The sequence below is a fragment of the Ceratotherium simum genome, chromosome 13, assembly GCF_057802395.1.
Source record: "Ceratotherium simum simum isolate JZ-2026a chromosome 13, ASM5780239v1, whole genome shotgun sequence".
Taxonomy (NCBI): Eukaryota; Metazoa; Chordata; class Mammalia; order Perissodactyla; family Rhinocerotidae; genus Ceratotherium; species Ceratotherium simum.
Window position 1 is genome coordinate 316,977 of NC_141912.1, and position 143,203 is coordinate 460,179.

The window sequence follows — 143,203 nt, forward strand, 5'->3', positions numbered from 1 at the left end:
TATATTCTTGGATACTTTGCCGTAAATTAATAGACAATATTTGCGTGGGTTTTGTTTCTGAGATCTCTATTCTGTTTTCTTGATCTATGTGTTTGTTTTTATGCCAATACCATATTGTTTTGATTACTACAGCTTTGTAATATAGCTTGAAATCAGCAAGTGTAAGGCCTCCAGCTTTGTTCTTCTTTCTCAAGATTGCCATAGCTATTTGGAGTCTTTAGTGGTCCCATAAAAATTCTAGGATTGTTTGTTCTATTTCTGTGAAAAAAGCCATTCAAATTTTTATAGGGATTGCATTACATCTGTAGATTGCTTGGGTAGTATGGATATTTTAACGATAGTAGTTCTTCCAATCCATGAGCATGGAATATCTTCTCATTTATTTGTACCTTCTTCAATTTCTTTCATTAATGTCTTATAGTTTTCAGTGTACAGGTCTTTCATCTCCTTGGGTTAAATTTATTCCTAAGTATTTTATTCTTTTTGTTGCAATTGTAAATGCGATTCTTTTCCTAATTTCTCTTTCTGATAGTTCATTGTTAGTGTATAGAAATACAACTGACTTTTGTATATTGATTTTGTATCCTACAACTTTACTGAATTTCTAGTTTAGTAGAAACTAAACTAGACTAAACTAGAAATTGTCTTGGCCATTATTATCGCATGATAAAATCATGACATAGCCATCTAGTCTGATTTTTAATGTTTCAAGTGTCCTTCATCCATATTTACTTTTTTAATGTAACAGTCATCTCTTGGTTAAAGGACTATCTCATAATTACCATTTCTCTGAGAATAGTCCCCAATACACAGGGTTAGACTTCCAGGGCTAGGACTCGTCTGCACTAAATATCCCTGACTTCAGGGCCATAGCTAATCAATCGAGGGGTGGGCATCTGACCTAAACTGAGCCAATCAAATTGTTTCTCCCAGGGATTTAAAATCTGGAAGTAAGAACCCAGAGACGAGGAGCTGTTGAAGGGGAGTCATGTTATTGCAGTATCTAGGGGAGAAGCTTCACAAATTCCTGCCACTCAGATCCTTGGAGATATGCCAGGTATTTCTCTTCTCACTCTTGGTTGTTTTATTTTTCCTTTGATTCTGTGAGATAATCCATTCTTACTACTACCCAAGAACTCTCTCTTGTTCTTTTTTGCTTAAAACCACAGATATTTCCCATGATGGTCTCATGAGATGGCTTATAATTACTCTAAGACTTTCCAGACAATATAGTTTATCTTTGCCAGATACTCTATTTTTCATCCTTTCGTGCAACAAGTGTGGCCATATGACCCAGTTCTGACCAAAGACACATAGGAGAAGGTTGGAGGAGGGATTCTGGAATAGCTCTCCCACTTTTTTTCTGGCATTGAATGCAGACATAGTGCCTGGAATTGCAGCAGCAACAGCAGCAAAGCAATACATTAAAGATGGTGGAATAGAAGGTGTAAAGAGATCAGATCCTTGATGGACCACCCAAATCTGATCTCACTGCCTCCAAACTTCATTTTATCACAGAAAAATAAATCCCTATTTCTTTAAGTCACTATTAATCAGGTTTTCTATTTGCAACTGCAAACACTCATAACTAATGTTCTACGGTAAGCAGAATAATAGTTCCTCAAAGATGCCCACATCCTAATCCCTGGCACCTGTGAATATGTTGCCTTACATGGCAAAAAGGACTTTGCAGATGTGACAAAGGTTAAGGACCTTGGGATAGAGACATTATCCTGGCCCAGTCTAAACACGTGACTCCTTAAAAGTGGAAAACAATAAAAGAAGAATGGGTCAGAAAGATGCAATGTGCAAAAGATTCAAGCTGCCAATGTTTTGAAGATCGAGGAAGGAGCCCAGCAACCTCTAGAAGCTGGAAATAGCCCTGAGCTTACAGCCAGCAATAAACTTGGACATAGGTCCCACAACTGCAGGAACTGAATTCTGCCAACAAACCAATGAGGAGGAAATAGAGTCTTCCCTACAATCTCCAGAAAGGAACGCAGCTTGCCAACATCTTGATTTTAGCCCAGTGAGACCCATGTCAGACCTCTTAGCCCACAGAACTGTAAGCTAATAAATTTTTGTTGTTTTAACCACCAAGTTTGTGGTAATTTGTTAAAGCAGCAATAGAAAACTAATACACATAGTATCATCTCAATAAATTCAATTTATCTGCCCTAGAACTAAAAGAATCTTCAGTAATTCAAGAATTTAGGTTTGTAAAATTACATCCATATATTCTCTGAATTGAAAAGAAAATATGCTTTCCCAAAACTCTTGGACTCGTGCCTGGCTGTGCCCAATATTATCTTTTCTTTGTCAATCCATACTCTAAAGACAAAGATACTTCTATATTGCTATCTGTTGTTCTTCAGAATTAGAGCTGGAGTGTGGTTCCTCTTTGTTGCTTCCTCCACCAACTTGATGAACTCAGCCAAGCAACGACAAACATTTAGCAGATGTTTTTCCTTTAGCAGAATTAAAATCACAGTAGATGTCTAGAAATGTCAGTATATGAAAATAAAATACAAAACGTTCTAATCTGTGATTCTATTAATCAGTTCAACATATGTGGATTACTAAAAATTAAAAACAATTTTATTATTTAAAAAATATTTGTTAGAATTCCATGTGGGGTTGTTCCGTGATTATCTCTAACGAAATACAACATAATGAGTAAGTATGTATAATAAAAAGAGAGTTCACATTAGAGTAATGGTTAGGTGCTGGTGCTCTGAAGGCACTCAGCCTGGGTACAAATACCATTCCTTCCACTTACTCAGCACATGATTATGGGGAGGTACCCTCTCTTAGCTACGCTCTCAGCTTTTCATTAGTTAAAATGGGAGTATAGCACCTGAATCATAAGACCATAAGCATAAAGTAAGTTACTATATTTAAGGCACATAGAAGAGTTCTGGCCCATAGTAAATACTTAATAAATGCTATTATTTATCATTACTCAATTAACTCCTTATGAAGAACATATTTTTAAGTGACTATTTCAAGTATCTTCAAAGAGCTTCATCATCCTGAATTGGCAAGATTATTTCATTTTACATTTGGACATCATTAAAGACTATTGTTGCCAAAACAGTTGCTTTCTTATTGGTTGGGATGCTTTTAGCTGCAAGTGACATAAAACCAAACTAAGTGTGCTTAAACCACAAGGAAATTTATTGTTTATCCAACAATTCTAATTCCTTTGCCTTTCCATACAAACTTTAGAACCAGCTTATTGATTTCCACAAAGAATCCTACAGAGTATAAATGAGATTGTATTGACTCTATAGATCAACTTGGGGGGAGATCTGACATTTTAACAATATTGAGTCTTTCAATTCATAAACATGGTATACCTCTCCATTTATTTAGATATTCTTTGATTGCTCTCATCAGTGTTTTGTTAATTATAAACACACAGACCTTACACATATTTTATTCAATTTACCTCTAAGCATTTCATGTTTATTGGTGGTATTGTAAATGGAACTGGTTTTTAAAATTTCAATTTCCACTTTTTTATTGCTATTTTATAAAAAATAATTGATATTTTTATATTTATCCTGTATCCTATGGCCTTGTTAAATTCACTTACTAGTTCTGGCATTTTTTGTCTATTATTTCAGATTTTCTATGTAGGTAATCATGTCATCTGCAAACAGAGGCAGTTGTATTTCTTCCTTTTCAATCTGTATTCTTTCTCCCCCTGCCCCTCCTTAGTGCATTGGCGAGGATCTCTAGTATGACGCTGAACGGAAGTGGTGAGAGTGGACAACCTTGCCTTGTTCCTGATCTCAAAGGGACCACATTAATTTTTTCACCATTAAGTATTGATGTTAGCAGCAGGTTTTTTATAGATCTCTTTTTCTCAGGTTGAGGAAGTTCCCTCGTATTCCTAGTTTGCTGAGAATCGTATCAGGAACAGATGTTGGATTTTGTCAAAGATTTTTTTCTGGATCTATCCAGATGGTCCCTGTTTTCTTTAGTCTATCGATATGGCTAATTATATTGCTTGATTTTGTAATACTGAACCAACATTGCATACATGGGATAAATTTCACTTGGTCATGATTTATTATACTTTTCATAGATCAGTGGATTTGATTTACTAATATTTTGTTCAGGATATTCACACCTATATTCATGATAAACTTCCCCTATAGTTCTCCTCTCTTGTATTGTCTTTGTCTGGTTTTGGTGCCAAGGCAATGCTGGCTTCACAGAATATGTTGAGAAGTGTTCTCTATTTTCTGGAAGACTCTGTTTAAAATTGGTACTATTTCTTCATTAAATGTTTGGGATATCTGCCTGTCAAGCCATCTGAGCCTGGAAGTTTTTTTGAAAGATTTTTTTTTTTTTATAATTTTATTTTTTTTTCCCCCCAAAGCCCCAGTACATAGTTGTATGTCATAGCTGCACATCCTTCTAGTGGCTGCATGTGGGACGTGGCCTCAGCATGGCCAGAGAAGTGGTGCGTCAGTGCACACTGGGGATCTGAACCCAGGCCGCCAGCAGCGGAGCGCGCACACTTAACCACTAAGCTATGGGGCCAGCCTGAAAGATATTTTTTAACTTATATTTTAACTTATTTTTGTGGTAAAATTTACATAACATAAAATTTACCATTTTAACCACATTTAGGTGTACAATTCAGTAGTATTAAGTACATTCACAATATTGTGCAACCATCACCACTATCTATTTTCCACAACTTTTTATCATCCCCAAACAATAACTCCCCATTCTCTCCTCCTCCCAGGCCCTGGTAACCTCTATTCTACTTTCTGTCTCTATGACTTTGCCTATTCTAGGTACCTCATACAAGTGGAATCATATGTATTTATCCTTTTGTTCTGGCTTATTTCACTTAACATAATGTTTTTTTGGGTTTTTTTTTTGTGAGGAATATCAGCCCTGAGCTAACATCTGTGCTAATCCTCCTCTTTTTGCTGAGGAAGACCGGCTCTGAGCTAACATCTATCGCCAATCCTCCTGTTTTTTTTTTTTCCTCCCAAAGCCCCAGTAGATAGTTGTATGTCATAGTTGCACATTCTTGCAGCTGCTGCATGTGGGACACGGCCCCAGCACGGCCAGACAAGCAGTGTGTCGGTGTGCGCCCGGGATCCGAACCCGGGCCGCCAGTAGCGGAGCGCGCGCAGTCAACCGCCAAGCCACGGGGCTGGCCCCAACATAATGTTTTTAAGGTTCATCCATGTATCAAAATGTCCTTCCCTTTTAAGGCTGAATAATATTCCATCGTATGTATAGACCACATTTTGTCTATCCTTTTATCTGTTGATGACACTTGGGTTGTTTCTACCTTTTGGCTATTGTGAATAATACTGCAGTGAACATTGGGTACAAGTATCTGTTTGAGTCCTTGCTTTCAATTCTTTTGCATAGATATTCAGATATACAGAATCTATTCCTGGAAATGGGATGACTCTTCTTCTAGGTAGTTAATTCAGGGAGTTGAGTCAATCTGGTTGAGTTGAGCTGGAGTTGGGTTTTGGTTACCTTCGGTGCACAACCAGCATCAAATTTCTCTGGTATTACCTTGTGCTAAGGGTAGGAGCTGAGGTCCTGGAGAGCCCTCCTCCATGCTCCGGCTCCACCCTCAGCTTTTGGCCTTCCCAGCCCCTTCCCTGGCCTCCCTGATCGAGTCACGTTCTTGGCAGTGGCTGCTTCCTTCTCTATATTAATTTGCCAGGGCTGTTGCCATAATAAAGTGCCACAGATGGGGCGAGCAATGTCTGTTATTTCTTTAAACAACAGAGAATTATTGTCTCACAGTTCCAGACGCTGGAAGTTGACGATCAGGGTGTCAGCAGGGTTAGTTCCTTCTGAGGCCTCTCTCCTTGGCTTCTAGATGTCCATCTTCTCCCCATGTCCTCACAAGGCCTTCCCTCTGTCTCTGTCTGTGTCCTAATCTCTTTGTATAAGGATACCAGTCATACTGGATTAGGGAAGACCTCAATGACCTCAGTTTTACCTTAATTACCTCTCTAAAGGCCCTATCTCCAAATACAGCCACATTCTGTATTAGGGTTAGGACTTTAACATACGAGTCTAAGGGTCACGATTCAGCCCAGAATGCTCCCAACTACAGCTCCAGTCAGTGGCCCACTGCCATGGCTCCGCTTCCACCAGGCTCCCCTCAGTCTGTTCCTCCTCTCCCCGCTTCAGGCCTCGGGGTGGCAACAGCTTCCCACAGTCCTCGCCTCCTGCCGCCTCAGCAGCTACTTTGGGTTCTCCCAACCCTGACATACCTTTCGGGAAGTAATTCCTCAGTGCCGTTCCTTCAACTATCTGATTGGGTTCAGTTTCGTGCTGAGACACTGACACAGTGCGTTCTCTGGGAGTTCCCTCAGCCACTTTCCCTCCCCTGCTCCCAACACTCAGCACACAGTATGGCAACTGTTTGACTCCTTGCCCATGTTCCCTATGAAACTGCAAGTTCCTTGGGGGTAAAAATCACGCCTGTTGATTTTTGTATCTTCGGCCCCCCCGGTATCTGGTGTACCGTGGCGCTCAACATCCGCTGTGCAATTCAATCACTGATGATGCTCCCCTTGCCCCACCTCCTCCCTTGGCCTCTTCCCAGTCTTATTTCCTTAGTGACCTAGTACCTCATCTAGACTGTGGAAATAGCTTCCCAGTGGATCTCACTGGTTCCCATCTCTTTCACCTTCACTACTAATGATGGATAGTCTTCCTAATAAAGGATTAGTCTATAATAAAAGATTAGTCTTCCTAACAAAGGATTTTCAGAGAGATGTGGCATTCAAGGCATCCACACTCAGTCTAAACCCACCTTCAATTTCTCATACTCCCACTATGCCCATCACCACCACCCACTTTCCAGCCCAGAACATACCTCTGCTGCCAGCCCTTGTGCCACTGCTCACACACCTCACTCCACCTGAAGCCGGCGCTGCTCTCCTCGCCTTCTAGGGGTGGATGTTCAAAATATCACTATATCATGGGTACAGACCAAGCCAAACAAAAGCAGCTTGGAGTAGGGGCAGGTTTAAAGTCCTGAAGGCTCTGAGCTGTGCCAGGGGTTAACCTTCTGGTTGCTGGATAGTGGGAAGGTGGGGGAATCCCAGAATAACAAGGTAATGAGGGGGCTAATGAGAGGGGAACCTGGAACAGCAAATATTTTCTAATATTGCTTATTTGTGTGGCCCTAAGAAAATCACTTAATGTTTTGGTGCCTCAGTTGCCAAGTGGCTTAGACTAGAATCTGATGACCTTCAAAGGCTCTTCAAGTTCTACAATTCAATTATTTTCAATATTTGCCAAATTTGATTTGCTGATTTTGCTCATTACCAATCATCTATCTCTTGTGGCCAGGTTTTCCTCAAGAAATGCAGGAGATAAGCTTTCTCTTCACAAGGCTGGATATTTCCCAAATCTGTATATATAATTATGCTGCTTTTATTTATTGCAGCTTCTCTAAAGTCCAAAGGCTTCACTTGAAAATGGCACCTGTGAGAATCCCATAAATGGCAAGGGAAGGGAGTGGGGATAGTGAGAGGTGGGAAGCCACTGAAATCAGTTTTGGCTTATAAGCAAGAGCACATTCTGGTATGGCCCTTCTTATGTCTAGGCATAAAGCACATGCATTATGCCCTATATTATCACTTTTGGAAATGATACTTTATGAACCAAGAGTTCCAAAATGTGGCACTAAGACAGGCCAATCTTATATTCCTGGCTCTAAATAACCAAAATTGTTGTGCTTAACTTGCATATCAGAAATATGGAGAGATGCCTATTTTAACAGAAAAGAAGAGCTAGCTGAGGCAGTTCTCAGAGGGCCCTCCTCTAAGCTCCCAAAGACAGTTTTGCAAATTCAGAGTACACCACCTTGCATGGAAATTATCTCCGCATAAGTCTCTCTTTCCCACAGATTCATAAATAAATGTGAGTTAAGTGTGGGGGCAGTTTTGTTTTTATTTCTGTATCCTTAGCTTCTGGCACAATGCCTAGAACATAGTAGGTTTTCAATAAATGTTTGTTGAATGAATAAAAAGGCCACCTCCATGCTTGGAGATGGGGAAGGGCACAAGGACATCCATGACCATGTTACCTGGAGAGCGGTGACTGGGTGGAGGGACAGTGGGCAGTGAGGGGATCTAAGAAGAAGATCATTAATTAATGTATTTATGTACCCAAACCCTCTAGTTTAAGAAAATCTAACGACTTTTAGGAGACTGTCCATCTCCTTTGAAATAAACACTCACTCTTTCAAGCATTGTGATCTCTTCAATTCAATACTATAAGGAAAATCTATTAGGATCTCATGGTTATTCTGAGATAGTTTCTAGGGAAAATATTCAAATTGAACCTAACACAACTATTGACTCATGTGGGAGAGATCAAAATGTATTTTTCCCCAGTGAGAAATATTGACATTGATTCTCCTTCAACCAATATTTCCTTTCTGGGAAGTATCAATTGCCTACTGCAACCCTTGAGGAGAGCGTTCCTGCCTCATGTACCAGGGGCCTGAAAACTGCCTGGCCCTGCCAAGTAAGGGGAGGCAGCTGCTCCTTTTCAAGATTTCACACGTGGAAGTATTTGTAAATAAAGAGGAAGGGGCTTAAATGATAAGTATTTTTTTCTCATTTAAAAACCAGTGTTATTTCCCCAAAATACACCATAGCTGTAGGGTAACCAGCTGTCCTGGATTGCCCAGGACTAAAGAGCTTCCTGGGACACAGGACTTTCAGTTTTAAAACCAGGGAAACTCTGGGCAAACCGGGACAGGCTGGTCACCCACATGATAGATGCTTCATACTAAGTCAAAGAACCAAATTGTCCCCTCTTTTTATGTGATGACTAAACATCTTGGAAATTAGAAACTCTACAAAATTAAAAAGAACAGAAGGTGGCTGATGCAGACTAAAACCAAATATGTCTTTAGGAAATAGGGAAAGCAAGCTAAGGGATGATTATCTTAACTCGATGAAACTGCTGGACTTAATGATTAGAAGAGAGCACGGTCTGTTCCGCTTGAGGAGACATTTCACCTCTGCAGCCCTAGGACAGTCCGATATGGAATTCCCACCATCAGAATCAACACTTACAGTGACTCTACACTTATCAAGTTTCTATCACTCAAGAAAAAAACCACACATGTATCTTAATACCAAAACAAAGCATCATACAATGGCTTGAATAAAATAACCACAATGCAGAGAGCTTCCTGACCCATTTGCTTAGTTGTTATGACTGCAACAAAAATAGTGCGAGTTTAAAAACAAAAGTTCATCTTAAATTGTACATATTTTGAAAAGCACTGCAGTGAGCAAAGATGTCCACATATCACGCTGTCCTATATATCAGTTATCTATCTTTCTGCCCATCCATGGCACTTGCCCACATGCTGGGCTGCCCTACAAAACCTCGACAAGCACGAGTGGGAACTGCCATTTAAAAGTCACAAAATGCTGTCTGTAGAGATAGAGGTGTCACAACATCTTCAAGACACACTGTGCCTTTGACAGGGAAGAAGCACCATCGTGGGCCCTTCAATTACGAGAGAGGTGAATAAGCACTGCCTTGTAGTTTGGAGCAGACTCAGGGAGAAACTGATGTCATTATACAGTCAAATACGAATGTTCTTAGATTGAGACCTCCTTCTAGTCTGTACAGCATGCAATTGTGCATCGATGAATCAGGGCGAGCTTTGTCCTAGACTTCTCTGTCCTTTTTTAGGGGTTACTGGGTGTACGAGAGGTGAAAGGGAAATACACCCTAACTCCCTGTGAACTGGCATGTACCTCGTGTGCATTCGCTTGACCCTCTTTGTGGTCGTGCCTGTCGGTCGCTGTGTGCGCAGACCTGCAGGTGAAGCCCTGCACAGAAAGGGCACACAGGTGTGACGGAGACATAAAAAGTACAGCTCAACCAGCACCTGAAGGGCGCCGGCCTTTGAAGACCAAAATGTGACTCTGGGTGGGACCATCTTGTCTGAGCAGGGCAGGGAGCCTCCTGCAGACCAAGTGGGGTTCAGTGAGAAAATGCAGCGCCCTGGTGTGGGTGAGAAAGACAACGATCCTGGTCTGCTGTTCAGCCCGAGCAGCACTTCATGTATGATGGTTTTCTCATAATTCACAGGGTTTTAATGATGAATGACTAATCAAAATAACGATAACTATTAACAAATGTAAAACCCAACCGAGTGTTAAATAATGACACCATTATGTCATATGAAACGGACTTCCCCCTCACGACAAGTAAAATTTCTCTTGGGACATTCCATTCTCTGAGGAAACTCCCTTCTCCCTCCAGCCCCCTACCCAGACATTTTTTAATGTCTTCAGATCTAGTTCAATTTCTGTTTCACATAAAAAGGTGAAACAAACAAACAAACAAAACTGACACAAAGCTCTTCCCTAGGGAAGAACTAAAGCAACATTTATCAGCTAGGTGTCAGGTTCTCCGAGGAGGGCTGCCCTTCATTTCACAGGCTGGGGCTTCCCTTGCCATCTTTCCTATGTCTTCACTCCTGGGCGGCCCCGGGCCCCTGCAGGCATCTGAAGAAGCAGAAGTGTGCCTCTGAGAGGCGGCTGGCCACACAGGTGTGGTAAATGCAGACAGATGGGATCCTCCCAGCAGGGACACTTTGGGACCATCCCACTCTCCACTAGATTGCAGGCCATGGGGTCACTATGAATAGTGGTTATGAAGATTTGGAGACCAGGAACATAGTACTACATGGTAGGCAGCTTGGGCACTCTTCGTGCCCAAGTGAGTGAGGGAAAGAAACAAAGCCAACTCATCAGACCAGTCCTGTCAGACACAGATCAAATAGATGATGATTCTACTGAGTCTAAAAAGATATTAGTGGTTCAGATTTTGGCAGCTGTTTTGAGCTGGGATCATCAACCACGAAAAGTTTTTTGTTTTTTTTAAACTGTGGAAAGTTTTAAAGGACATGTTGGCTGTCTCAGGTAGATCTTCCTTGGCAGAGACAGGGAAGTACATAGGTCAAGGCAAACCATTCTAGACAAGCAGAATAACCGTAGCCAACATAAGATGATGTTCATAAACCAGCAATGGTTTCTTAACCAAAGCTCAAAGAACAACATGATGTCAGGGGCAGAGCTATGGAAAGTACTGGGCTCTGCGAACTACAGCTATGGCTGCAAATCGGTGGGCAGAGGACAGCAGTACATGAAAGCACCATGTGCAAGGACTCTCTTGCATGCACATACACACATACCAGTGTACGCTGCACCGGTGTCAAAAACAAAGGACAATGGGACTTTGGTCACTCCTAGGTCACAGAGCCATCACATATGGAAATTGCATTGCTCTAGAAAAGGAAAGACAGGCAGATGCAGCATTGATAGAGTATCTGGCATATAAAAGGATGAATTATTTGTGAACCTCACACCTGGACAAATGCAACAACCTCCCAGCTGTGATTCTTCTCCTTAATCAACAAACATCTGACTGTTTTCCCATATACCAGGAACTATTGTAGGTGCTAGATACTAAGACTGATGACAACTGGTCCCTGCCCTCATGAAGCTTACAATTTTGGAAACTAGGTGTACTGACAATACACAGGCATACATGTTATGATCTATAGGCTGACAATAGTGTCACCTTCCACTCAATTTTTAGATACTAGGGCTCTGTCTTATTTCCCCCTTTGCCCAATACTCTGCTCTGTAATCTGCCTGATAACTCCATTCCTCCAAGATTGTCCTTGTCTCTGCCAACCCTCCCAGGAACTCTACATGTTCAAAGACTTTACGGACTCCCAACTACATGCCTGCTAGCATCTCTCTATTTACCTCCTCCCAGATTCTCCAACTCCATCTTTCTGCCCTGCTCACCTACCTGGATATCCATTTCTCTTGCTATTCTTCCCTGACCCCACACTCTCCAGATGCTTGTGCTCTGAGATCTGAGCTCCCCAAACTTCTTAAATGGAAGAAGGAAACCAAGTTCATAATCAGAAGACTGCTTGGAGGGCTGGAAATTGGTGGCCTTTTAAAGGTTGAGGTCATTGAGGGGCCCATCCTCATGGTCAAGCTGCTCTGCTTGGCCCCAAGTAGTCAACTGGGTACTCTCTTTCTGGACAGTTCTGGAGAAACAGACAAAATGTTTTATGCTTTTGCTTCAGTGGTTCTAGGCTCCACCTTTTTACTTCTTTCCACAATTCATTAGGTTCTAGCTTTCTTTTACTTTCAATCATGCTTTGGCTAGATTCGCTCTTCATTTTAACCTCTCGTTCTTAATTTGTTCTTATTTGATCTAATAATTCTGCAGAGGACCAACATTACCTACTAGTGTAGATTTTACTGGTTATTAAGTGAGAAAGAGAGAGAGGGAAAGAGTAACAGAGAGAGAGAGATTTCACCCCTAAAATATCTCATCCCTGTGGCCCCATCATACAGACGATAGTGGCAGGAGGTGCATTTTGCTCTTCACAGGCTGGAGACATTTCTGATTGTCATGACTGAGGGAGTGCTTCTGGCTTCTAGTTGGTAGAGGCCAGGGATACTGTTAAACACCCTACAATGCACAGGACAGTCCCACAACAAAACAATTATCCAGCCCCAAATGTCAGCAGTGCTGAGGCTAAGACACGCTGGATCACAGTATTTTCACAAGGCCCAGGACGATGACAGAGCTGCTTCTCACTTGGGCGGAGGTTCCTCTCAACTCTCTGAAGTTATCAGTAACACCCCTGATGATTTGGCTGACTCTAATCGTGGAGCTTCTGCTTGCGGCCTTTTACACACTCCCACCTAAAGTCAAAGTCATTGCTCACTAAACACACTGAAAACTAGTTATCCTTAACCACATGTGTAGGGACGCAGCTGGCCCATATGACTGGTAGACCAGCCCTCATTGTGCACACATGAAGGCTTTACTTGCTTGAGAGTTGTTGCAAAACGCGTGGTGTTGGCTGTGCTGAGAGACAGAAGAAACGGCAGGAAGGGACGTGGAAGTAAAAATCCTACATGGAGTGAAATTCCACTAGGCTTACGAGGACTTAAACGTTTTGTGAGTGAAAGAGAATGCAAACAAATAGATTCTACTTTAGATGTGACGCATGCCAGCTTTGTCTAGGAGTCTCCTTCCTTCCCTCCTTTCCATTATAAGAAGCTATAGACAAAAAAAGAAGGAAGACAGGAAAGAGCTTGGAAATGGGCAGGTCACCTGGTCAGCACGAGAGCTGACCCTGACAGTCTCTGAGGTGGTGTTATGAAAATGACCGGAGAGAAAACCAGGACGTGCTGCCAAATGGGATCAGATTTGCCTTTTTCCTTTTCTTTAGTCACAGAACTGCAAGACATGACAAACTGATAACGACTGTCTTATGATGGAGCGGGGGTTACGTTCTAGGATAGGGTGGAGGGGAGTGCAGGGAGGTAGAGACTCTTATGCAGAACCCCTCCCACACACAAAAGAATACATTTTTAAAGCCTGACTCTTCTGACTTCTAGTGTTAATGGTCTCCTCATTTCTCATTTAACCAAAAAGAAAAATTTGAGAATTTGAAATGACCTCTGGGCATGTGGATCTTGCAGGGCGATACTGAATGCTGGCCAGAGGGCTCATTTTGACTGTTAGGAAATAGCAACGGAGGTTCTGAGCCTAGGAGAGATTGTTAAACACATGATCTGAGCTAGAGAAATAAGTTGACAGGAAACGAATAAGAGAAAGGAAATGTTGCAAATGGATAACAGAAGAAAAACTGGGTATGAATCTATCATTTATGGGCAAGTACCAACTTATGAACTGATTATGTTCCGGAAAGTTCATCTGACTACTGGAAGCAACAACAGCACAAGTAGAGTGGAGGGAAATAGTACTTCATCAATTGCTGGATAGGACCCTCAAAAATTCACAATCCAATGCTTTCATTTTAAGAAGGAAAAACTTGGTTCAGAAAAGTTGATCATCATGCCTAGGATACTCTGAGATTTAGAAACAGAGGTTGGTCTTGGGATTCCCCAGGCAGTCCACTAACCATGCTGTGTTGTCTATAAGCAGGAAGGCAGTAAAAATAATGATGGTGAGGAGCACAGGGGAAGTGAAGGTGGTAGGGAAGGAACACTCTAGAAACAAAGGACGGGAAGGGCACTGCCTGGTCTGGGTCCCATTCCCCTACAGGAGACAGTTTGAGTGCACATTGAATGGGTGCTTCCTACACGGGGGCTCTGGTCCCTGCTGTTGCCCCAAAGATGTGGAATACGAGGAGAGAAATGACTAAGATGGAGTCTGCAACTTCTTTTCAAAATGTCAGCATTCTTCAGAACTCACTGCTATTTTCTCAGCCCCCTGGAATTCATTAATTTATTCATCAACTATTTACTGGACCCCATTTTGTACTGTCCCAGGCCATGCAGCTATGGCAGTAAGACAGATAAAGTCCTTTTCCTCTGGTGGATGCTTTCTAGTGAGACAGACAAAAAGCAAGCAAATAAATATGATAATGTCCGCTCATGTTAAGTGCTGTGAAGAAAATAATACAGGGTAATACGACAGTGACCAGAGGATCCAGGAAAAGCCTCTTTGAGGAGGTGACATTTGGGCTGTGACCTAAAAGGCAAGAGCCAGCTTTGCAAAGAGCTAGGGATTGAGACATCTGGGCAGAGAGCACCGCCCACACAAAGGCCGCAGTGCACGATCCAGCGATCAAGTGTGGCAAGTTCAAGGAACACACAGAAAGCCAGTGTGGCTGTCACTCGGTGAGCAAGAAGGGGCATACTAAATGAGTTCACCAGGGGTGAGCCCGCCCTCTCAGATTGATGCATGTGTTCATTTAACAAATATTTATTAAGCACCTACTATGTGCAGGACATGGCTAAGGATATATACATGGAACTGAGAAACCCCTAGCTCAAAGATTCTGTCCCCAGGGAAGAAGTTAAGAGTTGAGTAAGGGTGACAGAATCTTCAAAACAATTCTGCTACAGGTTAGAAAGTGTTCCACTCCAGACAGAATCACAACGCAGACACTATCAGGGTGCTTAGCAAGGCTAGGGGCTTTCCAGAAGCAACTGTATCAACACATCCATGCACCAACACAGCCAGTTTACAATCTGAAGAAGGGGACACATGGACGTCCAAAACTACGGCACAAGGCCTGAGATCCGGCCATCTGCTCCCCCAGGGCAGGGAGGTTAGGTCATCCCAGAGATGAGTCACCGAGCCCACCTTTCCCCACTGAGTGAGCCTTCTCGGTCTTCGTGGGTGGGGCAGGGCCACAGGAATCCCCCCACGCGGCCTAAATCTGTCGCACTCAGAAAACCCGGGCAGGGGAGCCACGAAGACCGAGGCTCCGATTAGCACCTGATTCACCGCGGCAAGCAGCGTAGGGCGGCGACTGCTGGGAACAGGCCCCCTGAGTCGCCCCAGGGGAAAAGGCTTGCGGGAGTTTCGGTGACCCCGATCCCGGGGGAGCTGCCCGGTGACACGCAGCCGCCGGGTAGAGGCGGTGCCTGCGCGACCCCCCCTCGCCCCGCCCGCCGTCCACTCGTCTGGCCCTCCGTCTGTCCGACCGCCCGCGGGAACGCGCGCGGCGGCACCGCGGGCGGCGCGTGCGCTCTGGCCCTGGGTCCTAGACTCGCGGCCGCCCCCGAGCCCGGCCGCCGGGAGCCCTGTCCGCGCGGGGCGTGGCGGGCGCGGCGCCGGGAGCCCGACTACAAGTCCCAGGGAGCCGGCCGGGGAGGGGCGCGCTGGGCGCGGACGGGCAAAGCGAGACCATTTCCAGGCCCGGGTGCCGGTGCCCCTGCCCTGCGCGGGCTGGGCAGTCCGGGGCGGACGGGCCGAGAGCCCTGCCGTCCGTGCCGGATCCCTGCCGCAAACCGAGTGGCCTGGGCGTCCCTGATCCCTGTTGTGGTCGTTGTTTATTCTACGAGCACGAAATTCCTCCCCGCCCGCCCCTCCCTCCTCTGCTGTAACATGCCTTAGTGAGGCCGCGCCCGCACTGCCCTGGGTGCTAGAGTTCGCGGGCAGCCGCCATGGGGAATGGGATGAACAAGGTAACGTGTCTTTCTTTCCCTTGCGCTGTTTTTGCTTCCGCTTTGCAGCCTCCCCTCAGGCGGGGATTTGCTGGGCAGGAAAGCCCGTCCTCGCTCCCCCACCTGTCACCAGTGTCCAGTGCCACCGCCACTCCAACGTGGTGCGCTTCCCGTGGCGGGAAGGGGAGCGGGAGAGGGGCGGCGTGTCGGGCCTGATCGTCACGTCTGTGTTTTTGAGGTGCCCCCCCCAGACCCCCTGCCGGCTTCCGGGTGAGCAGTCCCCACGCCTGCTCCGCCAGCCCTGCGCCCTGCGGCTGAGAACAAGCCGTGCCCTTTAAAAGCGTTGACACTGGTTCTGCCTAGACCCCAGCTGAGCTCAGAGGTTGTGGTTTCTTTTTCTCCCCTCCCCTTCCCTCCCAAACTCGGCTGTTGAAACATCACCACCCACATCATTAGTAAACTGGAGTAGATAAGTCTATCTTCTATTCTGTAATTTCCTCTTTCTCCCCAGATTTTTTTCGTGTGCACAGATAAGTTTTTCTTGTGAACAGAAAAGTTGACAGAGGCCCAAGTGCTGAGGTGTTTTTAAATACCTGGGGCGGTGGAGGGGGACGACTAGATTCAGAGCTGAGTTATCCTGGGTTATGTGGCTTTGGCGACAAGGGCAGCCTGCTGGCTGGCTGGCTGCTTGTGCTGATTATGCCTTCTAGAAAATCCGTCTTGCTCTCTTTGTCTCTGTTCTGGCCCCCACCCACTACTCCCCGGTTTCCTAGACCCCCCTTCCTAGACTGTGGGATAGTCTGTGTCTTTCCTGGCAATGGAAGGTAGCAGACTCCAGCTCTTGCAGGGGAGAGCTGTGTGGGGTGTACTCGTGTCCACCACAAGATTACGGATTTTGTGATCTGGTGCTGCTGGTTTCAAGGAAAGACTTAAAACTTTTAGAAATCGCTCAGTAAAGACAAGTAGCTCTTCCCGAGGCTTTGAAGTGGTCCTGGATCAGAGGTCCGTTTCTGGTGTTCTGTTTCTTTGCCTCCAGTGTGTTCCACTCACTCACATCCCCACAAACATTCAGCTTTCCTATTTAGTGGATGGAACGATGTGGCTTGCTTTCTTTTTTGCTTTGTCTCAGCACCGGGGTCAGCAGTGGTTTGGTTCTTTCAGCTGGAGTGTTAGAGTGGGGAGGTTAGGAGCCAGGGTGGGGAGGGAAAAGTGTGGTGAGGTAATCCTGTGTACCTGCTTAACTCTTTTCACCTGCCCACATCGCCTTTATTGGTTCCTGGAGACCCAGTTTCTGAAGGAACTATTGTGTGCTTTGGGCCTGCATATCTGAGGTTTTTTGGTAACAAGAATTGTATTGGTTGTGGGGGGGGGGCAGTGATCAAGTTTGGAAACAGATTATTTCTCTCTTGGATAAATACTAGATTATATCCCCATTAGCACTGGAATCCATCAGCACCATGAGCCATCTGCTTTTTAAACGAAAACAACAATAAAGGTGCTTTCACAAGTTTGTGGGCTCTGCTTGCCTTCCCATTCATTATGGTCATACCTCACCTGTCCTTTGGTTCTTCCTACCTGAGTTTTTCCGCCTGAGTCGTTCACTCTTTACCTCTTTCAGCATTTAATTTGTAGTGTTTTTATATTATAATTCGAGTAACATATTTAGGAATACAAATGATTGCCTAAGCGTTCAAAATTAATTTCAGGCTTTTCAGCAAAAACAGTCATATCCATGTCATGATTTTTACCTTTCAAAGAAAGTAATACATTTCTTGATGATGTTATTATTATAACCATCTTGTATTGTGAATAGAGCCACTATTTCCAGTGTAGAGATGGAGAAACATACGTACAGACAGATTTAGAGACGTCATTAATTCAACACTGTTGATTGTGCACTTAGTTAGCCAGGTACTGGGCTAGTTGAGGAGGGAGGAGGAGAGGACAGTGGTAAATGACATGGGCAGAGGGCCTTCACGTAATCTCCAGTATAGACCAGCGACTGCCCAATAGAAATATAATGTGAGCCACATATGTAATTTAAAATTTTCTAGTAGCCACATTAAAACAGTAAAAAGAAACAGGTGAAATTAATTTTAATTATTTTATTTAACTGAAATATATTAAGAATATTGTCATTTCAACATGTAACCAATATATAAAAATATTCATAGAATGGTTTACATTTTTTGTACTAAGTGTTCGAAGTCTGGTGTGTATTTTATACTTAAATCACATCTCCTTTGGGATTAGTCACATTTTAAGTACTCAGTAGCCGCTGTGGCTAATGGCTAGTGTGTTGCACAACACTGGTTGTGTGTGTGAGGGAGAGAAAGCAAACACGAGCTGGGGAAAGTGGAGGCTCCGGAGGGTAGGATGGGCAATGTCAGGAGAGGGGAGTGGCAGTGGTGAGCACAATCTGGAAGAGGCATTCAGTCTAGGCCCAGGTTCTGCTGGCGTAAAGATGTTTAAGCTGAGATCAGAAGGAATTGCTTAAAGGTATAAAGTTAGTTAGTGCCAGGCAGATTGCTAGAAGCCAGAAATGAAAACCCTTGACTAGAATTTGTTCATGTATTACTGTGTGACTTGGAACTAGGCTTTGTATTTTCCCTATCTGTGGGGGGAAAAAAAAAAGTGGTAGATTTGCACAGTCAGTGGGATTATTATGAGGTGCTATCCATAGAAATGCTTTTCTAAGAACATTTATGGATAAAATGTACAATGCCGTTGGAACTAAAAAGATTCTTTGCAGTGTGTGTGCACTGAGGTTACTGGGAGGAGATTTCTTCCCTTGGCGAAAGAAAACTTATGAACTAAACAATGCAGATTCCACTCTGAGCGCTTTGAATGTAGCAGTTTTTATTTATATCTCACGTCCTCATGGAGGATCGTCTCATCACTATGTCCCAGTCTCCTGTGTGGCAGAACATCATGCCCATCTCAGGTGTGCACAGAATGTTACACAGAGGGTAAGAGGGAAAGAGGCTTCTGTCTTCTGGCCAATGGAAGATGATGAGGAAATAGAGAAAGAACAGAGCAGTTGTGTTCTATTATTTTTTGAGCTGCATATCATGTGCCTGCAATTTGTGAAATCTAAGTCTCACTGTAGCCCTAGGAGGTCAGTCTGTCTTATCTTCTTTGTACAGATTGGGAAATGGAGACTTGGAGAGGTCAAGTAGCATGACTAAGGTCCAGTGCCAGGAAGTGGCAGAACTGGGTTTGGAACAGACCAGATAGTAGAAGTCTTTCCTTTGAGCTAGGATGCTGGTTCATCCCAAGTGAATTCTGAAGATGCTGAAAAAGCTCCCCAGAGTTCCAAATTAGTTGCAGAATAGGAAAAACCACCTCCTTTCTTCCTTCATATTTGACATTGATAAAGAGGAGGAGGGAAAGGCAGGCAACCTAAAACCCTCTTTTCATTGTTTTTTTGCAGTTCCTAAGTAGATCCTCTGAACTGGCCAAAATTACAATCGGGAATGAGCTTATGGTGTGCCAGGGCCTGTGCTGAGACTTGACCACTAGAGTAACTCATCTGATCCTCACCACAGCCCTGTGGTTGTGAAGTCGGTGCTGTTATTTTCATCCTTGTCTTACAGATGAGGTGCACAGAGGTTAAGACCTGCCCCAAGTCACCCAGCTGCTGAGGGCCAGAGCCTGGACTCACAGCCAGGTGGTCTGGCTCGTAGCCACGACCCAGGGCCTCACTGCTGGTAAATGTCTCTGTAGGATTAGGGTTAAACTCAACAGGCTGTTGCATGCAAATGTCATGTTTCTGTGGAGACTTTGAAAACTCCTGGTTGACTCAAAGTTCTCTCAAGGGTCTGAACCTCAAAATCTTTTGGGGGGAGGGCCTATAAAGAAAACTCCTCATTGTCAGCTTATAAATCTTAAGTCCTAAGTCCTACAATACCTCATGAAAAACAAAAATCTAGCCTCTCTAGCCAAGCATTATGACAGAGAAATCTGCCCTAAGTACTTCTCCATATGCATATTTTTACCTTAACCTGAAGTTATGACCTAAAAGTGAGCTGCAGCATTGCCATTCTAGGGCAGGATGTGAGGACCCTCTGGCTCTGACATTTTTCCCCCCACTGACTGCCGGGGTTGGTTCAGTTCATCCAGCACCCGGCTGCCCAGTCTGGTGGCGTTTTCCTCACTGCTCTGTGTCTCCTTCAAGAGCATCCTGCCTGGTGGAAATGGATGCTGTCCCAGCATTTCGTGGGAACTTGCTCGTGGTAATGGGAGGCAAACACTTCAATTGGTACATCACTTTTCCGTGAGAAGCCCACTGTTGTGAAAGAAAGAGGGATAGGGCCATGAGAAAGCCTGATTTAGGGTGTCTCTAGCACTCTGCTGCTTCATGGGTGTGATCTTGAACAATCACCTAGAGTTTCTGAGCTTCAGTTTCTGTATCTCCCTCGGTCGTGGGGATCGTGGTTAGGTTATCTAGTCTCTTGATTCGCTCTAAAATGAGTATAATGATACCTCCCCCGGTTACTACCCAGATTCTTGAGAGAAGCAAATGAGAATTTATTGGAAGATATCTTTTCAAACTGTAAAGTGCAAATGTGCACTGCTTGAGTGTCCTTGGATTTGTCCCCTCAATGGTTACAGTGATGACCTCTGCCTTGGATATGGCTGACGCTGTTTTAGGATGGCTCTTTTCTCCATAGAAAGAAAAGGGACTGTAGTTGAGAAAGGAGGATAGGGTAAAGGGCAAGGGGAATATGCCCTCCCCAGCATAGGCCAGGGTTCCTCAACCTCTGCACTGTTGACATTTGGGTCTGGTCATTCTTTGTTGTGGGGCTGTCCTTGCATTGTAGGGGGTTTAGCAATAGCCTAGGCTTCACCCACTAGATGCCAGTAGCACCTCCCCCCATTGTGACAACCAAAAATGTCTCCAGGCATTGCCAGATGTCCCTTGGAGGGCAAAATCATCCCGCATTGAGAACCACTGGCCTAGGGTTCTCCACTCAAAATCTCCTGAGGCCTGTGTGATGTGGAACTGGATGACTATCAGAAGACAGACTAGGGCCTAAAAGGCTGAGAAGCACTGTTTTAGTGATAAGAGGCTGGATGGTCAGACATCCTCAAGCTGTTAGATGCTGCAGTGTGTACATGGGAGCACCTGACTTGGCTGCCTTCATAATTCATTCATCTGTCCGTTCGCCCGTTCATCAAATAATGTTATTGAAAACCTGCTGTTGTCAAGGCAGTGAGCTAGATCCTTGTGCTGGATCCAAGAAGACCCTGCCGCCTAGAGGGTCCCAGGCAGCTTACAGAGGTGTCCCCTGCAGGAAGTGAGCACGCTGTGAGCGGCACAGCTGTAAAACCGCGGCTGTGGGGCTGATGCACAGAAGGCTCCATGCTGGTGGTCTGTCTTCTCTCCTCTACACCATCCCCTGAATATTTTCTCGTCTCAACATTGTAGTTTTATTTCATATTGAAGGAACAGATGCTTAAGGCAATGTTCTAAGTGCATACAAGAGTATTCTCAGATTCTTCCTTTTATAAATGCAAGCAGATTAAGTCCATGGCCAAATGGCATCAAAAAAGTCTGTGACATTTAACCCTTCAGGGAATCCACCAAAATTCTCCCTCTCAACCCTGGCTTTGACACCCAGAAAGTCCTTTCTGACCTAGGAAGAATTAAGTTCCCCCACCCCCATCACTACCTTGTACTGCTCCTTGGATCAGGAATTTGATCTCTTACATCTGTTTGGGTGGTGGTCTTAGATTCCATGGCATCCTGAAACACTAAGAGAAATGTTTAAAAAATAAACTCAAAATATTTTCTGCCTTAGAAGCAGTATTCTTTTGTGCTTAAGTGCTTTTTTGTGGCTGAGCATTTGAGTTTATGCATTTCTGTGTGGCCAGTGTTAGTGTAGTGTGAGTATGAAGGATATTGATCAAGAGGAGCCAGCAACCATGGAGAATCTTGAGCCTGATCTCCAAGTATTTCTGCAGAAGGAGTTGACCTTCATTATCTATCCCCAGGCAGTCTTTTAACAGAAAACCAGAATCTTTTTGACCAGCAGAGTGCCAGAGATGATCTTCCTTTGTGGTGTGTGCTGTTTTGTCACCGTTTATCAGTGATTATCTCTTTACGTGCCAGATTCTCCAGCGGGCTTTTGGGACACAGCAGGGAACCAGACAGACACACCTCCTGCTTCAAGGTCAATTAAAAAAGTAAGCAAATAAATAATTTTAGGTGCTGATAAGTATGATGAAGAAAATAAAACAGGATAAAGTGATAGAGGTTGTCAGGGAGCTTGGTGGTCAGGAAGACCTCCCTTGGAGCTGTCACCTTATGGAAGACCCAAATGACAAGGAGCCACCAGGTGAACAACCGGAGAGCACCATCCTCGGTAGAGGGAAAGAACAGTTGTTTTCAAGGCCCAAGGATGATTAGGCCCAATTCTGTACTGACTCTTTTAGAGTTATAGAGCATTCCCACGTTGCATTTACAAACTTTCTTCCTTGATTTAATCCTGACTTCCTCCCAGGTGGTAAGGATTTCACGCCTGGTTGGTCTTGCTCTGGCTTGAGCTCAGACTCTCTGTGAATCAGCCACTGTCTTCCAGGTGAGCACTCTGCTCTTCCCTAGTCTGGAAAATTATTTTATTTCCTTTCATTTTCTCTTTCTCTGTACTTCAGGATTACCAGCAGCAATAATATGGGGGAAGTCAACGGGTCAAATTTTTTGAGTTTTAAGTTTTAATTTTGAAACTGACTGGAATAGAAGTTTAAATGTTCATGGGCTTTTTATTCTTCTTGAAAACAAAAATGTAATTTCTCTCTCTGCCAATGGCCGGTCCTCCAGCCTTCCTTCATGTTGTTTTGTAATTCTGTAAAGAAGAAACTACAGAAACTGGGATTGAGCAATCTGCTTTCTATTTCCAGCCCATGAAATGCTAGCTTACTCTCCTGATCTGGAAAATGGAGTTAAAAGTTTACTGACACAACTCTGTCCTCTTTTTATATTACTGAAAAATATTTTAAATGCATACAAAATGGAGATTTTTAGTGATTTATATAATTTTTAGTGAGTTGGCTCCTTGATGTAGTAAGCTTAGCCCTCTGTCTCTGCCAGCACTCTTCCCCAGTGTCCCCTTGGGGCCCAGTGCACTGGCCTGGTGCCACTGACCCCTCTGGAAACCTGCCCAGGGTAGAAAGGGGCGGGGTTTGATCCTTAGGCTTCACTCACCATAGTTTTCACATCTCTCCTCCTTGCTTCGCCTCCTCCCGCCCTATTCACATTGTCTTCTTGTTCATTTGTGCATTGAAGAAACGTTTACTTGAGTACCTACCAATCAAAGGAGAGCCATTCACATTTAAAGAAAACATAGTCACAAATATGATGCAAGCAGCAGATAGAGGTCATAAACTGGATATCCGTGGGCCATAGTCAGCCTGCAGAACTGTTTTATTTGTCATAACATTTAAGGGTTTTTTTTTTTTTAATCTAGTCGACAGTATTTGAAAATTGGGCCATTTCCCATAGAACCTGGATGCTGGAATTGGGGGTCCTGGCCTGCATCTCTGTGTCGTCACCTCCTCAGATGTGGGGAAGATTGAGAAAGACGCTAGGCACGGGGTGGAGGCTGAAGGCAGAGCAACCTCCATCCTTGAAGGTCTCACTTGCTGAGGTGTCGACTTTGGGTTTCATGGTGATAGCTACTTGGAGCCCTAAGATTTTAATCTGAAGAGCCACCTGATCAACTTGGCACCTTGGAGGCAGGTTGAGGAATCCTTTGGAGGGACAAGTCCGGCGGTAGGGAGATCTCTAGGAGGCTGTTGCAAAAATCAGAGGGGAGGTGCTAAGAAGCTGAACAGAGGTACTGCACTAACCTTCCAAGAGGAGCAGACAAATTGGGCAGCTGTTGAGGAGTAGAAGTAAGTGCCAGATGAGGCACAAGTGGAATCCGGAGGTGGGAAGACTCTCCTGTCAGAGTGATCTCTGACTGGATCTGGTAGTGCCACTGGGGCTGCTGTTGCAGGGGGGTAGGACTTTGCTAGTCTATAACTTGCTTGAAGGTGTGTGCAACTCATTTGCATTTGTGCATTTTTTCTGAGTTGAAAGGCCTACATCAGGGTCCATGGTTGTAAGCAACAGAATCCAAATGTGGCTGCTTTAGGTAGAATAGGTCAGATTGCTGGAAAGGCTGGAGAACCAAATTCAGGCTACGCTGCGAGGAGCAGATCCTAGAACTGGTCTGGTGAGAGCATTTCTGAGGCTGCCCCAAGATACTGCTGCTGCTGCCAGCGGGCCCCGGATGTGCCACTAGCCCCTGCTGCTGGAGAGAAGATGCTGCGGGTTATCTCTGGATTCTAGTCTAGAGAAACTGTGGAGACATGTTGCACTTAGGTCCCATGTCGATGCTATAGCAGCAAAGGCACATGAAAGTGGTATCTGGCGTTTGCAGTTTCTGTGATAAGAGCTGGGCTCTGCTTCCCACCAAGACCCCAAGGTGAGCAGTGGGGATTCCAAACACAGGAAAGGGCTTCAGAGGCTAGGAAACCAATAAAATAAAATAGTTGTCCATCACAGGGTTTATGATTTTTGAGCATACCCAAGGGATGAGGTACCCCAAACAGTAAGAACCTCTTCTCTGTTTAGAGAGAATATTGGAAGCAAAGAAAGGTGATATTGCAAGGTGGGACCAGTAAGGGGTATTGGGAAAATGAGGGTTACCCGGCTTACCTGGAGATTGAAGAGAAGTGGGGGAAGTCCTTCAGAGATAGGAAGCCATGTTGAAATTTTCAGTTGCATTTCGGTTTTGGCCTTCATTTTCTTGGGAAAGGTTTTCCCACTGAACATTTTGATCTACAAAATGACCCAGTGAGAATATGACTTTAGAAAATTAATTTGATGGGACACAGAAGTAAGTTCAGTGGCTACTACTCTAACCCTGTGTGAACTGGGCTTGATGGGACTTCATGACTCACTGGACAGAGGAGGGGCACTAGGGACGAGGGAGCGAGGTGCCCTGCGGGGAGTGAGCTCCAGGTTTTTCATTCTGGTTGACGGGGAGAAGGTGACACCATCGGGGAATTGATAATGGGAGTGGAAGATAATGGTCTGTTTTAGAGAGTGGAGCACAGGGAGTGGGAGCCAGACTGGAGTTGAGTTCCAAAGGGTGGATTTAGAAATAAAAAAATCATGATTCTAGAGCAGTAGAGCACAAAGGTGATCTAATCTCATGCCTTTGTTTTATTTTATTTAAAAAATATGAGATGTATTAGTTTATGTTTCGTAGAGAAGGGAGTAGAAATACAAAGAAGAAAAGCAAAAATGGGCACGTAATCTTTTCCCCAAGTAACCCCACTTGACTTTAAGAAAAAAGTAAACTGAAGTAATGTATGCATACGATTAGAACATTCAAACCATGTGGAAAAGTGCAAATTGAAATACAAAAATGGTCCTCCCCAGACCTCCCTGGCCCCCAGTCCCCTTCACAGAGGTGAGCACGATGATGAAGCCATCGTACTGCACACACGGCTTTACCTTTCCTTTCCTTTCACATGACTTTTCCAATATACAGTAAATAAAAATACATAGAAAGATATACTTCCTTCTAACAGCCCCACACGTCTTAAACATCTTAGTGGCACTTAACCTGGCACCCTGGAAACTTTCAATGGCTGCCAATGTCCGCTGTGCAGGACCAACACCCTTCACCACTGTCTCTACCTCCCTCACTCTCTCCACTAGAGACTGACCTTCTTTCTCGAGACCTGTCCTTTGCTCTCTCTTGGCCCACTCCTCTTGGACTTCAGTTCCCCTGAGTGTCACTGCCTCCTAGAAGTCCTTGAGGATCCCAGAGTGGTCAAGTCACCTCCTCCTTCCCTAGACGAGAAGCTCCGCAAAGGAAATAGGGCATTGACAGGGCCGTGTCTGTCTTGGTCACACCTGTATCCTGCCTGCACAGCATGGTGCCCACATCTGACAGGAACTCAGTAAACCGTTCATCCACTGTAATACATTCTGTCACGTTGGGCAAACAAACGTGCTCATATTGTAGTCCATTTTAACTGTCAGCTATATGAATCGGGAGCCATTTGTGGTCAACGCTATAAAAGCAAAATTACTCTGACACTTAGTAAAAATGGGAAGGAAGACTGCTCAAGACTATTGCAATAGGGGAGAGAGACTATTGCAAGTGAGAAATTGAACTCAATTCCCAGTACAACAGGGGCAGGTGGGGATTTGTAGCCAATGGGCAGGGTGAGGAAGTGGATGGAAAATTGCTAAGAAAAACTTGATTACATATCAAGGGTGGAGGAAGAGGAGCTTCATTGGATGTCAAGAATGAGAGGATTCTTTGCTAAATTTGGCAGGCCAAGGGCGAGGCCTGGTCGAGAAGAGCGCTTGAGGGAGCCTGACTAGAGCTTAGTCTAGGAGGACGTCCTGGCCGCCATCAGCCCAAAGGGCCACGTGCTGATTGCGCCCCATGGTATCTAATGTCACATCCTCATGAAGACAGGAGAGACCCTGGAGAATGGGCGATTGCACGTGTACATGGGCAAGAGCTGCCAGAGAACATCAGTTTGATCCATCTCCACGATGAACTTACATTGTTCTTATGTTTCAGAACAGGAATGATGAAGTATCTACTCTACCCTTCCTCCCAGGAGAATCCCAAAGACTGATTACGTTTCAAGAAAGACCTGTCAAGTGTTTTTGTTCCTTGGCAGTGAATGCTGGCGTTTTCCTCTGAAATTCTGTTTCACATCTTCCTGGTTACAGAGCTCACCCAGCCAGCCTCCGTGCTGTGACCTCCGTCACAGACATAGCTGACCTCTCAGTCCCATGGGGCACTCTCCAAGCTCATTTTGCCTCCCTGGGTAGGAGTCAGCCAAGGGGATTGCACACACTGTGCCCAAGTCATTTCTGGGTTTGCCTGTTGTCTGGAGTCATTATTAATAGCCCCTCTCCGCACCCTCATGTGTGTCCCAGTTTGATCGATGTGTCCTGTGGTCCCTCAGCTTGGCCCTCCCCCCAGCACAGAGGCTAACCCTGGACCTAGTACTGTGTCCCTGCAGGCTCTCCTGATGTTGCCACGATAGATTTCCCCAGCGGTGACTTGCACACACCCGTCAGTTTTTAGCAAGGCAGCTGGTTGTCAGGATGATGCTTGAAGAAATGCACGTGCGTGAAGGACATGACTGCATGCTTCTTTCCGCTTTCTTAGTGGGAGTGGACAGCTGAGAGGGGTGCAGGGTGGTGGTGCTGAACGGAGTGTGTTGCTGGGGATCTGCAGTGAAGTGTTAGCGGGGCCAGCCTGCTGTGTGCACTTGGAAATTGTATCAGGTGGTGTGGCTTCCAAGGCAGTGTCCATGTCTGGATTTCAGAGTTTCCAGACCAAGTATTGGCAGTACAGGATTTTGCTTCGTACTTTGCAAAGTGGGGGGTGTTTGTGAAAAATACAGTCCCCAGTTCCCATATCAGATCTACTGAATCATTCTATATGGCAGCTGGGGCTGGGGGCTTGTCTAAAAACCTGAATTTTTAACAGATTCTGCTGATTCTGATGGATAGTCTGGTTTGAGGACCACTGCCTCAGAAGAGATAGACATTTTGGCTTGTTTAGACAGTTCATTCATTCATTTAGCAATTCCTTACTGAATGGTAATCATGGGCCATGCCCTGGGCCAGGAGCTGGGTATGCAACAGTGAGCAACAGGATGTGTTTGCTGCCCAAAGAGTTTTCCAGACCAGCAGAGGGGACTGACCTTCACCTCGTAATGCCTCTGTGACAGCATCACTACAGGGGGAGTACAGAGGACTGTGGATGCTGAAGCAGGGGCCTACCCCAGACTCGGGGCTGAGGGCAGGCCTCCCTAGGGTGTGAGTCAGAGCTGGGACCTGAAGGATGAGGAAAGCAGGGTAGAGCTGCCTGACAGTGGGAACACCATTGCAGAGGCCTCAGACAGTGGGCAGGGAGATGGTTGCTGGAGCTGTGAGAGAAGCCAGGGATGTGTAGAGTGTAGGGGGTGGGTAGGGTGTAGGGGACATGGAGGGTGTAGTGAGAAGAGGAGGAGCTGTGGGGGAAAGGGTAGGTAGGAGGAATAACGGGGATGCTGGAGGTGCTTAGGTTTAGGGCTGGACTCAGAATGCCGAGGAGCCCTGAGGGGCTCAGAGTGAGGGAGGAGACGTGGAGCCATGAGGACCTGTGGGGGATCCTAGTCTTTAAAGTTCTGTGAGCTGATGAGCACCAAAATGCAGCCATCGCAGGCTATTTGAGCAAGCTTCCTAGTGGCCATGGGCAAGCCAGGGCCCTGGAGACAAAGATCCCTGGTCGTCCGTGCTGTCCATCTAGGGAGGTGCTAGGAAGTGGCTGTGGTGGGCAACAGGCCTGGGCTGTGCTCTGACCGCTGTGGTGAGGGCCCAGCCTCTGTGTGCGTAATACTGTCAGCTTCTGGTCCGGAACGCTCATTCTGGTCTGTGTCTCTCCACTAGATCCTGCCTGGCCTGTACATCGGCAACTTCAAAGGTGAGTTCTGTTTTTTTTATTATTGTGGTAAAATATACATAATACAAAATATGCGTTTTTAACCATTTTTAAGTGTACAGTTCAGTGGCATTAAGTACATTCACATTGCTGTGCAACCATCACCACCATCCATCTCAACAACTTTCTCATCTTCCCCAAATGAAACTCTGTACCCATTAAACCCTACTCCCCCTCCCCCTCCCCCAACCCCTGGAAAGCACCATTCTACCTTCTATCTCTATGAGTTTCACTATTCTAGAGATCTCATATAAGTGGAATCATATAGTATTTGTCATTTTGTGTCTGGCTTTTTTCACTGATCATAATGTCCTCAGGATTCTTCCATGTTGTAGCATGTGTCTAAATTCCCTTCCTTTTTAAGGCTGAATACTATTCCATTTTATGTATATACCACATTTTGTATATCCATTCATCTGTTGATGGACATTTGGGTTGCTTCCACCAAAGGTGAGTTCACTTTTTAAAAGATCAGCTTTAGGCTTCTCGTGCATGATTGAGTCAAAGTGTAGACTTAGTTTATACAAAGTGTGGTCTGGACGTGGCCACTTTTGCCCAGGACCCTTGCTGGGCCCTCATCCCTGTGCTGCGACCCCTCAGCCAGTGGCTGACAGAGTGGTATGGGGCCCGGCAGGTTCCAACGTGACCTCTGGTCTTTGTCTTAATTCTGCATGCTTGCTGGAACATTATTATAAAAGAAGGTAGCTAAAAGGCAAGGCACATTTAGCAGTCATGTAACTTATTTATAATCTTTTACCACTTTTGTTTTCTAATTATTGTTAAAAAATTTTCAGAAACCTATTTTTTTAAATCAACTGGGAAAAATACGTGCAATCTCATCTCTGGCAAATTATTCTCATCTTGTATTGACTTTTCTTCTTCTACATTTCTCTGTGGCTTGTTCAATATTTATTGATTTGCTGTCAGTTATTGATTTTTTTGTTTTTAGCTCATCTGTCTCAAAATGCTCTGTAATCACAGCTGTGAGTAGAAGCCCACAGAGCGAAGCGCCTGGTGGAGAACAGGCTCTTGTTGATTTCCAGGGAGGAACTGGGTCCCCATCACCATGTCCCTACGTGACATTTCAAGTGTGAAAACACTGGTTCCTTAGCGTTGGAGATAGGGTGTACTTAGTGGGAGGGAATGGACTTAGGAAACTTGCAGAAACAAGTCTGCCCGTGTCCAGTTGGAGAGACCAAACCTCGTCATAAGCATCTGAAGCTCCTCCCTCCCCAAACAAGCCAGAACACACCCCTGCCTATTTCCTAGTTGTTGCTTAAATTTGTGAGTTCAGGTTCAAATTGATTGTAAAAACAATCTGTGTGATTTTTCTGCATAATGTTTATTTCCTCTTCTTCCCCCGTAGACTCCTAGTGCTGCTAACTGGCTTCAAAGAGAACTGAGCATAGGGAGCTGACAGCTGCTAATTGCTACCAGAATACGTTAAAAATAGTACTAGAGTTCCTGAATTAGTAAGCTTTGTAGTTCTGAAAAAGCAGCAAGCGCTCTGTGGTAGGCAGGCAAGTGGTGCTGGAATATAGTAAGGAGCAAATATCTTGACGGGTTGTTTAGTGAGTTATTATTAACTGCTTTCATGGGAAGAGGGGAATGTCTTTGTGTTTGAAAGCAGAGTTTAGGATAAATTCTTAAAAGTAGAATTGCTAGGTGAAAGTGTTTGCAAATTAAAAATTGTAATACATGTCAACCAAATTCAGTACCACTGCCAACAGTATTAAGAGTGTTATCCATACTCATAGAAGGTTACTTTCTTTTAGAAGGACATGTGTGTCCAACTTCAAGGAAACATTCAAAACTCTTTGTGTACTGGAGTCTCTACCTCTTGTCAACATTCAGTGATGGAGGACTCCCCCACAGTCCCTGGACTGCTTCTCTGGGTCTCCCCATGAGAAAGCTCGCCAGCGGCCACACCGCCCGTGTTCAGGCAGGAGGTTCTGCTGTTGCCTTCAATTACTCTGACACTCATATGCGGTTGTGTTTTACTCATTAATTCACCAACATTTATTAACCACTTAACGGGTAAGGCATGTCTAAACCATGGGAATGATAGTCCACGGAATCATAATGCTGCGAGGAAGCCTTACGTCCGTCGAGTTGCCTGTGAATTAATCTTTCATCCCACAGACTCGTTGCAGATGCCCGACGTGCAGGGCATCTGATGTGGACGTACATCCTGGTCCTCAGTGGTTCAGACTCATTTTCTTTTCTTTTTAAATTACAAATAACACATGCCTACTATAACATAACAACCCATCTGGAAATGTATAAAGAAAAATTAATGGAAACATTTTTTTTGACTTTCTAAGAGATCTTTATTTTTTACAGAATGTGGATCAGGACTGCTACCCAGGCCTTGGTTCTAGTTGCCGTGTTCTCCTCACTCCGCTCATTGAATGGTCTCCTGTCCCATCTCCTTCCTTCCCTCCACTCCCTGCCCTGCCTTCCTTCCAGTGGGATCCTTTACATGTCACTCTGCAACTTTCTTTTTTTCCTTTTAAGTTTGCAATGAATCACAAACGGTTTTCCAACACCTGGTGATTTTTCCACCTAGAGAAAAACCCACAAACACACCCAACTTCTCGAGCCCAGTCTTTGATGGAGCTTCTTAGCTGAGGTGCCTGTAACTGGCAGGTGGCTCTGCCCAGATGCCAGGGGGGAAGGGAGGGTGGAAACTCAAAGAGCAGCCCCTCCCTAGGCCGAGAGGGTGGGGTTAGCTGCTTCCTCACAACTTGGCACATGCAAAAGTGGATGTGAGCGGACAGAGGAAGCCCGTGTTGTTTGAAGGTACCCACAAAAATCTAGAAAAGTGGGAGACATGCTCAGGCCCGGTGTGTGCTGGGGATGTACACAGAGACATGTTTGAGGGCTCAGAGCTTTTGTTCTGTGTCTGCCGGTGAGAAGGGCCATGGTCTCAGTGGTGGTTCCCTGGTTGTTCAGACGAGGCTGAGCTGTTGGCCTGCTGTCAGCCTAGCCCACAAGAGCATCAGGTGGTGCAGGGAGAGCTGGAGTCAGCTGTCTTGGAAGTAAGCGTGTATTTGGAAACATTCAGAGGTGACTGAGATTGAGGCCCATAACACAGCCTAGGGACTTACTCTGGTCCTGATGATGATGGTGATGATGGCGGCAACAGTAACATCACTACGCGCCAGGCAGCACTGTTCTTGGCGTTTCATACCATTTAGTACTTCCAGCAACCCTTTGAGGTTTCACTCTTAACATTTTCCCACTTTACACATGAGAAAAGTGAAGCACAGAAACACTCACCCAAGGTCAGCTCCAAAAATGTCAGAGCCAGGGTTGTAAAGAAGGGAACAGGTAGGAAATGCCCCATTTGGGCCCCCAGCCCGAGCTGGGAATGTATCCACTTAAAAGTTGAACCCATTAACAGCTAATTTATAACTCCAGCAGTTATTATAATGTATGATAATTTATAACTCTAGAGGTCTTTACCTTCATTTTGCAGTGAGAAGTATAACTGCAAAGAAGTTGGAATCCCTTGCCCATCTCTCGTAGATTCTCACCCTGGGAGGTGAAAGTTGTTTGGGAAGTGACTGAACATGGCTTGGGGTTCAGGGTCAGGGCAGAGGGAACTGGGTCCCTTTGAAACAAAGACCTTCCTTCTCCCCTTCTCTCCCCTCTCATCCTGCATGGCCGTGCTCTTGAGTCCGCACAGCAGTGCAGCAGATGCTCTGAGTATTGGAACAGCGTTACCAAAGAAGTTCTTTTCACTGAATGTCTGTTTTTCTATGGTGCTTGTGGTGATGGTGTTAATTTCTAATGTTTTTTCCAATATAGTTTCGTTAATTTTTTTCAGAAGCAATTCTGCTTGATTTTGCTGGACTAGCTTATTTCCCGTGGCCACTCTGGCATTTCCCACATCTCAGGACTGGTGACCCCTGTTCATCTTCTGTATCAATACAAGATCTAGAGCACTAATTCCCCTTCCTAAGGAAGCACATGGCTGTCACTTTGCCGGTTGAGGACAGCATTGTTCAGGAACCCATCTGCTACCCCAGTGAGGTCTTACCAGTGGTGGGTGGGCTCTTCCTCTGAGCCAGGCAGGGAACGTGCAACAGCAAAGGAGATGGATTGGTCAGGCGTTTCTGTTTCAGTGCTTCTACTGTGTGAAGGTGACATTTGCTTCCTCAGAAGGCCACGTGAGGCCTGGGGTGGGGGGAAAACAGAGGCAGGCGACAAGAGTAGGCAGGAGTCGAGGGACCAGGGGAGATGATGGCAGACAGAAGAAAAGAACATGGTTAGCTGTTTTTCCCAAAGAGGAGTTGACTGTTCATTTTACCTATTAATGCAATTTATATTGAATTTTGTGAACAGTATTTTTTAAATTTTGTTTTTCCTGATATAGTAATGTGGGCTTATCAAGCTAAAATAAAATAAAAACTTTAAAAGTCCAAACATGATAGAAATATGTTAAAGAGAGTAAAAACCTCCCCAAACCCCACATCCTGAGATAACCATGGTCAGTGTTATGTCCCTCTAGATTTTTTTTCCATGTGAATTTTCACCTGTAATCTTCCCATTGGTTTTTTCTTTTTGTCTGAGGAAGATGCACCCTGAGCTAACATCTGCTGCCAATCTTCCCCTTTTTGTATGTGGGCCGCTGCCACGGCGTGGCCTCACCAGGTGGTGTAGGTCCACTCCCAGGAACCGAACCTGGGCCACCAAAGTGGAATGTGCCGAACTTAACCACTAGGCCACCTCCATTGGTTTTATTGATACTGAGTTTTTGCATTTTTTATTGGAAATGGCTCTGAGTTATTTTCTGACTTAGAAATGGAGTTAACATGCCTCAGTGGTAGAGGGGCACTCTTGGCACCAGGTCAAAGGTCATTCCCAAGAGGCCCACAGGTCTCCATGTGTACAGTGCACACAGCCTTCTGGGATTCTTTTGCAAGTGCAGGTTCTGATCCTTCAGGTATGTAGTGGCCCTGGGAGTCTGCATTTCCAGCACACTCCCAGGTGATGCCATGCTGCTGCTTGGCTGACTCCAGTTTGAGCAGCAAAGGACTAAATTCTGCCCCTACGATTTTGTGTTCAGGGAGAGCTGGTGTGAAATTTCCAGGCTGGTGCATATGCACATGAGCTGATGACCCCGCGGCTCTTACAGCTGCATTCACAACTCGTTACCAGAGTGCCAATGGTTGTAGGCAGCCATCCAAAACCATCAATAATTTCTAGTTTTGAAGAATAAAAGGTCCAATGTCATCATCCAGTAGCATTGATTAAGCATTTAATGCACACAAATAGGTGGACAGAACTTGTGCTCATGGGAAAGGGTCATCCCAAAGTGGTGTATCAGTGTCTACAGCGCTGTGATCAAATAGAAAGGAGCACAGAGCAAAAGGAGCATTTTCCAACAGTTACTTCCATTTTCTTTGGAGTCCAACAGTCAGTTGTCTCATTTGTGGTATCAAGTGGTCTTCTGTATTCAAAAATGTATAATTTTATTCCCAAACCACTTTTTTGTTGTTTATCTTAATCTGTTAAGATAATAAATATAATCTGTATATTTAAAAATTATATTTATGGGGTGATGAAAATCTTCTAAAGTTAGATTGTGATGATGGTTAAAGAACTCTAAATATACTAAAAACCATTGAATTGTACAATTTAAAAGGGTGAATTTTATGATATGTGAATTATCTCAATAAAGCTGTTTAAAAAAAATATGTTGAAACAAGTATTGATCTTTACAATTCACATCCTGGGCAGAATCAGAATCTGGAAGGTCCTGTACTAGACCGTCATGAGCCTGCTGCGGGAGCTCCCCACGACTCTGCCTCTGCCGAGGCTGCTGCCCCACCTTGTCTGGGCTCTCCCGTGAGCACCAAAGCTCCAGCTTTGTCTTGTTGCCCTACTTGTCTAAAACATACACACCGGGGGTGATTGGAAAATCGCATGTTGGTGAGAATGTGGAGGCTGGCTGGCTATGGGATCCTAAATGATTCTAGTTCCTGCGTAATTCAGAGCTCGCTGACACAGCAACTTGTGATAGCTGTGCAGGGGGCAGGGGGGAGGTGAGGGGGAGGTTAGAATTGAGTCCCCAGGTATGTAATGTAGATGGCTGCTGTGCACACCTAAATTTGAAGCTTGAGATGGTGGGAGCAATAAAGAGGTCTTAAAATAAAACCAATGTTTTTGTATTAACTTTTAAAGATCTTTTTCTGACTTTAAAAGTGGTGCACGCTTATTGCAGAGTATTTAGAACAGTGTTTCTTAGTTTCTGCTCCATCATTGAGGCTTATTAGAAATGCAGATTCCTCAGCCCTGCCGTAGACCTTAAACTAAATTGGAGCCCAGGAATCTGCCTTTTTAACAAGTCCCCTGGTAAGTTTATGGGCATGTTAAACTTTTAGAACCACCTGTGTCAAATACACACAAAAAAAACTATAAAAAAGAAGAAAAATTAAAAACACTTGTAATTCCATTTCTTCAGGATTATCGCTGTTGGGGCTAATTCCTTATAGCTTTTTCCCTCTGTGTGTGTGTTTGTCCTATGTGTTTTTGCAGATTGAGTTTATATTGTATTTATAGTTTGGTACCTGCTGTTACTCCCGCTTACCATTGTGTCCTGAGCATTTTCCCCTATCATTAATATTCCCCAGACACATGATAATTAAACACTTGACTTTTGGTTTATTTTACCCTGTGTCATTTTACAAAGCTTGTCCCAGGCCAGGACAGGGACACAGGGGAGCTGACCATCTTGTTTCTTGCAGGACGTCCTGTTTTGTAGATTAGCAGAAGAGTTCCAACTTACGGGGATTCATTCAGTCTTTCTTCCACACGTAGGAGCATTGGAAGGGAATATGATTTTGGTGTCTTCTTAGTTTCATTTGCAGATAATTTAATAGTCAACTGATAACTACAGACAATTTTGTTTGGAATTTCTAGAAAATGTTTCATTTTTACTTTTGCCCTAAAATGGATATAGATGTTATAAACCACAGTCTTGTCTGCATCTGGACCCATCCCTGCTTTTGACATCAGAGTAAAATTGTCTCTGGCAGGTTTCTATTTCTTGTATAGTAAATGGGTCGTTCGTATTTAGTTTTATCTTAGATTACTAATCGTTAAGATTAGTAATTTTTAAAAATATTTTAAACATCTTTATTGTTTGTTTCATTGTAAGTGTCTACAATTTCACAAATGTCAACTGCAAAATCACCTCATAAATTCACTTCCTTTAAACAGCAACAATCATGATTACCGTGTTTATTAATCTGGACATCTTTCAAGTTTTAGATGACCACTTTGTATAAAAAGATGGGCCAATCAGTTTATTTCTTTTTAGAAAATAATGCCTGTGTGGTTGTGACGTGTGTGTTTTTCTGTTTTAGGGTGGGGTGTTATGTATTTAGCAGATAACTAGTTGTAGATACATGAAAGCAATAGCCCTAAATTCCCTAGATCTATATTATTCTGGGTATGATCAATTATGAAGTTTCGAGAAAGAAATATGCAAGTCATTTTGTGTTTTTTCCTGGCTAAACTTTAGAATTCACTTACAGAGAATATTAAAATGTTCGTTCTCTTTCTTCTATGACAGATGCCAGAGATACAGAGCAATTGAGCAAGAACAAGGTGACACATATTCTGTCTGTCCACGATAGTGCCAGGCCTATGTTGGAGGTAAGGGAGCTGTGCACGTGTGTCTTCATCTGTGTTCCTTGGGAGTGCATAGGACAGTAATGAAGGCAACCGTGTTCTCTCTGACACCAGTGTGCTCCTGGGATTTCTGGCCACGTAAATTTTGTGCTCTAGCCAAATTTATGTTTGTGCCCTGTCCCTGGCATGGCGGAAGGGAGTGTTCTTTTTCTGATTGTACTCCTGCTGCATTGCCAGCTTGGCTTTCTTGGCTAAATGCCAAAGAATAAGCTGATTCTGCACTTCCCTCTGGATTTTAAGGACATTTAAAACCAATTTTCATTCCTTTCAAAATTATCTCTGGTTTTAGAATCCAAAAGTGTTCAGGCTGCTCATTTCCTGATTTTTTTCATTTAAACTCAATTATCTACTATTTGCATTTAGGAATAAAAGACAGTGAAAGACAAATTGTCACTGGAGATTGTCCAGGGCTTCTCTGACACAGAGACTCTCAATGTAAAAGCTGTTATTGTGTTTTAGGTTTTCAAGTAAACAGGGTGTGTCTGCCTGTACACTAATTCCAAAAACATCTTCAATTTTACCCTAATGGACGGTTTGAGCTGTTGGCCGGGAGTAAAATCTATTTCTGTTTATTAGCCTTGACAGAGCCCAAGTTACCTCTTTTTAGAAAATAATGCATATGTGGTTGTGACATGTGTGTGTTTTTCTATTTTAGGGTGGGGTGTTGGAGAGGGAGGGGTGACCTGTTCTGAAAGAAATAATCCTAGTTCAAGATGTTTTCATTTAAATTCATATTATGCAAGAGTAGGTAATATATTTTTTTAATTTATCTATTTTCCTTAGCCATTAGAGCTACCAGATTTCAGTCAGTGTAACAGATGAGAACATGGAGTAAATAAGTGATTCTGTTAAATGCTATGGAGGACTACAGGTGGTGGCCAGACCTCTGTTCGTCTCTCCAGGTCTGTGAGCTCGTACTTCCTTCTGTTTCAGCTCGTGGGTTTGTTAAAGGCCATAGTTCATGTTGCAGCATCATTTTATTGAAAACAACAGCAGCACATCATTTTTGGCAGCCTAACAATTCCTTTGAAAATAGCTACTCCATTTTTTCATCTATCAACAATAGTTTATATTTAAAATATAGCCAAACTATGGCCAAGATGGTAAGTTAAACGCAAACTGGTCATGATTGACTTCCTCTTAAATCACAAGATGAGGCTTGAGGTTTCCTTTACTTTAATAAATTACATAGCTATCCTTCCCACCTTGCCCTCCTGGCCTGCCTTGCTCCTTTAAACTCCATTAAATGGAGCACACTGTCATGTGTGAACATGGCCCTTGAATCTGTTCACATTGTAACTTCTGTCTAAATACAAGATCTTCAAGTTTTAGCAATAAAAGAGCTCCAGCCCTTCTCTGTCCAGCCTCCCCATTTTACACATAGGGAGGTAGGGAGACAGAAGGCTGGGGACTGAAACAGGTGGGATTGAACCTGCTACAAAGAGACCACCAGTGGCGTGAAAACCTCACAGCTGCTGGCAAACTGTGCTTCCTCATCAATAGTACACTTCGTGATCTTTTTTATTCCCTGTATATCTCAGTCTGTAAGGACAAATTCTGCCTTGAAAAAAGGAAAAGAAAGAGAAATTCTGTGCCTTTTCTTCACAGGGATGGCTTTTGCTTGGTGACGTCCTGTTGTTGTCCTTGGGTGCTCTCACTACCTCAGCTCGAGAATGAGTACCTTCCTGTGACTTCATATTCATTAGGGGGTAGATCACCATTTTATAACATAACGTAGTTTAACCTTGCCCCTCTTATTTTTTTTTTAATTTTTTTTTTTGATTTATTTATTTTCTTACGCCAAAGCCCCAGTAGATAGTTGTATGTCATAGTTGCACATCCTTCTAGTTGCTGTATGTGGGACGCGGCCTCAGCATGGCCGGAGAAGCGGTGCGTCGGTGTGTGCCCAGGATCCGAACCCGGGCCGCCAATAGCGGAGCGCGCGCACTTAACCGCTAAGCCATGGGGCCGGTCCGTCCCTCTTATTTTATTCATTTTTAACTTCACAAGTAATTCATAAATACATTCCTATAAAAAAATTAAAATAATAGCCTCTCTGATTGCACAAGTGGGGAAAACTGAGACACAGAAGTCATTTGAACTGGGGTGCTCCCCTTAAGGTATTGGGAGAGAGGAGGTTTGCTAGGGTCCCAGAAGTTCCAGACCTTGGTTGAGCCCTCTGCCTGATACGTGAAGGCAGTCTTCTGTCCTAGATTTAACATTCAGTTCCAGAAGCCATGATCTCACCCAGCCTGGGATGAGTCCGGGAAGTTGTGTGTTTGGAGTCAGTAGGGAGTTAACAGAGATTTTATTCTTCAGCAGCTCTGTGTCATGCTGGCCCTGATCCTGGGAGGGAATAGGGCAGGGAGGAAGGTGAGACGGCAGACTGTGTGCAGAGCCAAGCACCTGCAGGAAGCTGAGCCCCAGCCTGGTGGGGGCCCTAATACATGGTGGAGGGGTAAGGAATGGGAGAGGAGAGAGCTGGGACCTCCTTGTTTTTCTGAGATCTTCAAAACCATGCATGTTTGTCAAATCTCCGCACTTACTCTAGGCAATGCCACTGTGGGGCTGGGCTGGAGGTGGGGAGGTAGTTACTGTCTGAAATTGAAAGATTGCGGTGCTGTCACCTCTGTGCAGGAGTTCGGTGCGCCCTGCTGCCGGCTCACTCTGTGTTGGGCATTGGACTGTAGGTACTTCTTTGGATCATTTCCAACACACATCTGAATGCGTTTAAAAGCACGGGGTGCTTAACATCAACTATCAAGGGCTTTTAGAACCTTTCGGTCTGCTCTTATTGCAATGGAGGCTAAGTGAGAGTGGGCGCTCATATTGTTCAATGTGGTTTCTAGAACAGAGGTCACAGGTCAGGGGCTTAGTGAGGATTCTCAAAGGACAGATTGTTGAACAGTAGGTTTGGGACGTGATTGCTTTGAAAACAATAAATAAGTTTAGGGAATTTAGCATACCATAGGCCCCTCTAGAAGATTCACAGTTGTATTGACAGAATAAAAGCTCTCAGTTTCTGCATTGAAGACACACATTTATCAGTCTTTCTGGGCAGGGAACCAGTTTGTGTGTGTGTGTGTGCTTCTGTGACACACCACCTGATAACACCCCATGGAGCTATGTTCTGCTGAATACAGTCAGGGGGATCCAGACTAAGGAGGACCCAGGTAAGGGGTCTCCTGCCCCTCGCAGTCCAGGGTGAGCCTCTTGGATGAGCACTTGTTCAGAGGGACACTCGTACAACTTGTAAGCTAAGGCAGCTGGGGTCAGGGAGATGGTGCCAAAACTGATGTTACCAACTGAGGCTGCCCTAGTCTACGTTGTTGTGAGAACCTGGTAGAGGTAGAATGGAAGATTGCACAGTTTTTGTGCCTGTTACATCCTCTCCGGTTGTAATGATTTGTAACCTGTTCCAGCACCTGACCAGTGAGAATATTATAAAGTGCACCCACCATGAAAGGCCTCATGAATATCCTGAAGACATATTAGACATCTTTAGCTTATTGTTTTTACTTAGGAAGGACCTTAAGGAACCTGTGACTAGATTAGGTGTGCTTCTCCATTATTTGGGTAATTTTTGGGCGGATTTCCCAACATAGCATTAGAGTGTCTCATAATCTTCCTAGCAACCCGATAGGCAGATGAAAATGAAAGAATGAAAGACCTCTGGAGTGGCTGGGCCTCACCTCTGGTCATCGAGTGGAGCCGAGTGGTCCTTGTTGCTTCTTTGGTGGATGAGACAAGATTGATTTACCCTCTGAACCTGGGGTGAGGTTGTCAGCCAAGGGAAAGGCTCCACTTACTGTTTCTTCAGAAAATTAACTGAGGAGTAGCTCTTCCAGAATGAAGATTCTTAGAGACACGGTAGAAACTTGGGGACCTTCATACTCACTTGAGTTAGCCCTAAACTAACATCTGAGATGCTGAAGAGCTCTGACTCCATTTCTATGCCTACTGCTCTTTGTTTGACATAGAAATCCCAGTTGAACAGGGTCCTAGAGATCACTTACCTGACTCCCTCACTGTGTGGACAAGGAAGCGGAGGTTCAGAGACATGAAGGGACTTGCTCACGGTCCCACAGCTCGTCTAGGTAGCTCTATGGGAACCTGGATCTTCTTTTCCAGACCAGAGGTTTTCCCAGAGTGCCTTACTGCCTTGATCTTCTCCTAGCATGACTGATGCTTCTGATTTTGCTGGCAATATTTATAGATATTGCCACATCAGCTTTGGAAAGGGTGGTGCCTTTTGTGCCCTTCCTGGCAGTATGTGAACGTGCCTGTTTCCTCAAACCACCACCAGCACAGAGTTTTATTCTTCTTTACTTTTAATTAGCAGTATTTTTGTTTTGTGTGTTTTGCTGCAAATGCATTCCTCACACTGTTGAGTCCCTCGTCCAGACATTTCTTCCCTTTGAAGGCAGGGAGTTAATGATTGATTCATTTCTTGAGGTCCTATAATATGCCAGGCCCTGGGACAGGTGCCAGAGACCACAGAAGTGAATCAGTCCCAACATCTGCCCTGGGGAAGTCCTTAGTATATGAACAAGATATATATTATGGCTGTTTTATAAATATTACTAACAATTACAGTCCAGTGAAAGAAAAGCGGTGGTTCAGGGCAGGCCCTTGGTGCTAGGAATCAAGTGGGAACAGAGGATGTGGAAGCTCAGAGGACAAGGTCCCTCCTCTACCACGTGAATCTGGAGGCATCTGTGGTGACCAGGCGTTTGACTGGGCCTTTGGAGAGCTGGGACTTCGAAAAGTCTGGTTGCTGGCATTCTGGCCTAGAGGATGCTGGTAGAGAGCACCAAGACATGACTTCTTCTGGTGCTAGTCTTGTGCTATCCTCCTAGAACTCCGAGCCCCGCAAGGTGGATGGCATTGTCCTGGTTCCTTCACAGTGTCATCAGGCCTGATGACTTGCTCACATCACTCACTAGCAAGTGGCAGAGCAAAGGGAAAAAAGTCATTGTCACATATTTTAATTTCAAATAGGAATTAAGCCCAGAGCTGTAATTAAGAGGGAAGAAACTCTTCATTTGTTTCCATGTTTAGGGCTTGGTTGGGGAGTTGCTCACGTCTGCTCAGAAACGTTTCCTTCTTTGTGAGCTGTGTCTTCAGCGCCTCCCGATGACTCCAGATTTGAGGGCTGGTAAAGACTCCTGTCACGAAGACCATGCTTTTTCAAATCAGAAGCCCCATATTGTTTGTAGGTGCTGAGGAAGTAATATTGAGCAATGAAAGGTTTCTCCCTTCCCCCGAGAAAAGAAACAGAACTCTATCTTTCTAATGTAAAAATTTCAGAGCTTGTTTCATTTTTCATTCTGGGTATTTAACCAGAGCACCTGCAGGAAACAAACTATTTTTCACTATTAACAAAAATGCTTTAAAAAGTATTCTCATTCCTTCACTGGGCTGATAACCCAAAGAATTTTAATTTTTAAATGATGTATATTTTAGGATTAAATAGAAAAAAGTAGTGTATGCAGGTATATTCCACCCGGGTGGTGAGTGTGGTGTGCCAGGGAGGAGGTTTTGAGCTTGAGTCTGGCTTGGATATTCTTTCCATTTTAAGCTGTGACTTTTGTATTTTGAACCACTTAAGTTGGTTTTTGTTTTTAAAGAATAGGATGTTTTCCAAGGCAGGCATTTATTCCTGGTCATTCTGTTCTGTATTTCCTTTAACACTGCAGACCTTTTGTGAGGTGCCCAGGCTCAGTCTCCTTGGTGAGTTTTGTTTGTATTGGCCGCTTCTCTGGGTTCTGATCGTCACTGTGGTCTGGTGTCTGCACTGCGCCTCCGTTTACCCACCTCCTTAGGGGGAAACCCGCCAAGGCGAGACATCCAGTCTGTATGGACGGTGGTGATGAGGGACTGGGGGCTCCTGGAAGGGCCTCGGTCCCTGCTACATGCCATCTGGTGACCCACCCCACTTCTCTCCCTCAGACGTTTTGTAGGCTTTCCAAAAGTAAAATAAAACGACATTTGAGTTTAAGAAACCATGCTTCTATGTGCTCTTCTTCCTTCTTCTCTTCTCTCGTGTGCCCACGTCCTGCCCCTGCTCAAACTCAGCCCCAGCTCCTCCTCCTGTAAAGGACACTCCCAGTGCCCTCCAACCTCAGGGCTTCTTCCCTTTTTTCTATAATATTTGTAATTCGAACTCCTCGTTGAGTCATGAATTACATGCATTCTGTGACAGATTCTGTAGGTTATCAAATGGCTGCTTAACCTCTGTTTGATGATCTCGCTCTTTGATGCCTGTGTCCTGGCTCCTGAGCTGATCTCAGGCCCGCCACAGGCAGGTGCCACGTGGAGATTTCTTTGGTCTCCCTAGCACTCAGCCTGGTCTGGCACACAGGGCCCTCCACAGAGGTTTGTTGACTCCCTGAGAGCCTCATGCCTTTTCAGTTCCATTCCAAAGAAAGGACTCAGGTCTTTGGTCACCTGCGGCTCACTGAGGGTATGAAGGAAGAGCTGTGCCAGGAATGTTTTATTAATCACAAGTCATTTGTGAAGCCAGAGGGTCTGGTTTATGCAGTGCAGCCTCATTTACATGGGCTGTTTATGCACTTCCTCACTTGTCTGTAAGCACTGGCAGGTGTAGATGTCCTGTTTTATGGAGCCGTTATGGCCTGTAGTTTAGAATTACCTCTTGCTGAGTTATTGTAACCAAGAATCCCCTTTGACACTTCTGTGACTTTCTGATTGGTCTCTTAAGGGTCCTTCAGCTGCCTTTGGTTTGCATTAGAAGCTTGATGCTACAAGGAGGATAGTACATCTAAGACACAGTGAATAATCAATTAAAAGATTTGCCACAGCCAAGGCAGCATGCTGGAGGTGGGGCAGAGTTGGTTGAGATGTTGTCTCACATTTCAGGGAGCTTATAGCCAGATTGTGAAATGCTGGGAGAACGTTAAAGACACAGGTGCTTGTGTTCTGGCTCATGAGAGAGATCTCATGCCTGTGGTCCTCCTCTGGCGGCCACGTGGGCCGACTGCAGGGCATCACCCCCAGCTCTGCCTTTCTACCTGGTGACCACGTTAGTTCTCAGCTCTCAGGATCCAAAGGCCATCCTGTCCATGACCTTCAAGTCACAGGAGCTATAGGCCACCTTTCCCCTGGCACAGGGAACATACTTGCTGAGAGCCACACGTCTCCTCTCATCCACACAGAGGTACAGGCGAGGACGTTCACTGCAGCTCTGTTTGTAATGGCAAAAAACTGGAACCAACCCACATGTTCAGCAGAAGAGTAGTGGTCAGTTATGATACACCCATATTAAGAGATCCTCTGCAGCTGTTCAAAAAAGAAGAGGAAGGTTTATATGTGTGCAGGGGAAAAGGTTTAATTGTTAAGCAAAAGAAGTGAGTTGTAGAATAATATCCACAATATGATCCCATTTATGTAAAATTAAATATAAATTATATATTTCTGCATGTTCATATATAAGTGTGTAAATGCACAGATAAGGGTTTGAAAGGACTGTACCAGACTCCTGAGAATGGTAAAGAGGATGGGAGAAGAGGGTGGAAAGGATGAGTTTCACTTTTTACTCTATTTTTATTTAGTTTTTACAGTGGGAGTATCTTCATAGTATCTCTTTGAACGAAGAGGATAGGGAAAGAAGGTAAGCAGGGGGTGGCCCTACTCTCAGGGTCTGTGGTAGGGACAGGTAGCTTGCATTTGGATGTTCAGGCTTGGCAGGAATGGGCTCTGTGTTTGATAACAAAGTTGCCCATGGATTCCTGTGTGAATGTGTGACATCAGACATGCCACATCATGTCATCCATGGTCAGTGGTACAAAACATTCATCTTAGTCATCTTAATCTTCAAAGGGAGAAGATAGCCCAAGACACACCTTTCAACTGTATAGATTTTATTTTCTGTATCAGTTATATTCTACTTCTACTTGATGATTTCGGTTAAATGAGTTTATGTCCTTTTTTAAGATTCACAGATCCCCTAGTGATACAACTTAAATCATTGGGCAAGATTTCCTGTTTGGATTGTCCATTGTATTCAGGGTGGATGATGTCAGTCATTTTATCGGCATTTACTGCTAAATGGCTGATGAGATCCAGGACCTTTGAAAACAGATCATTGTCTGACCTGGAATGGTTTTCAGATTGACAGTTGTTTCCAGTGAACCTCAGTTGTTGTCACCTCTCTAGGAAAGTCTCTCTGATGCCGCCCAAGTCTTAGTGGCACCTGCTATACCAAAGGCTTGCAACAGCTTTCATGTGTTGAGGTAAATTTGTTTGAAGCCAACCCCAGACTTAAATAGAAATGACTCAAATAGAAATGATTATGGTAGGTATCGAAAACTGTCTAGTAATTGCTGTTTCTTGACTCAAGCTATATCTGAGTTCCTTGTGTGTGGGCAGTCGAGTGCATAAGAAGGCAGCTCCATCTGGCTGCTGACCCTTCTGTGATAAACTCACTTGCAAATGGAGTTCTGAAGCCAGAATTCCAGCATGAATGGACTGGAAGGGGCTTGAAATCGTCTAGTACTTCATTGATTCTAGAGAGGAAGTGGTGTTTTCTTCTCTACATGGGAGAGATCCATGTTGACCTTCCTTTGCCTGGCTCCTCGAGTCCCCGCATTGCACCCGTGGACCTCCTCTGTAGTGCTCATGGTTACTGACCAGCCCCTCCACACAGCTGGAGACTTTTGCCAACACTCTTCCTAGACTTGTCCTCTAAGTCAAGTCCTGGTTTCTGAAGGGATTCCTGCTGAGCATCCCTGACCCCTCTTCTCCTGACTCCCCTGCATGACCCAGTACCGAGCCCATTGTGGTGTGGGCTTCCTAGTTTGCATCCCTCCCAGTCCTCAACGGGAATATGCCAGTGACAAGATCTGCCAGGATCTCCAAACCAAGGTCTCAGGAGAAGCACGTGGCACGTGGTCTGTCCTCTGTGCTCCAGCCAGAGCGATAGTATGCATCGACACAGCTGAACTTGATTGCCTGTAAGTGCTGAAGCGCAGGGCATCGACGGTAGAGGTTCTGTCCGTTTATACAGGATCCTCATGCCCATGGTTGGGGATTTGGGGAAGATTTGTAAAGAGGGGTGTTGAGGCAGCCTTGTTGGATTGGTATGGTTTGGTTTAGTGGAGAGGGAGAGAGGGGATGTGCCTCGAGTAGGAGCAGCCCTTCGGGGCTGGTCAGGAGGGGGAATAAGCCCTGGAGCCGTAGGAGCTGTGTGGAGGTCGGCTGACTACAGAGTGGAGACGGTGGCCAGCATGGTGGGGTGAGGGGGGTGCCATCTTCAGTTCTCCTTTTGGCTAAATTGGGACTTATTCCTTCAGATTCAGCAAACGTTTATTGAGTACCTACCTTGTAGCAGGGATTGGGGATAAAATACAAAGAGAAGTAAGATGGGTCCCAGCATTAAGAAGAGACAGGCATGGAAATCCTTATAACGGCACAGAGCTGGGAATGCATAACGGAGGTGAGGGTCCCTGGGGCACCCAGGAGAAAATGGCAAACCCTGCCAGGTCAGCCAGGCTTTGCCAAGGAGTTGACAGTTTGATGTGGTCCTAAAGGTAACAGAGATTTGCCAGGTAGTGATGGTGAGAAGGGGCTGTTGGAGGGGGGGTGGGATTCTGGGTAAGAAAGCAGCACTTGCAGGGGCAGCGGGTGTGCAAAAGTGAGGCGTGTTCTGGGACTCATGAAGGGTCTGAAGAGCAGGTCTGCAGGGTACCTAGGGTGGAGAAGCAGATTTGTTGTTCTTAGTGCTGTAGAGTTAATTCCGCCTCCTGGTGACCCTGTGTCCAGCAGAGCAGAACCCTGCCCGCCCGGTCTTTTTGCACCATCCTCTCACCTTCCGGCGCTATAGCAGACAATGCTCCGCTGCTCTTCACAGGGTTTTCATAGCCAGCTTTTTCAGAAGTGGACGGAAGTTTAGGGAAAGTTTCATTTGTCAAGCTGAGGAGTCTGAGCCTTATTTTGTGTGAAGCAGGGACTCAGCAAAGATTTGTGAACAAAGTCAGGTGACCCATTCAGATTTGTTTTCCAGGATGTTGACTAGGGGATGGGGTGGAGTGAGGGAAATGGATATCAAGGAACCTGCTGGGAAGCTCTTACAGTAGTCCTGGTCATAAATGATGAGGGTTTGAACTGGGACACTGGGGAATGGGATTTTTTTCTAGAAGTGCAAGAGTCATTTCCATAAAGTGACACAGCAAGATTGAAAATCAATGGGAAAAGATTCTCCAGCAAACATGAACCCAAAGAAGGGTGGCATACCAATAATTTTACCAGACAAGTTAGAATTGAAAGCAAAAGAAAACAAAATGATTGGAGGAAGGAAGAAAACTACATAAATGAACAAAAGGAGTGATCATTAAGAAGTTATATATTTATAGTTGTATGTAACCATGAACTTGTAGTCACCTCATAAAATAGCTTCAGAATATAGAAAGCCGTTTCTCAAGTGCAGTGAATGGGAATTGTTTACTGAGTAGATGTGAGGAGGGAAGCAGGGGAGGAGTCAGGGGCGCCTGAGGTCACAGCTTGATGCACTGAAAGGACGGCCGTGCCACCAATGGACGTGAGTGCTCCGGGAGGCAGAGATCGTCTTGAAAAGGACTGAGCTCAGTTCTGGGTGAGATGCTTGTGTGATATTCCCAAGTGGGTAGAAATATAGGTTCAGGGCTCAGGAAAGAGATCTGGGCTGGAGATGAAGATTTCAGCATCATCAGTGTAGACATGTAGCTAAGCTATTGGGGTTAAATAAAACCATGCAAGGAAATGCTGCTGCAGCATGTCTAGAAGACCAGGAGATGAACAGAGTCCTGGGAGGGTGGAAGCATCTGGCTTTATATGGTGTTCTGTTATAATGTTCAAAGCATGTGAACACATGATCCCGTCAGTCATCACACATCATGTTGTGAGGGGGATGCATCTTGATTATTATTCCTGAGGCCACACCCCTTGCTGGGTTCTAATTAGTCTCGGCTCTTCTGAGGACAGTCCTTGGGGTTCCCTGCGAGGGCACACCAGGCCACAGAGGAGTTGAAGAGGAGGAGCTTTGGGGCAGATGTTCTGCAGTCCTTTGGCCATCAGCACTTAAAAAGAACCCTCTTGTGCATGGCTGTGTTAGGCGCTGTGGACACTAGAAGGGGGAGAGTGACATAGGAGCAAATCTGGAAAGCTTTAGCAGGGAATACAGTTTTGCTAAGGAGTTTCAAAGGGAAGAGCAGCTTGGTTTGGGGAAAACAGCAAGGAGAGTATCCATGGTTCCAGATCAATGCAGCACAGCACGTGGCTGCAGACAGGCGGGAGCTCTGGGCGTCGTGGTGGTGGTGGCCAGGGGCGTTTAGCTCAGGGGGGTTGCATGGGTTGCAGGCTCCTTGGGTGAAGGGCCTTCAAGTCTGCAATCAGAAGTTTGAATGAGAAGATAAGGGTGGGTGGTTGGTTAAGGCCCAAAGCAGAGCTCAGCAGTTCTGTGGGCACCATCGTCATTTTTAGCCATAAGGAAAATAATGATTTAAATGTAGCCTGGTTAACTGAAGACTGGTTTAAGCAAATTTACCATTTTCAGGTGCTCCTAATAATTCATTGCCTGGTAGATGCAACAGCTGGACCTTGTGCTTGCCACACCTGCAAGGGAAGTGATCCAGCCTGACTTCAGAAGCCTGAGAGTGAAGCAGTGGCAGCCAGCGTGTGCTGTCACCTCGGTGCAGGCTAAGGGGGCAGGTCGTGGCCATACTGCCTTTGGAAGTGCTTCCCTGCCTGTGGTCCGACTCCCAGGATGTTTGGAGACCTTTGCGGGGAGCGGGGCAGACATTGGTGTCAAACCTGGGTTTGAGTTGAGAAATTGTTTCTCTCGTTTCATTTACCCCTGCAACTGGTAAGGATGTTAAGTTTCAACATTCATTACTGAGCAGGGGCATCTTCAGCTAGCTCATGCCCTCTTTTCTAATGGGAAAACAGAGGAAATGCACGGTAAAAGTTCAGGCTAACCAAGCCATAGCTGCTTACGGCACTGGGTGAAGGAGAGGAAGTCAACGTGTCTGAAATCTGAGTTAGAGCCTCCTTCTCTTGAGGGCCAACCCGGGACATGCTTATTGCTTCTCAGATTTTTCCCCAACTGAAGGGAGATAATGGGGATCCATAGGCTCCTTTAGCGAGAACCACAGCCAGCTGCCAGAGAAAGGAGAGGACGTGTGGGAAAGCTGCCATCAGGCTGTCCCTTTATCGAGTGGCTGCAAAGGGACAGCTTCTCTGATGCTGTGTGATCGTGGCGGGAGGCATCACGGACATACAGAGCTGAGCCCAGAGCTTGGCTTGAGTTCTGGTCTTGGAAACTCTTCCTAAGCAGAGTAGTTTCGTGATCGTTACAGAGTGCACTGGCCTTTAGAATAGGTGGGCCTCGCGACGGTAGAACTGGTCTAACTTGAATTTACCTATTTAATGAAATACCTCATCAAAGATACCAGCCCCACAGCATCCAAGCGGAAGGCACCTCCAAGTCTACTCAAAATGATTATTCATTTAAACTGCATTATAGAACACCCTGACTCTATGCCTTAAAGAAAAAGTCTCTCATAGCTAACAAAGTAAGAATAACGTTTTCAAGTGTTTTTTTTTATTTTTTTATTTAATGTTCCTTTAAACTGAGCCTTCCCGCCTTTTCTGATGGAAACGTCTCTTGTTGCTACTCCTGTGTTTGCAGTGGTTGAATGGTTTCAACCAGTCATCTCCAGGTCCTGCTGACCTCAGTGAGGGACCTCTGGCCTCCTTGGTGGCCAGTGCTCTTGCTCTCCTTGTGAGTCCCTGCAGAGGCTCTAACGAAGGTGGCCTGGGACTTCCTTCTATGCCCAGTGCAAGAGGATGCAGTTGTCAAAATAAAAATAGCCCATCAGATTGCTTTCAATGGCAGCCTGGGGGAGGGAGGATTTGGTGAAGTGCTGCCCCTTTGAAGGAAGGCCCTGGAAGCCTGACCTCCAGTCCTTAGAACAGAGCAAGGAAAATGCCCCCCTTGTCGTGTTTGGGAAATAGGACACCCCACACCTGCTGTACGTGGATGTACCATGAAACATAGAAATTTAGTGCCGTCTCTAATAATCCACATTTACCTGAATGGTAGAGGGACGCTCTTCCTTGTATTTGGGAGAAACGGAGAGTGACTGTTCTCTGCTTTATTTCTCTCCACCCTCTGAGCCCACAGTGCTTTCTCACTGCTCTGAGCTCCGTGGCCCTTCTTGTGTGGCCCATGCACTGGCCTTCAACACATCCAGCCGTTGCATGTTGTAAGCCTGAGCCCTCCCTACCGGGGACTGGCCAGCTCTCCAGCGCAGGGGCTGTTCTGGGCCAGTGTTTGCTTCATTCTCAAAACAAACCATTTCTAGAGTCCGATCACACATGGAGGAGGTGAGGTTAGGCCCGAGGGATCATGAATGCTATTGAGAACAAGCTTCTTAAGTGCTGAGGATTGTGTCCAACCTGAAGACAAGTGGCAGTCTACAGTCGATAACTTATCCTGCACTAGTTTTATCATCTGTCGTTAAGTGGAGAAGTCTGAGAACTCATTTGTTTAGTAATCTGCAAAAGAGGCCGCCAGTAATGTTCTAACCAATGCTGTGTTCCTGCCTGAGGAGACAGCTGTAGTTAAGAAGGGAAACAGTCCCCCTCTTGCCGGGAAGGTGAGGACAGCTTAGGCAGGTGTGCTTGTGCAGGTTGGTAGGCATGCTGAGTGGCGAGCATGGCTCTCTCCAGTAGTGGCTCCACTGGAGGCATCTGCTGTCAGCATTCTGCAGCCTGGCCTATTGACACCATATTTGCTGGTGACTGAGGACTGCCATTGAGGTAGATGACAAACCTGCCTTCCATCGTTTATTGAGCACCTACCAGCTGCACTTGCTGTGCTTCACATATTGCATCTAATTTCCTTATTTTAAAAGTCCTGCATTAGAGGGAAATTCCTCTGTCCCTCTCTCTTGAAGAGTAAGGAAAAGAACTGAGCACAACTAATGACTAAGGGTGCTGTAATTCTAAGAAGGTGGTGTCCTGTATTAGATGTCATTTAAATGTAGAAGAAAAATGTGATACACAAAATGAACTCCAAATCATCAAAATGACTGGGAAACGTCACTGTCTAGACTAGGGCGTGGCACACGTTTTCTGTCAAGGGCCAGATAATAAATACTTTGGGCTTTGCGGGCCTTGAGGTTTCTGTGGCAGTACTGTACTCTCCCTTGTAGCGTGAAAGGAGCTGTGGACAGTACGTAGATGAACAGGTGTGGCTGCGTGCCATCTCTGGTCTTCATGGCCAGGTGGCAGGGAAGATAACTGGGATGGACCGGTTATCTGGTCCATATAACTGGGATGGACCAGCATCTTCTAGGAGCCTGTGTTGGATCTAAAGCTCAGGGCCATTTAGTCCCCAATGTAATGCAGTCCTGAAAATTTCTGAGCATTTTTCCTGCCTTCACCTCCATTATAATTTTCCATTGTCAGTGAGACTGACAACATCCTGCTGAGACCATTTAGAGAGTGTAGTACAACCAAGATGGAGGCCTAGCCTTTAAGACTGCTCGTACCTGGCCTGCCTGCACTGGACTGTGACTTTGGAGCCAACTGCAGGTGCCTCTGGCCAGCCTGGGGACAGTGCTCTCAGGGCCCATTGGATTGGTGGCCACATATGTAAAATTCTGAAAGTGGATCTCCCTTCCCATGCATTCCTTCCTTCACTTAGCAACCATTTATTGATGGTCTTGGAAGAGAAAGGTACCTAAGACAGGACCTGGGCATAGAAAGAATTTGGGGTCTGATGGGAGAGACTGGCCGCCACAAGCTATGGTAGCCCTTGTGCTGGGGCCCTGGGGCCTGCATGCCGGCTTGTTGTGTGTGGTGGGGCATTTAAAATGGAGCTGGAGTCAGCCTAAGGAGAGGGAGATGAGGTCAGAGAAGGCTCTGTCCAGAGGGCTGGTGGGTTCCATTGGGGAGCTTCCACTGAGGAAAAGCCCTTGGGAGGAGTGCTGAGGAGAAGGGTATTCCAGAGAGAAGAACCCACAGGAACCATGGGGATGGGTGGGCAGGACCATCCCAGACATTTGGGGAGACTCACAAGCAGCCCAGGGTGCGGGGTTTGGTAAGCTGGGGGACGTGATGTTAGGAGGTAGGTTGTGGACTTTGAAGTGAAGGACTTTGAAGAGGGTCTTCTTTACTTTGCAGACAAGAAAGAGCCACTGAATATTTTTTAGCAGCTGAGATACATGATCAGATAAAAATTTATCTTTGTATCTTTTACAAGTGGTATCTATAGCATGCTCCTGAAGCATCTGCTGATTTCTAAGCATGAGTTTTCATTCATGATAATTTTTTGATACGGTTGTTTAGCATTAACATTTATTGAGTAATGCTGTGGAATTACTTAGTTTGGAGAGGTTGCTGAAACTGGCCCTGTTTTCCTGAGTCACATTGGGTGCGTCAGCAAGTCCTCAGAGAGAACCGAAATCACAGAAAAGGGCTTTCGGGGGTGGGCTGGAGCTGGCGTGAATCTCCCTCTCTGCCTTCCCATAACCTACCCATGTTGGCTCAGGGAAATCCGATGTGCTGACTATGCCCACTTTAGCCTTTCGTTGAAATAGCTTGAGCAAAAATAAGCATTGGGTCCTCATCTGTTGATCTGACAAGTCAAATGTATGTCATTTTTTGACTAACCTGAAAGAAGCCAACAGGTGTTGGAGGTTTCTCATTTGCATTTTTTCTCACAAAATCAAACCAAGGGCTAAATCTTGTCTCTCCACTCCGACCTTCCCACCCCTCCCCACCCCATCAAGTACCACAGAGTTCTTGGAAGTTGTTATTTGTAGTCGTGTTTCCTAAATTTAGCTGTTGCAGGAAGAATCAGTGGCAAATGGGTACCTGAAGAAAATACATCTTCAGTTAGAACCTAGACTTAAAACGTGTATTGTATAGCACGACTAAAGGACTGTACTTATCTTCTGTGGTGATTTTCCACAGTCATTTCTGAGATTTTTGTTATGGTACAAACCATTAAAAAGAGAGATGGCCGAGAATGTCACCCCTGGACATGTCACCATGTGCCGGGTACTGGGTTTGGCTTCCACATGCATAAACTAGGTAGAAATCTTCACGTGCTTTCTCTGGAGCGAGACATTGTGGGAAGAGGGGCTTTGTAAAGGAGACTAAGACTGTCAACTAGGGTGTGCATCCGAATGCAATTTCAAGTCAGTGATGGCTGTCTCTTGGGTCTGTGACTTTCAAGAGTTCCGCCAGGCTAATTTTTTCAGAGTTTACCTACCTTTAGGTTTATATAAAAGGGCAGAAGTAGTGAAATTCATAGAGACAGAAAGTAGAATAGGGGTTACCAGGGGCTGGGGGAGGGACATGGGAAATAGGTGTTTAATGGGGATATGGTTTCCATTTGGGAGGCTGAAAAAGTTCTGGAGGTGGATGGTGGTGATGTAGATGTGAGTATACTTAATGCCACTGAACGATATACTTAAAAAATGGTTTAAATGGTAAATTTTATGTATGTACATTTTACCACAATAAAAACAAAGTACAGAGAGTGGTCATCTCTAGGAGAGAGACTCTGGTTTTTTAGTAGTGTATAAGCTAGTTTTGCTTCTGATCACGTATGGGACAGTCTGAATTTACATGTTTTTAAATTTTATGTTTCTTTTTTGACTCAGATTTTTTGAGAATATGGTGAAATTAGCTCTTAGTATGGTCCCCAGCTTATTTTGCTCAATGTGTTAATGGGTATTAGATGATCAATATTAATAAAGACTTCTGTGTGTGGGAACTGCAAAGTCCACTTCAGGATGCCACCCTGATTCCTCGTAAACACGATTTTGTCAAATTAAAAATATCATCTTCAGGAGGACCCCTCCTTTGTACACCCTTATTGCTACTGGTACTAGATGGAATGAGATGAAAAACCAAGGTTTCTAATCATATTGTTTTTATTTAGCAGCTAAAATAACTTTTCCATTGCATTCTGATTTTGGCCCCTTAGCGAACTCCCTCTCCTTCTATATATGTTTCCTCTTAGGTTTTGCATAGGTCCTTGCAGAGAATATGGTGATATTCTATAACTGGTTTTCGGTATCTTTCCTGGGTGAAAGAGAAAGATTCTGAAGTGCTCGATCTTTTGAAAAGTAGAATGTCAACTAGGTTCTTCAGAAGACTCTTACTTACAATGTTTCAGAAAGAAAAGAGCAGTGAATTTTAGAAATTGTACTTGAAACAAGCGAGAGTTTGATCTCTTTACTAGTCCTGAAATCAGAATCTTGGGTCTGCTTTTCAAGCACTTGTGTACGTATCGTTTTAAGTGTAATCTTTAGTTTCAGGCCAAAAGAAAGCCAACAACCTTACTTTTAGTGGTTACTCTGCTTGTTGAAACAGAAAACTGAAAAGTATTAGAACTTTTGAGAATATGGACTTAGAAAGCTTTAACCTTTTGTTCAAGAAGAGCCTCTGGAATACTTTCTAAACTTTCTTATCAGCCAAGTGATGTCTATTGTTTCTTTCAAAACCTAACACGAAAACTTCATCCAGAAAGCTTTCCCTGGCAGATCCCACCTCTTACCTCATTTCCTATATTTTCCTCATTTTTTTCCCACATTATGTCATACTAATTGATGTGTCACTTGGTATTATGAATATTCAGTGTGTATGTGGTCAGTGTATGAATGAGGCTTTTCTTAATTCTTTGCCCTTTTTCTCCCTCTGGTCCCCATCTTATCAGGATTGGTGCATTCTCAGGACGTGTTAGGCCATTCAGAATGCCATGTGATCCGAAGAAATTGGCTGCTCTTTCTCTCTCTCTCTCAGAAATCATAACAGTCTCAACACACAGCCCGAGCCCCGTGCCCTGAACAGAGCTCGTCTTGATCCTTCGGTGCGTTCCTGGGCCAGCTCTCTAAACTGAGTGTCTGTGACTACGTTTATTAGCTCCGTAAAAGTTTAATGTTTATTGGCTTTCCACCAATCGTTTTTTTGAAACATCATGGAAAGTACTGAATTTTTATTTATTTGGTCAGAATTTTATTTCAAAGAAGAAGATAAGCAATTTTAGTTTTATGGGTTTTTTATTATTAGAGGTGATACAAAGGAGTAAATACCGCATAGCAAATGCTATACGAATGGAAACATTGCTGCTATTTTTATTACTTACTAATTTTTCAGATTGTTCTAGAATTAGATGTTCTTATTTTTTTTTTTACTTTGTTTGCTGTACTTTCCATAATTTAGCTAAACACATCCTGTCCCATATCTGTATCTCTATGAACTTCAGCGCTGGAGAATGGTCCTTTGTTTAGGTCCAATTAGATGAAAAATCTACTCCACACCACATTAAAACATTTGCAGAACCCATTCCATTAATACTAGGATAATTTTAAGCCCTCACAGCTCTCCTGTAGCAGTGAGGTCCTTCATGCTGCCCACACTCTTGCTGCTTTCTGAATTAGTAATTAACTGCCATGAGTTGTACACATGTGCAGGCATCTGAAGCCTTTTTTCAGGTAGCTCAGGTTCTGCAGTCTGTGGCCTCCAAGAGAGAGACTTTTCATGCTTTGTTAATGACTAAGCCAAGATAAATAGATGTTCTTGGGCGGCGAGTAGCTGAACCTTTTTGACAGTTTTGACTCCTTTCTTTACTGCATTTGCATAGTTTGTTCCCTTCTTATTGTAGATCACGGGGAGCTGCTTCTTAGCCACGTCCCGAGTGGGATGGGCGAGAGGCTGGTATCTGGAGCATGTGCAGCGGGCCCCTCGCACAGTGCGGCTGCAAGTCCAGCTCTCTTGTTTCCAAGGTCGCTGGAAAGGTCGTTTCCAAGGTCAAGATTTTTGTTCCCTGGTACTGTTCATACAATGTGACCTTCATGTTTCTTGGTTTTCACCTTGTTCTCATCATTCGCAGACATTTAGTGAGTGCCCACTATGCCGGGCGTTCTTCTGGGAGAGGTTATTGTCATCGTTATTCTATCCTGGAGAGGACATAATCTTATCTTATGTTTTGTGTTTTCTCTGTCCTGCCTTAACAGTAGGGGATCCCCAAACTTGTGGTTGGGAGCTGCTTTGTTCCTCCTTAGGAGCTCCACAGATGGGAAGCTATAGCTGCCACACGCCCATCCCAGCTAGTGAGGGTGGGGGCCCAGCATGGCTGAAAGTTGCCTTCTCGTCCTCTGTGGGCACGAGGGAGGGATACCCTTTGCCGTCTTCCTGCAGTTGGCTCCTGCCTGGTGGGGCTGGCCTCTTTCCTTTTGTGCATCAGTTACCACAGCAGAGATGCAGCCCCATTTGGGGAATGCCGAAAGGAAGCACAGTGCTTTCCACCCACATCGCTGCTGGCATTTATGGCGAACGCCCTCAATAAGCTGAGGGTTAGTTAGCCTCTCCTTCTGGTTATTCTCTTCTTTCCTTCATTTTTTTTTTTCCCTCCCAGCATATGGGCTGGGCTGATTTTATATTCTGCTAGAATTCAGTGGCTGTCAGACAGCATGTATGACAGGCAGGCATCTTCATCCTGTTAGGGGGGACCCCCTCAGTGTCCTTGTTGATTGAAGTTGCCCAGACTGCCCATCGCAATGGAAGGGAAGGTGGAAACCTGAGAATTCTCCCCGTCCCTCTGGAAGCACTGGTCTGAAAGAGGTTGGAGGAAGTATGTGGGAGAAAGGATTTTCTCAAGCTTCTGGGCCTGATCCATGGCCAAATCTCACTGAAGAGTAAAAGGAAAAAAGTGACTGAGTCATGGCGGATGTATGACATGATCAGTGTATGTATCTACACCAACAAGCTGGTTTGGCCTCGATGGAGGGAAGGAGTGAAATGACTTTTTTGACAGTATCGTTTCCTTTTCCATTTTCTATCCCTTTAAATCACTACTGTAATACCTCTTTGGGTTTGGAGGTGCTTTAGAACTTCAGACAACTGCTTTATTATTTCCAGCAGAGCACAGCACCCAGAGTCCAGGAAAAATGAGGACAGACACAGAAGGAAGCAATTGGGGATGATGAAGTGAAACTTGAATGAGGGAGAATCTGCTGTTTCACTTTCTTCTTCTAGTAGCTGATCCCTAAGTTTTGCCCTTGGCATGTTAAAGCCCCTTTGGTCTCATGTGATGCATTCTCATCTGGATAAGCAGAGGTAAAACTCATCTTCTTCAAGACCCAAAGGAGCCTTTGTTGGAAGATGTAATGGTAGACTCAAAGCCAAAAAAGATATATAGGAATTAAGCAGGAAAAATGTTGTTTTCTGACCTCTCATAATAGTGGGAGACAGGAAGAGGAATTGTATCACTCAGGTCTTAGTTGCAGACAGCAGATTCCACCCTGAGCCCATTTCACCAGGAAGGGGTTTGATAAGAGAGATTTGAGAGCTTATGGTCTCCTCAGAATAGCTAGAGAAACAGCTGAAGTTCCAGGAACAACACCCAGACCACATCACACAACTGGCCCAGTGAGATCTGCTGCCACATCTGTCCCCAGCACCACCTGCACCTGCCAAACAGGTGCTCTTTACCCATCTGCCTCTTCCCATGTCCTCTTTCCAAATCCACCTCGTGTAGGTGTGTCAGATGATGAAACCAGGTCCTGAGCCCACACCCTAATAGCAAAGGAGGTTGAGAAATGTAGTTCCCATGGATTCTGTACTAGAAAAGTGGGATTCACAATGTGGGAAAGTATCAAAATGTGGCGGTGTGGAAGGGTTTAGGGCAGCCACAAATTCAGATGCTCCTTACAAGACTACCTTAGAAAATACAGCACACAAGTTCCTGATGATATGAGTTAACAGTAAAATTGTAATCATCAACTGCAAAAAATTTTCAAATAATTCTGGAAGACAAGTTATTTTGTGACTTTATCGGCTGCGGGACTTGTGGTTGTCTTATCGCGATTCTACATATTTCTCCTTGATTTACTTTCTTACGTTGGTTATTTTTTTAGTTTCTGACGTGTTCCTCTGCTTACTATCCATGACATGGTAGCAAGATTCTATGAGATTAGGCTATCAAGAGAGGAAGCGTTTAAAAATGGTTCGTCTAAGTCTTCATGAAGTCATATTCTTTTGCAGAGGTCACTGAGATTTCTAGATTTTGTGTTTTTACTTGACATTGAAGACCTTTTGAACTATACTTTAAATCCCACTGAGGAAGGAATAACCAGGTTTTGTTTCATTAAAACTCAAAATTTAGTATGATTTTTTGTAGCATGAATTTACATAAACATTTTTTATAGAGAACTATGTGAAGTTGATTTTTTTTTCAAATCAGACCATTCTTTTTAAACAATGTATTAGTTTGGTACACAAACTTTCACTCTTCTGAAGAACAAGCAAAATAAATCCAATTGTTTTTCTCATTTGGAAAGCTCCTACCAGCACATCAGTGAAATTATAACTCTCTCATACTAAAATTTGACATAGAAAACTGTAACATAACGTTATAACTTTTAATTATTGTGTTAAGGTTTTTACTAACAGTGCTTCCTTTTTGACTGTTGAGGATCCTAAATGAAATAGATAAAAAATGTGGAATATGTGAACAACCCTCTGAGATGATAGTTCTGAAATTTGTTGACACTTAACTGGAAAAGACTCGATTATTTCACTTTGTTGATGTGCCCTGTCTAACCTACAAGCTGTTTGCAAACTAGAGCATGAATATTTGTACGCATGGTCACGGAAAATAACCAGGAACCTTAATTAAAGAGTTTTTCCGCAGTTCCTTGGCAACAAAAGATGAGTGAAAAACTTCTCCTTTTTATTTTATATTTTTTGACCTGAGTAAATAGTTCCTTTAAATATTTTCCTCCACTGAGTGGCATCTTTTTATTTTATTTTATTTTTTATCATTCTACAGGGGGTTAAATACCTGTGCATTCCAGCCGCGGATTCACCATCTCAAAACCTGTAAGTTGTTTTTTTTCCTATAATATTGGGAGATATTAAAAGTGAATAAAGGACTGTAAAGTCAAATGAGTAAAGGACTGTGAAGTCTCTGGAGCTGATGGGACCCTTGCTGCCACACAAAGCTGCTGCCCTGCAACGCTGTGAGGCCGCGGCAGTGTGCGCGACCGTGTGGGCAGTCCCATAGCTGCAGGCACGCTCCTTGTTTGCCAGTCCTCCCACTGTGCAGCACTGGCTAATGGGCGTCTATATGAAGAGTCTAATTTTTAAAAAGGACACCTCAAACCAAACCTATAGCATGTTCATCCTTTCTCTAGAGCTTCTTTAAAGCCTTAAAGAAGCTGTTGGGTTTTGTCTAAAGCAGCATGGTCGAATAGATATAGAATATGAGCCACAAATGCAAGCCACGCATGTAATTTTAAATGTTCTAGGAGCCACATTAAAACAAGTAGAAATGAAACAGGTGACAGTAATTTTAATAATATGCTTTATTTAACTCGATATATCCAAAATATTACCATTTCAGCATATGTTCAACATAAAAAAAAAATTGAGATATTTAACATCCATTTTTTCATCCTAAGTCTTCAAAATCTGGTTTGAGTTTTTACACTTACAGCGGTTTGGACCAGCTTCATCTCAAGTGCTCAACAGCTACAAGTGGCTAGTGGCCACCAAATGGGACAGTGTGCTTCTGCAGCCTCTCTGAGTTGAGTGAATAGGCCTTTCAGTTTAGGAAAGTGCAGTCCTCTATTTCCTCACAGCAGAATACATCTTTGATGCCATTTGAACTCTGTTTGTCCCTATAAAGAGAAATTCATAATTGCTCTTCTTTCCAGATGACAGCAGTTGTGTGGAGACTCATGGGACTGGGCTTTGGCAGAATGGGGGGCAGGGCTCTGGGGACCTTTACGGCTTTAACATTCACACTCTCTCATGTTCAGAAGTGACCCAGAAAGACTGTGACGTGGACTAAAGTGTTACTGAGGCATGGATTTGAACCTCACAGGCTGGGAGGCTGGGGTGGAAGAAGTCCTTAGCCATTCAGCGCATCCAGTGAACCCCAGCTCTGCTTCTCAGGCTGGCCTTGTGCTAGGTGTTGGAGGTCAGACACAACGACCCTCCTAGAGTTATATGTTACCGCATTTCATCAGGAAGGTTATAGGCTTTGGTGGTGTTTGCACATTGGGGAGTCCACAGGCTTGTGAGGATTCATCCTTCATGGTTCTCAAGCTCTCTTGCCTACAAATCCTACAGATCAGAAGTACAGACCACACAGTCTTCTGTCTGATACCCCAACTGTTCAGCCTCTCCGAAAGCTGTTGAATACCGGAACATCAGCCAACCTTGACTTTTCGCTGCTGGAGGGCAGAGGAATCACAGGTTATGCAATGATTTTGTGAGATCTCCCTGTTAGAAAAAAATGAGACTACAGTCAGATGGATTGATGTGGGGCAGAGTGGGGGTAGAGCAGGGGCCAGGAGTGTAGACTTAGACCAGGACAGGGAGGGGTGGGTTGGGAGGGGGCAAATAATTCTGCCAAGGACTGTGTTCCCACACCAGTTCTCCATATCTCACAGAAAAAGTCCGTTTTTAAGATTGAGGGTGGTGGAGGAGAGATTTTACTAGGATCACTAGGAAAACAGTAGTAGCCTGGGTCTGGAAGGAGGAGGAGAAGCACTAGAGAACTTCCTTGGTTACTAGTCGTGTCAAGAAACAGAAGTGGTTGGAAGGGCATGTGTGTACGGAAGGAAGTGAGCCACTGCCTTTCTCTGAAGACCATAGCAATCTTCTGCCTGTGTTTTGGTGGCTATTTTTAGAATGGTTGCTTTGCTCTTATCTCAAACTGAGATTCTAACATACCGTTGAACTTGTCAATACCTGATTGGCAATATGACTCTTTGGAAGAATCAGATTGTAGCACATTCTGGGCATTTGTTGTCAGGATGAATGGCCACGTGTCCTTGAGCTGCCTGCGGGACTTTTCAGCTTTCATTCAGCCAAGCACTGTGCTTGATGTCCAGGACAGCAACCCTGATTTACCGAGTGAGGATGAGTGTTGAGCAGTCTTGCACTAAATAGACAAAAAGGAAGTAGACCTAGATGTTAGATATCTTCGATTTAAAACCAGTTCCATCTACCTTGGGCAAGTCATTTTAACCCATCTGAACTTCAATTGTCTCTTCTGAAAAATGCCTGCCTTCAGGATTTTTGGGGATGAGATCACGTAGGTGGAAGTGTTCACTGTGAACTCACGCACTTTTGAAAATCCAAGTATATTTTACTGTACTCAAAGTATATTAATGTATTTTGAGTTAGAGAAAAGATAGTTGAAATAAGAAGTTTTGGTGCCCAGGAGGCCCACTTCAGTTACTTCGAAGATGTGCTTACGTGGAGAGATCAGGGTGACTGAGAATACAGCAGCTGCTTCTCTGTGTTCGTGTCTCGTGGGTCAATTCAAATCTTCTGGCAAAACCAGCCCAAACATAGTCACCTTGGGGCCAGAGGACCAGCCCTTAAGATTTGAATTAGTTCTCTCCTGTCCCAAATATGTACAGAGATGTGTGGTTTGCCTTTTAACCCTTTCTTTGTGTCTGGATGAAAGTAGGGGGTGGGTACCATGTTTCAATAGATAGTTAACACAGTATCCGTGTTTGGGGCAAATGACAGAAAGAACTTTCAGAGAATGGCAGAAGGAACATTGCTGCTATTTTGAGTGAAGTCCTACAACAGTACGACCTCTGTTTCAGTTGGAAAAGGAAGTCAAGACCATAATTCATCAAAAAGCAGAGAAGTCATGTTCATAGGCACTGGTATGATTCTTGGGGGAAACTTATTTTTAATCCATCAGTCATAGCAAAGTTTATGCATGAGTAAGGCTCCGGGCACGTAAATGTCCGTTATTCTAGCAGTATTTCCTGCTCTGCTGACATTCTGTGGAGATTGTGGAGTTAGGCTTGGAATCCAGGTGTACTTCGTATGCTGAGAAAGGGCCTGTGAAATAGCTTGACTTTCTCTTCACCTGTTACAAGGTGTTGCATTGGAAGGCATAACATGCCTTTTAAGGTGAGCATGCTTCGTGATATAATCAGACTATTGACGTTGGCAGGCGGCACACTCGACTGTTTTTATGACCTGCCTCACTTCAGGTAGCCTGTACTTGTTACTCACCAAACATCAGGAGCGTATGAAGGCTGACAGCGAACCTTCGCTTTCTGTATCATCAACCAATATAGATGGTCAGGAGACAAGCATTCTTAGTGCTCTGGTTAACAAAGCAAGAGAAATCATGTCTGTCACTTGGAAAATGTGCTCTAGGTAACCCAACAATTAAAACTAGTAGTTCTTTAGTCCAGCCGCTTTTAATTCCTGATGCCTGAGAGTTCCTGTATTTCATGACGAAATAAATTCTAGAAAACTATATTGCTTCTTGTTTTAAACTTAGTTACATATTTTTAAAATTATTTCCAATTTTGGGTATAATGTAAGGTTTTATATCCTAAATCTTTCCCAACAAATCCCTATACCAATGGGAATTCTTCTTGCTAATTATGCTTAGTAAGAGGTTTGTGACCTTTTGAGACTAACTGCTTTCACGTGGCATTCGGTTGCTGCTAACTGCCCAGGAAGGTCAGTTTTCTGTCTTGGCCTTAATCCTCACAAACCCTCCTTCTGACCTTCCAGAAATTTAAAATGCAGGAACCTGGGTGAGATAACATTAGTACCTTAAGATTTTAGCTCAGTTCCCCCAACCACCTTGCCTTGCAGAGTGAGGAAATGTGAAAGTTCAAGTTCTCAGAGTCATAATAACCCCACAGACCCAGGCTGGTTTGTTTTGCATGATTTCTCACAATTAGAGGCATCCTAGGGTTTGTATCAAATGCACACACTGCATGTTCCCTGCGTGGCTAATGTGGGGCGGGGTAGTGAATGAGGGCTTTTGGAAATACTTGCTTTTGCTTTCTCTCTGTGCTTTCTTAGGCAAGTCATTTCTCTCATCTGTAAAATACCTATCTCACACCATTTTTATAGTGAGATAAGTAAAAGTGTTTTTTATGAACACTAAGCATTTCCGAAAATAAGACTATACTTTCTGTGTGCACTCTGTAAGGAGTATTAATGTATTTTGAGAGTAAATGGTTGGATGTATAGTAGCTTACTTTATTCACTCATCTGAATATTTATTAAATTGGTATTTTGTGTTTAGACATTGTTAAGGGAATAATTCTCTCTCTCTGTCTTCTCCTCCTGTCACGTCCAGGAGAGTCTGGTCTGTGCTGTGGAGTTGGCAGCATTGCATCGGTACAGTGGAGCCTGTGTGACCTTCAGTGGTTTGAGAATCGAGCAGATCTCTAAATTTCTTGAGGTTTTTGTGGGGAGAAGAGGCATTAGCAATACAGAGAGTATTAAATACAGTATTTAATACTGATATTAAAATATCAGTGAAACTTCCTCGTCTTCATCTACCTTGCTGTCTCTGTGTGTGTTCTTTAGTGTAGCTGATGTCTTCTGTGCTTCTTGCTCTCTTTTTCTCTCATCTACATTTTTCTTTATTTTCATTATTTAAAAGTAGTTTTGCAAGATCAGAGGTGGGTGGGCCCTTGGAGTGCTACAATCCTGCTTCCAGACAGCGATGCACACACACGTGAGCATACACATGCATACACATACACATACACGCTCACACACGACTCCTGAGCACTCTGCAGCCCATAGAAATGAGGAATATGTAGAAAACGTGTATTGTGTTTTTCATAAGACTTTGCTTATTCAACTTAAAAACTATTTTTTAGTCTTAGACTATGTCGTCCTTGTTTTTTCTGTGTGTAACTATTCTTTGTAAAGTGAGGTTGTAGTAGACGGTAGAGAGGTTTTTTTCTTTCTTAGTTTGTTTTTAAAATGACCTATCTGGCAAAATGAAAAGTACAGTAAGCGTATTCCCTCAATTTTTAAAAAATGTCGACAGTACAGGAAATATAAATGTTGGGGACTTGCTGATGGAAATGTTCGTTCTGTGTGTTCAGTGCTGCACGCTGATGGAGCAGCCATACCCGTGTCTGTGCGGTGGAGGACACTCCTTTGTGCTTGCTTCAGGAGGCAAGAGCGGCACAGGCAGTGTTCCAGCTGCAGAGCCTGGACAGAGTGGGGCCTGGCCTGATTCTGCCCCCGGAGGAGGCAGCTCTCTGGTCTCCACCCCCTAGAGCCTGGGCTCACATAGAACATTTCACCCATTTGCCTTTTTTTTTAAGCATTCCTTTCTGAGGAAAAAATTCTAAGGGTACTTGCCTTTCCTGGTTTTTTTCTCCTTTGCTTTCATATATATATACACACACAGATGCACACGTGTGCACATACGTACACACATTTCCATACTCTGTTGAGGGGAAGGAGAAGCATCCTGGATCTTGTGGCTTTTGCTGTCAGTACAGCCTGGTCTGGTCCCGCTGGCTTTGGGGTAAGCCCAGCTGCCCTTCCAGGCACGTGGCCAGATCTCTGGGCTCCTGTTGAGACAAGCAGAGTTCTTTCCAGCAGGACAGGACTGCCTCAGATGCCACAGTGGGGGTCACAGCCTCCGAATCTTGCAGGCTTGGAGTAAGAAGTAATGGTTCAGCCTCAAAAAATGAGCATCGTGTGATGTGGTTTTGCTAGATCCATCCACCATCCTTTCTGCGAACTCTCTGAAGCTCAGGAAAACCTGGCTGGTCCTGGCTGTCGGCCTCTGGTTGGAGGGAGGGAGGGGTTGGGGCACACTGATCACTGAGGAGAGCCAGCACAGACGGAGGAGGAGGGACAGTGGCAGCGCCAGCTCTGCTGTGCCCCTGGGAGGGCGTCTCTCATCCGAGTGCCTCTTGCCGGGGTGTTCTCTGGGGGTCGGCAACAGCAGGCACTGTGGGGTGAGTTTGTGACATGCGTATAGGTCATGCTTCCTTCTGGATGAGCCCGGCGGGCTTTCCTTGGACAGACCTCACACCACATGTCTTCATATGGAAGTAGAGGTACAAGGTGAAAAGAAACAGAACGAAGAGTAGAATAGGGAACCTGCTGTCTTCATTGAAACAGCTTGTGGTGGATGGGGCTTCAGATTTGCTTCTGCTTCACGTTGGCGAGTTGAGCAATGTGAGGCCCAGAGCCGCGGGTATTTCCCACTGTGGAGGAGGGAGTTTAATGACCAGGGCTTGGGCTTATGTCATTAGCTTCCCTGGAAATAACCCCCACTCCCTGCAACGCACCGAAGCAGTCGTGAGTGCGCCTGCCTCCTGGCTGTTCTTGGAAAAGGCATTTCTAGGAATGTCTGCCTGGCTTGGCCTCGAGCCCAGTTGTGTTCATGAGTCAAGTTTCGTGGTGGGGCTCTGAGCCGTCCCTTTGTCGGCTTATCGTTATGCTCCTAAGCCAGGGCCATGAGCAGCCCTCTCACAGATGCCTGCCCTGGGGCTCCACAGCCCTTGCCCCATCACAGTGGTCGACAGGAGCTGTCCATGGGTTTATTCTGGACTTAGCGCTTGATGCAGACAGAGCTGAGAGAGGGAAGAGCCGCCGGGGGGTGGGGGAGGCACATCTCACGACTTCCCTGGCTCCTCAGCTCCTTCACACACTCACTCTGGACTTGGCAGGTCTGGATGTTGCCCTGCTGACCACACCCCCACCCCCACTCTCTTTTCGAGATGTGGCAAGGCTGACTACACAACGTCTAAGACTCGGGTTTCATCCTACATGTAATTTACGACATGCAGGTGAAAAGCCAGATATAAGAAGTTGTTTCCACTCTCAGGTTTCAGTAAAGGGATTCAGTGATCATCTTTGCAAGATCTTGGTGAGCTCCACAGCACCAACCATGTTCCTAAGACACCAAGTCCTGTCCGCCTGGAGGAGACTGCTAGCTTTCATGCCACCGGTGCCTGCGCGTTGTGCTCGGAGGCTGCCTGTGGTTTGCTCACTGACTCAGGCGGCTATCGTTCGTTTCTAGATTCGCTTTTCCTTTTCTGGTTGCTGTGTTCTTCCCTGCCTGTCTTGTCTCAGATGCAGCTCTCCTCGAACAGAAGCAGATCCACAAAGGACAGGCAGGAACATGGGCTGCAAGCGTGGAGAGGGCCCCAGGGTGGCCAGCCCAGTGGACAAAGGCATGTGCCCTCCAGCCGCACCCCTCAGCTGCTGGCCTACAGTCAGGGGTGAGCCCTGGGTTCTGGACAGCCTGGCCTGGCCCTGGGGTCTACAGTCAAACTCCCCCCCGCCCCCAGCCTGTCTGCCTTATGCGGTGGCCTGCGGAGGGGGACAGGAAGCAGACTGCAGATGGGCAGCCTGGAGCCACTCCTAGCCCAGGTCAGTTGGCTCAGTGTTTTTAAAACTGTTGAATTAGTTGCTGGCATCAGGTAGATTGTATTTGGCTATAAGTAACAGAATATCTGATGGACAGTGTTTTAAGTTATAAAGACATTTATTTACTTAACTCCGTGACCATGAAGCCTGGAGGCAGGTGGTCCCAGGCCTGAGCAGCAGCTCCTTGATGTCCTCCCTACCATCCTGCTCCCCTTCCACCCTGGGGCCATCACCCGTGCTTCCAGAGTGGCTGATGCAGCTCTCAGCAGGACGCTCCCTGACAGTTCCCTGGCAAGACTGGAACGGAGATAAACAACTTGCTTTTAATCAGAAAGGGAAAACATTTCCAGAAGCCCCCACCCCACTGCCTCCCCTGTACTCTCCAGGGCTGGAGCTGGAGGGAAGGTGGGACATCCTGAGAGTCTGGGCACTTTGCTGCCCCAAACAAAATCACGGCTGAAGATGTCTGCCAGGTTTCAATACTTCAGAATCAGAAGTCTTCATGCAAACTCCAGGTTGCTGGTTTCCCTCAAGACGGAAGCTCTAACGGCACCAAGCCTTCTCTCTTGCCTGCAGCGCCTTGCCCTGGGGCTGGGCTTCTGCGGGTCACATCCCCCGTGCCCACACCCCTCCACCCCTTGGTATGCTCAGCTCACTGCCGGCTTCCGTGGGTGTCTGCTTCACCACCCTGTTGTGAGGACTCTTTCAGGACCAACACTTCAGATCTCAGGTCACAGCTGGAGTCTTGTCTTGCCTGCTTTATGCCAACCCAGTGTTGGGGAGTAAAGTTGCAGTGCCCCAAGTCACTTTTATAAGTTTCCATCGAAAACATTTGTCCCTAGGAAACTTAGCAGAAGCACGTCTTGCAGTGTTCTGGTAGGCAGAGATTTCAGGGAAGAGCCTGGAGTCCTTGGGCTGGACCCTAGGACTGTGCACGTGTGCTGATGCCATGCCTTGTGTTTGCTGCAGCGGTGTGCACGTGCACACTGACAATTTCCTCTGTTGCCTGCCTGACCTAATGCAGCTGGGCACCCACCCCTGGGTTGCTGAGTTTCTTCTTCAGTCAGTACCTGGCTGAGTTTGCTTTGCCACACCTGCATTTCCCATTCTTATTAAGTTCATTTGCCCCATCATCCCTCATGAGACAGTAGACCTAGTTTGTGCAGTAGGGACTTACGTCTTATTCATCTCTGAATCTATCGCAGCTTAGCAGAGTCCCCATAGATAGTCAGTACTCAATCAGTGTTAAAGAGAGGTGAATTTAGTCCATGGGCAACTTAGATATTTTGCTGCTTTATAAGCCATTCAAAGGTAGGAGACATCGGAAAGCACATACGTGCTCTGTAGGTCCTCTCGGAGTATTTGTGCTTAACCCACCGGCCGGTCCAGAACCCGCCAGGTGCTGGTCCTCACATGCTACATGAACAGGAGATGGGAGAAAGGGGCGGTCAGAAGAAGGAAGGGTCATGGTTCCATCGTCTTATAGGACTTTGGACTTTGCAGAGCATCCAGGCTTGCATTACCTTGCCCCACCTGTAAGACCTTATTCCCTTTATAAGTGAAGTTAAGGGAAGATAAGTGACTTTCCCGAGGGCACACAGCCAGTCTGTGGCCAAGCAGGGGTCAGAGCTGCCATTTCCATTTCCCCACGGCTCTTTGATGACGTGCAGACAGGACCTACCGAAGTCAAGGGAGACCGAGATGGGAGCGTATTACTAGGTTTTTCGATTGTCAGAGGTAAACTGGCTTTTAGGACTTGGGGAGCCCACATGATGTGGGCACCTTCCTCACCTGGATGGCTGTGACTGTTCGAAGCTGGTGCATGGGTCATCGATGTGGGGTCACTGGTGTGCTGCTGAGTGTTGAGGAGCCCAGACTGACCGCAGGGATGGGTAGACCACCCCCTGCCAAGTCAGTGGCAACTGTGTGTTTCAGGGATTCCTTGCAGAGAAATTCTGAAAATCCCAGAAGATGGGCAGCCCCCACCCCAGGCCCCCATGTGACAAATTCTACAGCTTAGGCAGCTCTGGCCCCAGACGGTGTGACCAGGGTTTTGAAGCTGTGGGAGTCGGAGACCTTTTCAAGAAACCTCAGGCGGATTTTTCTTTTCATCATATGTTGAGTAAAGTAGAGAGATGTCACTTCTCTCTTTTTTTCTCCCCCAGGACAAGACATTTCAAAGAGAGTATTAAATTCATTCACGAGTGCCGACTCAGGGGTGAGGGCTGTCTTGTACACTGGTACGTATGCCTCCTGCCTAATAATAGCTTCACGTGTTCTGCTCAGCTTGATTTCTCATCACGTGTTTTTCTGTGTGATTAATTATTTCATCTCTTAATAGTTTTCTCTACCCTCTGAATCTTGAGCACACACCCTCCCTGACCCCTGCTGTCTATTAGTCATTGTTTGCTCTTGTTGAAAGAGAACCCTACTTTTTTTTTCATTTTCATTTAGAATTTTCATTTTTACAGTTAGGACTTCTGTAGGGCCTGTGGAGGTTACTGGACGACAGAAGCTCCTTTCCCAGCCTCCCTCTGATGTTCCACCGCAGCAGCCCCTCCCACGGGGCGCGGGTTCTGTAGCTCATCCCTGGAACCCCAGTGGCCTTTCAGAACGCTGTTTTTTTCTGGAGAATTTTGATCACATATGTGGGTGTTTGCACTGCATTACTGTAGCACCAAAATAACCATTTCTTCTCCATTTACAGATTGAGGCTTTTATGTGTATTTGGCTTACTACTTTGTTTTGAAAAGATCTGAATAGGCTCTTAGATTAAACAGTTTACATACAGCTATTACATACAGCATTCAGCTGTACTCTGGGCGTGTGGATATATATATGCATATGCACGTCTACACACACTGTTATAACACACATAACCCGAGGCCAGCTCACGGGAGGCTCTCAGCTCCGCACCCGGCACATCGTGAGCTCTCGGTGGATGTCGGCTCTCATGTTTATTGCCAGGTGTGTTCATACTAATAACATAATGTGACCCAGCGACCAGCATTCTGGAGCCAGGGCTCTGCTGTCTGTTAAAGTGCAGGCTGGACAAGTCCTCTCTCTATCTTGAATGAGGCTTGATCTTAATTAACTGAAAGCTTAATCTTTTGAGTTCCCTCAGAGAAGTTGCTAATGCAGTGAAGGCTCTCTGGAAATGCAAAGCGATGTCTTCTGGGGAGTGTTGCAGCTAAGATTGGTGGCAGTCCTGCCATGGCAGAGGGGACCCATTGCATGGTATCCAGAAGAGCCTTTCATTTATTCTAAGGGCCAGTAACCAGTAATGGGGGACCAGGGACACTGGATAGTTTGCTGTAAAAATAGTGTTCTGCAGTTTTATACAGTTCTTGAAATAGTGTGATTTTTCCAAAAGTAAAAACTTTTAAAAAGAGTAGAACATATGATAAATACCAATTGCAGGTTTTGTAATGTTCATTTTCATTTGCTTTAAAGCACTTTGGGGGGTGCAGTTGAAGCCCTTTGGCAGGGAGTCCTGAGATCCCGTGCACGCGCTTCTACGGCTCCTGGTGAATTGGAATCTTCAGGAGGATGTATTTCCTAAAAGCTCTCTCAGTATTTCTGATATAAAGCCCTAGGGAAGAGCCACTACTTGAGAGTGTTTTATTATTATTATTATTATTATTATTATTATTATTATTATTATTATTATTTATATTTGAATATGTGTAGGCCTGATAGTCTAGGAATTCGTATTTCATACAGTTGTATAAATCTGAAGATAGGCTCGTCTAAAAATGAGAAATCGGCTAAACTTCCCCGTCTTAAACCGTTGCTAGAACACTCTAAGTCTGACACAGCATAGCCTTTCTGTGACCGCCTTAATTTGCATATGCATTTAAAATTGGTCCCCTTACTCAGCCTGCTAGAGATCAGCAACCGTTGCTGCCTGCAGAGTGGCCACCTCGACCTGCATCTCAGAGCATACCACGTGTGCCCACGCTGGTGCTCTGTTTAGTTAGGTCAAGAAGAACACAAAATATTTGGTAAGGGTTTCTGTATTTAATCGTTTTTTGAGTTATAGATTTAGCTCTCAGATATCTAAGAAAACCAGACTTTTAAAAACGTGAAGGCTTCTCAGCTGCTGCAGGTTCTGAATGGATTTATTGCCTAGATCCAGGACCCCTCAGTTACCTTGCTGTGCTTTCGTAATTTTATCTGTCTGAGAAAATGGAGAATATCTGAAGAAAGACTCAGGAGCGGTACAGAATTGTGAAACTGAAGTGCCCAGAGCCATAGGCAGTAGAAAATCAATAAAAAATGAGGCTAACACAGGTAAAGAATGCCTGAGATTTGAGTGTAATAAAGTAGAGAGAAGCCTGCATGTTTCTGAGTAATTTCCTAGTGACATACTGGCTTGCTGTCCACTCATAATCCAAGGCATAATCTCTAGCAGAAATCCAAGACTTTCTAAAGTGAGGTCCACAGAATCCCCTGCTCCACAATGGATTGGGAGATAGACCTGTGGACCCTGAACCTCCCTTGCCTGTGTGGCGTTCTCTCGGCCCTGCAGCCTGGCCGGCGTCTCCAGGAGCGTGACTCTGGTGATCGCGTACATCATGACCGTCACCGACTTTGGTTGGGAAGACGCCCTGCACACTGTGCGTGCAGGGAGGTCCTGTGCCAACCCCAACCCGGGCTTCCAGAGGCAGCTCCAGGAGTTCGAGAAGCGTGAAGTCCACCAGGTAACCATGCTCGGGGACTTTGGTGACGTAGGCAGCAGCCCCGGAGGAGATGTCTCAGTCCTTCTGTACACACCTAGAATCATGGAGACTGGAGTTGGAAAGACCCACAGAGGTCGTCTGGTCCAAAGACGCCCAGCCTGCGTCCCCCCTGCAGTGGTCACTGGTCCATTGTTCACCAGGTGCGGCCACAGGACATTACCCCTGATCCTCTTCCTTAGGCCCTGTGTTAGCTTCTGTTTCTTTCCCTTTGGGTCAAGTGCCATTTTCTGGGTTTGGCTTGCTTTCGTGTCCTCAGGCCAAAGCCTTGAAAAAGCAGTCATTTCTCTTGCTTGACCCTGTCTGTCCAACCACAGAACTATGATTGCCCAATGCCCATTTATTTCCCTGTTTATATGTGGCCAAATCAGTACCAATAAGTAATAGGTGAAATGTCTACGGGGATGCAGGGGTGTGTGTGACATTTTGGTTTTGTTTCCAACTCCTCCAGTACCGGCAGTGGCTAAAGGAAGAATATGGAGAGAGCCCTTTGCAGGATGTGGAAGAAGCCAAAAACATTCTGGGTAAATATAAAGAGCAAGGGCACATGGAGTCCCGGCCTGGCACGAGGCAGTGGAGCAGCTTTCAGGCTCTGCCTCCACTGGCCTTCAGCAACTACACGACGGAGACCTAATGCAGAGCCATCTGGTGCCTGCCATTCCCGCCGCTTGTCTTCAGGGTATTCCTGCCGGGTGCCCTGGTGTGCTGGCTGCCACCTCGGAGGCCAGGAAAGGGAGCGTGGCGAAGGTGGTTCCTTCCCCAGACCCCCCAGCCCTGCCCCAGACCCCTTCACTCGCCCACCCCTGCCCCACCTGAGCTTGCTGCACTGCTGCCTGGCGCCTCCGTGTATGCACACGTGTGTGAGTGTGTAAGCTCTGAATGTTCACGTTGCTAGAACAGTCACAAAATCCATGCTGTCAGGATTAGTATCGCCACCTTTCCCTTCGTCCAAGACTCCGCATGCGAGGCATTTGAAGTTGACGTCCGAAAAGCTACTCAGCCAGAAGCAGCCTGTGCCTGTGAGCAGACAGTGAGGAGAACTCAGGAGGCTGAGCAGCTGAGAGCCGCGGCCTTCCCCAGAACCCAGGGTGGTCATGGCAGGGGAGCAGGAGGCCAGGCTCCCACCTGAAGGTAGTTCCAGGGGCCCTGGAAGGAGGGGTGCTCTAAGCATTGCCTCCGTCTTAATGAAAGTGCCCCAGCCCATGGCTCCCTGCTGCCTCAAGCCAAGGCCTCCTTTTCAGCCCATCATGCCCTCTCTTGGTGTTTGTTCTCTGTGGCACTGGCTGCATTTTGGTTCCACGGGGAGCACTGCCTCTTCAGCCAAAGCTATGTGCCCAGAGCACTCTTCCTTCCCCCTCCTGTCCCGCTTCACTGCTCTAGCCTCCCACTGTTGTCATTCTGCAGGCGTGTCTTGGCAGGGTTTGCATGCACCCTCAGGAGCTGGGAAGAAAGAGCGTTTATTAGGCACTGTAGCAGTTTGCATTAAAGATACATTTAAAAATGCCTGAGCACTCATCAAGCACCTTTGTGTATGCTGTGGATTTCATATTTGATCTCAGCTACCTCATTAAATATTTTTTGGAAAGGTATTTTTCGTTATTCCAATCAACTCTGCCTCATAGTTGAAAATGTTTGGTCATGATTGCTTTTGAAGCCAAAGGGAGAAGCATCATTGAGCTGTTTAAGGGATCTGATTTGGGCTCCAATAATGCTTTCTGGTGGGTAAAATTCTGCATTCACACCAAGGCCAGCAGGCCAGGAGAGCATCTGCAGTTCACAGCTTGGGCAGCAGGCACCCTGGATGCTGTGAGCAGCTCTGTGGTCCATTCCTCTCTACCAAGTCAGGTGGTTTAAGCACACAGAGCCACAAGAATGAAAAAATATACTCGACCTCTCCCTAAAAACATGTTGCAACCCAGTTTTTCCAAATTCCACCACAAAAAGAGCCCCTAAATAAGAAGAGCAGTTTTCCTGTGCTTGTAGAGGGTGTGTCACAGGTGAGCTCTTTGGGGACCGGGGAGAATGAAGCTGCCTGAGTCTACACTCACACACAGGCCCCAGACATACAGTGAGAAAGGGAAATGTGCCCACAGAAATATCCATCTACAGCTGAAACAATTTCCCTTTAAAGTACATTTTTTTCCTTAAACCAAAATGAAATGTAAATATGTTAACATAAAAAGTATTTAGGGTATCAGCTTGAATGCTTAAATGTGTGTACATCTCTGAACATCTAGATGTACGCCTGCAGGTCCTGAAATGTTGTTTTAGTATTTGCTGCCAGTGATGTTCTTTCTCCACAGCCCCTCCGGGAATTCTGAAGTCCTGGGCCTTTCTCAGAAGACTGTAATGTACCTGAAGTTTCTGAAATGTTGCAAAGCCACAGAGTTTAGGCTGGTGCTGCCAAAAGAAAAGCAACCCAGTGTTGATTTTCAAGTATCCAGAAGTGATTTGTAAACTTGTTTTTCAATTTAAACTGAATACGTGTGTAACTGTGGTGTTATATGCTGAGAACTAAGGATACTCTTTAGCAAGATAAAATATTTTTACCTTAATTTCACTCCCGCAGTTATTTTTTTAACATGAACCTGAACACCTATAAAGGCCTATAAAGCAGCCTCCGGGCCGGCTGCACTGGTTTGGTTACTGTTTCCTGATCGAGATTGCTCTCATGAGGCTCTGCAGCGTAAACTCTGCTCGTGTGCTCTTCAATTCCCCGGTTTGGGAAACAGCTCTTGGGCTGTGTTTTATCCATGGTTTGTATTCTCCCCGGTGGCATTTACCAAATCCACACATTTTTGTTGATACAGGGCAACTTAGCCACGTTGAGCTTTGTCGCAGAGTGCTCTTCCTTGGCTGAGCTGTGGGCGTGTTTCTGCCTCCAAGGGTCCTGAAGCAGGTTTGGAGCTGCTCCCCCAGCAGTCATGCTGCTTTCTTCTTAGAGGCTGTTGTTTTCCTCCAGAAGGTAGTGCAGTGGACACTAGGAAATGTGAATTAATTTCTCCACGAGAGAAAAATTGATCCTCAGTGTGAGCAGAGAGAAATCGGAAATTGGAGTTATGTTTTGCCTGCACGATGTGGGTAGTGAGTATTCGGCACCCCTGGTCAGGCAGTAATCCCCTACTGCCTTACCACGGGGGTGTGCATCCCAGGTCCCCCTTTAACATGTGCTGCACGTTGTTGAATGCAGTTCTTCTGATTCCAGGTTCAACTTTTAATTTGAAGGAACACAAACTGACTTGAGGAGCAATTTAAGTCGATTTCCTAAATTTTCCTTGTCTAAACACAGGGGGAGGAAGGAAATTTAACTTTTTACTTCAAAGATAGGTTTGGCTTGAACTAAAGGCAGGTAAGCGCAGGAGCTAATATACTTGGGCCCTTTGACTATAGGTGGTGGGCTTGACATAGATTCTGAGTTCATGTTTCTGATGCCTGGAAGCTCCTGGCAGGGGGCTCAGGGGAGGGGCTGGGAGCTGTGTATTGGGGCAGAGAGGACGCTGTGTGCTGGCAGCAGCCCCTGATGGGTGTGAGATGATATGCACTGATGAGTTTGGGGCATTAAAATGCTTATTCTGACTTAACAGGCTCGCCTGGGTGTAGCACAGATAATCTGGTTGTAGACGCCTCTGAGTCCCCCCCGTGCGCCAGACTTGCAGCCGCGAGCTGTCTCCCGTGTCCCACCTGTGAGGACGTGCTGGAACCTTGTCTCCGGAGACTCAGGAGCAGCCGCCAAGTCCGAGTGCAGAGCCTCTGGACAGCCGCGCCGTGTAGAGCAGGAGGGGACAGCACTAGGAAAGGAGCTGTTCTGGCCACAATCCATTAGGGTCCCCATCCCTCGCTGCCTGCCATCCTTCCCTGTCCACCTCTTCTTGCTGCAGGACCAGATCTGGCACCAAGAATAATCGCCTAGTAATTGGTGCTCTGCAGGTCCCTCACTATCACCCCGACTCGAGGCTCAGAGAGGCCAAGAAACACACCAAAAATTAAACCTGTTAGCATTGCTTTGCTGGAACCCAGATCTTAATCTTATGTCATTGGGCAGGGTGAGAGAGAGCGGCTGGGCCGCCGGGCTTGCACTTCGAGGGGAGTGAGGCTCACTGCAGCAAGCTGCCAGGCTTTGAAGCCAGAACCTCTGTTTGGCTGCTTCCCCCCAGTCTCTCTGGGGACTTTGTTTGGGGCCATCGTGGGGTGGTGGTCGATTCCTGTCTGCTCTGGAAGCTCACGGACATTTCTGTTAAGATGGTATTGCCCGTGCTGAGATGTTCGAGGCAGAGGCCGCTTCTCTGTCCATGACCAGCCCAGGTGTTTGGAGTCACCCCGGAGATGAGGATGGTGGACTCTATCCACCTCGAGGGCCTTGGCTTGTTGGATGAGGTGCGTGGCCCAGGGCAGTTTTCTTAGGCTATTTTTTCTGTGATTTTCTTTGAACACAGATCTGTTCTAGCCTGGAACTTAGAATCATGCCTACAATGAAGGAGTTAACTGGCCACCTGTACTTACCTCCACTCTGTTCAGTTCTTTGCTCCTTCCCTTGACAAGTGCGTATTCATCAGAGCAGGTGTCTGGGCTTCGGGCAGATGCACAGACATGCTCCTGATTTCCAGAGAGACTGCCGCTCGGTGGGGTTGGCAGTTAGGAAGATTGGCAGGTACAGAGCAGGTCATAGGACGGGCACAGGTGCTCTCAGTGCTGTGTGGGGGGGGAATGGAAAAACACCATTCCATTTTTGGGGTGAGGAAGGTGGTGTTCAAGGGAGGCATCTCAGACAAAGTGGTACCTATCAGAGACCTGAAGTGTAAGTGCTAGAATTAGCTGGGCTCAGAGGGAGGAGGGGGGTCCAGCAGAGGCCCTGCACGTATGTGGTGGCACAAGAGAGCACAGCGTGCTGGGGTCAACTTTGTATGACCAGAGCGAACACCAAGGGTGGGCAGTGAGGTGAGTGGTGCAGACGAAGCTGCAGACACAAGCTGAGGCCCATCAGCCAGGTTGTTATCATCGTGGCCTGTTACTGTGTGCCCAGGACCTGTTGTACAGAAACTGATTACTTCTTTTTTTTTCCCTTTTTTGTGAGGAAGATCGGCCCTGAGCTAACATCCATGCCAATCCTCCTCTTTTTGCTGAGAAAGACTGGCCCTGGGCTAACATCTATGCCCATTTTCCTCCACTTTATGTGGGACACCACCACAGCACGGCCTGACAAGTGGCGCGTCGGTGCATGCCCGGGATCCGAACCTGGGCTGCCAGCAGCGGAGCGCACGCACTTAACCGCTACGCCACGGAACCGGCCCCAACCCTGGTTACTTCTTACACCAGCCCTTGGAGCAACCGAGACTCAGAAGTCAGGGGCCCTGCCAGCTTCCCAGAGGTCTGATTCCCAAGCTTGGAGCCTTGTAAGCAGTGTGGACACCGTCTGTGGACGTGAAGTCGGGGGTAGGGAGCCAGCTGGGCAAGCAGGCACCGTGATCTGTGCGGGTGGAGAAGGGGCCGTTACAGCCGGCCAGGTGACAGAAGCTGGTGCCCTGAACAGGGCCGTGACGTGGGGATGAAGAGGGGCCACGGAGGCAGGTGCACTTGAGGGAGGCTGGGGAGGGAGAAGCAGGGACTCTTGGTGCTGGGTGGAATGTGGAGCAGTGAGGGCTCAGTGGCCTTGCCACGCTCTGAATCTTGCTTCCAACACAATGGTTCTTTGTATCAGCATCTTCCTGCACCGTGATAGTAGTATGTGGGCTCTGCAATGTCAAGGTTAGATTTTAGGGGACTGCTAGACCCAGGGTCTCCAAGGGGTTTGTCCATGGGTGCTCAAGTGTGTCCATGCACCCAGAACAGGCTCCTAGGAACCAGACTCAGGACAATTAATATAGAATTCAAATGTCCAATTTCTTAATTTATTGTGAAAAATATAATATTAGCTTTATGAAGACTAATTTTATTACCTAGCCAGGCTGTCTCTTTCATTATCAAGATTTTTGGAAATCAATACATTGTACACCTTAAATTTACACAATGTTATATGTCAATTATATCTCAATAAAGCTGAAAAAAGGAGTAAAACATCTTTTAAATCATAAAAAAGAAAAAAGATTTTTGGGAGGCCAGATTAGTCCCTGGGCGTTGTGCTGAGAGCATGGACATGGAGCTGAGAGCTGAGGGGGCCCCGCTCTGGCGTGTCCACGGTTGGAGTGCTGTAGCCATGGCACACTCGAGCAGCGTCTCTACCGGCCTACAGTCTCTCCCAGCTGAGCAAGGCTCCTGCTGGCCCCCTGGAGTCCTTTCCTGGGTCCTGGGCAGACCATCCTGTTAATGGCTGTCTCTGCCCAGGGTGATTGTTTGACTGAAATCACGTTTTTCTGAGCACCTTCATTAACCTTGGGTGTCCTTGCGTGTCCTCGACAGCATTTATGCTTTTCCGTGAGGATGGTTTCCCACCAGTGGCTTTTTTAATTTATTGGGCACTGGTTCTTTCTAGTTTCTGTTTCAGCAGGGAGCCCCACTTCCAGCTTCTGGGGCTTTTCATGTTGCAAAGACATAGGTACATGAAGACAGCCTATAAGTGTGGTGACTGGTGTGCAGCGTGTGTGCACACACAGCCGTGTTTTATTGTCTTTTAACTTTATTTTAGAGAAATCCTTAGCCTTTAGGGGAGTCACGTGTGCAGTGTCGAGGGGTGTGTTGAGCTCAGGGACCTGGGCATCCAGGGCAACGTCAGACCCCGAGGGGCACAAGCAGAGCTGGTCACGAAGGGCCTCTCTGCACACGGCGTCGAGTCGTCAAATAGGGAACACACTAAGAATCAGACCCTGTGATCCCACACCAGATGACTCCTCCCATCCTGACCTTGAGTTATTAATAATTTTATTAAGAATGTGCTTTCAACACGCTTGTATTTATATATGTACTTAACAAGAAATCACCAAGACTTCAGAGGGAAGTTCCTCTTCCCTTTCCTTTTTATTGCCCAGAGAAAGGGAGAAACTGTGAAAAAAAAAAAAAAAAAACTGCCTTTGACTTGTCACTGGAGGCTTGAGCATGTCCCTTGTTCCCTTTTAGGATTTAGTGGGGTCTCCTTAGGCCTCGGGCTCGTCAGGCCCGGGTGACACCAGCCGTGTTTTCATCGTGCAGAGAGGTCTTGGCACTTGCGTCTCTTGTTGTCCTACCCCTGCTAGAGATTTTGAGACCTGTGGCTGCAGTAGTAGGACATGATTATTTCGGCTGGTATCACAATTAGTGTTCTGTTTGCAGCTTCACTCAACCACCTTAGGGAACATCTGACTGAAGGCTGCTAGGCTGGGTCTGTCTCTTTCCATCAGGGGGAAAGAGTTGCCAGTACATTTTTGAACATCTGTGAGTTTGGGTTTATCTTGGTTCTAGGTCTGTATACAAACTGTGATCATAAAGAATTAGAAGTTCACAGTTAACTTTCCTGAGGCTTCTGGTTCAGTGATTAGAGCCCGGTGTCGACGGAGCTATGTTAGCAGGGACCGAGAGGACTGGGCAGCTCCGTATTCTGCGTGGTGCTGACTGTTTGTTTAGAGGTTGGTTTAGTAGGAGAGACTTTTTGGATGGGGTCAAATGTGTATCTGAGCACATCCTTTATACAAAGGCCTGTTTAAGAAAACTAGACAGGAGTGGAGGGAAGAAAACTTTGATTTTTTTGGAGGGGGTTAACAATTCCTTCTAAGAATAATGTACTTTGGGACAGTTTTTGGAAACAATGCTAATCACATCATTTCTCCATTTGCCCATCTTGACCCCAGGAGGCCACATCATCTTACAGTGGCCTTTCCATTTAGCTGCTCAGTCCTCCAGGGCACACATTAGTGACAAGCGACCTATGTGAATGGAACATGGCCATTGACGTGATGTTGGCCCCTCTCTCCCCACAAAACCAGCTTGCCCTCAGCCTCCTGTGCCCAGCCCCAGAAGCAGCCAAATCAGCACCAACAGGAGTCGGCCTCTCTGGTGACCAGTTTGCCTTTTGTTGGTTGGCTCTGGGTTTCCCCAAGGCACTGAGGGGGAGCCTTTTTGGAAAATAAAAATCAAAAGGCCTCTCTATGTGCACTAGAGAAATGTCACCTTCTGCTTTGCAAAGGGTGTACCCTTCACAGCGACAGGCACAAGTGGCACAGAGCGTCCTCAGAATGGGAGTCCCTGGAGAGGCCTGTCATGTGCCAGGAGTCAGGTGTTCGGATTCTCCTTGGTTTGTGTTAAGCCACACTGATGTGGTGACAGAGGGAAAGGCCAGAAGATGTGAGAGGTCCATGTCTCAACTGTTGCAGAGGCCTGCGTGAATATCCAAAACTCAGGTGTGTTCCAGAGGTGTGCTGCAGAGGTGCGCAGAAACCCATTTCATGCCCTGATATTCACTATCCCACAGCAGACAGGCCTGTTCTCTGCTTTGCCAGAGCCCCTACCCGTCATCTTCCACCTGCCAGGAGCATGAAGGTACAGGTCCTGTGGAGCAGGTGGGGGCAGAGGTGGTACTTAGCAGATGGGAGGCCAAGGTCCTGGACTGGTGATGAGGCAGCCATGGTAGACACATGCCAAGCAGGCCTGGCTGAGGTCCCTTTTGATCCTGGTTCTCTGGAATACCTTGGGGAAGTCCCGGAGGAGACAACCCACTCATGTGAGGAACTTCTTCTCAGGACTGGCATGAAAGAAACCCCCTGGAAGAAACGAGCAGTGCTTGACGGCACCCTGTCTAGTGGCCCAGTGATATGGCCAGAGCCAGTCTCACAGTCTTCCTGGGTGGCATTTTATGTGTCTAGGAAGGCCCCTTCCGATCCTAAAGACCCCCCATCTAGATGACAAGATGATCACCACGAGCATTTCATGCACTCAGCACTTCCTTGAGACTTTTTCTGGAAATCACGTCCTCACGACAATCTTGTGGGACAGTTTATTATCCTCATTTTTCAGATGAGGAAACCAAGTTATAGAGAACTTGACCATTACCCGGCCCAGGACCAGAAAGTGTCCAAGTGAAGATTGGAATCCAAGCAATCTGACTGAAGTGTGCCCAAAAGTCACCACTCCTTTCAAAATGTCAGTTCCACTGGGAGGGCCAAGGTAATGAAATGCTAATAGCCTTGCATGTGTGTTCAAGTTCTTCTCTGAAGGTGGGTTTACATTAGATTAGAGGCCTTGTGGGGAGGGTCAAGTGAAAGATGGTGGCCCAAGGGAAAGTCTTTCCCTTCTTCTTTCCACCAAAGCCTGCCCATTGTGTGTAAACTGGCCGCCATACATGCCTCCAACTGGGCGTTTCTGATTTCTCCTAGAGTAGCGGGCAGGGTACCGGGATGTTCCGGGGCCGCAGGAGGCCCTTTGCAGGAATGCAGAATTGCCCCTGTGTGTGCAGGGGCAGGGCCGCTGAGTGCCTGGCACTGTGAGCCGATGGTGTCTGTGCTTGACGTGCCACCATTAGATAGATTGAGGAGCTCTGGTACGGTTTTTGCAGGAAGCACAGGGATTTGCTGTTACTCAACTCAAATAACTCAGATGGGGCCGCTGATCGGGGACAGAGGCAAGGGAAGCAACCGTGGGTGCTGATGCCATCAGAGATTGGCAGGACCTCCTTCCCACCCTGCGGCTGAGGCACAGGGCCGAGAGAGGGGGTTACCAGAGCCCAGTAAGAACTGGAATGTGCAGGGAGGCCCAACAGGACCTGAGCAGGGCAGGTCTGTAAGAAGTATGGAGAGGCCAGGAGGGAGCAGGGTAGCAGTTTCCCATCTGGTGTTCTCCCGTCCTGTGTCCTCACACCCAGTGGGAAACTGGCAGCAGAGGATCCCGCATGCTGTGCGGCATGGGGACAGAGCAGGGCAACTGCCTTACAATAGGCAGCCCTGGCCTTCAGCCATGGGTGGGGCAGAGACTCAGTGATAGGATGAAGGAAGTGCCACCAGCTTCCAAGAAGTATCTCAGTGTCAACAAGCTGACACTAAACGTGGGTTTGAGTGGGGAGCCTGGGTGCTCCTACACGCTTTGCCCCAGAAGTATGCAGTCTGGAGCTTGGCCTATGACTCACTTGCTTTCATCTTTAGAAAGCATTCTAGAAGTATCCATGCCTGCTGATGTGACCCCACTGATCTGTGCTTTCCCATGGCCTATCTGGAGAAATGACACCCTCGAAGGGAAGACCATCAGGGTCAGATGGCGTCTGAGCATCTGCTATGAACTGTGCCCTCCTGACAGGACCCCCACCCATAAAGAGCAGGAGAGGCTAGTCTGCAGTGCCTCAATCATGTCACATTGCCCACGGCTCACTGTGGGAGCCACTTCATGAGACATGTATAGTTAGCACCATGCAGACCGCCAGGCGGGAAATGAAGAATTAGGCATGGCAGCCCTGTCTTCCAAGACTGTTCAATTAAGTTGAGTAGAGAAGGCAGTCACTCCAGAATATTCTGCAAGCAAATGCTGAGCATAGAAGCATGAATGCAGGCCAAGACGACCACAGATGCTCGATGGAGAGCGCCCTGGCCGGGAATGGAAAACTTAGAAGAAGAGTCAGGGCATTCTGGGCGGGTAAAGGCACAGACGGGTGTGAACGCGTGGACTTGGAAGTCACCCTTGGACTTGTCACAGGGAAGGTGACTGTGAGAGAGACTAGAGGTTGGAAAGTAGCAGGGGCTGGGTTATCAGTGCCAAAGAGCATCCTCGTCCTGTAAGTTGTGGACAGCCATGGGGCCTGTGCAGAATGGGCTGGAGGCAAGATGGGAGAGCAGTTAGGAGGGGCTGGCATCATGGACTGGCTGGGATGCCCATGAGACCTCTCCAAAGACGAGTCTACCAGGTGAGGTGACAGACACCCTGGGATAATCGCCACCTTGCAGTAGTGGCAGGCAGTGCTGGTTTGAGTTGTGCAGAAGCAGAAACAGGGGTGCAAAAGGTGGTTGGTGAGTAGCACCTGTGACAGGAGAAGAGGAGGCAGATGGGGCGGGGGCTATCAGGAGCAGGGCAGTCCCACCTCCTCTCAGCCAGAGGAGCCTGGGGGCAGGCGAGGCTGGTTCCCAGGAAGAGTGGCCTGGGCTGCTGGGCGATGGGGCCCTGAGGCCAGAGCTCAGGGGCACTCACCACACTCGATGGCAGGGAGGGACAGCCTAGCCACTCTCCAGGGCCACCTGGTACGATAGTGCGACCTTGCAGGGAAACTTCTCCACAAAGTGTCTCACAGCAGGGCAGCCCCAACACTCCACCCAAACTCACCGCCTTCTCGGATTGGAGCTGGGTGCAGTGGGGGAAGCATGAAGGCACACCAGGAGTTAGGGTTTCCATCTGACCCTCCTGCAGTAACTGCAGCCTCAGAGCCCCAGGCTGCCATAGGGCCTCACACCCTGCGCAGGAGGTGTGGAAACACACTGGCTATAGTGCATTCAGTAAAAACAGTTGTTAGGAATAAACAACTAAAAGTTGGTCTGTTTTTTATTACCACCAAGAGCCAGCAATCCTAAACCATTGCAGTGATAAAATACGCCTCCCCCAAAATTCTTTTGTTGATCTAAGTGTAAATGATGGCTGCGTCTGCTATAGAGCTGTGATAATACATGTGTAACCTTCCCAGATGTGTGTGTTATTGCCTGTCCTTTCGTGAACAGTGTTTTCTCTATGGAGCTGAATGTGGAGCACTCTCAGGTGACAGGCAGGACAGGCACATAGAGAATCAGCTTCTCTGTTTTTCTTCTTCAGTAAATTCAGAGTGATTTGGAATCTGAGCTCCATGGGGACAGTTTGGTCTCAAACCCCTATAACATGACATTTCTGCACTTGCAGACTATATTTGAAATAACCAATGAGAGCGTGGTCGGTTACTTCAATCTGGCATTCCAAGGCACCACTTGAATATTTACTTTCTTTAAAATTTTTTGACAGCAGAGATATTTGAAAGATAGTTGATCCCAAAGAAACAGACATGCTGTTTATGAAATTTGATGTGAAATGCAGCTTTTATGAATCTATCCCAGTCTTATCCTTTTGTTTAACAGTTTTCCTATTTGTGTATCTGTTGCTTAACATGAAAGAAATTTTTCAGAATTAAAATAAAGCAAAAATGTTCTATGATCAATAAGTGAAGATAGACAAATCTGACATAAAGAAAAGTTCAGTTTTGACAAAATCATTGACAAATTTGCAGAAGTTAAGCCTCAAAAACAAATTTTAATTATTCATTAATATGACAGACTAACATATAGGTATATATTTTGCCCCATTTTTCAAAATATACATTATTATAATTTAAAATGTACTAATGTACATGACTTTTTCCTTCTTTTTACTGTGATATTTATTTTTTTCTTATTTATTGACATGATAATAAATATAAAATTCAGTAAAAGAACATTTTGACAGCATGCATTTCTGTTCTGTCCCGTGTTATTCTTGTTTCGTTCTGTTACTGATGGTTACACAGAGGGCCAGGGTGTCAGATACCCTGAGGATGCGCCTGTGTTCACGAGGTCCTTCGTGAGAAACAGAACAATCATGTATGTGCTTTACTTTCTTCCTTCTGTATCAACCTCCTTTTCTTGGGAAACGTTGGGGGGTCTGAAGCCCATCCGATCTCACTGTGGCCTGTGTTAGTGGTGCCTGTCTCCCCTCTCGTTTGGTTTTATCACATTTCCTAACACCTGAGACTTGGCCAACTGTTTCCATTTCATTTTCTTTGTAGAGATAGAAGTGAAAAGATCATGAAAATTCTCTGACTTTTCACATGTTCCTTTCATTTTTTTCTGGTCCTTTCTTCAAAGATAATTGAAGGTTACCTTGGTTATTTCTGAAGGCCCTGGATGAGAAAGCTGCTTTGCTTGTCCGTGCTGTGTTGTCCTGCTGGCATCCCTCCCATTAAGAGGCTCGCTCTGAGAATACCTACATTTCACAAGTGGTCAGTGGAGGCTGAAGCTTCCCCTTTCTCTTGGTCAAAGAATTCCCATTAGTGTGTCTTTAAATTGCCATCTCCCCTAGTGTTCAGAGAGTCAGATTTAGAATAATTCTATGTACATACAACTTAATAAGACTACCTCCTCTATTGCCAAAACCACAGCACACCTCTCTTTGGTGATGGGACCTGATTAAAATGTTTGTGAAGTTTTGGTGACTCCCAGTCATAAAACATGCCCCTCCTCTGTGCTGAAAGTCACCAAGTGCATTTCTCTTGCCTGGGGGTACAAGCCTCTGCCAGTGGACCTTCAGATCCTTGAGGATGGGGCCTGGTGCACAGTAGGTACTTGCGCCCTGTTCTCTCGTGAACTCTTGTGCAGTCACTGGTTCTATGGTTTTCTCCGCTCGTCCCTGCTCTGCTGTAGTCAGGGCCTCCCCGCGGCCCTCTCTCCTCAGGCGTCGCTGCACCACCCAGTTCTTAGAAATCTGCTCCGGAACCTGCTTTGCCTGCGTGCAATTACACATTGGGAATTGTAGATCTGAGCACGCTGAGGAGTGGGCAGGACCTGGTGTAGCCCACTTGGAGCTTTATAATCTTCCCTACATGCTGCCATCATTTGTTTCTGAGCCTTTCTTTAAAAAAGATAATAATAAAAGTCAAATGTTTGGGGAATTGAATCTTAGTTTCTTAAACTATCTTTTTATCAATGCCTTCCCACTAACATACTAATCTTGTTTTATTTTACTTCTTAAACTACATAAGAAAAATTGTGCTGACGTGTTCATTTCCATTTTCTGTGTTTAAGTCAATCAGTCAACATTACTGGCAGCCCCACTGTGTACACAGCAGTGAGCCAGACCCCTCCCAGCTGAGCCCCGACGTTCGCTCCAGAGGGTCAAGGGCTGCCTCAGGCACAGAGGAGAGGCCTGCTCCAGGGCCTCCTTCTGTGAATTGCTTCTGCAACCCCAATCAGAGCCCACCCCCCTTTTCTAGCTTCATGTATCTTCTTGTGGCTTGGATTTTTAAACTATTATCTATTTCTTACAATACCGTTGACCTTACTCTTGTCCCCTTTCACTCAAATCCATGCACTATCTGATAACCTTGTTCTGTTTCCTGGATTTCTTCATTCACTGCCTTTCTCACTAGTTACATTCATTTCTCAGAAGACTTTGATGCTGAGTGTTTGCTCTGAAACTAGCTCTGAACAAAGTTCACGGTACCAGTTGTAACGGTTGCTTAAAGCCACTTTTCTTTTAGAAATACACAACTTCTGATGCTGGACTCACACACCTCTCTAGAAAAGACGCGAGCTAACACTGAACACCCTGAATGATGAGCCACAAGCTAGCACAATGACAATGAAGGCCCCACACAGACTCATGACCCAGCTCTGAAGTGCCCTTGGTTTACTGAGGGCACAAACAGTGTGCAAGTGTATAGATCTGTCTTAGTTTACAACATCTTTTCTTCAGGTTTTTTGGGGAAAAGGCCAGACTCTCTAGATTTTCTGTCCAACAGCTTCTTTCTGAGATTACCAAAATGTGCTTGCCCCCCAAAATAAAACAAGTCTACAATGGAATTAAGAAAATTACTTTTATTTGGCCAATTCTATAATGCTTTATAAGTGTTTTCCATTTATAGAGCACTTTCACATATATTAATTCATTTTCTCAGCAAACCTGTGGATCACCAACACCCACGTTTAGCTGCTAACTAAGAGAACCAGATCTAGAACTCAGGTCTGACTCTTAGTCTAATGCTCTTTGCACTACACCATGTTGGAATCAATGGACAACAAGCTCTTCATGTGAGCAAAACAAAGATAACCTGCCAAAGTAACTTAGAAACAAAGGATGAGGCAACTTTATCATATGACATAGCTAGTTCTCAGTGAATTAATGTATGAATTAATAAAGTCAAAATGAATAGTAGAAGACGCCACAGTTAACTAGTCTACAAAAGAGTGTTGTCTCCACATGATCTGATATCGTATTTGAGGCTCACATACTTGAATTGGTCGTGTCTGGAATCCAGAATCAAGGCAGTGGGTGGCATCTAGATTAGGATGGGCAGCAGATAGAGATGGGGTCTGTCTGGGAGGGACCCTGCTAGAAAAGCCAAGAAAGACAAAGGTGCAGGAAAGAAGCAAGAGGCAAGGCAGAAGCTGCACGGGAGAGACAGTGAGGTGGGTGGCCCAAGAACTGAGCCCACAGGGAGGAGGGAATTTGATCTGGGTCGGGGCAGATGGTCCAGGAGCAGGTGCTCAACAGGAAGGAGTGCCCGTGTGCTCCTGGGGATCCTCGAGGTGGAGCGGAGACGCTCTGTCTGTAGTGCTGACTTACACCTTCCAAAAAGAAACACAATTCTGGACTAATGACAGCTGTTCAGTCTAATACCAAATCATCAGATGTAAGTTAATATACTTTTAAGACCATAGAGTTAATCTTCTCTTGCCCAGAAGTAAGAATTGTTTTGCCCCAAAACTTGAAAAAAATTTAAAAAGCTCTCAAGTCTGTGGAAAAGAATTGATTTTTTTAAAAGAAAAGTTTGAGTAGGAAAAGAAGCAATGGGGCAATTGAAAAGTAGTTATGACAACCATTCTAAGGAGACAAGGAGCGAATATTCAGAAAGACAACGATTGAGTGTGATGGTGAATGTATCTCGGACTTCTTAGCTAGAATTAACCTGGTCAGATGTTGAATCAATACCCCCCACACTTTGGTTTCTATAAGTTTAACCCGCAAAAGTTAGAAAGCAGAAACCATGGCATTCTGTGGGAGTGCAAGACAACGTGGCGTTCCGGGCAACAGCTCACCTGCACCACTCCAGTGGCGAGGGGTCTGCTTTGTCCCAGCCATACGCTTCTCCACCTGATCACAGCACTTGACAACTGTCAATAAGTGGAAGGAAAACCTTTCAAAATTACTTCTGAAGCTTATATTTATTTATTTGCCCCAAAGAGGTAGGCAACATTTAAGGTAAAAAAAAAAAAAAACCTTTGGGTCTTCTCTAGTGATGTCACCTTTTTCTCATTTCCATATTTTAGGAGATGCTTATTTTTAAAATGTGTTTGTTGCCTGAAGCCTGCTCAGCAAAGTGTCACTATAAAGTTGTGCTGTGTACATTTCACAGAACATGTGTGGGACTAACACTGTGGTCCTGGTGATCTTTCAGTGCCTGTTGTCATAGCTGATCAGCAAAAATCAAAGAGAATGTTCTACATGACATTTTCTAGGAAACTGGTGGGATTTACTCAGGAAAATCAGCATCCTTCCTCCATTCAGCCTCCAGTTTTATCGGCCTAATCAGAATTATTTATTATTTCAATTATTTTTCCTGCAATGTTGGCAGGCATTGTTGGGCATATGGCCTTCCTGGCTGCCTTCTTGTTCAGGTCCAGGGTGATTTCTCCAGTCCTCAGTTTACTAGGCTTTAAAATAAAGACAGAATTCACAGAATTTCAATGTTCTGTAACATATCAGATGTAGAGTCATTAAAAGAAGAAAGTATCTTTTTGTGTGTGGCCTTTGGGTGAATTTAAATTATTGAAATCATCTCTTCCATGTTCCTGCAGTTTCTAGCTAAAAGGTTGGGGGGGGAGGGGGTGAATTACTATCAATACCTTCCTTTACCCAAAACTTTGCCAGATCAAGATGTTGGGATACCTTACCCCAAAGCCCCAATTTCTAACCCATCTCTTGCTTTTCTTAGCCCCATCAGAGCTGAAGATTCTGGAAATTTCACTTAGGGTTGTGTATTCGACCAAATTAGTGTTTATGACTGGACCAGGGAAAGCTCCTGCACGCCACTTGCTAACACTCCAGACAGGTCACAAACCCCCTGAAGATGACTAGGCCTCTGAGGAAAGAGTGAATATTTTTTACAGTAAATTAACAGCAGCTAAACATTCTCCAAGAAGACATGTGCTGTCCCACTTACAATAAGAGAGTCCCCAGAATTTCTTTGAATAGCAACAACAGCTGTTATTTAATGCACATCAAAGGGAGAGAAATTTTTTTTTTTTTTACTATACAGAGGTTTGAGTGGGCAATGGGGGATTCTGGGTGGTTTCAAACCTTTTTCCCCTCCACACATAATGTCACACTAGGCATGTTTCGTCGTGAATGCGAATTATTTTATATGCTTACAGAAAACATAGAAGGTCTTACAAGATAACCCCCGCTAGTCAGCCTGTCTTCATCCTGGCTGTGTTGAACATGGGTGACCATGCATACACAGGATTTTCCATAGAAAGATACACCCCAGAACTCACTAAACAGCCCGTTGAGCTGCATCAGGTGCTAACAGACGGCGCAGCTGTCTGGCCGGCACAAACATTGTGGGCTTGCTCTAACGGTCATTCAGGTTGACAGAACATGGGGAATCTGACGCCTGTTTTTAGGAGCCTACTTTCCATAGCTGAAGGAAATCACTGGGATTAGGTTTACCTCCTGGTTTGATTCTCTCCTGCAATACATTTTACCCTCCTATTTTTTTTCACGTTTTTTTTTTTAACCAGTTTTATTAGGTCAGATTTACATACCATAAAATTCACCCATCTAAAGTGTACAATTCAATGATTTTTAGTACACTTACCAAGTTGTACAGCCATCACCATAATCCAGATTCAGAATATTTCCATCATCCCAATGAGATCCCTCACGCCCGTTTGCAGCTCATTCCCATTCCCATTCCCACCCCCTGACAACCACTTATCTACTTTCTGTCTCTGTAGATTTACAGAGACATGAATATCAACGGGATCATGCAGTACGTAGTCTTTTGTGTATGGCTTCCTTCATCTAGCACAAAGTTTTTGAGATTCATCAATGATGTAGCATGTATTGGTATTTCTTTCCTTTTTATTGAATAGCTTGGTTTATTTTTATTGCAGTTAAGGTCTGATCACTAGTGGGTTGGACCAGTGGTTCTGACTGTGGGATGTCTGGAGGCATTTTTGATTGTCACAACTGGAATCGGGCCTGCTCCTGGCATCTGGTAGATGGATGCCAGTAATGCTGCTAACCATCCTACAATGGACAGGACAGCCCCCTCAACAAAGAAGTACCTAGACCAAAATGTCAATGGTGCAGAAATTGAGAATCCCTGGGTTAGACTTTACTAAATTTCCACTTATCATTGGGGCACATGTTTAAAACCAAGTGTTGCATGATGCAAATTTCCCTTTGATTGAACTACATGTCATTGCTTTGGGGTTCTGTTTGTCTAATTTTTATGTATGTTTAAAATATGAACTCATTTGTGAAACTGATAATTTTTTTTTATCATTTGGAAAAATTCTGGAATGTCCTAAAATGTTATTCAAGAGATTGCACTGTCCACCAGAGAGAAAGGTGAGGGGAAAAGAGTATATAATTCTTATTTCCTGTTTGAGATCTCAATTCAACCTGGTTTTGAAAATTTAGCAACAGAAGAGTAGCAAATGATGTTGGCTTATACAGCTGAGGTTCCCAGGAAGCTGCAGGAACTGTTGGGAGGCTTATGATAAAGGCATTTAATAAGGCACATTAAGTTTATTTAGCAACAAATTGCACCATAATTTTTGTGGCCTGAGGACCAATGTTACGCATTCTAGTTATATTTTGCCAGTTCAGCTCCAGAATTTTGAATCTACTATGTTATTTTAACATTAGTAAATAAAGTTTACATGAGGGCAGAGGTTAGAAGAAAACAGATCTAAAAAAAATAAAACTAAAGAAGTTCTTATCACCCAGCATTTGGTGCAGCATTCCCCTCTTGGGAATAAGAAGAAATCAGCCAGAATTGAAATATTTTGTTTTATCTGAGACCAAGGCCTCACCGACTGCTTAATTTTTTCTCTGGGGTGGTTGAGATGCCAAGAGGTGGAATTCTCTCGCGGTTCTTTGGAGCTTTGTGTGAGGACAGATTGGAAACAAAGCTCTCTGCTGGGGCTTGGTAACCTAAGTGGAGCTGATGTGTTGTGAGCCGATAAACCATACTTGGCAGACGGTACCTTTGGGAATTTGACAAATAAACAGTGGCATTTCAGCTGCCCTGAGCAACTTCTTTTCTCTCTGACCCCTCTTTTGTTCCAGTGGGCAGCTCTGCCTCAGCCTTGCGAGACTCGGGCAATGACAGAGAAGGGCCAGGAGATGGAGGACCGGAGTTGACTTTCTGGCTGCCAGGAGAGAGGGGGCAGAATGGGGTTTTCTGGAGGCTCTTCTGCATTTTAATGGCCTTGATCACCCCTGAGTCTCATTAGAACCTCCTGTTTACACTAATGGTAAACTGCATCAGAAAAATATGGTGAAAGTACACAGCGGGCAAAACACATACATGCACATGCATGTGTTCACACACACAACATGCATACATAACACATGCACACACGTGTGTGCATGTCTGCACACGTGATACATGTGTGTGCACGTGTGCACACACATGACACACAACACATATGTACTCGCACATATACACATTACATGCAGGCATATACATGTATGCACAGGCACTCGTGCATACATACACTCCTCATAATTACCGTGAGCACTTTGTGCACATTTATTCATCACTGCCAGATAGATATTATGGGTCTGTGCTACAGCTGAGGACACTTATGCTCAGAGGGGTTAAATAATTTGCTCAAGGCCATACAGCTGCTAAGTAGTAGAGCCTGGATTGAAACCAAGTTTGCTCTAAATCCAAATTCTGAAAAGAGAAGCAGTATGGAAGAAAATCTTGCCTTTAAAAAAGCTATAACTCCAACAATAACAAGATCAGTGGTTGCGGGGGTAGGGGGAGATGAATAGGCAAAGCACAGAGGCAGTGAAAATACTCTGGATAATATTATAATGGTGGATATATGTCATTATATGTTTGTTCAAACTCATAGAAGGTACAACACCAAGAGTGAACCCTCATGTAAACTACGGACTTGGGGTGATGCTGTTGTGTCAATGTGGGTACATCAATTGCAACAAATGTACCTTTGTGGTAGGGGTTGTAGATAGGAGGGGAGGCTGTGTGTGTGTGTGTTGGGGGTGGAGCAGGTGGTATATGAGAAATCTTTGTACCTTCCTCTCACTTTTGTTGTGAACCTCTAACTGCTCTAAAAAAACTAAGTCTGTAAGAAAAAAAAAAGATATAACTCCACACATAACTGTTTCAGCTCAGTCATTCCAACACCGTTCACAGAAAATTCAACTTGGGCAATCAAATGCCCTACCTGAAGTTGAACCTCAGGAATATGATAACCTTAGTCTGTCTGTCTTTCTCTTAAAATAAAAGTAGCTTTTTTTTTTCTGAAGATAAAAATGACATATGCTAATTATGGAAATAGTATATATGTATACGAAATACAAAAAAGAAAGCAAAAATTATCTTCACCTCTTCACCTAGAGATAAGCAATCTTAACATTTCCTGAACATTCCTCCTGCTATCTCTCTAGGAAGATTAAATAGGTAGATGATAGAGAGGGAGAGAGAGAGAGAGATGATTGGTGCAGTTTTATGTAAATGATACTATGGTATAGATACTGTAATATAGCAGGCTTTTTTTTTACTCAACAGTGTAGGGTGACGTTCTGTGTCAATACATCTAATTCTATATCATCATTATAAAGGCCACACTGATTCATAACTGTGATCTATTTGACCTATATCCTTGTTTGTTTTCTTAAGCCCTCTTGTGAGGTTGGGGCAAGACAAGTAGCCATGGAAAGCCCAACACTGGGGCAAAAGATGTCTTTGAGAAAGGAATCAACCACCACCATCTGCATGGAACAAACCTTCAGTAAACTGAGATCTCCTTATTTCTGACTACTTGAAATTCTAGGGCTATCTTCAGCCTAAACTCTTTAAGCCCAGCTGAGCCTGATAAAGACTAGATTTGGACTAATGCAAAAGTTTGACCCCAAAACTAATACAGTGGATGCATCAGACCTTAAGAGCCCACGCTATCCCAATCCTACAATTCCTCCAATTCTACAGAGAAGCTCAGCATGCTCTTGCCTCACCTGGAGCCTCAGCCACCTCTCTGAGCTTCTTCCCTTCATTCTAGAAACACGGCAGGATTCTATGCTTGACCTCCTTGCTTCCATCAGTGCGTTCCTGCTCTGTGTTAAATGCTGGGAAGATATGATCTCTTTTTTTGGACATTGAGATTGGAGCCAATTTTTTTCAGTGCTCTTCTTCGTTTAACAAGTGTTAACTGAACGCCTACTGTATGCCGTGCAGTCTTCTATGTCCAGGGATATGTCAGCAAGCAAGATGGACATGAATGCTAGTGGGAGGGAAGGGGAAGTCAATCTCCCTGTGGGGGGTGAGGAGTACAGGGGACTGGTATCTGAGCACCCTCGTGCACATGTTTTTGCAAGTCTAAGTGATTTTTTTCTTAAGATAATTTTCCAGAAGTGCCATTTGTGGGTCAGAAGATCTGCACATTTAAATGCCCTCCAGAAATACCAGATCAAATTGTACTTCATACAACAGAACAGAACAGTGGATTGTGGCTTTCCATTTAACTTCTCTCTCTCTCCTTTTTTTTTTTTTTTTTTGATAGGTAATTAAAAGAAAGAGATGTAAGGCCTCCTCACCATTCTCACTTTTTAAAAAAAACTATTCTAGGAACAAATTTTGATTTTCAATGGTGGGAGGTGGTAGAGAGAGGAAAAATGTTCTGAGACTTATCTTTGTGTTCATCTTCTCTCTCCAGAATCAATCAATGGAGGGAGCTCCCAGAATCTCAGAGAAGAGCAGTTGTTGTCTGCTGTTGTCACTGTTCCCCTTAAGAGCGTGTCTGTTCTTCCACTAGGGTGATCCTCTGCCCGCAGGAAAGGTTTGCTGCCCATGGAGACCTAAAAATCTCTGGGAGCAGGAAACTCTCGGTTCAGTAGGAAACTGTTACCTTTTAGAAGTTTACCCCCAAACCTGTGTTCCCTGGATGAAGCCTGGCTCTCTCTTGACAGCCGTCCCTTCCCCAGGACCTCCCTCCTCTTCTCCAGCCTGCCTTCTGTGATTTCTTTCTCATTCCTAGGTCTTCTTCGGAGACATTTTATTATGTAAGATTTAAATTACTATTATTTTTTAAATGGCACTTGGAAATGTTTACCCCAACTTTGGATGCATGCGATGACCTAAAGTGCAACCTGGGGAGTGACGTCCATTCTAGATGGTGAGGTATCGCCAAGCCGTCCAACACTCAGCGGACCCTGGCTTCCTGCACGTCAAAATGAGGGGACATGCTCTCTTGTACTTATGTACCATCTCTTCTACCAAAGAGCACAAAGCATTCTGACAAGGTTTTTAGCCCTCGGGAAACTAAGGATGAAGGAGTTCACGTTTCCCTGGATTAGGATGAAACTGGGCCTGTGCCCACAGGGTTAACGTGGAAAACACAGTAACCAAAGTTTCTGAGCTCGCCTTGCAGAACAGCAGGAGGACCACAGATAAAGAGAGTAGTTTGCTGACAGCCCCCCAAACCCGTGACTAAGCATCTCGCAGGAGCACTGAGCAGTTGCCCCTGCAGAAGACTCTTTGAACTTCAGCCCCCAAGGCCACATGCACCCCCTCCCCGTCTCATTCTCACAATGTGCGTTGGAAAAATGCTTAGACCTGCACAGAGGCAAGCTACTCTGTGACTGGTAGAAAGAATAATTTGTCTTCTGCCCAAACTGTCCCTTCTGTCCCAGATAAAGAAGTAACTGAGGTTTTCTTAGATTCCTCAGGAACGTTGCATTCAGCAGATCTGCTACGGAGACGTGCTCAACTTTCCACGGTCATCCATCACCTGACATTTCTGAGCCCCGTCCCCCATCCCGTTTGCCTTATATAAGGCATTTCCAAATCAGCTCCCCTTTAAAATGGGTTTTTTGAGGACGATAGTCCACCATCCTCTGATATGCTAGCTTATCTCTTTTTTTTTTTTTTTTTTTTTAAAGATTTTATTTATTTTATTTTTCCCCCCAAAGCCCCAGTGGATAGTTGTGTGTCGTAGCTGCACATCCTTCTAGTTGCTGTATGTGGGACTCGGCCTCAGGATGGACGGAGAAGTGGTGCCTCGATGCGCACCCGGGATCCGAACCCAGGCCGCCAGCATTGCAGCGCGTGCACTTAACCACCAAGCCACAGGGCCGGCCCTAGCTTATCTCTTATTACAGTTCTTTCTCTACCACTGCCTGCTTGGCCTTTTATCTTGTGGCAAGCAGCTCGAGCCCTTGCTCAGTATCCCTCATAATACTGTCCTTAGGAAGAAGAGGTACTTTTCATTGGTCCTGAAAGGAAAGGAGATCCATTTCATTTTTACTCCATCAGAGAGCAGGAGGATCATTGGAAGAACATGGTACCAGCCGCCTCCTCAGTGCCAGGCCGCTTGCCAAGGGTTTTACAAACCTCATGTCATTCGGCATCAGGCTAGTACTGATATTTCCATTCTCACACTCTTGGGAAACTTGCTCAGGGTCAGATAGTTAGAAATGATGCAGCCAGGACTCAAACAAAGCATGGCCAGGCCCCGCAGGCATGTTCGTGACCCCACTCCACACCGCATGAGAGCAGAGTCGCTGTGGAGTCTGAGGCAGAAATGCCCCCATGAGTTCCTGCTCTGTCACAGGGACAAGGCCAACAGGAATCCAGGGATCCCAGGTCCTGAGTGCACAGGTCCCCACTGCTGGTGACTTGGCCTCTGCAGGCACAACCACACGCAGTTCCACACACATCTCTTATTGCACACGCAGAACTTCATCCTGAAGCCTCCTTGTACACTTATCACACTGTATTGTGGAGTGTGTGCATGTGTGTTTGTGTGCGTGTGTGTGTGTGTGAGAGAGAGCTCCTTGAGGCTGGGGATGGTGTCTTATTCATCTCAGCACCCCCAGCTTCCAGCATGCTGTCTGGCCTAACTATTATCGAATGAATCATTCATTCAGTGAGTGGGTTTGGGGGATTCTAAGGCTGTGTACGCCACACTTTTACAGAACGCATCTCCATTGAGGGGGAAAACCTTAAGCTCACACCTCCCATCCCCTGGGATGGGGTTGACATCGTTAGCTAACACCACAGGGTAAAACGTGTCTAGTATGAGGTTCCATGTTAATGACAGAGACTGGAAATCCATTGTATTAGTTTGGCTGGCTGCTGTAACAAACTACCACAGACTGGGCAGCTTAAACAGCAAACGTTTTTTTCTCACAGTTCCAGAGGCTGGGAGTCCGAGATCAAGGCACTGGCAGATCTGTTGTGTGCCGAGGACCCTCTTTCTGGTTCAGGGACAGGGTCTTCTCACTGTGTCCTCACGTGGGGGAAGAGGTGAGGCAGCTCTCTGGGGTATCGTTTAAAGAGGCACTAACCCCACTCATGAGGGCTCCCCCTTCATGAGCTGACCCCTGTCAAAGGCCCCACCTCCCAACACCACCACACGGAGGGGTGAGGACTTCAACGTACCAATTGGGGAGGACACAGACATTCAGTTTATCGCATCTGTATTGCAAATAGCCCTTTTGAGAATCTCAAATGTAGGGGTTAACTTCTTGTCAGATCTTGTCAGATTAGTCCTGCATGTTTTTAATCTGGAAAGGCGGCTGACAAAGAGCTTCTCAGAGGAGAGAGTGAGCTCTGCGTTTTCCCTTTGCTTGCTCGTTGTTACTGCTGTCTTTCACTCATAGTTTCTTTGCTAATAGTTCTTTTTGGGGCTGTCTATTTAACACCAGAAGGTATTACCTGCAAATCCACTTACAGGGGCCCCTGCAGTGCACTGTGGCAGTCCCCGTGGAAGGGGCCACCACCAGCCTGTGCTTCAGGAAGCCCATCTCCCTGTAGGACCCTCGCCCGTGGATCATGAGCATAATGGACAGACAGAGTGGGGCCACTGACTCTCTAGGCTAAGGAAGAGTTCACTTTATTTGTTAGATTTTAGATTAAAACAATAGTAACAGGTATTCTGATATTCTTTCAGAGACCCCTTCTATGCTCTGCTCACTAAGAATGTAAGCTCCGAGGGGACTGGAAGCCACCCTGCGTCTGCTGGATCCCAGCCCCAAACAGTGCATAGCATGTGGTGGGTGCTCAGTGCGGGCTTATTGAAGGACTAGAGGTGTTTGAGTTGAGAGCACATTTTCATGGACCAAAGACTGACGTGGTGGCATGTAGTAGACGTTCGGGTGGCGTCACAGCCTCGTGGCCAGCTGCAGGTTTAGGCTGTCTTCTCCAGACTGGAGCTCCCTCTCGTCTGGGAGGACCACACACACTCACTGGACTGCACACGCTGTGCCCACTGAGTCTGAGGAGTGTCCCTGTAAATTAATACAGGGTTATGGAGTGGCCAGTATCCAATTTGGGGGCCTTCAGAGATACAAGGAATTCACTAAAAAAAAAAGAACTTTGTTTTAGCTTCCCAAATAGAGATAAAGATAGAGAAGTAGTAGTAGTCAGCTGGCAGGAGTAGTCAGAGCAGCAGTGGCAGCAGCAGCAATAGAAGTAGTGGCAGTGGTGGTGGCAGTCAGAGCAGCAGTGGCAGCAGCAGCCACCCTTTCTTGAAGACCTCCTATGTGCCAAACACTGTCCTAGATGTACGCACACTTGATCCTAAAAACAGCCCTGTTTAAAACCCTTAATGGCTTCAGTTGCCCTTAAAATAATGTCTGTGCTCCTTACCTTGACTTACGACACCCTGGGCGATGTCTGGCCCGCTCAGCTCTCTTCCAGCCACGTGCCCCCAGCCCTCAGCCTGCATCCTTCCTTCAGTTCCTCAATGCATCCCGCCCTCTCCCTGCGCACGTTCTTCGTTCCTCAGGAACAAGCAGCCATCCCGACCCTCCCTGCCCCTGCAGCCCACCCCCACCCCACAGCCTTAGCGTCAAGTCAGTCCTGTTAGGTGGAAGCATCGCCGTCTCGGCATGGCAGTTATCTGTTATTGTAACTGCTTGTTTAAGACTTGATCTCCATCTGTGGAACCAGAAAAGAAGGACGTGCTCACAGAAGGATGGGGACATATTGAAAGGGCTCAGAAGCCAACCCGGTAGAGCTCCCAATGGTGAAAGCTGGAACGAGTTGAGCAAAAACATAAATAATGACAGTATTGGATTCTAATTCATAGAATAAAATAAATATCCATGGGTCCATATTGACATAAAAAATGCAAACCCAATGAGAGGAGGAAATTCATCTGTCGTGCTGACTACTCACTACTGTATCTCCCCATGGTCCAGCACATAGCACGGCACATGGTCGGCACTTGGCAACCAAGAGTCGAGTGAAGGAGCTGAGTCATCACCGTTGAGCAGTTGCCAGATGGAGGCTAGAAGTGGAGCAGGGTCCTCAAAAGTGCAGTTAGCAGTGGGTGGAGCCGGGATTGGAACTCAGGGGTGTCTGTCTGTCAACTCTACTTTTGTTACTACTACCTCCCAAAGGTGAGGCCGAAAACTCATATCCCAACATACGTCAAGAGCCAGGACTGCCAAGTAACAATTCTGTAAGATTCTGAAACCTTTGGCTCTTCGTTGTAAGGTGTAAAGAGCTATCATTTACATTTTAGTTTGCTACATTTCTTGAATCTTTGTTAATCCAAGCAGTGAATGACTTGGTTTAAGAATGCAATAATGGCAGATGCAGAGACTGCTCTGGCCTGTCTTACGTCATTCAGACTTTATTTTTGAAAGTTCAGCTCGATGATAAAGAGCGCCACACGCATCTGCAAAGTGCCTACTTTAGTTTACCAACAACATCAGCAGCAGCTCTAATGCTTCACCTTGTTATTCAGCGGCAATCCTCCCGCAATCGCTCTTGTACACCTTTGACTGCCCAACTCAGCAGCTCATTCCTGGCTCTCAATTGTTACTTTATAAATTTGTCACGTATGTGCCAATAAATTCTCCAGAATCCATGTCAGTATTGCACGTTTACTACCACGCCTAATGATGAAACAGCTCCTGAGATGTCCTACACCCCGTCTCTGCTTCCTGACTGCCTGAGGTGGCACTTGGTTCTGTGGAGTGACTTATTCTCTCCTGGATTCTGTTTCCTTCAGAACTATTTTTAGAAAAATGAGGACAGAGATTTGATTCCCAGTTTCAGGCCCCCCAGGCTGGCAGAAGCTGGAATTGCTTCAAAGCCACCAACTTCTTCTATGGTCACTCACCAGAACTCTATGCTAGATCATAAGAGGTCACCAAAGGAGACAGGAGTAAGTCAGCCTCTGCTCATTTCACTAAGCACACCAGGGAGCTCCTGGGCTGTCTCCAGCGCTGTTTTGGGTGGGGTGGAAATAGCCATGACGGGGCAAGCATGGCCCCTGCTCCCATGGGGCCAACGTCTCCACCAGAAGGTGGTGATTGGAACGCAACTGTGTTTGTGAAACAGAGATTCAAAAGCATGGGGATGTATTTCATGGCTAAGTGGTTGATTCCAGCGTTGGAGCAGGGAAAATACCAGATGATCCTGAGACTGTGGGGCCAGAAAATAAAGTGTTTACAAAAGAAAGGGACATACCAAGAAGGCACAAGAGCCAACCTAAAGAAGCTTCCAATGGCCAAAATTAGAATGATTTGAGCAAAAGGATAAACAATGGATTCTAATCCACAAATTAGAAGTATTAGATTCTAATCCACAGAATAAAATAAATATTTTTGAGTCTATAGTGATGTTAAAAACAATTAAATAAATAAATAAATAAATGGCAGAGAAGGGGCAGCTCTTCCTCACAGAAGAATTCAAGTTAGCAAATGTGGAAGGAATGAGGAAGATACAAAATCACCATTAGGCAAACATTACAGTAAGAATCGTTGCAGGCAAGATCCGATGATGGATACAAAAATCACTGGGCTAAGCTTTGAAAAGAAACAGGATATTTTCATGGTCTCAACTTATCTCTCCCAAGAGACTGATCAATTAGAAAGAGAAAAATAGTAGGTTTTCAGTGGAAAACCCTGCAGCCGCCTTAACCAAGTGACCAAGGAAACAGCACCAGGAAGGAGGCCTGTCGGCATCATACACCCCGACATGATGCTCCGAGGAGGCTGAGGTATCATTTCCATGGAATCCCTGCCAAAATGTATCACCTCCATGCAATCAATGACGAGAAAACATTAGAAAAATCCAAGTTTGAGACATTCTACAAAGTAACTGATGTAGTATCAAAAGTGCCATGGGCATAAAGACAGGAAAGACTGAGGAACCATCACAACGATTCCTGTGACCTGCGCTCCTGAAAACAAGGACTAGGGTGGGTGAAGAGATGCTCTTGAACCTGGCAGGAGTGGGGTATCATCTGGAAAGCTTGAAAGTCAAGTAAAATCTACCTCTGAGGTCTCTGTAGGGATAAAATGAAGTATGAGAGAAAAAGCATCGAATTTGGCCAATGTAGATGGACAGTTAGGATAGCGCAAACCCAAATGTCTTACTTTTCTCAATAGCAGGTTTAAAAAATTAGCCTTGTTTGAAAAATTGCCTGAATTCTCTACTTCACTTTGCCTGTCAGGTAGCTTACTTTGTGCAGAGCACTATTTTAAGTCCTGTAAAAAAATAATAAAGAAATAGAAAACAAGATCCTTGCCCTTAGAACTTATTAGGGAGAAATAGGATATTACAAGAAACATACACAAACCAAAGATTAAAAACATGCCTATAACAAATAGATAAATAAAATGTGGTGTATACATACAATGGAATATTATTCAAGCCTTAAAACAAGAAGGAAATCCTGCCATTTGCGACAACATGGATGGACCTGGAGGACATTAGGCTAAGTGAGATAAGCCAGACACAGAAGGACAAATATTGTTGATTTCACTTCTATATGGATCTAAAATAGTGAAACTGATAAATGCAGAGAATAGAATAGTGACTGAAGGGGATGGGGGGAGGGAGGAAGGAAGAGGGAGGTGATGGTCAAAGGGAACAAAGTTTCAGTTATGCAGGGTGAATAAGTTCTAGAGATCCACTCTACAGCATAGTGCCTATAGTTAACAATATTGTAGTGCATACTTAAACTTTGCTAAGAAGATAGATATTGTGTTAAGTGTTCTTCCCACAAAATAATAATAATAATAATAATGATAATAATAATAATAAAAGGGATGGGAGGAAACTTTGGGAGGTGATGGATATGTTTACAGCTTTGATGATGGTGATAGCTTCACGGACGTATACTTATCCCCAAACTTGAGTTGTATACATTAAATATGTATAGCTTTTTACATGTCAATCATATTTCAGTAAAGTGTCTTAAAAATTAAGTAAATAATTAATGAATTTTAAAAACCATGCCTATAGATATTACACATATTCTGAGATATAACCTTCTGCTAAGAACAGGGACATCCCATTAAAGGTGAGTGGGACAGACAGGATCAGTCCAGGAAGAGGAAGTTGAAAGCTGTGGTTGAATGGTTGAATTATGACTGCACAGAGAGTATTTTGGGATGGAGAGGGCCCTGCCTGTTTCTGCTAAAGACAGAGCACTTGAATCATTAGGAGATGGGGTATGATAGAGGTGAGAGGCAGCAATGAGGTTTACTTTTTTGGTTGAAGAGGGCAGCATAGGCCACTGGGCCCAAGGTTATGAGGGTAATTGGTGTCATAAAGATAAACATCTTGGAAGTATTTGGTCAGATAATCGGAGTTGATTCAAGAGCATCATGCGGCCTGGAGATTCTGAGAGGGAGGAAAGGAGTTCAGTTAGACGCCCAAAAGATTAGGAAAGCTATGATGAAGGGTGCAGAATGTCCCTGAAGACCAGACAAGGAGGGATGTCATGGAGAAGGGGGCTGGTCAGCCTCAACAGAGAAGCTAAGAGGCCCAGAGGCCTAGAAAAGGGATGAGGCCATTGGATTTTTGCCAGAAGAATGTCATTGGTGGTTTCAATAAAAGTAGTTCCTCCAAGGTAAAGACGAGAGAACTAGGCTACTCAACTGAAAATTTATTGAGGCCAGGAACCATGCTCTAATACATCTTTGTATTTCCCCAAAATACCTAGCACAGAATATCATCTTTGAATTTTAACACCAGAGTTCTATGTTTCCCTGCCAAGAGCTTCAACCCACGCCAGATTTCAAGAGATCTAGAGTAAGGCACTAGTGAGAAAATAGGAGTAACTTGAATCAAAAACATGTTTACAGAATGAATTGTATAGTAAGAAGGAAGAGAGTGGAGGGCTGACAGATTTAGAGTTGAGTAAAAGTGAAGGTCAAGAGATATTGTCACAGCATTTGACACAAACCAACATGATCAGTCAATCTTAATGTGTGTTAATTTTCTGTTGTTAAGAAAATGTTCTTATGGTTTTGATTATATTTTTATCCCCCAAAAAGTATAAACTTCAGGGAAAAAAATGGGGACAAGAACAATTTATATAAATAATGTGTGACCTCACCACACGTGTTGGGGTTTTCCCTAACTTTGGAGCATTTTTCTCAGTTAACATCATATCATGCATGCAATTTTGCATCCTGCTCTTTTCCCTTAACTTTACATCAGACACATTTTCCCCAAATTAACAAAAATTTTCATAAATATAACTTCCCAACTATGAGAATGTACTAATGTGTATTTAATTGTTCCCCAGTGATTAGATATTTAAACTAATTCCAAGTTTTACAGTAGCAATGCTGAGGTGAACATTTTTGACAAAGTGTCCAGTCTCCTTCTAGAAGGAGTGTGTTCCTTTCAGCCACACAGCTGTTGTCTCCTGTGGTCTCATTTAAATGGGTGTGAATTTGCTTTCCCTTTTTAATGATCACTCACTCTTTTGTTTATTCAGGAAACCTTTACTGAGCATCTGACAGGTGCGGATACTGTTCTGGGTGCTGGTGATGCCGTGAGCAGGAGCATTGGAGCCTCTGCCCTCAGGGGGCTCACACTGCAGGAGTAGAGATGAGCCGTCCACAGTGCCAACACGTGAAGAAGCAGAGTGTGCAGAGCTGAGCAGAAAGACTAAGGCAGGTATGAGTGTGTGAGTACGTGACTGTGGGGGCATGGAAGGTCCCTGCACCATGGTCTCTGAGTAAAGCCTGAAGGAAAGCCAGGAGCAGGCACAGAGACTTGCAAAGAGCCTTCCAGCAGAGAGGTTATTAATGAGGCTGGACGTGTCTCTCAATATTGATCAAATTGGGCTCATTTCATAATGAGGTGTGTGGCTGAGGGCTGTCCTCATGGCCAGCTTGTTCTGTTGGCATCAGGCACTTCTAATAACCCCCTCGATCTCAACATGTCCATCTCTAAAATGGAATCATAATGGCTACTTCCCTTCTCCACTGGGTTATACTGAAAAACGACTGAGGAATCAATGAAGAAAGTCCCACTTAGTAAGCTGCAGACCAGATGTTAGGCTGGCCCCTCTGCAGCTTGCTACCGAACACTGATCCAACGTGGCACTTTTGTGGAGACCTCTGACCTCGAACAGTCCACCTCGGCCATGGGCACGGTCCCTGACTGAATGCGTGGCCCCCAGGCTCCTCCTTCCATTGACGTGCAGAACAGCTTTATGTTTCAAAAACAGTTTGGGAGAAGAATTCTCCAAAAAGTCACTGTATTCATAGGAAGCTCCCCAATATTCTTCCCCCTTTCGCCTGCTCACACCTGGCACCTGATTATTTTCCTTCTTTCCCTTGTCGCTCCCAATGTGTCTGCTCTGATGGGGTGTGGCAGCCGACAGCATTTCCTCCAGGGCCAGGGAACCTGCAGGCTTAAAGGAAGTTACCTTGGGTTGTTCCCACCCAGGGCCACTCCAAGCTGTGATGAATGAAACCTCCCTGGAGGGAAGTGATCAGCATCCATGGTCAGAGGAAACCTAGTTCCCCCTGACCTCCCCTTGCCCCCAACCTTCCAAGTTTGGGGCAGGCAAATAGAGAAGCCTGCTATTAACCGCAGCTCAAGACAGTTCAGGAGTCCTCTGCTACCTCCCTGTCTGCCCGTGGGTCCCATATATGCACACCCAGCCTGTCTGTCCCCTGCCTAACTTGCTTCCGAAGTGGATTCTAATTGCTTTTTACAGGACAAACTGCTCAAACATCCCTCTAGCGCTTCAAACCCAAGTTCCCAAGTCAGACTTAGCACCATCCACCATAAACGTCGCTCCTCTGTCATCGTTTCCTGTCCCTGGTTCTCAGCACACGTGGTGTCCCCCTCAGTTGCCCACTCTACAGTGAGCCGTGACTCCCCACACCAGAGCCTCCTTCTCTGTGACCTCCTTGGTCCCCAGGCCCAGCAACGCCTGTCCATCCAACCGCACTCTCTTGCGCTCCAACTCTCTTGTACCCACTACAAAGTTGCCTTCCTGAAACTTGAGTTGGGTTGAGTCACTTCCTGGTCCAAAACTCTTAATGTGCCCCACACACACATACTGCCCCCCTTCTCCCAGCTATGTTGTTCAAAGCGTGTGGTCCTAGGACCCCTGAATCAAAATCCCCCACTGTCTGATGGACATGCATGTTCCTGGGCCCACTGACTGAGTCTGAATCTCTGGGATCACAGTGATGCTGAAGAACCAATGTTCTGCCAATAATGTATGAATCCCTTAGGTGGTGTCACACCCTCCATGGTCTTTTCTGATGGGCTTCAAGCCTCCCTTCTGGCCCCTTTACTCTTTGAGTCCCCACCTCCACCCCAGACGACGCTCTTCTACCAACATCCCCCGGTCACACTTCAGGACTTTGGCCACACTGGTCTCAGCCTGGACTGTCCTTTCCTTTCTTCTATCACAATGAAACCTTGTGACTTCAAGGTTCAGGTCAAATGCCACCTTCATGGCATTTTCTCTAGGATCTTCCCCTTTTCCATTTTGTCATAATTATATTTCATTCTGCTTTGTGTTTCCTCCTGTGGCTGAGTGGCGTGTGCACGGTTCAGGCCTGTGACGGGGTGGGCTGCACGTCGCAGTCATCCTTGTGTCTTCCTCGGTGCCTGGTGCTGCCCCTCACAAACTCTGCCTGTCTGAAATCAGCCACAGAATCTTGGAGAAAGTTGTGCTCTATTGAGATTCAGGACGTCATTCCAGCTTGAAACAGGCACAAGAGAAATGTCGTGTACTTGCTGCCAACTTCAGGAATCTGCTTTAGCAAGCCCTGCTTGCCCAGAGGAGAGGGGGCACCTGCAGCAATGTCTCACTGAGAGAGGCCCTGTGCCCTAGAGAGGTCACAGAGTCACACTGGAGAGTAGACTCAGAAAAATACATTGGGATGTTCACTGTCACCTGGGCAGGAGGGAAGGAATGGTGCCGCGGGTGTGCAGGACTCACAGTGCCCCTAGGCATCACGTAGGCACCTGCTTATACTTCTCTCAGAGACCTGGTCACACAATGGGGTTCAGAGCCCCTGGAAAAGTAAGTGCCTCCTGTGGTTATACTGTTGCACGTTGAGACATTTCCCTCAACTGGGCAAATGGAAAAGCGAACTCAGACAGTCAGGAAGAGCTACGAGCCGGGGGGCGGGGGGGATGTCGACAGAGTTCATGGAGCCTCGTCACAAAAGACTAGGGAGGCACGTGTCTACAAAACCCGTGGCAAGGAAAGTGCTAAAATTACTGAGATCTGTGTATGATAATTCAATATTTCAAGAATAGATTTTTTTCTGAAAATTATTCAATAGGCTAATGCAAAAAACAGCACACACTAAATATACTCTCATCAGCTGGGTGTTTTAATGTGGGAATCAAAACAAACACATCCTGGAACTTAACTTTGCTGATGGACCCTGAACTTGATTTTCCTTCCTTCCTTTTGAAAAAAAGGAAGAAACATTGAAGGAATTGGGAAGTTTCTATTAAAAAAAAAAAAGAATATCTATTTCTAATTTATAAAGATGAAGGCAAGGAAGAATGTATTAGGGAGACTTTTGTTGTAGATGCTACAAAAAAAGCCAAGAAATAGTAAAATTTTACCCAAAAAAGGACAGCATATTAATTTACAAAATAAAAAGTTCATATAAATCATGAATTGGCAAAATACAATATTTTAAGCCTCCCAAAAGGTCTGTGTAGGTCATCCAGGATGAACACACCCAGGTACAACCTGCAAGGATTCATTTATGAACTGTGACAACACTGTCAGGGACTGGAGTGACACACTGATTGTTCAAGATAAAAGGAAAATACATCTGCCAAGGAAGCTTAATCAAAACGTTCACAGTACAGCCCCTCTGAGGCCTCATCTTCTATGTAAGTTGGTTCCTTTTACACCTGACAGATGATACCAGATAAAAACAGAGAACCAAATTCAGTGAGCAGAAATGAACAGACAAGTCTAGTGGGTTTATTCAAAATGCACTGCCCACGGCTTTGAATGATGATTTTGCAAAGCGTTGAAAGAAAAAGCACAACATTTAGAAGAGAAAGGGAATTTCTGAAGGGAGTTTCAAAACAGAAATTTCAGTTTAAACTGGATGAGGGACACAGGTTAGTCCAGTAACTGCTGCGGGCCTCCTGTGAGCTGGGGGTCCAGGGGCGCTGCAGGCGCACAGAGACAGCCAGAACCGCCCTTCCCAGCAGGGGTTCCAGGGCACTGGGGCTGCCCCCACACAAAGGGCCCAGCATGGGGGGAGAAGAGAAGGACAGCTGAGGCACTCAGGTCAGCAGGAGGAGAGGGAGGGAGCTCACATTCCACTGGGGGTCTCAGACATTTCTGAGCAGAGCCATCCTCTTAAAACCCTCTACTGTTCACGTAAAGTACCATTATCTAGCGCTGTCTGATAAGCCTATGAAACAACTTAGAACAACATACGCCATTCAAGAATGCCAAAATGTTTTGTGCAATGTCCAGACTGAACCTGTCAGTTGAATGCCACCAACACGATGTGTGTCTGTTCCCACGGGCCCACGAGTCCTGTTGCTCGTCTTACTACCCTGCTCATATGTACCCTTTCAGAACCTCGAAAGTTTGAGATGCAACGGCCAGGTGAAGTCCAAAACATGAATCTGAGCAAGCACCTGGGCCTGACTGTGCAGGGTGCTTAGAGGAAGACAGAACAAGACTCATGCCGGTGCCTCCTTTATTCCCTCATTTGGCCATATCCACAAGTTGCAAATGGAGACAGAAACCTCTAAGACGTGGAGGAGAGGGTGGGAGGGAAGATGTCCAGGCAGTCTCATCTCACACCTCATCTTCTCCACAGGGGAGGGAGGTGGGGGTGAGAGGCAAGTGGGGCAAAGGCATGGGGCCTAGTGGACTGTGAGGAGTAAGTCAGGGAGAAAAAGAGAAGCGCCAGCAGCCTAGCCTGCAGGTGAAAGCCAGACAGGCAAACACAAGCCAGGCCAAGTCTGTGTGGCTTTGCTTCCCTGGGACCAACCTGAATGTGGGAGAGGGAGCAAGGGGAGGTGGACGCAGTGATGCCCCTGGTGGGGACTGGCAGAAAGGCCAGGTGAAAAGTCAGAGGCCAGGAGGCTTCAGGCCTCAGTGAGGCGTGTGGCTGAGGGCTGTCCTCACCGCCCAGCTCGTTCTGTTGACATCAGTCACTTATAATAACCTCTCAATCTCATGTGTTCCTCTGTAAAATGGAATCACAATGCCTGCTTCACTTCCCCGCTGGGTTATAGTAAAACGACTGAGGAAGCAATCTTCAAATGTGTCTCAAAGCCCCTCTGCAGTGTCGGAAATGAGGCCCCATGTTGCCCACAGCCGCTGGTGGACGAGAGTTGAGTGGGAGGCCGTCATGAATGCTGGTGAGCTCGCAAAGGGCAGAAATTCTCATCCACGGTCAGAGCACATCTGGGAAGCAGGCTGGGCATCCAAAGCAGATGGGGCGGGCCTTGTGCTGTCCTGCGTGTCCCCGCAGAGTACCCGGGCTTGGATGACTCGGTGGGGGTGTGGGCACGGGCCGTGCCACACTGCCTGTGGGGATGCCCAGAGAGAAGCAGAAGGCTCCTGGAAGGCCAGCCCCTGTTCCAGTTCAGAGATGCAAAGCAGGAATTCCACATCAGACTTCTGAAGGTATCCATTTCTATGGCTGCTGGGGGCTTTGCAGGATAGGTGGAGAACACAAATCTAAGGTTCCGTCCAAATCAAACTGCCCCTGACGTGGCGTGGGCAGCCGTCTCACACTCTGAAACAGGACAAATCAGCTGCATCCATAAACGACAGTCTTAGAGCATTAAAAAGAAAATATGTTCAGATTTTTTAAGCTAAACATGTGGAGGGGAGTTGAAAGAGGACTTTTTGAGTTGCCTAATATCTAAGTTAAACTTAGCGACTGTCTTGATAAAATCAGTTAATGCATGTAAAGCACTTAGAGCCCTGTGTCAGAGGCCGTTCTAACAGATGAAGCCCGGAGCACAGGAGGAGCCAGCAATCTCCACTGTAAATACCCTCTGCGAATCCTCCCCACGTGGTGGAGTGCAGCTCTCCTCCACCCACTCCGGGCACAGCTGCTCACGCAACCTCCCTCTGGCTCCCACAGCCTCAGTTCCCCGGCCTGTTTGTCATTGCCCAGGGCTCCCCCACGTGCAGTGCTCCTCCATCCTGCCTGCCAGGAGAGGCCCAGCCCTCCATCAAAGTTCTGTCCTAATGTCACTTTTCCCATTAAACCTTGCACATTCCCAGCAGCCTTGCCGCACGGGGCTGGGTCCTGCGAGCCACGCGTGTGGTCTTTTTCCACCCTTATCTCACTGAGAGGTGTAGTAACCTCCAATGTGGCCATCCCCTCCAACAGACTGGGGGGAACTGGCCTAAGGCTTCACAATTAAAAGGAACAAGTTGGTGGGGGTCGGCCCCGTGGCATAGTGGTTAAGTTCGCATGCTCCACTTCTGCAGCCAAGGGTTTGCTGGTTTGCATCCCAGGCACGGACCTACACCACTCATCAGCCACACTGTGGCAGCATCCCACATACAAAATAGAGGAAGATGGGCACAGATGTTAACTCTGGGCTAATCCTCCTCAGCAAAAAAGAAAAAAGGAACAAGTTGGTGAATTGAACAGATGAGCACACTGAGGCCCAGAGGCCACATGCACCACCCTCAGTCCCCATGGGCCATGCTGGGAGGCATGCCAGGTCATCTTGAGGAAAAAAGGATTTATTCCCTCCATGGCTGGAAGTGCTGCAGGAAGGCTTGAGTCTCCAGGTTGCCCTGAGCTCTCTGAGCTGGCAGAAGTGGCCCTCCCTCCTACCCAGGGCCAGCACTCCCTTCATTTGGAAATGATGGAGAGGCTTATCTTCTGCAAGACAACATGTGCCCTCCCTCAGACTCTCCCCATCACTCCCGGCTGGCCACCAGGCCAATAACCAGGGTCAAGGACTGGATAGCCTGGCTGGGGATGTGCAGGGCATGCTAAGGGAGAAAGGCATGGTGCCCCAAAGGAACCACAGCACCAACTACAGGTATGGCAGGACTCAGGAGGGCATGCGTGGGACTGGGTTCTGAGAGGGTTGGGCAAAGTGGGAGGAGGTTCAGATAAGAGAGACAGGATGGGACACCCAGTAAGGCCACAGGAGATGCTGGAAACACACAGGTAGGATGGTGCCTAGAAGTATGAGAAAGCAATGGCCTAAGTAAGGTGGAACTGCTACAGCCAGGGTGGGTGTGGGAGAAGGATGGAAGGATGTAGTACCCACCCTGAATGAGAACCCTCCATCTCGTCCCTGTCCTCAGTGGGACACTCGAGGCAGGAAGCCGAGGGGTGGAACTAGGAGCAGTCCCACTATTGTCACTCCCAGTGGCCATTTGGGGAATGTGTGCTTCTCATCTCCAAAGCTGGGCTCTGTGAGGTTAGAGGGCCTGGTTCTAAAGGCGACACTCTCCTCCAGGAGACAGAGGAGTACCACTGAGCTCTAAGCTAGGGCAGCCACCTGAGAGGCTCCTGGGGCCAGGGCCAGCAGGTGAGAAGTCACCATCTTGACCCTGCTTGTCAGAGATGGGGGCTGCTGTCATACAATAGGGCTGTACCCGAGTGACCCATTTGGGCTCCTCTTATGCTCCCTTGTGCATTTTGTTTTCTGAGAAAGATTTGCCCTAAGTTAACATCTGTTGCCAATCTTCCTCTATTTTGTATGTGGGTCCCCGCCACAGCATGGCTGCTGATGAGTGGTGTAGGTCTGCGTCCGGGAACTGAACCCAGGCCACCAAAGTGGAGCACACCAAACTTAACCACTAGGCCACAGGGCCGGCCCCCCATTGTGCAGTTTTGATGGCGAATAGTAAGTGGGGGTGCAGCACCCCTGGACCACTAACAACATGGTGACCAGGAGTTCAAAGCCCTTAGGAATGAAGGTTTAGGGCTCTCCATCAAGCCAGCCACTCGCCCAACAGAGCTGCTTGGTAAAAGTGAAGCGATCTGGAAAGGATAGAGGAGGAAGCACAATAGATAAATTTCAGCTGGGACCCCAAAACCAGCTACAGTGGCAGGCTGTAATTTGTCCCACTAACCTTCCTCTTCTAAGTTTCCTCCAGGACAAGGTTGCGAGATACAATACAGGATGTCTAGTTAAATTTGAGTTTCAGGTAAACAATGAATAGTTTCCTTAGTATATCTGAAGTATCACATGGAACATACACTAAAAAAAATTACTCATTGTTTATCTGAAATTCAAATTTAACTGGGAGTTCTATATTTTTATTTGCTAAACCTGACAACCCTACTCCAGGAAGAGAAACCACTGGAAGCCTGGAGGAGCTGCTCCCAGGACATATAAAATGAAGTGGATCAAAGCAGAGCCAGAAGCAGCCTCAGGGAGATGCCGCCAGGTACTGCTCAGATCCCCACTCGAGAGCAGAGATTCACTTCCCCTGCTCTCGGGCTGTTCCTGGAAGATGGTTCTCAGCAGGCAGCCCTCTCAGGAGGTTGTTCCAGGTAAAGAAAACCACCTTGCCCACTTCATGCCTCCTTCCAGGGGCAGCCTGCACTGTGACTCATTAGCCCACAGACTAAAGGCCTCTCCCTTCACGCCAACTCCGACAGAGCAGGCTCCTCCTCCCCCAGAGCTCTGCAGTGTGGACCGGGGCTTTCTGGTAGGGTGCTGCATCTCAGCTCTCTTCCTCCAATCCTGCTTCCTCCCCGTGACTCCATGGTTATTCGGCCAACAGCGCCCCCTAATAAATGTCCCACCACTAACCTTCATGTCAGGGTCTGCTGCGGCCCCCAGTTACAGGCTTGGGGAGGCCTGGGGTCACATTGTATTTTTGTCACCAAAAGCATGCCCTTAGAGGAAAGACATATTCATTTTTAGAGCTCATTGCTAGGAGCCACTCAGCACTTTTAGATGCCATGGTTCAAAGATGATCAAGAGACAATTCTGTTTCCAAATGCTAAAGGAGCAGAGGGACCGTGCCCAAAGGAGCCACAGCACCCACCTAGATCAAGACCCATCCCACTGGATGTTGGGCTGTCATCTCAAACACCCCCTATCTAGTCCCCATAAACCTGTTCCTCCTCCAGACTTCTCTATTTAAGTTCTTGGTCACACCATCGCCCAGTCTCCCAGCCTGGAAACTCCCCAGTAATCTTCACCTCCTGCCTCCTCACCCCACATCCACCCAGCCCTTGTGACCCTTCCTTGCCTCCTCTGATCGCCTCTCTGTCCGCCCCGTCCCAGCTCCTTGCCTCTTGCCTGAGTCTTCTCTGGGCTCCGGGCCTTTCTTCCCCCCACCTCCCCACACTACTGCCAGGCTGCTCTTCCTTCAGTGCAGTTCTCACCTCACAAAAGGGGGATATGAGTCATGGTGATGTGAAGCTTAAAGAACCAGCCCAGAGTTCTCCCTGTATCCTTTCTCTACACGCTGTGACCAGGAATGTTCTAGATAGATGCTGCTTGGTCGGCCTGGATTCTCAGAGTGTGATGACAAGCAATAAATAGCTCATGTAAACAAGAAGCAGCCCTGTGTGGCTGTCAGCCCCTGAGACACGGGGGCTTGTTCTGGAGCATCGTCTACCCTTCCCTGAAGATGCACTCCACCACCCAAGGTATCCTCGGGTCTCAGAAGTAATACTTCATCTGTGACAAGTGATGGTGTGTTGTCTCACAATGTCCAGCTGAAAGGACAGCTGATGAACATTAGAACACCCCAACATTCTGAACTGCACAAATGGGTGGATTCAGATAAAGCTATTTGCTTTTCACCTACTGCTTCAATTTTCAGAAAATTGCCCAAAGTTATTGCAAACCATTTGCATTTTTGTTGGCTTGGTGAAGGGAGTTGGCAGTATCAAGTGGTCCCTCGTTAAAAGCCACGTCACTACGTATGTAGAGAACATAATAAGCCAGAGAGAAAGAGAATGTTCCTAGGAGACTTCTTAGAATACTGGCAAGAAGAGGAGATAAACAGAACAGTTGTTTATAAACAAAGGGAAAAGAGACAACATTGCCTTAGTGTCTTTGACTTCGTGACTTTTTATTACACAATTGATTAAAATGACAAGTCTAGTTTCCCATAGCCTGAAAGTGGATTCTACTCTGTGCCTGGGGAAAAGCCATGTGTATTAGCTCTGTGGCCTAAAAGAGTTTAACTAGTCCTGAACAGCCTGTGTTCTCGGAATGCTTAACGCTACAGATCTGCAAAGTTCTTTCATGGAAGAAACTCAGAGCACTTGGTGAATTAAATTAGGAAAGTACATACAGCTCTGCATGAAAAAATTCAGCTTTATGTGCCATATTGGTATTATCAAAAATCTATCACTTTACAAAGAAACTTCAACTCAACTTCTTCAAACTGGGTGTGCAGTGAGAGCATTTACTCATAATAAATGATACTCATTTCCAGAGTATTCCATCCTAAAAGCTCCCCTGTATTAGTAGCATAGAAGGTTAGATTTTTTCAGAGGATTAAACTGGCTGAGAATCAGCACTGTTTCCTCCAATTTCCTCAAAGTGAATATTGCTTTGAGAAGAAGAGCAAAGAGAAGATCAGTGGTTAGGTCAGTGGCTTTAAAAAAATGCCGCTTTTCTTACTCTGAATTTACCATAACCAACAAGGCCACTGGCTGCCAATAATAGTTTAAGTTAGAGCAGAAAGAAGAAAACAATGATTTAGGGTTGGAAGAAGGTTCAGTGGTTGCCTACTGCGAACCTCCACTTCACAGACAGTAGAACGAGGTCAGAAGACTGCACCTTACCCACACTGACTTACCCACTGAGTGCCAGACTGGAGTCAGGACGCCACCTCCAGACCCACAGGCCTGCACTCGCCAGGCTGATCCTGAAATATCAGTGCAGCAGGCAGCCAAATACCCGTAGAAAGGAAAAAGAACAGTTCGTCAGAAGGTGTCCTTGGCAACCCATCCGGACCTCAGTGAATCTCTGAATCTCTTTCCTTATCTGTACAATGGGGCTGAATATCACCTGCCCTGCCTCCAGGCAGATGGGGTTGGGAGATCAAATGAGATATAGTCTTCCTAAATGTTGAAGCAAAACATAAATGATAATAGTCCCGATGTGTTGAACACTTGGAACATGTGAGGCTAAGCATCATTTCGTTATCACAGCATACGAGGAGGCAAGAAAGCCATTGCCTTCATTGTACCTGGGAAGGTAAGACTTTGGTTAAATAGTTCACCCAAGACCTCACGGATTTCAACCAGGTCTAGCTGACTGTCGTATTTGAGCATTTAATTACCAATAATACCATCCAATAATACTACTAAATACAATACTATAATATAAGATACTACTAATATGTAGTATATATCACTGTACTAGTACTATACCATACAATGTACTGTAGTACTTATTATATATATAATATACATAATATAATATATATAGTACTAATATTATATAGTACTATAGTACATTGTATAGTATAGTACATACTATAGTATATTACTATATTACTCTAGTATAGTATATTGTATATTACTCTATTACATAGATATATTACTATTTATAAAATAATATAATAATACAATAATAGTATAATAGTACTGCCATACAAGATACCATGGTCAATGATAATAATTAGCATTGCACACACATATAGCCAAAGAGCATTAGAGGAGATAGTTATCCCATATGAACTACATCATAACATTTTTAGTATTTTCCTGATTTTTTACAGGTAGTTAAAAATGATTGCCCTTTAACCTTTTTCACGGATATAGTTGCATTGTTTTTAACAAATTGTAGTACTCTCCCCTTTCAAAGAATGAATTAGTGAGAAAATACTTTTATCCAAAACAGGGTTTCAGTAATTTATTTTTTGTGCCTAGTATGGGTTTTTCTAAAATATTTTCTTTTTTTTTTTTAAAGATTTTATTTATTCAGTTTTTTCCCCCCAAAGCCCCAGTAGATAGTTGTATGTCATAGGTTCACATCCTTCTAGTTGCTGTACGTGGGACTCGGCCTCACGTTGGACGGAGAAGTGGTGCCTCGGGGCGCTCCCGGGATCCGAACCCGGGCCGCCAGCATCAGAGCGCGCGCACTTAACCGCCAAGCCACGGAGCCGGCCCATCTAAAATATTTTCTTACATGTCAATGTAAAATTTTAAAAGACTGATTTTTAAAATATTGAATTTAGGTAAATTCAGCTTTTCTTATAGTCTCTTTACAATAAATGTGAATTGGAAATTGCAGCACTCTGTTCAGATTGGGCTCCACCTACAATGGCATTTCCACATCTGGACCATTCACTGAAATAACCTCCTTGCAGAATATCATGATCAGCCTTTGTCTTAGGTAGATATTCAATTTACTGATTTCCTATTTGTTTGCACTTTTTAACAAGTTGTGACATTTGAAGATAACTATCTTTTACTGAGGAACACTTTGATTTCTCAAGTGTGTGGGGGGAAGGTCAACTTTAAAAACTTTTGTCCTTTTTCTTTCGACTATGACTAAGATGTCTTTGGTGAGCAACTGGCAGCCCCTACCTGCTCACTCCCTCCCCTTCCCCAGGAGTGATGAGGACATCAAGAGTTTTAGTGATTAAAATATATTATTCTTTGTAGTCACCTCATCATAAAAAAAAAAATCACTTCCAGTAGATCAATATGACAATGAATAAACCAGAAGATGGCGTTGAAGATTAGCAATCACGTTTTAAAATAAGGTAGATGTTGTAAAGTCTCAGAAAGTTTCATACAGCCGGTGTTGTTTTGAACTTCTAAAAGGAGATGACTGAGGAAAATGTTGAAACTAACTAAAGCCGGTGCAGAGAACACGTGTGCGAAAGTGCTAAAAGCTCTCATTTGCCATTTTTGTTTTTAGCAATCTCCTTCTGTCTGTTGTTTGTGAACACCTTGGGGAAAAGTAATTCACTGATTAAAATGTAATGCAACATGGAGGCATGATCTCTGCTTCCTTCACTGAGTATCCCAGTGCCTACAACCATTCCAGACAAGCAGCAGGTGTGCAAAAAATGTTTGTGGAATGAATGAATCTGTGAAAGGAGAAGAAAGGAAGAAAAACAGGGTGTGACCAGAATTTTCTTTGAACAAAACCCTGTTGTTTATTACACAGACTCTGATAATGGAAAACTTACTTGGGTGAATAAAAATATGGCATCCTGTGAATTTCTGAGAAAGTCCGTTAGTTGTAGGAAAAGCATTTCTAGTCTGTGCCTCACTCATGGCCTGTTTTGCTCCAGCCTAACCTTATTTTTTTCTTCGGGTAGGAGACATTGACCCAATATATAAGATTAAAAGAAAAACTGAGAAATAAGTGAAATCAAAAGCTTTTCAAAAGTTGCGAGTTGACCTGCGGTGGTGATGGTCTAAAATCATATAGAAACCGCTGATCTGACGGTTTACCTGCAATCGCTAAGTACGTAAACATGCTCGGAGCATCCAAGACGCTTCGGCGAAAGCGCAGTGGACAGGCGTCAGGGAGCTAGTTTGGATAATAAGGGCATCCTAGAAAATTAAGTAAAATTGCAGGTCCGTTTGGATGTTACTCCTGTTGCGGACATTTATACCCCAGATTGCTTCCTACCAGGTTGAGGTTAAAACCATGTCAGTTAAAGTGAACTGAAGTGCAGAGCAATTAAGCGCTGGGATACTTCGGGATCCCTCCCCCAACTCTTTCATGTTGCCATAATTGAAACTTTGGGGGTCATGCATTGTCTATCTGAGTCACCTCAATTCACCAGTTTAATAGATGCAAGAGCGTGTAAGCATTTCGAACATGTGGACAGTATTTGAACCACAGTTTATGGCTCAAGGGATCTGGGCCATTTCCTTTTTTCTTTTTAATGAGCACGATGTTCTCTAAAGACCGTGGAGGAGCAGGGTTCTCGGTGACAGCGAGGGTCACCCCTCGCTGGGTGTGACCCACCCACCCACAGTTCCTCGATGTGGACAATTCCTCCGTCTTTGGTTCCGTGCTCCACAAGCGAAGTCCCCTTCGCACCGGATTCCCGCTCCTACACGCCCCCCACTTCCCGCCCTAACCGTGTCGCTGTCTTTAGCTGTTACTAGTTGTCTCCGGGCCTCCCGCAGGTCCTGGCGCGGAGGCGAGGTCCGCATTTCGCGCCTTGTCCTTCGCAGGAAACCGCCCAGAGTGAGGGTCCCCGAGGCCGCGCGAGCCCCACTCGAGGTGCGTTCGCTCTGCGCGGCGCGAGGCGGGTCGCCGAGGGCGCCGGAGCCCCCAGCCTGCGGCGGCAACCCCCCCCCCCGGACCCCGTTCCTCTGGCCCGGGCCCTGGGAGTCGCCCGCCGAGCCCTCGTTCTCCTCTCGCGGCGCACCGCCCCCCAGCCCCGCGGGCGCAACCGGCCCCGCCCGCCGCAGGCTCCGCCCCCAGCGCGGCTTTTAAGCTCTATAAAGTTCCTCTTTCCCACCTCTGAATCTTAGTTTCACCGCTTGAACTTGGGACCCACCGCTGCCCTCAGCTCCGAGTCGGGGCGAGGTAAGGTCTGGGGTCGGGCAGCAGCATAGATGTGAGGGTGGCACGACAGAGAACCGGGGGCGCGAGACCAGAGGTCCTGGGGTCCCTCTCCAGGGCAGCGCAGGGGACCCCAGCTTCGGAGCCGGGAGGGAGCACGCCCCTTGAGGGATCCCCGACTCGCCCTATCTCCTCTGGGTCCGGGGCCTTTGTGCGGGCTCGGTGGAGGGCCGCCCAGGTCGCTGCCCGAGCACTCCCGCCGTCTCTCCCTGCTCCCGCGGCCCCACCACTCTGCAGTCGGCCCAGCCCGGGCCGGGGGAGGCCACGCGCGGGACGGGATAACGAGACTGTCAGAGCCCCAGGAGTGGCCGAAGCGGGGCAGTCTAAGGGACCCACACGGGGTGGCGGGCTTTCCCGCGGGGGACAGTCCCTTACTCCCGAGGCTCCAATCCGAGGCTCCTTCTCTTGCTCCTCGTTCTTAAGGGCCCAAACTCACCGCGGCCTCCGGTGCGTTGCCCCCCGAGTAGTGGTGGAGGAGGAGGAGGAGCTCCAAATATGGGCTCCTCGGGGCGCTGCGCCCTGCGGTCCCTCGCTCTCCCCGGCACCCTCCCTGCCTCCGCTCTTCCTCGCGGGCCTCTGGGTCCGGCTGACGCTCGGCGTCCCGGAATCTCCCGCTACTTGGCAGCGCTCCTCACCAAAGACCAGGTGTCTATCGCTTGTTGCTTCCAAGGCCCACTTAATCCTTGCTATCTGGCGAGGGCTCAGGGATATTCTTGAAGCAAAGAGTGCGGGTGCGGGAGGTTCTAGAAGGCCGGGGGAGGAGTTGCTGAGTGCCGCGCACCTGGAACGCCCCGACCGCAGGCGAACCCGCGTGCGAGATCCTTGGCGCACGGGGGCCATCAGGGGAGTGTGAATTGGGGAGTGGGCGAGAGTGGAAACTGACAGTGACGGGGGAAATGGACTGGCGTCGGCTTGGGACTGGGCTAAGAGGAGCGGGAGCTACGAGTGAGCGTGCAAACGGAGTGCCAAGAGTGGTGGCGGCTGGATTTGGGAGCGTGCGCAAAAGCGAGAGTTGTGTGTCCGGGCAGCACTTGGGCTGTGGGGTGCGTAACAAGAATGGAAAGTTCAGAAGGTGGGGTAGAAGGATGGACTCCACGGAGGGGGCGCTCGGGAGGCGTCAGGACCGTGCGCGCCAAGGGCACGAGCCCGGGCCAAGTGAGAAGGTGCTTTCTCCCAAGGGCCTTCGGCAACACCGACTTCTTAGCGCGCGCGCCTCGCTGCCTCGGAGACTCCGGCACCTCGTGGTCATTACCAGAGGGGGTTGGGACAGGGTGCCCCGAGCGCTGTGCCGCAGTGGCTGAAAGGCGGCCCTCCTCTCCCCTGCAGCTCAGAGCGAGTGCCGGAGGCGGATCCTGAGCGCGTGAGGGCGACAGTCGGTGCGCTGGGCATGAACCTGGAGGGCGGCGGCGGCCGAGGCGGAGAGTTCGGCATGAGCTCCGTGAGCTGCGGCAACGGGAAACTCCGCCAGTGGCTGATCGACCAGATCGACAGCGGCAAGTACCCAGGGCTGGTGTGGGAGAACGAGGAGAAGAGCATCTTCCGCATCCCCTGGAAGCACGCGGGCAAACAGGACTACAACCGTGAGGAGGACGCCGCCCTCTTCAAGGTTACAAGCCCGCGGGGAGCCCACGGTCGGGATGGGAGAGGGCCCCGGAGAGCCCGGACGGTCCCTAACCCCCACCCCGCGGCGAGGCCGGCCCGCGCCGGCGCGCCCGGCGGTTCTCAGAGGGAAGGGGACCACACGGGGTGCGCGGGACGGTGTGTGCCCCTTAGGGCGAGCGGCCCGGGAGCATCAGGTGGCGATCGGCCCAAGCCACGGGAGAAGGAGATAGGTGTCAACTACTCTAGTGATTTCACAAACGGGGGGACCGGGTCCCAATCCTGAGTGTGTGATGTGAGCAGTACCCAGGGAGTCGGGCGGCTCCAGCGGCAGGGAAATGCCTGGAGGCTCAGCCCGGGTAGCGGTGTCCAAGGACGCTGGCTTGGGTGTTATAGTGCATTTCTGTTCTCATCGGAGCCTTTTTCTGTCCCTCTGGATCCCTCCTTGCCTCTTTGATCAGTGTGTGTGTCTGTCTCTTTCTGGGAGCACCCGGGGTGTGCTCGAGTCTGTGTCTGTTTTTCTGTCTCTCTCGTTCGTCTGTATTTGTTTCTGTTTTTTCTCTCCTGGTCTCTCTCTCTGGATATTTTTCCTTTGGTTGTCTCTCTCTCTGGCACGTGCTCTCTCCTTCTAGCTGAGTCCTTCCATCTGCTTCTCCTCTCTCTGTCTCTGTCTGACTCCCTCTTTCCAAGTCTTTCTGGAAAATTTTCTCTGAGTTTCTCTCTCTCTCTCTCTTTCCTTCTGGGTCTTTCCATCTTACTGTGTGTTTCTCTCTTTCTTTCTGTCACTCTCTCTCTTCCCCTCTCTCCTCCCCACCCCCTTTGGATTTCTCTCTCTTTCTCTTCTTCCTCGAGGGCCTCTCTCTGGACCTTTCTCTCCTGCCCTCGGTGTGTGTGTCCCTCTCATGACTGTTCTCCCTAGAGCAGTGCACCCACTGAACTGTGCATCAGGGCCCAGCCCCACCACCTGTGGGCAGAGCAGGGACGGGGACTTCCTCAGGGACTTTGCCCTCAGGAGACCTCAGATGGTCTGACTGTCCACATGTGCTCTACGAGTAGCAGCTCAACCACAGCTCTGTCCCTAGTTCCAATCAAACTTGCTTCAGACACTGGGTGGGTAGCCTTTCCAGGGGTCCTCCACATCTCACCTGTCTTTTACAAATACCGAGGGAATGTTCAAACCACTTGCCTTCAGCTCAGCGATGATAGGGTCCAGGGTGGAAAGCATTTTACCTGGAGGACACCTGGGGTCTCTTTGTCCCACATTTTGAGCAACAGTGTAAATCTGAAGCACCTAAGCACCATTCTTTCCTTTAGAAATGCAATTCCTAGATTCTTTTTTAAAAGATCTGTATTTTAACTATTTTGCCTCTTCTTTCCCACCAGGCTTGGGCGCTGTTTAAAGGAAAGTTCCGAGAAGGCATCGATAAGCCGGATCCCCCGACCTGGAAGACACGTTTACGATGTGCTTTGAACAAGAGCAATGACTTTGAGGAACTGGTTGAGAGGAGCCAGTTGGACATCTCAGACCCCTATAAAGTATACAGGATTGTTCCCGAGGGAGCCAAAAAAGGTGGGCCTTCTTGGATTTGGGTCACAGAATATGGGCAGCCTGACACTTGTAAGGCCTTAATTTCATTCCGAAGGTCATTTTTCCTGTTTTTGGTTTTTTATAGCCTGCCTGCCTCCTGCCTCAGGTTCAAGCCCAGCAGGCTTGTTGCCCAAGTTCTCTGGGTCATAAATTGAAATTCTTGTGGTATTAGTGCGGGATAATTTGTCAGACTTCAAGTCTCTAACTGGGTGTGTGTGCGCACCTGCATGTGCACGTCTGTGTGTTTTCCACACAGTTCTATCAAGATATGGGCCAAATTTCTAAACAAAAGGTGGAAAGCTTGTTCGAAGCTTTACTTACCTATCAGTCTTTCATGATTAACCATTTTGTAGAAGAGAAGCGTAGATACATCCATATATTGTTACTATTTATAGTAATAAAATGTCAACTTTTAGAGTGTACTGTGATCAGCTGGAGTGCTTATTAAAGTTCAGATTCCCACTTTCCAAGATTCTGACCAGTGTGTCAGAGTGGAGCCCAGGAATCTGCATTTTAAACAAACCATCCAGGTGACCTCACTTTGGGAACATCTTGCTGGTGCGGCCCTTTATGTCACAAGGTGCATCCACCACAGCATTGCATTGATTTCTCTACCAGTCCTATGTAAGTCAGACCTTGTAGAAATCAGTTTAACGGCCAGAACAAATAATTGCCCAGGGTAATTGCTGAAAAATGCCTCGTCAACACTGTGTTATGCCTTGTGAGAATTAAACCCTCAGGTGTTTTTCTAAGATCTGAGCTTTGGTTATGTTAGGTCCTTTTTTCACATTGTGCCATTTCCCTTTCACCCAAATACACAGGAGCAAAGCAGCTCACACTGGAGGACCCCCAGATGACTATGAGCCACCCCTACACCATGACGGCTCCTTACCCCTCACTCCCAGCTCAGGTAGGCGGAGGGCTCAGACACGGCTTCCAGAAGGCAGGCTGGATCTCTGTGAGGCCACGTGAGCTGGCTAGGCCCACACAGCAGGAGAAATGCGCAGAGGCCACAGAGCTTTGTTGTTGCTACTAGTCCGACAACCAAAGCAAAGCCCTGGTCATTGAATGGATGCCTCACTTTCCCCTGGAGTTGCAATCAGTGTTGGTTCTGAGCGGGGCGCGGGGGCCTGCCTGTCGGTATCAACTTCTACGACTGGTTCTGAAATCTGCTAGAAAACAGACCATTTGTGGAAGGTGAAGATTTTGGAAGTAGTGGTTTTATTCTGTGAAACCACAGGGCAGCTGACCCTTCACACTCTCCTGAGGGTGCCAGCGCTCTGGTCTGTTCCCTTTGGTGAGTGGAGAAGGCACATGCCCTGCAGTGCTTTGCGCTGGCTCCAACCACATGATGCAGCTCGGTGTGATCACAGCCTTACAACACTGCTTCACTGTGCGCCTTGACTCCCTGTGGCTCATCTCCACCTAGTGTGATGAGGGATTCACTCCAAAGTCTTTCCTGGTGTTAAAATGATTTGGCTGCCAGCCAAATAAGAGATTCCCTAAGGAGTTGGGGATGATATAAAAGAATCTGTGCCCTTTCCCAGTGCCAACAGCTGTTCTTTGCTGAGCTGGTTGCTTTGCATCTCAGCTCCTCTCTCGTGTTCCTTTAGCAGGTTCATAACTACATGATGCCTCCCCACGACCGAAGCTGGAGGGAGTACGTCCCTGATCAGCCACACCCGGAAATCCCATATCAATGTCCTGTGACGTTTGGACCCCGAAGCCACCACTGGCAAGGCCCAGCTTGTGAAAATGGTAAGGAGTGCACTGGGGCTGGCTCCCGTGGCTGCCACTGACCCAGCAGAGCAAAGCAAAGGGCCCTGGTCTCTCCTGAGCTGTCCTTCTGGGCAGTACACGGCTCTTTCTCCTTCTCAGAGCTGCTAGGAAAGACCTCCTGTGCAGTGAGGGAGGGTGTTCTCTCTCTTGCAGGATGGTAAGGTCCTCAGAGGAAGGACCAAGCCAAGATTTACTGACGATGGCTGGCTTATTGTGTGCTGGGACCTGTGTTTGAAACTGCCTTATGTGGGATCTTATTCAGACATTGCGGAGATCATTCCAGGCAGCTAAAAACTGCCCCAGTTTTTTAGAGGCAAGCTCATGGAATGTAAGTAATGTGCCCACAGTTACCCAGTGAGAGTGCGGAGCTGGGGTTCAATGTCAGATCTCCTGACCCCAAAGCCCAGCCTTCCGCTTAAGACAGGGGAAGTCAGATGTCAAAGTGGTTGGCTATATTTTTTAAATTATCTGTTTAATAGGTTAACATTTTTCATCCTCCTTCAATAATCTTAAGCTTTATTTTTACTCTTGGGCAAAAAGTAGTAAATTTTGGCAGTCTGCCCTCCTGGATTGTCGCTTCAGTGTTGACTGAGGGCCATATAATCACCGGTCTCTTTCTGTGTACACATCTGTAAAATGGGGGTGTGCTACAGCTGTGCCCACAGCCTCCCTCTATAGGGACACCAGGAGATTACTGGGCTCTGTGCCTATGTAGTTGTTCTTAGGATTAAAGGTGATAGTAAGAAGGGAGGGAACAAACATGAGGATAAAAACATCGAAAGTCTCCACAGGGTGCCTGGTGCTGGGGGTGGGTCTCTAAGAGCTGCCCCCTCCGGAGTAGAGGTGGCCCCGTGCCCCGGGAGGCCCCGGACGCAAGGTGAGAGCTCCCAGCAGAAGCGCTAGTTAGCTAAGAGCAGAAAATATTTCACAGGATGTAGTCAATAGAGCAAAACACAAGCTTTTAGGACTTCTGAGTTAGTTATTTAAATAGAAATTCTGCGATAGGTCAAAGCACAGGTCCTTTTGTATGTTCTAGGAATATTGACTCCTTCACAATGTGGCCTATCCCCCTTTTTCTAGTCATGTTCAGTCCACTCTTGGCTTATGGTATTGAAGAAGTATACCATTACTTAAGATTTGTATTGCGTGGCATGTTTACAAAGAAACCTCAGAATTCGGTTTTATTAGCTTTCAAGAGTGATTTGCAACAGAAGTTGGTTTTCTAAATCACAGTGGAGGAATTAGCTAACACTAAACTGGTGTTCAGACCTGTGTCCAGTGCATCAGGCTTTATTGAACTAATAACCTTAGTAAAGAGACAATGCCTAGAACTGTGCAAAAGGATGGAATAGGTAGACATATTTTGAGGGGTAGGTGACATTAAATGAAGTGCCAACAAAATTAGATTCTGTTATTATTTCTTTATTAATGTTTAGTGCACCACACAGCTGCTGTGCTGCCAAGAGAACTGGTTCAGTTTTCTCCTGAACCCAGAAGTAGCAAGCTAAATCAACGTGTACTAAACAATTTATAAGATTTTAATTGGGCTCTTTGGCACCAGAACTCACTTAGACTTGAACTCACAGCTCTCCTGTGCACTTGCTGTGTGAGCAAGGGTAAACTGCTTCATCTGTCTGAGCCTCAGTCACCCTGTTTACCAGCTGTGGGGGATGCTGGTCAAAGGGTACAAACTTCCGACTATAAGATGGTCAATTCTGGGGACCTAATGTGCAGCATGGTGACTGTTGTCAGCAGTACTCCTACTGGACTAAAAGTTGCTAAAAAAGTAGATCTCCACACACACACATACACACACACAACAGTAATTATGTGAGGTGATGGAAGTGTTAACCAACCTTAAAAAAAAAAAAAAGAATGAATAAATGAAAGAAAATTACAGCGGGGGAGCTCCAGAGTGTCCTTCCAAAGCTGTGGAAAGGCTCCTTCCTCCTTCCATTTGGTTTTTCCGATAGGACTTCAGTGTGTCTTTGCCTCTTGTGAGTACCGGCGGTCGGTGGTCAGCAGGCCTGTGGCCCTCCCCTCCCAGGGTTGGTGCCACCAGGGCCCGAGTGGCCACACCTCAGGGAGAGGCAGCCTCCTTATGGGTCGGACTAACTGTTTAGACATCATCTGATTTTTATTTGCAAATGCAGGTTGCCAGGTGACAGGAACCTTTTATGCTTGTGCCCCGCCTGAGTCCCAGGCCCCCGGGATCCCCATAGAGCCAAGCATAAGGTCTGCCGAGGCCCTGGCGCTGTCAGGTGAGTGCGCGTTCTCGCTAAAGGCACCCATGGAGGCCGTGCTGGCAGGCTTCCCCTCACCTTTGGGTGGATCTGCTGGGGCAATAGGTGAGCACGCCTGTGGGCACTCGCTTTCCTCCAGCTAGGGCCTGAAGTGGGTGTGGGCATATCTGCCTCCCAACCTGTGTGAATGAGGAACACCATTAGAAAGGTGAGCACTGAGAAGCCAGCTTATGACTCTGATGCCAATTCTAAACGCTGGTGAAGTGAGTCATTTTAAGTTCTCCACTGGCATCTGTCTGAATTTCCAAGAATATGCAAAAGCTCCAGTTTCATCTACCAAGGGCCCCTTTTCAGCCAGCCTTTTCACAGAGCAGTTTAGTTTCTGAGAAGAAAAGCACGAGGCTTCTCCTTTTGAAAAGCTGATCATCCTTCCAGGGTTAGCCGCAAATGTGTCTTCCTCGTTGGCTTCCTGGGGACGTTAGTGCTGGCTCCTTTCTCTCCATAACATTCATATGCCTAAAAGGAGCAAGCACTGTGGCTTCCTCTGAACTTTGATATGGCTTGCAAATAGGTATGGATTAGATCTGATTTTTAAAGTTCCATTTCTAAAAGAATCCCTGTACCTCGGAGATCTCACCTGCTTTAAAGAAGGCACCTCAGGTTTACTAAGCATATGTACATGTGTATATTTATTTTTTAGATAATCTTTTGGATTGTTTTAAAATGGGATTTGTATTTATTTTAAAAATGAATAGCTTAAGCTTCAGAATGTTCACTTTGCCCCTGGCCTCTTTAAAAATCAGTGACAGAAAATATGAACTAAATCCTCAAGGTTTCAGGGAGATGAGAGTTATGGGTACCTTTCTCGATCCCAGGGGAGCTGGAGTTTTACCACTTAGTTATTTTCAGTTCCGAAGTTCCAAATGAGGCTTGCTATTTGTCTTCTTAGGTGCTCCCAAATGATGGAGGGGAGGAGATATTTCTGAGCAGAAAGGCTTGTGTTTGTTTTTAGAAACTTTCAAACCCTTTTCTTGAGCACCTAAGACTGTGTGGGTGCCTGAAGAGTAGGAAATAAACAGCTATTTATATCACTGTGACCTCGTGATTTCTGATGACATTAAATGAAATGAAACCTGCCCTGCAAGTCACCTCAAATGGCCAACACCCACTCTCGTCGGGGTGCGCGCCTGAGCTCCTCTCTGCCAGCGCGTTCACAGCGGCAGAAATTGAAGTGGAGAATTGAGACAGTGATGTGGGTTGTTTAAGTCTCAGAACCTGCCACTGAGGAATAAGAGGGTTTTGTGGGTTTCTTTTTCTGGTGTGCATAATACAGATAAATTACCAACCTTGAGTGCATTTATTAGAGAACTGCAATTCCCGTTCATTTTTAAATCCCATGCAGGTGCCGATGGGGAGCTCCTGCCTGTCCGTGAAGCCCTGTTGATTTCAGTTCAGGGGCCTTTGCAAACCTAGCTGGGACCGTTCAGTCATGGGTCATATTTTAAAGAGGCTTCTGAAATCAGCAAAATTTCATAAATGAATTCGTCTTGTTTAATGCTTTAGAAAGCATAGTTTTAAAGTTATTTTCAACCTTAAACACAAAGCCTACTTGGGTTTTGGCAGAATTTACTCTTAGAACATTTTTCTCATTGATTCCTTTCTTTGCACATGAATAAATTTATTATACTAATAGTACATTTGCAGTGTAGAAAACTAATTTAAAAATAAGAAAAACAAAAATGGAAAATAAAAATATCACATTCTCACCAAGCAGAGATCATCACTGTTAAGACCTTAGTACTTAGCCTTCCTGCGACTTCAGTGTGCTCATGCATGTATAGAATTATTTTTTTTTTTACCTAAATGGCATCATATTGATATTTTAGGGTACTTTCAGATGTGTGGACATATTTGCTTTTTTTCTGAAACACTATTATATTTTTTTTGCTAGTAGAAATTAAACTTAGGGTTTACTTTCTATAAAATGAAAATAGATGGCCATGCTTAAAGATGAATTTTCCTTCAGTGGTTCATGACTTAGTATTTTAGACACAAATATTGTCATCACCACTATCATCATCACCAAAAACAAATGACGTAGGAGGTTTTCAACAGCGGTGTTCTCTAATAAAAGTCAAACATATTTTGCGGAAAGGTATGCTCCCACCCCAAAAAATCCATGGTCACATCAATCTGGACAATGCTGAGTTAGACAACATGAGCTAAGTTCTTTCTTGCAGGAATTCTCTAATATCTCTCACTGTCTGTGAATCTCCAGGAGGGAGATAAGGGCATGCAGCACTTCCTAGACTTCCTTGACCCTGGAACTTTTCACTTCTTATAGAGAATCTTGGGACACCAGTGTTCCACCCAATACACTTTGTTCTGGTCGAGTAGTTTGGTGTCTTGGTGGGTAGCCAATGCTCCTTGGTCCCTTAGCGCTGACTCCGAAAGCTCTGTGTTTGCAGACTGCCGGCTGCACATCTGCTTGTACTACCGGGAAATCCTGGTGAAAGAGCTGACCACGTCCAGCCCCGAAGGCTGTCGGATCTCCCATGGGCACACCTATGACGCCAGTAACCTGGACCAGGTCCTCTTCCCCTACCCGGAGGACAATGGCCAGAGGAAAAACATCGAGAAACTGCTGAGCCACCTGGAAAGGGGGGTGGTCCTCTGGATGGCCCCCGACGGGCTTTATGCCAAAAGACTGTGCCAGAGCAGGATCTACTGGGACGGGCCCCTGGCGCTGTGCAGCGACCGGCCCAACAAACTGGAGAGAGACCAGACCTGCAAGCTCTTTGACACACAGCAGTTTTTATCAGGTAATGCACCTAATTATCTGTTAGAATGGAGTCCCCATACCTGTGAGCCTTAGAGAGAGAGAATGGAGGTGATGATGGAGTGCCGGCCACAACGGTCAAAAACAGCAGGTTTCTCACCTTGGGCAGAGGTCTTCCTCCTGTTAACTCCTGAGCCCACTGGGCCTGATCCCAGAATAGTTTCCTGTTTGGTTCACCTCTCTCCTCTGCCTCTACCACCTACTCCTCCCCATCAGCGGAAGGGTGTGAAGAGGAGAGAGATTGCTCAGGGGACTGTGGTTCAGGCTGGTGTCTTGAAATTCTGGTATTCAACGAATAGTCACCTACTAATAAGGTTTCATTTTATTGAAAGTATGATCTCAGCAAGCATATCTGCTGATGTTTCGGCTCTTTTAAGGTTCCTAAGAAAATCGTAGAGGTTAGAAGTATATTGTTAACGTCTTGGTTATGAGATGTGTCATCCTTATGCGGGTGCCCTACAGCAGGTGGGACCAAGGATAGAGTGTACTGAACTGATTTTGCAGAAGGGGGATTATGAGAAGGCTTTGAGTGATGTCTATGATATGCATGTTTCTAATCATATTTTCCAGAACCAGTGAGTTTTGTTTTCCTAGTTTTGATTTCATGACAGTTCAATTAGGCCTGGGCAGGCTTTTGTGAAACCACTGGCCCTGTTGTTGTTGGAGCTTCATACAGACTGTTCATTTGGCTGTCTATATTGAGGATGCCTCTTTTGAAGGGAGAAAGATGTTCTGCCTGCTCGCTAACTGCCAATTCGTCCTCTGCTGTTTCTTTATCCTCCTCTCTTGTAAATGCCCCCGGCAGAAACACCATGTATCTTTGACTTTTTGTGTGCCTCTCCTTTCCTTGAACATGCTTCTTGATTCAATTCATTTAAAAATAAAATATGAGGCATCTGTGTGCTCTGGCACCATTGACATTTGCTCAGTCTTTTGGGTTTAAGTTGCCCAAATTTGCTTAGACTCATCCAAATTCTCTTTTGGTGCCCCAAAACAAATATGTCTCTAGATGACTAACCTTCTCATGGAAGTGTGACAAGAGGAAGAGGGAGAACTGAGTCTCTGGGTCCCCAAGGCCACACCACAGTGAGGAAGGCATGTGGGTCTGAGTGCCCCACCCTCACTCTGAGCTGCAGAAGTGCCTCCAGCCTGCACGGAGACCTGTTCTGTCTGTGCTGGGGTCCAACGTGGCGATCATGGCAGGGCCCGAGGAAGAGTGAAGGCCGCTGAGGGGCGCCCTGTCTGCACCTCCCATGTCTGCAGTGGGGTCTGAAAGAGCCCACTGGGTTTGGATCTCCTTAGAGATTGTGGATCTTGGTCTCTTTGGATTCAGAAGATACCACAGGGCTAGGGCTTTCATTAAGGCATCCCGGGGAAATGGCGCTTGCTCATCTGAGTTTCTCCCACCATGTATGCTGTAGGAAGGTAGGCTCCTCCTGACAACACTGGGCTGTGAGCTACACTGAGAGTCAGAGTGCACTCAGAGGTGGGTACAAGCAAGAAGTGGGCAGGCACATTGCGCCGCTGTGAGCATCCTCCGGCTGCCAATTCACCTGACTACAGTGTAATATTTATCTGTGAGCAAGACTTCTTTTGTTCTTTTCCTTCCTCTGTGACTGAGGGCTGTGCTTTTGGCCCACTGCAACCTCCTATCTTGAGGTTCAGGGAGGAACCTGTGAACTTAAAAAATGCAGCTGTGTAGAGCAGCTTCTGCATAATCAAGGATTCCCACAGAAGATTCTCATGTTATCAAGCATTTGAGGCATGACTTTTTCAGAGAATTGTGCCAACTCGCCACTCTGATTAGCTTGTGTAGGTGTATCTCAGACCTCGGCAGTGTGAACGCCTCTACACGTTCTGACTAAGTCGGTTAGGTTTGATTTGAATTCTGGAAGAAAAAAAAAGCAGGAAGTCAAATAGTCCAGTGGGTTAGCTAGAAACTTTTCTTCAGTTGAAGAGAACAGTGGAAATCTTTGATATCTACCCATTCAGGATTTGCAGACTCCTAGGGACAGCCCCTGAAGGCAGAGCCTGAGGGTGCATATCTGATAAAGATGCCTCCGCATGCTGTTCTGCAGAAGTTGTAGCAGCGACTGTGTAAGCACATTTCTTTTGTGGACATCACATTTGACTCGAGCGGAAAGAATAGGAGCAGCTAGAGGCATGAGAGTCATCTTGAGTATGAGTGAGGAGATGTGGGTCAACATCAGGGGCTGAAGAGGTGTCTTTCCAACAGTGCTCCTGTTGGTTTTGCATCCTTGGGGTAAGAGTGGTGGTTTCAAGATAAAACACATCCACAAAAGTGGGGGCCCCTAGTGCTTCATCTCCACCCTTCTCATCTCAAGTCAGCGTCTGTCCCAGGAGACGGGGGAGAAGTCAGCTCAAAGTCAGTTTGGGCCTAGTGCCAGTGGGACGCAGCTGCTCGTAACCGGCGCTCAGTCTCTCAGTCTCAATAAAACCTTTTCTGTGATGCCTGAGTCACACAGAGATACTGGGTAGCACAGACACTGGGTGATGAGGGCTCAGCAGTTTTGAGATGGATGACGTTTTGAAATAATCCTAGGACAAGTCAGAAAATTCTGATTTTTTTTAATGGAAATTTCTCCTTGGTATAAGTTATTCTTTTGCCTCCACATGGCTACGTTTCTTTTCCTTTTTCTCCCTCCTTCTCTCCTTTCTGCTACCTTTTGCATCTGCATGGGTCCAATGCTACAAAACAAGGTTCTTAATCTGTAGGTTATATTCCCTTAAAGAATCAAGTGAAATGGGAGCCCTCTTGGGAAAAGCACGTGTATGAACACGTATGTGCCAGTTTGTATCTGGGTCTAAAAGTTAAGAACCCCACTTAGAGAAATAAAGAGTGCCCATGCCTGGTCCAGTCTTCTGAATCGACAGTGAGCCCTTGCTTCCTGCTTTTCTGAGCATGTTTTTTTTTCTTGTGGGGTTTCTCCAGAGCTGCAAGCATTTGCTCACCATGGCCGTACCCTGCCAAGATTCCAAGTAACTCTGTGCTTCGGAGAAGAGTTTCCAGATCCTCAGAGGCAAAGGAAGCTCATCACTGCTCACGTGAGTATTCAGTCACATTCAAACGGTTGAGTTTCCTTATTCTTCATCAAGGGCAGGGGCCCGTTTAGACAGCTCTCAGAGGAAAAGTAACTGTCAAGTGACCTGGGAAAACAATGATGGTGGAAGCGTGGTCCAGGGAAATGTGCCGGGAGTGCAGCTCAGAGACCCACACACTATCCCCAGCCCTAGAGATCTACTCATCACAAACGGGGAGGTGACCTCCAACTCTGGGCCTCATTTGTCCCACCTTTTTTTATTTTTCAAACAAACTGTCATATTCCTATTTCATGGAGATTTTAAAGGATTGATGCTAAAAGTTGCCCTTTAAAATTCTCCACATTTAATATTGCTTTTAAATTGCTGTCTAGCTGATCTTCACTTGATGGAGAAGCTTTTCCCAAATGGGAAGCTGTCCACGCCTTGTGTATTTTGTAGGTCCCCTCCAAGAGGTTCCCAAACCCTCTTTCATTTCTGGATTTTTAGAAACTATGTAATTATTGAGGACCAGGGGCCACGTGTTATTTGGAAGAGGCTGAATCTTTCAAGGACTTCAAGGAGATCAGGCCGTCACAATGTTCTCCAGCAAAGTTTAAGATAGACATTTACTGTGGCAAGTAAACATCTTTTTCATAAAAAAGAAAAGAAAAAAGTCTGTATAGATAGCATTTAGCATTAATTTGCTACAGAAAACAGAATTTTGAACATGTAAGATTTTTGAATTGGAAAACTTTACGTTGCTATCTACCTTCAAGAGTTATTAATAGGCCCAGATATTGAGCAGGTAAAAAATTATGTCCAGGGCCGGCCCCGTGGCTTAGTGGTTAAGTGCGCGCGCTCTGCTGCCGGCGGTCCGGGGTTCGGATCCCGGGTGCGCACCGACGCACTGCTCCTCCGGCCATGCTGAGGCCGCGTCCCATATACAGCAACTAGAAGGATGTGCAGCTATGACAGACAACTATCTACTGGGGCTTTGGGGGAAAAATAAATAGATAAAGTCTTTAAAAAAAAAAAAAATTATGTCCAATAATATCAAAATTCAGGTCAGATTTTAGCTCTAATAACGTTTCTTATTGAAAACTGAAGTCAAACACTATCTAATCTTGAACACACAATCTCCCCTTCTTGATTAAAATCGAAAACTGACCAACAAACAAACAAAAATATAGTCCCAAAGACTTGAAAGTTTTCTCATGAATTCTCCCCAGCAGTTGATATAATTATTGGTATAGTAATTGATATCTTGTTAACAACTGTTAAATGACTAAATAAATTAGTCATTGATAAGTAGCATTTCAGAAGTTGATGATAAACTCGTGCATCAGTCTGACTTTATGGGGGTTTTACATGTGCTGGCTCTCCTCAGGGTCAGGCAGGGCCATGTTCCCCAGGCAACGACCCTGGCCTCACGCTGTGTGGTGCGGGAAAGGAAATGGACATGTATGTGTACACCCAGGAGTTCCTACTCCTCTTTCTTATGGATTTAATTTATTTCCGGTACTTCATATGAGTTGAGCTTAAGCTGTTATATATCAAATAACGTAAAGGTGCAACTTAATAACACAATTGATTGAGAGCATTCGGTTTTCTTAGATGCTGTAAATTCAGGAAAAGTTGAAAGTTGAATATTTTTTTGGTTAGTGTGATCCACACTAATAACCAAACTAGATGAATTTGAGATCAGTTAACTCCTCTCTTCCCACAATAGCAGTTTTGTTGTTTAATTTTGCTTCTTTCTTTGTCTTTTATCTGAGGTTCAGTAATTCACAAATTATCTAGGTCATCCAGGAATCATACATCATTTGGGATGAGCCCCTCATCCCTGTGACACTGCAGTTGTGGAGAAATAAATTCGTTGGTCTAATATTACCTCAAACTTTCTTTTAATTTGGTTGTTCTACCTGATTTGCTTCAGTCTTATTTAAATGTAAATTTCAAGGGGCAGTTGATTTAAAAGTATCTTCTTTAACTTCAGTTGAAACCCAGACTTAAGTAGATTCTGTAGATAGGTTGGTATATGTAAGGACTGACAAAAATTAGTTCTTCAGAAGGCTCCAAATATGAGATGTTTTGATGTGTTACAGCACCTAATCTTGGACTTCACTTTGCTGTACCCTTAGATATTGAGAGTTATTGAATGAAGAGCCAACTGCAGGAAGTTAAAGAGTATCTTGGTAATGTCTTTTTTAAATCTCTTATTGAAGGTTGAACCTCTACTAGCCAGACAACTGTATTATTTTGCTCAACAAAACAGTGGACATTTCCTAAGGGGCTATGATTTACCTGAACTCATTAGCAGTCCGGAGGATTATCACAGATCGATTCGCCACTCCTCCATTCAAGAATGAAAAGCATCAAGACAAGTGATTTCATTTCATTGTAAATATCTGACTTGGACGAGAACAGCTGGTTGAACCCCCTCTTTTTCTTCTGAGGAACTTGAAAATTGGGGCTTCAGCTCAACGCTTGAGGAGACTCTCAGCAAGAATGTGTGTCAAATATCAGCTCCATATAATTGACGGATGAGCTTATCCCCAAAGGAAGGATGGTCTTCAGGGTCTTCTTATAGACTGCCATCATTGATGATAACTGTGAAAATTTACCAAAGGGTGTGTTTACATTTACTTAAATGCTATCTTTAATTTGATGTGGATTATTTTTTGCTTGAAGACTGAGAAAACTTGTGTTTTGGTATTGACCACTAACTAGAATGATGAAAGCACTTAAGTGTGCTATTTCTCAGGGAAGTAAAGTCTAAATTTGAGGCTCCTCTGCCCACAAAAGAAACATATTAATACATGTAGGAGATGTTGCTTTTGTAGAAAATGCTTGCTGATAGAAGGAAACAGAATCTTTGACTGAGGTTGGGCCACAGTGCATCCGGCTTTGGGGTGGCTCATCACCCCTCCGGGTCTGGGTCTTCTCCCAAGGTGGGCACCCCTGCCCTGCCTCACCCTGCCTCCCATTTGCTCTCTCTTCTTGGGTGCCCCTGAAAGCCAGCTGTAGACACCATTGCTATTTTCTTGAGCCAAAGAGCATTAGGGCCACGCTTGAATGTACATTTGTGTTGGACCTACAATCTAGTAATGACTGGTTAAGATATTTTTGTTTTTCCTTTTGTTTCTCATTCTATAGAAATTATTGCTAAAACTTTTTTCTTAAAGAAGAAGAAAAGAACACAGATCAACAAACCAAGTACTAAAGATATCTTTTTGAAACTCAGCGACATTTCCCCTCTTATCCTGTTTGTTTTGTTGGCTGTCAGTTAGTTATCCATGACAACACTAAAGAGGAGGGGCCAGTGCTTTTCAAATGAGTGAACTCTGCTAGGAAAGATGATGACAGGATTTCACAGATTGCATAACTGCAGACTCAGTGGGCTGTTTTTGCTTATTTTGTATATTATATGCTTCTTCATGCCAATAATGGTTTGATAGGGCCTTAAAATTACTGGGCTTTTTTCCAAATACTTCTTTTTATAGACTTGATAAGATCTCCATTTGCTTAAGTAAGCCTGATCACTTACCTCTAGTTTGTTTGGAAAAGTATGGATGTTTAGACTGTAATGCTGGCATCCGATATTTTTGTAATATGACGAAATAATTGCTATTACTTTCAGGCTCAGCAAAATACTTGATAGTTCTCAAATATATGCCACTCTTATTCTAACCTATATTTTTTAATTCACTCAACAAACTGTATCGCTTGCATTAGAGAGATGACAGCTTTTATCCAGCTTAGTAAGCAATGAGGCATTGGAATGTCATTTCTTTTTTTTTGTTTGTTTTTAAAAAGAGTGTTTAATGGTAAAATAATACATATTAACTACAGAAAGTGTAAACAGTATAGAAAGGCAAAAAATAAAGCACATCCTTCTTTTTCCAGCCCAAATCCTCCTCCCCCGAGGCGTCCACAAGAAGTTTGACTGATTCTCTCAACACTTTTCACTTTTCTATAAATATACATAAACTTAACTGCACCCACTTTTACACAGTGCTATTTTAACCTGACAATGCGGGTTTACCTCATTCTTTTTAGCAATGTCTTGTAGAATTCCACTGCAGTGGAGTCAGTTATTCCATTAGCCACTCAGAATGAATACGTTTGGACAGCAGATTGTATTTTGTGAACAGCCATAACTTATACATCTTATAGATGCGAAGTATTTTGGGGTATATTATCCTAAGTGGGACATGAACACGACATCAGGAGCCGCTATGACACGGCCCCACCTGCGGCCTCTTCACTGAAGTCTCTCTCACCCGCAGCTCTTCAGAGAGGTCTCTGGGGTCTGTCCAAGGCTGTTGTGTCGTCTTAATTCTCCAAGCAGAGGCTTGATTTAAATTGCTGTTGTGAGTTCTTTTGTTTTCTTTCTTTGCTTTTTTTTTTTTTTTTTAATATTAAGCTGCTTAACACTGGAGTTACATTTTCTGGTAAATCCTGTTGGCTTAGACCACTTCCCCCTTTCTCATCTTTACGCTTAGCTACATTGAATTCTTTTAATTGTGAGGGGTCCAGAGTGTGCACTAGTGAGTGAACTAATGCTGAAGAGATCACGGTGAAGAATCCTGACAGCTGTTTCAGGACTTTGAGAAGGAATGGCTGCCTCGTTTCTTGACTTGATAACGTGGCATTAACAGACTAGACTTTGTTTCTTCTCAGGGGCACTTGTTCTGGTTGCACTTGGTAGGCTAAAGAGCTTTGGACTGTAGGGAAAAGAATGTATGTCTCACAGGTGTGTGTTCCTGGCTCATTTCTTGTTTGGGGGATTTAGTGAAACCATGGGCAGTAATCAGAGTCTTCTGGAACACTCTAGGGAACCAGGGTTACCAACTCATTTAAAACCCAAACCTTTGGAACCCCCTCAGCCCTGGACAAAATGGAACATAGAGAACCCAGTAAGACTATTATGTTTGAGCTAGAAAGAGGCTGCTCCATTGGGAGAGAAGATGTAGAATCTCCAGGGAATGAGCAGCTCGGCAGTGTGGTTATCACCCCTGCACAGGTACGTCCAGGTCTGTGTTTAGGGAAAGGCATATGCTGGGCTAAGGCATGAACAAGGCTTTCTTTCCTGCGCTGCGTGTAAACCCCAGACTTGGAACAGCTCTGGGAGTCTTGATGCGGGTCTGACGTGGCTTCTGTCTGAGAGGCTGAGCAGTGGGTGGGCACACCTCCCGCATCCCATATCCCAGAGAAGGCTCGCTCCTGCACTGGCTGCACCAGTGAAGGGCACTTGATTTTTTTTTTTTGCATCAAGTTATTTTTTTAGTAAAAATCCAGACACAGTTCAGACCCCCTTTCCTTCCTCTTTGATCACATTTCTCCCGTTTCTCCACAGGTGAATGTTTTTCTGAAGTGGTGAGCTTCCTTAAGGTCTCTATTTTTATTATGTAGCTCCCTAAATAGTTTGTAGCTGACTTGCAGCTATTTAAATGTTGCGTCAGGGCTGTCTTGCCATATGTATTGTTCTGCAACTTGCTTTTCCACAGCCCCATCTTTGAGACTGACCCATGTCAATGTAGGTGGATCTCATCCATCATTGTTAACTGTTGTTGAATAGCTTGTCACATGAATGCAGTGAGGTCAGATTTCCTGGTATTTATTTTCACTGCTTTTAGGAAAGCCTGTGTATGAAGTACAGCTGAAGTGGAGAAGAAGAGAGAGGAGATGTGGAAGAGAAAAGGAAAGCCAACAGGCTAATCCTCCTTCAATATAAACTCATATTTTGCTTTAGAGTCTTGAGATGGAAGGGATCTGATAGGTAGTGGGGTTCACTCCCCTGCACCCCCATTTTATATATATATAGGTGGATAGGACCAGGTCACTCCCTTGACTTCAGTCAAACACTGTGCTGGTTCCACCTTGTTGCCGAGCCTCCCAGGCAAGGGTGTCTGGAGAAGCAGGTTGACCATTCCATGGACAATAGCTGTACATAATTGTGTCATGAATTTTGGTGTAAATTGCTCTTCAAAGCAGATTGATATTTGTGATAATCTGGTGTTTTAGGTAGTTGATAAATAAAGACTTTTTTAAAAAAGTAATGGACTGTGTGTGTTATTAAGCGCTCATCTTGGTAGCTTTTGAATACTTCCTCCTTCTGTTGCGTTCTCTCAGCGAGGCTGCTTTGGCAGCCAGCTTCCTTCCTGGTTCTCGTGTGCGTCCCTAAAATCAGATCTCAAAGAGTTCAGCTTGTTTAAAACAAAAATGACTGCAAAACTTATCTGGGCATCAGGCAGTCCCCCCAACGGGTGTGTTAGAAGGTCTGGTCGACCTGGGGAAACTATCATGAATGTTTCCTTTTATATTCACCGCTCCTTTGGTTTTGTTGTTGTTGTTAAGGGGGGAGGATGTAGGTTAACCAGCATGCTGAATGTGAAACACAGTACAAAACTGTGTGTGGAGAAGAAGCACAGTGTGAGCTGGAATCCCCTGTGGCCCTTGGTGTCCCTCTGTGTGCTGTGGACTCATCTCTGCAGCCAGACGAGGGGTACTCCTTTCTCAGCCTTTGTGTTACTCTGTTTTTTAGATGACCTGGCTCCTTCCACCCTGTCAGCTGTGCTCCAGTACTAGTCTAGCTTCCGACATAGGCCAGCTGCAGCCTGTGGTGTTAAAATCCTTGCAGCCAAAGATTGCATGGAGCTGTCAGAAATTGTCATTCGCATGTAGGAGCCCCAGAATATTAGATTAGAGTGATTTTGTATTTGCTAAATGGTAACCAAAGAGAAATAATGGACAATAAACTATCATACTGTTTAGGGGGCTCCATCTGCTCAGCAAGTGTGGATGGACTTGAGTCACTGTACATAAGCAAGTTTTTTTCAAATAATATATCAACTCTTTATATCTAAATGAGTTTCAAAGGGATTTTGACCTCCTGAACTTGCTCTTAAGTAATTTTACACCTCCTTCAGGCACCAATGTTTATAAACCTTTCTTTACACACAGTGCAAGTTTGTGTTGGATTCAGTTTCCTTAAAGCACGTATTCCCCTGACAAATACATGCTCTCATATAAAGTGCACTGCCCACGCTTATCTATGCCGGAAACACATCATCAGATTCCACATCATCTCTCTGGAGAGAAACTCCAGGGGACATAATATCTCGTTTTTTCCAGGACAGGCTGTACTTAAATTAACCCAGGCAGGTAGATAGATACCTTCTGAAGCAGTGGCGAGTCATGAATTGTAGGGGTTATCGGTCCTGGAAAACCAGGTGCTCCTTCCAGTGACCCCATTCCTCCAGGCTGACAACGTGTTGGCAGGTGGCTGTCCTTAGAGACTTCCTCAAAGGCAGGCAGGGGCCTTGGTGTGCTGGTGTCAACAGAATGGCCTCCCACATCCTTGTTTAGACCATCTGTCTGGCACGATCTGTTGTCAAGTTCATTTTATCCCAGTCCTTGAGCGACCGGTCAAAAGTTTGGAATCTGTGGAGTTCTCTTCTTTTGGTAAATTACAATTCTCAGTTTTTCCCCTTTTCCCATAGGCTTGGGTATGATGATGCATTTAAAGAGAATCATCCCAGCAAACATAACATCCTTTGCCTCTTACTTCCTGTCCTTGTGGGTCAGGCTTCTATAGCAGACGTTATCTGGAGGAAAATCAGCAGATGTGTCTGGAACCTCTGCCTTTATTCCTTGCCGTTTCTCCCTGATTTTGCACTCTGGTCCTGCCAAACGATTGCAGTGCCCAAAGGCACCTCTTTTCTCTCACCTAGAAGACTTCTCCTGCTGCCATCAAGTCGCCTGGCTAACTTCCTTTTCTCCACTAGGTTTCAGCTATGACATCTTCTCTTTCTGGAAGCATTTCTTCACCTCCCATGACTAGGTCAGGAGGTGTTCTTTGTACCCGCGATTGGGGTCTATGAAGGATAATGTTGTGGAAGTTCTGGAAAAAATGTCCCCCACTGTGTACACTCTCCCCTGTGCTTACTCCCGAGCAGCCGGGCACCGGTGCTCGCTGCTGCAGGGCAGAAAGCACGTAACCTGGCTGGCTGTCTGCTCCAGGCTTTTGTCTTCCCAAGACACTGGTTCTCAGGGAAAAAATAGAGGACTCAAGGAAGCTGAGAATTTAAGAAACACAAGTCTTTTCACCCCTTCCGGCCTGCCACCCCAGACTAGGAAAGATGCTCAGAGCTGAGGAAAGAAGAGAGAGAACGAGAGGAAATGCGTGTATAGACTTCAGTGGCTCCCCGATAAAGGAGAACTATCCTCTCCCTCCGAGAGAGCCTTGTGGCGATGGCAGACCTGAGAGAGGTGGGTTGGAAGGAACAGTGAGGAAACACGGGGCATGGAGGGGCAGGTGGGCAGGACTGAGGATAGATCCATGGTCACTGTGTGGGCCAATTGGACTGAGTGGTGGGCACCCTGGGATGTGCCTGAGTGGAGACGACACTGAGGACCAGACCTGGGCACTACAGAAGCAGTGCCAAATTGAACGCCAACTCAAGGAAAGGGGAGAGATCTGAAGTGAACTGAGATTGAGTTTCCATCACCCTCATGGAATAAGAGCTCACGTGAAAATTATGTTATTAAAGAAAATACAAATTTCTTGAAAACTTGAGCTATGGACTTAGATTTGTACCTGCTGTGTCTGTAGCATACCACTGGCCATTGTTTATTGTAATTTCCTGTTTACTAATTTTTCTTCCCTAATAGAAACTCTTTGAAGACGGCAGCTGGGTTTGCCGTTGTGCACCCAGTGCCTGAGCAGCGCCTGGTCCTCGGTAGGCGCCCAGTGCGTGAACTTGGGTGGGCCTAAGAAGTCCCGCAGTGCCCACGGGCTGTTAGCTCAGTGCCGGGCTGCCCATGGGATGAGGTGCTACGTACCATTTAGAGATTTGTATGGTATATACGTCTTTTATGACATGGAGAAATGTTTGTTACTTCAAGTGAAAAGAAAGCAGGTTTCCAAACAATGTAATAAATTTTTTAAAATCTTATGGAATTCATAAAATTTTTAAAAATAGTCAAAAGTATAAATTGTATCTCTGAGTGGTGGAGTGATGGGGATTTTTAATTTTCTTGTCTGCTTTTTTGTATTTTCCAAAATTTCTCCAATGACCACATATTTTGTTATCAGAAGAAAAAAAGAGCACAAAATGTAATCCTTCTAAGCGGGTATTTCTGTGTGTGTGTGTGTGTGTGTGTGTGTGTGTGTGATGTTCATTCTTGGGCTGCTGTGTGGGGTCCCCAGTGGACCCCAGAGCCTAGTCGCCTTTCCAGGAGACACAGTGCTCGGAGGGCCCTTCTCTGCACTGAGAGCTCAGCGCTCCACCCTGGCCACAGGGAAAACTGCTTTTCATCCTGCCCCCTCTTGGGTTCAGTTCTTTTTCCTGCTGTTTCCCCTTGGATGTCCTTCCCCTCTGCCTCATGCCTTTCTCCAGGAAGGATGCTGTCTTTTGAGTTATTGTGCGGCAGATGAACCCTCTCTCTTGGCTTCCATGCTGCAGCTGCGCCCTCCGCACCCCCCACCCTCCCAGGGGGAACCGCCTTCCACCATCTCCCATGTTCTTTATTCCTCCAGGCTCACTCTTTGCCTCTGGCTCCATGTTTACCCTCATGTGAACGGCAACACTTGGAGTTGCTTGAAAACAGGAAGGAAAAGAACTTTGACACGTATTTTTAATTGTGGTAAAATACACAAAAAGTAATATGTACCATTTTTAAGTGTACAGTTCTGTGGCATTAAGTACATTCACATTGCTGTGCAACCATCACCACCATCCATCTCCGGAACTCCTTTCATCTTGCAAAACTGAAACTCTGTACCCATTGAACCCTAACTCCCCATCCGCCTCCCCCAGCCCCTAGTAACCACCATTCTACTTTCTGTCTCTATGAATCTGACTACTCTAGGGACCTCATATAAGTGGAATCATACAGTATTTGTCCTTTTGTGACTGGCTTATTTTACTGAGCATAATGTCCTCAAGGTTCATCACATTATAGCATGTGACAAAATTTCCTTCCTTTTGAAGGCTAAATGCTATTCCAGTGTATGTATATACCACATTTCACTTATCCATTCATCCTTCTATGGATGGACACTTGGGTTGCTTTGGGTTGCTTCCACCTTTTGACTATTATGACTAATGCTGCTATGAAAATGGGGGTACAAATATCTGTTCGAGATTTTGCTTTCAATTCTTTGGGGTATCTGTGGAATTGCTAGATCATATGGTAGTTCTATATTTAATCTTTTGAGGACCCTCCATACTGTTTTCCATTGTGGCTGCACCATTTGATGCTGGGTCACCTACCAACAGTGCACAAGTGTTCCAATTTCTCCACGTCCTCTCCCACGCTTGTTATTTTCTGAAGAACATTTACTTTTTTAAAATGTGTTCATTCAACAAACGTCTCCTGAAGATCCACCATGTTCCTGGCCTTCTGCTGATTTCCAAGGATTCATGGCTTCAACAGGACAATGTCCTGGCCTTGAGGGGCTCACAGGCTAGTGTGGGAGGTGCACCTACTGTAGATGCTGTGGGCAGGGCATCTCCACCAGCAGGGGTGGAGGGTCAGTGATGGCCTCCAAGAAGGAGTTATTTTTATCTCCCATTTTTGAGGTAGAGAAAGTGAGGCTCAGAAACCTAAAGTCACTAGCCTAACGTTAAACAACAACTAAGAGGCAAAGCCAGGATTCTAATCCAGCTCTTTCTGATTTCAAAGCCTCACCTCTCAATTCTGATGCCAAGCTGTTGGCGAGGGACTGAAGTCAGAGAGTTGACACAGTGTGCCCAGTCCACGCGGCTAGTGAGCCGCCTCCTGGCATCAAAGCCAGACTTTCTAAGACATTTGGCCTTTTTTCACCAAGAGAAGTGCCACAGGTGGGAACCCAGCCCTCTAGAAGGGGAAAGAGACTGGAAGCCGAGAGCACAGCAAGACTTCCAGAAAGAGAGGAGAACCAAGGATTTGGGATTGCGCACTAAGATCTGGCTAACCCTCATTCAGCCTCATAAATTATCACTTCTTGGATGCCAAGTGCTTGAACATGCATCAGCTCCTGTGACCCTTGAAGTGATCCCAGAGGACAGGTGTGGTACTTCTCGCCTTAGAGATGGAGGGCCTCGGAGCTAAGGGCCTTGTCAAGGGTGCGTGGCTGATGGCGTCAGGGAAGTGGCGCAACCCTGGCGCGTCCTGTGCCAGGGGCTCCTTCTTCCTGCTGTAGAATTCTCCGTCTTCCAGGTTCTTTTGTAAAATGAGGCACTTACTTCATAGGGTTGTTGGCAGGATTAGTGAGTAAAGTGCCGAGAATGGTGTCTGGGGAAGAGTTAGTGCTATGGACATACTGGCTATTATTATTATAAGCTTGGTATTTATTATAAGTTCCTTTGATGGTAGGGAAGGTATCTTATTTCAGTGTTTCCTAAATTTTAAATCACATCATACTGCCTTCAAAATTTTGTTTATGATTATTTAAATATTATCTAATTAAAATTTATGATGACAAATATTTATTCAATATGCTCTTATCTATTTAAAATGTGACTTCTCAAAATACACTTAAGAGTATTATTATTCTCTTAAAATCTTTAGGTGGACTCACTTTTCAAATTTAAATGTCATTGCAAGCAATAAAAATTTGTAAAAAAAAGACACAAAGTTGATATCTATTTTCCAATATCCATTTAAAATAAATAATAACGATTGAAATAAAAACATCCATCACTGCACCATCTGAAACACTCCTTGCGCTCCCTGTGGGGCACTCCACTCCTGGGGAGACACCAGATGCCTGTGTCTCCCCATCGCCTTGTGGCGCCCGCCATGGTGCTTTGAGACACTGTGTTCATCAAATGAATACAAAATTTAATTAAGAAAAATTAATTTCTTGATTGATTATTGATTTCATGAGAGACACTTCTCGTCTTCTACCCTGTAATTTTACTTGGCAATGATATCTTATATTAATGAAAATAGTGTAATAGATTTAAGAAGGTTTTTTTTTTTAAGAAGATTCAAGGGTTAAATTTGCAGAAATGGAACATGGCAGGTCCTAAAAAAAAATCCCCTCCCTCCCTCCCCCAGGTGACCGAGCACCCTCTGCCCACTGGAATCTAGCGTGACCGCCATTTCCCTCTGCCTTCACCATGTGGGGGTCTCTAAGTGATCAGGTTATGGAGAGTAGAAGGGGGCATCTGCTCTTTAGAAAATGTTTTCTCTGACCAACCATAAATCTCAAGCAAATAAGCAAGTCCCTCTTTGAAACCTGGCGCCCAGATCCCTGTCTGCAATCCCACAGTCTAGCCGAGAAGGGTGCAGAGGTGGTCCAGCCCCGGGCGTCCCCAGTGCTGCCCTCTTCCTGGGTGAGGACGGAGAACCGAGGCCCTGGGCCAGTCTCATGGGCTGACTTAGGTTTTGTCAGGGTGCTAAAACATTACTTTTCTCTGTAAAAGATCACATGCTGGAGTCTTTTCCTGGCAAAAAGACCAAGAAATGCAAACACCAAAGCTGAGACATTAAATTTCGGTCACTCCTGTCGCTGTGTTCCTGAGGCCGGCGCCCTCACTGACCCACCGCCACATGCTTCTGTTAACACCCCACTTCGCTAGGGCTTTCCTGACTCCTGTTAAGGCAGCTAAGGGTAAGTGAGTAGCCGCAAGGCAAAACTCAAAGTTCTCTGACCCCAGTCATCATATGCAACAGTAAACCTTAAAAAAAAAGTTTAGGTTTAGGTAAAAAGACTTTTGTATCTTCTACTTTTGTAGAAAGGGTGGGAGAGGAAGCAGAATGAGTGATGCCCCCCGTCTGTGTGAACCGGGCTAGCACTGTGGCGGTTCTGGCCTGGCCAGCCCTTCCAGTCCTTCTCATCTGTGGCAGGCCGGCTGCCCTGTTGCTCTCTGGGCCTCCTTCTAGCTAGAACATGACTCTAGTTCACGATTTCCATCACCACAAAGACAAAAACAGGTTAGAAGGGGAGAAGATTTCTTGAGAGAGCTCTTTCCCACTGGAGGGACTTGAGGAGCAGAGGGGAGGACTCACTCCGCGGAAAGGGCCATCGGCAGTGGCCTGAGCAGCCTCGGCTTGCTCACTGCTCTCCTCACGCGCCTGGGCCCCCACAGGGTGCCCTCCCTCCCCTGATTCCTGATTCTTCCTTTAGCCCGGAGAGATTTGGGCAGCTCAGGTTGCCACCTGGGGTGAAGTCAGAGAGCCCTCAAAAAGCCCCTTTGGAAATGCAGGAGAAAAATCCGGCTGTTTAGCACAGCTATTTAGGAAATGGAAAGAGATTGTGGGACCAGAAATCTTGAATGAGAAGTGAGTGGACCCTGAGCATTGCAGACAGAAGTTTCTGTCTGAGAGGCGTTGGGAGGAATATCAGCCAAAGAGGAAAAGAGGGTGGAACGGGAATTTAGGGGCCTTGAGGGCAAGGGTCGGTGGGAGCAGGCCCTTCAAAGGCACACGTGGGTCTTCCCACAATTTTGCATGGTGAGTTCTTAGGAACTTTGGGCATTTTCCATCTGCAGGGGGTTGGAGAAATCTGGCAACGGCCAGTGATGGCTCAGACCCTGATGGGCTGGCCCAGCTCCTCACCAGCCCAGTCCCATACCTCAGCCCATCTGTGCACCGCCAAGGGTGAGGGTCCGGGAGCAGTCAGGAGAGCATTTGATGCTGTTTGTGAAGGGCATCGCGCACAGTGGGTCTGAAATTATATGCAATTTGCTTACCTTTCTTGGGCACAGAACAAGGAAGGCTCCCCCGGGGCCCTGTCTTGCTGTGGCCTGAGCTAGTGCAAGAGGCCCGGCCAGCCTCTTCCCGGTAAGACCAGCAAAAGTCCCCACCAGTCCAGAATGATGAATAACTGCTTTGCAATTAGAATGCAGCACCAGCAGCAAAGTGCAACCTCTGGTCAGGGGAAAACAAACCTTTACTCATCTGACAACCATGTTCTCGGGGCCCTCCTGGTGCCAGCAGTGTGGGCTCCCACAGGGCTGCAGCCCTGGGGCCACCCCTCTCAGGCTGCAAGAGGCCTCTTGCAAGGCCTGGGGAGCCCTGGGACAGGAATCACCCTGCCCTTGCCGGTTGACTAACGGGCCCGCGGCCACTCTGGGCTCTGGGTCTCGGCCAGGTGTCCCCTCAGAAGGAGGGCAGTGGGCTCTGCAGGCTTTCTCAGGCTGTGTGGCTCCTGTGGTGCTGGTTCTGGTATCTACTCCCTAGGCAGGAAAACCCTCACAACTGAAAGGCTGGGAGCTTCTGTGGGGCAGCGGGGGAGAGGGGGGATGCCTCCTGCCTGGGGTGGCCGTGAGTGGACAATTACAGGGCCTGTAGAGAGGGCAAAGGCAGCTACGGAGAGAGACGGGGGCCCGAGGCAGGGCAGGACCAGAGGGAGGAGCCCAGATCTGAGAGGCAGACGTGTTGGGCAGCTGGGAGGACTGGCCTAGGGTGACTGCACAGGAGGTCTGGGCAGAGCTGGGCATTTGGAGCCAAGGCATGAGGAAGCTCGTACAACATGTGGAAGCTCGTACAACATGTGGAAGCTCGTACAACATGTGGAAGCTCGTACAACATGTGGAAGCTCGTACAACATGTGGAAGCTCGTACAACATGTGGAAGCTCGTACAACATGTGGAAGCTCGTACAACATGTGGAAGCTCGTACAACATGTGGAAGCTCGTACAACATGTGGAAGCTCGTACAACATGTCAGGCTGAACAGAAACCAGAAAACTCCCAGATCTGCTTCCTCAGGTGCGTCTTTGCATGTCTCCCAGTGTCTCTGTTGCCTCCTTGCAGAGAGAGAGAGAAAGGTGACTGCGAAGTGGGGTTTCCTGTGAGTCAGAAGCCTTGTGTTCTCTCTGCCGTGAGAAACAGCCCTGGGCTCCGCCCTTTGTGTGTGGGTGTGGGGGCGCAGACAGAGGAGGGGGCCAGATGGATGCCCCACGCTGACAGGTCGGGCGTCATCGCCACGCCTTCTGCCCCCTTCCCGGCTCCGGGGGCCGAGCCTGTGCTGTGCTGGACCTGGCTCAAGCTGGTTTTTGACAGTCCAGTGTCCACTTTTTAGTGGTCATTAAACAAAGCCATTATTCAAAATTAAATTTTATAAATGTATAATAAAATGTATGTTAAAAACAAAGGTAACAAATCCTCAAAATACTCATTACTTCCAAATTATTTGGCTATATTAGTATTATCTCTGCTTTGGGGACTATTTGCATGTATTCTATCCGTATGGGGGAAATTCTACATAACCGTGTGCGACTGCACATGTTTTCCCAACTTTGTGTTCAGTGGCATCATGTCCGTTGCTTGAAACTGACCATAGTGGGAGTGCATACACCACAGGAG

The 143,203-nt window shown here is 46.0% G+C and overlaps 2 protein-coding genes across 6 annotated transcripts; both read left to right on the top strand.

The window, feature by feature from the left end:
• Positions 1–15,651: 15,651 nt before the first annotated feature.
• On the top strand, positions 15,652–72,725 carry DUSP22 (dual specificity phosphatase 22). Of its 4 annotated transcripts, XM_087437902.1 has the most exons (9): positions 15,653–16,025; positions 28,468–28,501; positions 36,105–36,187; positions 58,071–58,120; positions 67,597–67,671; positions 69,963–70,134; positions 70,212–70,313; positions 70,622–70,694; positions 72,474–72,725. In XM_087437902.1, the coding sequence occupies exons 1-9, from the start codon at positions 16,005–16,007 to the stop codon at positions 72,518–72,520; spliced, it is 657 nt and encodes a 218-aa protein (XP_087294028.1). In that variant the 5' UTR covers positions 15,653–16,004; the 3' UTR covers positions 72,521–72,725. The 4 variants fall into 4 exon arrangements, with proteins under 4 accessions (XP_087294027.1, XP_087294028.1, XP_004419243.1 ...); XM_087437901.1 differs by lacking the exon at positions 72,474–72,725 and having other exon boundaries at positions 15,652–16,025; positions 70,622–71,084; XM_014788128.2 differs by lacking the exon at positions 70,212–70,313 and having other exon boundaries at positions 15,657–16,025.
• A 42,006-nt stretch (positions 72,726–114,731) lies between these two features.
• IRF4 (interferon regulatory factor 4) lies at positions 114,732–131,893 on the top strand. 2 transcript variants are annotated; one of them, XM_004419185.3, is made up of 9 exons: positions 114,732–114,772; positions 116,135–116,414; positions 117,791–117,977; positions 118,817–118,905; positions 119,609–119,753; positions 121,928–122,035; positions 124,486–124,839; positions 127,810–127,922; positions 130,124–131,893. In XM_004419185.3, exons 2-9 carry the CDS (start codon positions 116,196–116,198, stop codon positions 130,265–130,267), a joined length of 1,359 nt encoding a protein of 452 aa, XP_004419242.1. In that variant the 5' UTR covers positions 114,732–114,772; positions 116,135–116,195; the 3' UTR covers positions 130,268–131,893. The 2 variants fall into 2 exon arrangements, with proteins under 2 accessions (XP_004419242.1, XP_014643593.1); XM_014788107.2 differs by having other exon boundaries at positions 119,612–119,753.
• Positions 131,894–143,203: the final 11,310 nt, after the last annotated feature.

Bases quoted from the DNA above. Each gene is read 5' to 3' on its own strand.
- DUSP22 (XM_087437901.1), top strand. From the start codon at position 16,005: ATGGGGAATGGGATGAACAAG. The intron at 67,672-69,962 runs GTACGTATGCCT...TCGGCCCTGCAG, and splicing joins GAGGGCTGTCTTGTACACTG to CCTGGCCGGCGTCTCCAGGA. The intron at 70,314-70,621 runs GTGCGGCCACAG...CAACTCCTCCAG, and splicing joins ACTGGTCCATTGTTCACCAG to TACCGGCAGTGGCTAAAGGA.
- IRF4 (XM_004419185.3), top strand. From the start codon at position 116,196: ATGAACCTGGAGGGCGGCGGCGGCCGAGGCGGAGAGTTCGGCATGAGC. The intron at 122,036-124,485 runs GTGAGTGCGCGT...CTGTGTTTGCAG, and splicing joins CGAGGCCCTGGCGCTGTCAG to ACTGCCGGCTGCACATCTGC. The intron at 124,840-127,809 runs GTAATGCACCTA...GGGTTTCTCCAG, and splicing joins CACACAGCAGTTTTTATCAG to AGCTGCAAGCATTTGCTCAC.